We start from the raw sequence: 144,179 nt of genomic DNA, 5'->3' as shown, positions 1-144,179 counted from the left end.
AAGGGGGTGAATCTAGCTGTAGATGAGAGATATCTCGTCACAGTCACAAGCAATTTCAATTGACAAATGGCGGACTCGATTTTCAGAGCAAATAAAACTTTTTTAGCTGCCAAGATAGCTGCAAAATAAACAGTGGCACAAGATTTGTAGCTGACTTTTAAACTGGGATCACACGTCCGCCCCCATTTGTGTTCTGCTTGTCTCATGATAAGGCGAAGTGATGTAAGATTTTCTGTGAACAAATGGTGTGAAGGGAGTCTCCAAGGCTGAATAAACCAAAGAGGGGCCACTAAATCTGCTGCAGTACACAGTGCATTGGTAAGCCCTAATAGTGTGGGTGCAGGTGCCTCGCACCCTTTACTTTTGACAATAGATATCAAATTCGGTAGGTCAACTGAGCGCCAGCTCTTTTGCAATTTTTTCATGGGTGCTATCTTTTGGTAGGTAAAGGATATCTTAAGTGTGCAGGAAACCAAATGATGGTCAGACCAAAGTACTGGTCCCACTGAAAAAGTGGACAGTAGGTCTTCATTAGCTAACACTAAATCAAGAATATTTCCCAACTTATGTGTAGGTTCTAAGACGAGTTGCACAAGACCCAGATCAACCATTCTATCAAAAAAGGAACTAAGAGCTGAGGAATGAGGTTTATTGAATTTTAAATTAAAATCTTCTAATACAACAAGGTGGGAGAGTTGTGAATGTAGGTCAGCCACAGTATCCAATAGGGACTTGAGAAGGCCAGCATAGGACCCAGGCGGCGGTAAATACGTAAAAAAAATGGCATACAAAAGAATGAGATAAAACCCAGGGAAGCAAGAGGGATTCCATAGCTAAGTTAGCAGGTTGGTCCAATTTAGAAACTTTCAGGTGGTCTTTAAAAATGACTGCTAACCACCCTCCCTTCTGCAGAGGGAGGCTATCAACATGGATGATGGAGAAACCCTCAGGTATGGCTTGATTCAACAGGAGTCGAAGACTCCTGAAGCTAGGTTTCAGTCACAAAAAAAGATCAGGAAGGCGATCAGGAAAGGTGAGCAAATGCTATGTTTCTCTGAAGGTCTGCCTGCTTTATGGCTTGGGGGTGCCGGGCCAGGGCTGTTCAGGCTGTTGATGGGGACACAACATCGGGGGAACTCGGAGATCACATAGTAGGTTGAGTGCATCTTTTGTATAAAATGTAGTGTTTTTTGATATTCTGTTATTGCTTGTGGATTGCTGGATATCAGTGGGGAAGCTCCCCTTAGCGGGGAAAGCCAGCGTTGTATATGAAATAATCGTCCTTTGATAAAAGGGCAGGATATCCACAGTGCTAGAGTGAAGGTAACTTGAGGAAGTTTTGAGTACCCTCGTCTCGAGGTAAGGAGACAGAGGAAGGATAAGTATTGGTAGCAATTGTGTAGATGAAGGTGTTTGGAGTCAGATATTTTTAGCGATTGTGTAAATGAAGGTGGTTACTGTTAGGTGTTGTTAGTAGTTGTGTGAATAAGCAGATCTGCTATTAGGATGTTGAGCTTTTAAAAAAAGGAATGTCTGATGTTTAGTTAAGGGAATGGCCACTAGGTCAGTTTTAGCAGACTTTATTTAAGCAATCTTCAAAGCCTTGTGATAATATTGATACACCATTGGAGCATAAGTGTAGAGCGCTTCTTCAGTATAAGGAAGTATTCACAATAAGTGGGTTCAGAGATCTGCAAGCAAAATGTCCAAACCCTGGCCTGAAGAGGGCACTAACGATAAGAGTTTATTGGAATATGTGCACACTAACTTGTTGTCAACCTATATGGAGAAAAAGTTACAGAATCAGCAGGGTTCCATGTCTTTAAATTGTGGCAAAAATGGCTGTGGATACTTAATATTGATGCAAAAATGCCTTGGTTTTGTCGCCACAATCATGTAAAGGATGCAGGGGACACCCCTGCAACCCCCAGACCCATTATACCATTTAAGGGGGGTGGGGGACACCATAGCAAACCCCGCTCCCCTTTAATGGTATAATAGGGTCCACCTTTACTAGGTCAAATCACAGCATTTTTGTCCCCGATTTGTTTTACCAGCAACATTTTTGCCACCATTTTATTACCTGATACCATCAGCAGGGCATTCTAAACTTATGGAAATGTTTGTAAAAGAAGACAGTACCCATTATAGTGGCTGGGAGGGATCCACAAAAACAGCCGAAAAGGCAAACAACCCACCACCCCCATATGAGTCCTACCCCTTGCAACATGCCATAGGGTACACCTACCCTGAGTTTTCTCCCACCGAAGCAGATGGGAAGGGGACATTAGGGAAGCCTTGGGCCACCACCAAAGATCCATTGATTTTAGGAATTGAAAACAATGCTAGAGGCATAGTACAAAAGGCAGAGAGGGTGCTAACACAAGCAGTCAAGAACCAAAACTGACAGCAGGAGTGAGGGCAGGGGCAGTGCAGATCTATAGGTATAGACCAATGGAGTACGGGACAGATTGTTTTCAAGATCGATAGTAAAGCTGTCGAAGACCCCCCAATTAAAATTAATACAATTCATTTCCTACAGTGCACATGGCCCTGAATGAGACAACCAACTTAGTGGCCTCTCTGGTATGAATGAACATGGTAGTATTGCAGACTATGATTCAATATATACAGAGAGAGAATTAGAGTAGGACGATGTTGAATGGGAGTCAATTGACTCAGAGGAGATACTATCATGGAGGCACAGGCCTTAACTGCAGGTTGGTTGAATGGCTTTAGCCAAAACTAAAAAGCAAGTGCATGGATACGAGCCTGGTAAGGGAACACAGAAAATAGCAGTATAGGTGCGGGGAACACATGTCCCAGTGTTACAGAAGGTACTGAGGGGACCTCTTTATGTGCCCTGATCTCACATTGATCGGAAAAAAATTATAATAGATGCCTTGCCCTCCATTACAGTGGGAGCTAGCAAGTGGATTTATACCCTTTAGAAACAGGTGGCCGGCATTACTGTTGTTGGGATGCCCGTAAAGGTCCCATGTCCTCCCATATAATTTAGATTGAGAAAAATATAATAATGCACAAGGAAAATGCATGTTCGCCACTGAAGTGGGGTGGAGCACATACATTTGGACTAACAAATGTAGTGATTTCCAATAGTTGTGGAAACGCAGGTAGGCCCCAGTACAGGGATATAGTGATGATGAAGTATGATAGGTGAAATACAGTGTATAACAATGTAAATGTAGGCCCTGGTCCCTGGCACAAGAAATATTGAAGCCCTGCCATATTTAAAGTGAGGCCTACTCTGAAGCAGGCCATGGTGAACGTAGTAGCATAACATGGCAATGAGTTCTGAATCGCTTTCCCATCCCAAGCTCCAGCAGAGAAACCAAACGTAGAGGCCTTTAGGTCTAATAGATCAAATCTGATTGTCTCGTGTTGCAGGCCTGCAAAACAAGAAAACTATGTGAATGGCTGAGCACGAGGTGGGCTGCACCCATCTTAAAGGGCAAACGATGGGAGCTGGGGCAGGAGTTTGGAGCTGCCAAAGGCCTGGTCTAGATTTAAGGTACTAGTACCCCCCCAGAATAATGACTTTCCCTTTTACTAGTACCCCCCCAGAATAATGACTGTCCCTTTTGAACTGCCAGATGCCCACAAACAAGACGCATACATCTTTTACAATGCAGTTGATAAGTGGGGTCTCCAAGAGGCTCAGGAGGAACTCCCAGGAGGGGCAGCCAATAAGGGCAAAGCAAGGAGCAAGAAGTAAAATATCATGTGATTTGTACTATGAGGATGACAAGGTGAGGCAAATAAATTTAGCCCTGCGACAGGGAGGCATTATTGGGGCACCCCTATGTCTGGGATCAAGAAAAGCTCTTATGAATTCTGAAAGGTCAGTTTGACCTCGAGAGTATCCGCTGAGCTTATGGTAACGACTAAGGTGCATGTCATGTGACTATGCCAGTGAGGGGGTAACATATCAGGTATACTGCCAATGAGCTAGCAGGGAACCAAATCACGAAGTAGAAGACCGCGTGTTAAAGGGCAGGGGTAGATGAAGATGTGCCAATCGGTCAAGGGATCATAGGACAAGTGCATTATATATTGCACGGCCCACTGTAGTGGCCGTGTAGTTATGGTTAAGTTGCTAATCCCATAGGAAGAGCACTTTTTGGGTGGCTTATAACTTTGCTCCCCCTGGACGAATCCTCACCAAACTTTGCAAGAAAGGTATATGGCCCACTCTGAATTCATTTGCAACATTTAGCGAGGTTTGGTGCAGGGGGGGCAAAGTTATAAGGGGGTCCCAAAATGTATTTTTTAACCATTGTGCGAATGGGGAAAAAACTTTGCTCATGCCTACAGCTCAAACCGCTGGATGGTTTTGCACCAAATTAGTGGCAGGGGCAGTGGCTTGGTCCCAAAAGAATGCTTTTTAAAATTTGGTGTAAATCTGTCCAGTAGTGTTTTTTAAAAATGACCAAAAAGTAGGTCTAAAGAATTAGTGATATCTATGTCCGCTCCGCAGACATATTTCCCTGTTCGCTCCGCGGACAGGACACCGATTGGCTAATCGGCTTGTGTCATGTCCACGGACATACGACGTGTTCGCTGATTGCTGAGTTGAAGCATGAGGTGCGTCGTATTGTTTTGATGCATCCTCCATCTTGGATCCGCGGACATTCGCTGAAGGCAGTAGGCCACAGGCCATGCATCCAAGACTCTAGGCCCTGGTCACAACCACCGCAGCCTAACACACCCATAGAATCAAACATCCATCAAATATCCACAAATCTACTACAGTTTGTGTACCATTTGATTTGTATGGTTTGTATGTGAAGTTTTGGCTAAAGTCATGCAATTAAGATTGTAGAGTTTGGTAACAAGCACTGCAGTATAACATATCCATGGAAGTAAACATTTTGGATTGTGGTGTATGGTAAGATGTTTGCTTCAATGGTTGTGTTATGGAGCAGTATTTGTGCTTTGAATTATTATATACTTACTGTTTGATTTTTTGTGATTGGATATATTTTTTTCATGACTTGGGTAACTGGAGCAGATATTTTTTTTCAATTTCTGTGATAAAAGAAAAGATCATTTTAGTGTAGGTAGTTCATTAAGAGTTATTGCTTTGCATAATAGACATGTCTGCATTATTTCAACCCTTATATTTAGTAGTTTAAGAACCAGTGTACTGTGCAATTTGCTCAGTTTCTGTTTTTGTTAATTAAATCATTGGGTCTGTGGGAAAAAAATCCATGCTGGATTTAAAAAATCTTTTTTTTGTTATGTTACAATATATTCCTTTCTTTGTTTTCAGTGTTTATTTGTTGTTTCTGGCTAATGTTATATCTGTTGGCTTGTTGCAGATTTTTTGGGGCAGTTAGATACCTGTTGGCGTATTGTAACTGGTTATAGTTTTTTATTTATATTTTCAAGTTACTTATCTATCTGTTGGGTTGTTGCAGATGTTTGGGGCAGTTAGATACCTGTTGGCGTATTCTAATTGTTTATTTCTTCTTATATTTTAGTGGTATTGATTTATCAGTTTGGTTGTTGCAGAATCTGGGGGCAGTTAGATACCTGTTGGCGTATTCTAACTGTTTATAGTTTTCTAAAGTTTTGTTAATATTTATGCACAGATTAGTTATTAAGTTTTGGTTTTAAGAATATTAAATAAGTGTTTATAAGATTTGCTTGTAATCTCTGCTTCAGAGTAATGGTACTATCGTTACATTCAAACCATCCACAATTCTTTTTTATATATGCAGTGTAGTGACCTGCATTGGTTGTGGCTCCTGCCTGGTAGATTATACCTATTGTTATGAAGGTTTTCTTACCAAGTGATACTTGACCATGTGTGAATCTAGTCAGCTTGCAGTTGTTTTATGGTTCCATCTGTATTGTAACATAAAAGCATTAGTATTACGTATTTACTATGTGTTTGTATTTGTAAGGTGAAGCGATTATTTGAATTGCAGGTAGTACATAATCTGTCATGGTTTGCATTTTGCACAAGTGGCTGAAATGCAATGGATTCACAGTTAGTTATTGATACACCAAGTGTTCATTAGGGATTTGTTCCTGTGCCACATGGTTGCAGAGAGTGCATGTATGTTTCTACATATATGAAATCTAAAAGATTTCATTTATTGGTATGTTTTTGTTTTCCAGTACTTGAAGTAAGTACATTTGAAATTCTTGTGGATCTTCTTGTGAGTTTATAGTGAATGTGACCATTCCAGCACAGTAGTCCAATTTTTGTTATATTCCATGGCCAATGTACGTGTTGTCATGATTGTTGGGTGCATTTCTATGTAGGGCTAACATTTGCAAACACAATTGGTCTGTATTGTGTAAGTAAATATTGTCAATAATTGGTGGCAATTGGAATAGCATATTTATTGCTACATTTGCGTAGCAATTTACAACAGTTATATTTGAAAATTTGAATGGACCTGATAGTTCTGTGTCCAAGTCATTTTTTTTCGGAGTGTGTGTTGCTTCTTTGAAGAAGTACCTGAGTTAGTTTGAGCAGTAGATTCTTCTTTGGTTGTAGTAATTGATGAAGTATTAGCTTCTTTTACTCTCTTTGGAGGATTTGCCGTGAGATACTGTTTTGTTTCTTTTTGAAGTAGTTTTCTTTTACAATGTTTTGCTTTTTGTGGAACAGGATAGGTGTTTAGATGGGGGTTTTAGATGGGGTGTACTGTGAACGTAGTCTATTGTATTCTAGAATGCAAGGAATATCAGCATTTACTTTACTTGCAACAAAGTTGATTAGAAATAGCCCGTCAAGTGTACGTAAGCATGCTAGTGCTACATAGCTCATGCCTTCTTTAAAGACTGTGCTACCAATATCTATTAATGCTTTATCTAGAGTAAGACCTTGTGATTTGTGAATGGTGACTGCGTATGCTAGAGTTAGAGAAAATTGTTCGCTGTGTACATACATGTCTTTGAAAAGAAGGAATCGGGCTGTTGAGCGTCCTATCCTTTTAACTTCTCATAGTTTGTCAAAAAGAATATTGATAAACTGAATGTTGTTGTCACGTGGGTATGTTTGAAAGCCAAAAACTGGATCAAGTGCTCCAGTAACTAGTGCTTGCTCCACGTCAAGGTTACATTTGAGCATTATTCTACAGTTTAAAGATAATTTTAATATTTTTTCCAAACCAGCTGTGTTGCAGATAGAGTTTTCTAAGGTAATTAGTCTTGTTGTGGCTTGTTGACACATGGGTAAGTGTCATACCATGTATGTCCAGTTTGTCTGTGGAGCAAATTTCAATTATTGGTTGCATTTCTTTTTTTAACATTGTTTCATTAAATTTTGAACAGCTTGCAAGAGTTGGCATCAAGGACATACAATTGACATTTTTGTATGCTAATTTTTCCATGACATCAGTAGCACATGGGTTATGGCCATAGACTGCATGGATGTGTTGGGTTTTTAATATTGATTGTGCTTCTTGATAGTACACCAACTCTAATACTTTTAAAAATGTTGGCGTATGTGACGTCTGCAGACTGGTGCATGTTTTCTTTTATTTCTCTGTATTGGAAATGTTGCCAAAAGTTGACATTTCCTATGCTGCCAACAGTTTATGGCTGAGTTTGTGCGCTAAGGTTTTAAAAATATGTTCACCTTACACTGGTGTCAATTGAAGAAGATCTCCAAAAACAATAATGTGTTTTCCTCCAAAGAGCTCTTCGTAGTCTGTTTTGAGTACTTCCTGTTATCTAAGGTGAATCAAAGCCAACATTAGGGTGGAGACCATGCTCACTTCATCTATTAGTAGCATTTTCATTTGTTTCAAAACTATGCGTAGTTCCATTGCAGCTTCTGTAGAAAGTTTATAATAATCTAATTTGTTTTGGTGTTCTACTGGAAGGAGTAGTAATCGCTATAAAGTGGCACCACCTATGTTGTAAGCAGCTAAAACTGTGGGGGCAGTTACAACAGCTGACAGTTTGTTGTTTGTCAATTGATGAAGGAAATTGCTGATGATTTTATTAAGAATGTTTTTCCTGCACCAGCTTGAAGACTGGCGTATAGCAGTATAGGTTGGTTGTACACCATGTTCAATTTCTTTTGTTACTTCTTGGAAAATGCTACGCTGCTCATTATTCAGTTTTGATTTCAGTACAGTGAAGTCTTCTCTATCTTCTTCATAGTGAGACATGGTGTTTTCTGCTTCTGTCATAGCCAATTCTGTCTCATTTGCTGTTAGTGGCTGTCCCAGTGGTTCTTGGCTTCCTGTTACAGAAGGCTGACTACTGTCAGGAGTGTCTTTATCTAGTTGGGCCTGGAGTTCTTTGTGTTGCTGTTCATTGTGCAACATTATTTTGTACTGTGTAAAGTTTACATCTCTTATAGTGCTTTCATTTGCTTTGAAAGCATCTTCATAGGAGTCATAGATATCTAGTAACTGTTCTCCTTTTCTTCATGGTTTAAAAAGTTGTAGCAGGGACATGTAATATAGTTCCTTATGTTGAGGAGTTTTTAATGACAATTTGATATGATTAATTAAGATTTGTTTGGTAGGTTTCACTAAGCTGCCTTCACAATTTGTCATTCTGTATCTACCTTTGTTTTCATCTGGTTTTACATTATTTTTGTATGTGAGGTTTTGGGCTATGTGGTATAGACACTGTCATGACCACTGCGAGGGGGCACAAGTTGTGCCACAAGCAGGCTCCCACCAGAACTCTGAGGGCCTTAAAATCTCTGCAAAAGTGCTCCTGGAGCCAGTCCTGGAGCCTTTGGCGCCAGGCTCATATGTAGGAAGGAAGGGCTGTTCACACTAGGTCCCATTTATGTACATGGGCCTTTAAATCTAAAATGGAAGCACCCACACAGTCTAGTTCTAAGAACCAAGCCATGTGGTCTAGTGTTTTGGGTGTGGCAGGCCTGGATCTACTTTCCTTGGTACTACTTTACATGGCTATATAAACCACACCCTGACTGCAGAACACGCTTCGTGTTATTCTGCAACCAGCAGCGTGACTCTCACCGTGTCCAGGGTCCGGTCTTCAGCATCTTCCTGTAATCCTGCAAGAACAAGAACAAGATTATTCTGTTTTACCTGAGAAAACACCATCCAAGCATCTCAAATGGGCTGCAATCTGTGGAAACTGAGAGAAGAAGAAACATCACTCACCTGTGAGTACTAGCTTAAGGACTTCCGGCGAACTGCTATTACAGCTGCTGTTCGAACATTGTGACCTGCAATAACAAGAAAGGGAAAAACAATATTAGAACGTGTGCTTCCAAAACATCGAATTCCATCAGTCTTACTTGAATTCCATCGCTCTATGCCACACTTCCATCCGGAGCACCACAGCAACATCTTCAAAGGAAAAGGAACATATTCAGGTTTGCTTTCAATATTAAACAACCGCACAGTACTGTACTTACCTTAACGGATTCCAGGGGCCTGTTTTTCATCGCGCTCTCATCCACTCGCAGCACCACAGCGACCTGTGAGAAGTAGAAAGCACAGGTTAGCTTTAAAAGACAATAAAGGCACTCTGCTACGCACTTTCTCTTACCTAGAAACGTGCCTCTCTATCCGGCACGCCAGCATCAAGACATTTGCACCTAAAGAGAAGGAGATGAAGACATTAACAAATTCTCACCATAAACAGAAAAAAGACTTACAATTAACAAACCTACCTGCCTACCCACAGATTCAGGGTCACAGCAGGCCTGGGCCCAAGGAAGGCGTACTGCACCAGTGAAGCAACTTGGGCAGCTCGCCATCAAACATCAAGCACCCATGCACAAGAAATGCAGGACGGAGAGCTCACCCTACAAATAACTAAGATTCATTATTCACCACTGGGCAACTACGCATCCAGGGTTCCAGATCTCAGAGCCTTCCAGACGCCCCGAGGGATATCAGGTGAGCGTAACAGACACATGGTTTCCAAAGTGGTACTCCTGTTTGGGTAGTATGTGTCTAGTAAATTGTTTTTCAAAATGTCCTGGCTGTTGGGATCATTTGTGGCTATTGTTTCTATGTCCTCGTATGATTTGAGAACTCTTTTCCTAGATTTAGCAGGACCAAGACTTAGCCATAGTATATTTTCAGATTTCCCATACAAAGCAGTACTGATTAAACGGCCTGCAGTTTCATAGCAGCCACATTCTCTATGAGAGAGCATTTTTAAACTTAAGCTGCACAATTTCTGAGACAGTGTTTTGTCCGATGATAGGTCATCCCAGAGGTCTTGATGCTCTGTTTTTTCTGCTTTGGTTTAATAGGCTGTAACATATCGTGCAACTGCAGTGGAATTGTCTGCAAAGTACTGCAGATCTATGTTTGCATTCCATAAGAGGGCAATGATTGCATTGTAATCATTGATATGTTTTGCTTCTTCTGTTCTTTTTATGTAATATGTGTTCGTAGGTGATTTACCTTTAACACTCTGTCTAACTGAAGACATGAATTTGTTTACTTGACCTGTTGCTGTAACTGGTCTAGGGAAACCAAAGCGGCATTTGGTGTTTGGTTTGGTTTTATATTTGCTACGACGATATTTCCCACATTTGTGTCTTTGAAATTGTAAAATGTGTGCATTAAGGTCACTATTTGTTGTTTGTGAAGGAATTTTACAAGTGACATATTTTTCGATAGACTGTAAAACAGTGGCATCACTGTCTTGACCAAATTTAGGACCATCTTTAATCCATAAAAGCATGTGGATATGTGGTACTCCTCTGGCTTGGTAATCTTTTCTCCAAAAGAAGTGTTGCACTTCTCCAAGGGGTAGGAACAGTTTTATTACAAATAAAGTGTAGCATAGCAATGAAGCGATTATGGAAATATCTTGAAACATTAACAGGATCTAGAGAAAAGAGTTCTCCAGGTGTTAGTATATCTATGTCTGTTTTGTTTTTGTTTGATATGCATAGTAAATCATGTAAATCTTCCCATGCATATTCTGCACAAGTTAATGTAACAAACCAAGTGGGTGGGCCAAGTTTTCTTATCATACAACGTACATCTCTGTGACGTCGGAACCAGTATTCCTTTGTACCACGCATGTTTGCTAACAGAGATTGTAATGCTTGATTGTAGAATCCCATCTTTTTCTTTCACTTTTTGTAGTAATTGCATAGCTGACATATTTTGAAAATGGGTACCTGATTTCAATGTGTGTGCAACTCCGTAGCATAGAGTTGCTAGTTCACTTTCAAAGAGTAGGTGGAATATGTATTCCACATTTTGCCTAAATCTGGGTTCTTCAGAATACATTTGTAACAAGCGGTATTCTGATACTGTTATCTGAGTGGGTCTATCTACGTACCTTCCTCCTTTCCCAGTAGGAAAGAGTATAGGAAAGGCACGTGCTTCTATACTTTTTTCCCATATGCTGATTGGTGATCCTTTGGTTTGTCACATTTGGTACGTTTCTAGTGCATCATCTATGGTGTCTTTAGAGTGTAATGGATGCATTGTATAATGGTCTAAAATATTGGATACTGTATCAGGGTCTAGAAATTGAAATTGACCAGTTTCTGGTGACTCTTGAATTTCTTCAGTGGTTTCCCTCAGATTTTCTTCAATATTAATTTCTTTGTAGTATTCATTATTGTCTTTTAGATATTGCAAGGCTTCTCTAACTTTATGTAAGTCCACAAGTTGTTGCCAATTTTTTTTGTCTTTTGTGGGTACACCATTTACTAAGACAATTAAAGATTGATCTATTGGACGTTGTGCTCCAAGAGTGTGTACATGTTCTTTCAGTTCTAATGGTAAATAAACTACTTTGCCATGAATGCCTTTCACTAATTCAGTGAGGTAATTTTGCTGTTTTTGGTTGAAGGCGTATTATTGCCTGAAATGGGTGCACTGTTTGAATTATGATGCTCTCATATAAATTGAGTTGGTGCAGGGGTTTTGGTAGTGGGAATAATTCCAAGTTATTTGTGATAGCACGTGAAGGAGTTTGGTTGTTGTCAAGTTTTGCATTGCAGTAATTGCAAAGTATTAAGGGGTCTGTTATTTCATATTTGTTTTCTGCTATAAGGTAGAGAGCTAATTCAAACCATTTTGAATTTTCATTGTCTTCTATTTTGTAAGTTATGTCTACAGTTTTTGTGCTACTTTTATAGAAAGTTCTGCTGCAACACACACACACATGGTTTGGTACTTCAGCGGATGTACTTTTAAAATGTTAGTATTTCTTTTGTGTATCTGCGTAGTAGAATATTGCCATTTGTACAATTTTTCCTAGTCTGTTGTAATGCTATTGCATTTTGTGAGTGGATTTCACTAACAAAATATTTTCTCTGGATATGTTCTATTTCTTCGAGTATGTCTTTGCCTGTACCATGTAGAAGATTGTTATTTAAATTGCCTAATGCTAAAGCAGGACTTTTAGTATAGTACAGTTTATGGACTAGATTTCTTATAGTTGAATGATGTGTTCATATCATTTTGATATGATGGAAGGTGCTTTTGCAAATAGGTCCTGAAATGCATGCTAATGAATGTCCTTGTAGTCCTGTGTATTTGCGCACTGGACAGGTATCCATATTTTGTAGGAGTTTCATTTTGAATCTGTCTTTGCCTTTCACATACTGATTGAGTAACTGGCGTAAAGATTTGAAAGATTTTTTGTCAATGTTACACATTGACATGCACAGCCATTTGTACACTGGACGTTTTGGTTCAGTCAGGTGGAGAGGTGATACTGAGTTTTCTGGTGATATTTTTGTAAGTAGCATTTCTCGTTCCATTATGGTATTATTAAGTTTTACAGACCCTCGTCCACTGCTATGTATGGCAATTGTGTTTGTTTGCTTTTGCCTGTATGCTTCTTCATTGAAATATGGTTCTGTGCTCGTGGTGTGACTCCATTCACCTTCACAGATATTTAAGTAGTTATTTTTCTTGACATTCCGTTTATTGAGAAGTCTTTTTTGAAGTTTAGTAGTTAGTTTTGTTAGTGGTTTCATTCTGCTTAACACTAAAATAAATAACTTCCTTTTGAGAAGGATTGCACTATCTATGAGATCTTTTCTACGGTAGGTTTTAAGGGTTGTGCATAATTTCTCTCCTGTTTTCATAAGATTCTGTAGGACTCTGTGGCGGAACATTTTTTGTAAAATACTTTTTTTGGTATTGGTACTTGCCAATATATCAAGATTTATAGGAGCAGTGTTAGCAGTAGTGGTAGCTGAATTCTTGTTAATTACTTTCTGTTTTGTTTTACATTTTGAAAGAGGAGGCAAATCTCCTGTACTGGAAGCCTATTTTGTTTCGCTTAAGGACAGTATTAGATGTTTTGTTTGAACTTTTTTTTACAAATTCTGCTAGAGATGGATGCTTATTTTGGACATTTTTATTTTGATTTGCTTTACTTTTGCGTTGCTTTCTACGGACTTGCTTTTTGGTAGCCATTCTTTGGGGTCTGTTGGAAAAAAAAGAAGGTATGGGTTGGACTGTTCTGCAATATATGTGTGCTGTGTGCATACTGGGGGTCAGATGACCATACAGAGTAAGCTAGTGGTGAGGAGAAGTACTAATACTAAATTTAATGGTATAGAATTAAAGCAGTTCTTTGTTCTTCATTACTAACATTCTAGGGGCTGATTCATGGAATTTGTGCGCTGAAAAATGGGGATTTGTGGGCCATTCTGCCCACAAATCCCTATTTAACAAATGGGGATTTGTGGGCAGAATGGCGCACAAACCCCTGTTTTTCGGCGCACACATTTCATGAATCAACCCCACAGTGTGTTTGAGGTACAGTTAGAACATTATGGTAGTATTGTACTTACTTTTTTTGTTTGGAATGAGCAAGTTTTTCTGAGTTGTTGTTTGTACTTCAGATGCTGCTGCTTTTCAGGAGAGTGGTCTTCACAGCAATTGTAAAAGAAAGAAGTTCTTAATTATGTGTGTTTATAGCACTGTTGTTAACTTAGACATTGATTGTTATGTTTTTGTAGTAGTATTGTTGTTTGATAACTGAACATAGTGTGTGCATGCAGTTTCCTTTGACTATGTGCAGCCTTTATATTTTACTTACAATCTGTTAGTTGAACATGCTTTGCAATTGAGTATAATACTAAGTGTATGAAACTCACTTGGTTTCTTAAGGGTGTGGTATTGGATGTTAGGAGATGGCAGAAACTGCATGGAAAAGCATGGAATGTATGCATTTGTGAAGGTGTGAGTAATAAAGCAGAAGAATGTGATGTAGTGGCAGTGGTGTTTTTAAGCTGGGAGCTTTTCTACTGATAGTGTCTATCTGTGTGAGTGTATAAAGATTCATAAACTCATCTTGGCTGTGTGTAATTTTATAATACACTACTACGTGTTTTGCTACAATTATACTGTTATTTCTCCCATCTTTTAATATTAATTTATACTTTTTTAGATAGCTGTGTGTGTAAAAACAGAATTTAGATAGCAGAGAGGTTTGGAAGTGACAGTTGATTATAGCAGATGGGGAACATGACAGTAAGTTCATTTTATAGGTTATACAGGTTAACTGGCAGTTGCCCTGTTTATATGCATTTATAAGAGTTGTACATGTACTGTGTAGAAAATATGCATACCTGTAGTTTGTATTCATGCATGTGGATATGCATGCAGCTGCAAGTAGAAATCTTGGAGAGTTGTACAGAAGTTTTGTAGTAGGTGCTTTCCAATGACATGAGAATTGTACTCAGAGTGGTCAACAGTACATTTGAAGTGCTGAACTATGATGATGGAGTTAGATGTAGAGGACTTGCATGTGATTGATGGATGGTTGTGTGACTGCATAGCTGTATCCAATGAGGGAATGGCACAGAGAGTGAAGTGGAAAGGGTGGAAGGGCTGTTTAAGAGTTACATGCTCCGCAGACACAGCGGCTGTCCGCGGACAGGGCGTGCCCCATCTGGAGTTTTCCAGCAAATCCAGGATGCAAAGGGGACTGTAGGGATTAGCCAATCAGGTGTTGAGGTTGTGGATTTGTGTTGAAAGAGGCTGTGTGTAGTGAAGATAGCAGAGGTGGAGAAAGTCAGGGTGTTGGTGGTTGGAGATATGTTTGTGCATGGTTTAGAGCAGTATTCTAAATGCAGGAATGTGGCAAACAATGTTGATGTTGAAGGAGTGGAGGTGGTGTGGAGCACTGTGCCTGATTGCAATGTACAGGGAATTCCACAAGTTTGTGAAGATATGGGTAGGATGAACAGTCCCCATGTTGTAGTTTTCACTGTGGTGCTTTGCATTTGGGCTATGTCAGTGCCCCTACTTTGTTGGCAGATTTGGAACACTTGGTTCAAGCAGTAATGAACGTCCTTGCAAATGAAGTTATATTTTCTGGTTTAGTACCTAGGGAAATATGGGACAATAGTTCTGTTTTTTTTGTCCTCAGCAAAACATTGCTAGGTGTGCAATCAACCGAGGCATGTTTGCTTTCATGTTTAGAGCTGGTATGTTCTTTTGTAATAATGAGAACATTGATTCTAGTAATGCTGTTTATTTTAAAGAAGATGGCATTTCTTTATCTTTTATGGGAAATGCCATGCTGTTTTGGAATATAAGGGTTGCTTTGGAGAAGCTTATGTGAAGATTTTAGGAGTAAAGTAAGAAAATAACAGGTGTCTCTCAAGCATCTGCAAAAAAACCCCAAAAAACGCTCTTTTCAGAGCCAACCTCAAAGGGGAAATCGGGTGCATTCATTAAATTGAAATTCATCACGCTCAGATTTTTCGATATGTCTGCGGACATGGTGGTTGTTCGCGGACAGCTCGTATTACATACAGGGGTTTTGGGGTGGAGAGGCATGCAAATGAGAATAAGTAGAGCAAGGGATTTGTCAATAAAGTTTACTGGGTGTGTTGTGTAAGGATAGAGTTTGTCAGAAAGTCATTTTCCTGAGAGAAGAACAGATAGCTATGGCTGTGTGTTTCAGAAAAAAGATTATCTGGATTTTGGGTGACTCATGGATACATTGGTTGGAGGTGCATGAAGAACGCTGTGGAGTGGTTCCACATCTTGGATTCCATCATGTGGAAGTGCACTGGCATGGTGTGCGTGAAATGAAGTGGCTGGATTTGGTACTTCTGTGTGCTACTTTGGAGACACAGCGTCATCCACACATAATTATACTTCATTGTCGATGGAGCAGTTTAGGACATGTGTCTGGAATTTCTTTGCAATTTGCAATGAAAGAAGGACTTGGGAAGGTCATGGACATGTTTCCAAATTCCCAAGTCATTTTTTCTTGTATTGCGCAGAAACAAATGTGGCTGCATTCTTCTTCATTTTGTCCACAAATGGAGAAAGCGAGGCGCAATGTCAATAAAGCTGTTTGTGCCTTTTTCCAACATTGTTTTTATTGTTTTGGCATAACAAGCGGTACGTAGTGCAAGCATTGCTTGAGGTTACATTTGTTATGATTTTTTAAGAGAAAAAAGACAACAAAAGAAAAGAACAAGAAACATAGCTGAGATATCATCAATCATGAGAGTTTGTCATCGTTAAAGTTCAAAATAACAACTGGGGGAGACGGGGAGACGGGGTCATCCAGGAGTAACAGGGGCGAGGGGGGAGACCGCTTTATTCCGCAATGGGGAAGGGACCACCTTTCGAAAGTTTCTATGTAGCTGGGTGTGGGTTGGGTTCCTTCTGTGGCGGCTCTGCTGGGCTCGTGTCACCAGTCTATATAGTCTATAGTGACTTGGGGGTGTTCAGGGGACTGTACCACGTCTCGGCCTGCGATACCATTCCCCACTTTTCAGTCCTGGGATTCCATCCAGCGCAGCGTCGGGGACTGCCTTGCCAGGCCGGGGAACTGCTGCACGAAGTCTAGGAAGGGGGCCCAGGTACGTTCAAGTTTAGGCTTATTGCCGAGTCTAACAGCTGTGACTTTCTTGGCTGCCACAATGTCCCAGCATTTGGACAGCCACATTTGCGTAGACGGGCCTTCCGGGTGTTTCCAGAGTCTGGCGATAGAAATTTTTGCGGCCGTGAGGAGGTGGGAGCAGAGATCCGCCACGGTGCCTGTCAGGGGGAACTGGCCATCTCCAGTCCCCCCCAGCAGCACGATTCCTGGGTCCCAGGGTATGGAAAGTTCGGTAATTCCCTTGATCTGATCCAGGATCTTTTCCCAGAACTGGGTGGCTTTCAGGCAAGTCCAAAGGAGATGGAACAAGGCTCCCCGGTCCGGGCATCCCCTCCAGCACTGGGCAGGGATGGCTGCGTTGCATTTGTTTAGAATTTCAGGGGTGCGGTACCATCTATAGCAAACTTTAAACGCGCTTTCTTTGTTGGTCACGCACTTCGAGCTCTTTTGTGCGCGGGACCAGATGTGCTGCCATTCTTCGGGTTCGATCGGTCTGCCGATGTCTTCTTCCCATTTAAGCATATAGGGCTCTTTTATTGAGGGGTCGGTCCTGTCCAGAATTTTGTACAGGGTGGAGATTTTCCCTTTCGGGAGGCTTTCTCACAGAGTAAGCTCTAGTGCCGAAAGTTCCCTGCTGCCGTGCTTCCTGACTTGCTCGTTCGACATCCAGTGCCTTAGTTGTGTGTATCTGAACCTTTCGGTTTCTGGGATTTTGAACTTTGCTATGCACTCCTCGAAGTTTAATGGGTGACCATTCTTGTAGAAGTTTGCTAAGGTCTCCAGGCCCCCGGCTCTCCACTCCGCAAATTGGTTTGGTGCGATTCCTGGGAAAAAAGTCAAGGTTGTCCCAGACTGGGGTAAGAGGGCCCATTGCGCTCCTGCATCTCCACCGGCGGGCTGCCCTCCTCCAGCTGGCTACAGTATTTCTGGTTGACGGTAGCGGACCCTCATTTGGGGGTCCCTTTGGTTCCATGCTGTGGGGCAGCCATTCAATCAGGGTTTTACTCCAATCTTTTTCAAGCTGCAGCCACTGGGGGCGGTTGGTCTGAAGCTTCCAGGAGAAGGCTGGGGCCAGCTAGGCCGCCAAGCAGTACCTCGCCACGTCCGGGACCCCCAGACCTCCCAGGGCAGCACTCCAGAGCATGATGCGTTTTGGGATTCTTGACTTCTTTCCTTCCCAGACGAGGCTCAGCATCTCCCCTTGCAGCTTACGCAGAGCCTTCTCCTGGATCGCCACTGGCAGTGCCTGAGCAAAATATAGCAGCCATGGGGTTAGGTTCATTTTTATCACCGTGATCCGCCTGAACCACGAGATCTCCTGGGCTCTCCAGGGTTCAATGTCTTTTTTTAATTCTCTGAAGAGTGCCGGGAAGTTTGCCTTATACAGCTTCTCGGTTTTGTTGGGGAGCTGGACTCCCAGGTAGTTGATGTTGCTTTTTGCCCAGGGGATCTGGAGCTCGGCTTCCAGGAGTGTTTTGGTCTTCTTTGGGATATTGATGCCCATGGCAGCAGATTTGCGGATGTTTACTGTGAACCCCGATGCTGTGCGGAATTCCTCGAGGGACTGCCAAAGTGCTCTTATGGATTCCGTGGTTCGGGTGAGCGTGAGCAGCACGTCGTCCGCATACAGTGCTATTTTGTATGACTCCTCCTTGACCGTAAGCGCATGTATTGATGGGTTCAGGCGGATCCTGTCCGCGAAAGGCTCGATTGAGAGGGCAAAGATGAGGGGTGAAAGTGGGCATCCCTGCCATGTGCCTCTGGTTATTTTGATTTGGTCGGATTTGACTCCGTTCAGTCGCAGCCTCGTGTGGGGATTTTGGTAGATGGCAAGGACCCACTTTGTGAAGTTTGGGCCGAACCCGAAATGTCCTGGGACTTCCTTCAGGTACCCCCAGTCCAACATGTCGAAAGCCTTGTGCGCATCCAGGGAGAGGACTGTCATCATGGAACCCATCCTATTTGCTGAGTCTATGATGTTAACGGTTCTACGGATGTTGTCTAGGGTTCCCTGCCCTGGGATGAAGCCTGCTTGATCCGGATGGATGATTTCTGGGAGGAACGGGGCGAGCCTGTTCGCCAGGATATTGGCGAAGATCTTTGCGTCGTTGTTTAGGAGGGATATGGGCCTGTATGATGCGCACTGCGTGCGGTCTTTCCCCGGTTTTGGGATTAACACAGTTAAGGATTCGTTCATGGATGGAGTCGTGGAGCCAGTGGAGAGGAACGAGTTGTATAGACATGCCAGGTGGGGTGCCAGCAAGTGGGCAAACTTCTTATAGAATTTCGTGGTCAGCCCATCAGGCCCAGGTGTGATATTCTTCAGCTGGCAGATTGTTTCGCTGACTTCTTCTGCCAATATTGGGCCCTCCAGGTCGGACACCAGGTGGGAAGGTTGCATCTTTGGGATTGGAGCTAGGAACTGAGCAATGGAGTGGCCCGGGGTTGGGGGTCCCGCCATGATTTCCTGGTGGTGTTGGGTCATTATCTCGAGCTTTTCCAGGTCTAGGTGGTGTAGGGAGCCGTTTTTATCCAGCAGGGCTTGGATGAAGTTCCTGGTTTGGAGCTTTTTCAATTTGTGAGCTAGGAGCCTGTTCGCTTTGTTGCTATTGAGATAGTAAAATTGTTTCATGTAGGCTAAAGTTCTGGCGGCCCGGTCTGCCAGGTGCATCTCCAGTTCTCTCTTTGCTTTTTTTAGTTTGTGGTCCATTGTTTTTGTGTAGCGATGTTTAAGCTTGTTTTCCAATTCGACTAGCCGCTCCTCCAGCTTTCGCTGCTTCAACAGGTTTTGCCACCTGAGCCTGCCTGAGGCGTCCATTGCCACCACTCGGATCACCGGTTTCATGGCATCCCACACTGTTGCCGTTGAGGAGTCTGGGGTTGCGTTCTCAGCAAAATAGTTTTGGATCGCTTCGGTGAGGTCGGAGCTAGCCACTATGTCGGCCAAGATGTGGTCCTGTAATTTCCAATGCCGTTGCGTGGGTTCTGCGGCTCCGTGGAGGAGCAGAGTCGCCGTGACCGGTGCGTGGTCTGAGATAGTAATGTTCCCAATTTGAGTTTCTTCCACGCAGGGGGCAATGGGGCTAGCGACTAGTAAGAGATCGATCCGCGAATACCCGTTTTGGACATATGAGAAGAAGGTATAGTCTCTTTCTCCCTGGTTGCGCAGTCTCCAGATGTCAATCGTTTTGGTTTCCCGGAGGAATTCGGCCATGGCTAGGGATCTGCTGAAGTCTTCCCTGGAGGCTGGGAGTGTCTTATCCATGTTGGGATCTGGAGGGAGGTTAAAGTCTCCTCCAATTAGTAAGTGCTTTGTGCCTTTTTAAGAGATTTTGGCATGTCCTCTTTTCACAATGAAACTATTATGTTTCGTAGCACATACATTTTTCGCAGAGATGGAGTACATTTTACTTATGCTGGAAATCAGATTTTTCTGCGAAATATACAAAATGCATTGCAACCTTTTTTGTAATTGCATGAATACATTTTGCAGTTGGTGTTAATCATTTGATGTTTTTGAAATACAAAAAACACCACCAAAAGGCTCTTTTCAGAGCCACCACTTCCTCCCATAAAAATGTGCAATGGTTGTGATAGGGCAGCACTCCCAAAAAATAAATGTCTTCTGACTCTCCGTGGGCTCCTAAAAAATGCACAGGGCCTTGCACTATTTATTTGTCACTTCTATTTTTAAACTGTGAAAGGCGGCTCTGAAAAGAGCCTTTTTTTGGTATTTATTATTTTATATTTTTGGGGTTTTTTTTAAACACGACACACAAGGAAAGGAGGGGAAAGGAGGGTAAGGAAGGGACACTAACAACTGGGATAAGAAAGGGCAGGTGGAGAAAGGAAGATGTAGGGTGGGCCTTATTCAGGTAGTGGCCAGACCTTCTCGTGCTCCTTGACCACATTTTCGAAAGCACTCAGAAGATTCTCCCCCCTGCAGAGTACTGTGTCACAGTACAAACACAATATTGTGATGCTCGAAAGGTAAGGGTCAACAGCATCATCAATGGCCTGTGAGGCAGCTGGAGGGATGTGCAGTCCCACAGGAGTGTCTCTTGTGGTGACAGGAGCGGAAACGGAGGATGTTGTAGAGGAACTCAATCTACTACGTTTATCACAAGGTACAGCCTTGCGAATAGCCCCACCGTGGAACGGCCTTAGGTGTCGCTTCATTGATGTCGTACCAATTATGGACATCCCGGACATCGAATGTGTTCAAAAGTATTATGTGTGTTTTAATTCAGTCCTCTGTGTCTTTCTTTTTTTTAAAGGCAGTTGGGGTGTCCATGGACAGCGCAGGTGTCCGGAATGTCCTTAATTAACCAAAATGGAGGTGTCCTCAAGGACTGTACTGTCCGCAATCAAGATGAAACTGTTCTTAGAATACACTTGGTGTCCCGAATGTCCGCAATTAACCAAAATGGAGGTGTCCTAAGGACACTATACCTGTCCGTACTGTCTGCAATCAAAATGGAACTGTTCTTAGAACACACTCAGTGTCCAGAATGTCTGCAATTAACCAAAATGGAGGTGTTCTAAGGACACTATACCTGTCCGTACTGTCCGCAATCAAAATGGAACTGTTCTTAGAACACACTCCGTGTCCGGAATGTCCGCAATTAACCAAACTGGAGGTGTCCTAAGGACACTATACCTGTCCGTACTGTGTGCAATCAAAATGGAACTGTTCTTAGAACACACTCGGTGTCCGGAATGTCCGCAATTATCCAAAATGGAGGTGTCCTAAGGACACTATACCTGTCCGTACTGTCCGCAATCAAGATGGAACTGTTCTTAGAACACACTCCTTGTCCAGAATGTCCACAATTAACCTAAATCGAGGTGTCCTAAGGACACTATACCTGTCCATACTGTCCGCAATCAAAATGGAACTGTTCTTAGAACACACTCGGAGTCCGGAATGTCCGCAATTATCCAAAATGGAGGTGTCCTAAGGACACTATACCTGTCCGAACTGTCCGCAATCAAGATGAAACTTTTCTTAGAGCACACTCTGTGTCCAGAATATCCGCAATTAACCAAAATGAAGGTGTCCTAAGGGCACTATACATGTCTGTGTTGTCCGCAATCAACATGGAACTGTTCTTAGAACACACTTGATGTCCGGGATGTCCGCAATCAAAATGGAACTGTTCTTAGAACACATTTGTGATGTCATCTTTGATATCCTGGGTGTTAGTCTTAGCAATGCACGGTGGTGGCATGAGTTATGGTTGCTTAGCTAACCATAACTAGTGAATTTCATTTTTTTTTTTTGTTTTACTTGGAACCATAACGTCCCTTTAACAATGTTTTTTTACTGAATATATATATATATGTATATTTGGTAGTATATGGGTGGTAGCCAATGAGAGTGGTGGGATAAGACTGTATTCTGTTTGCTTCACGAATGACAATGTTTTATTATTGAACTACTTGCATTTCTTGAACTAGCAGAGAGCAAGCTCCACAGCATTTGGGTTCTACGGCACCCTCTGTCACCTTTTTCCTTTTTGTATGCAAAATAAATCTCGTTTTCCTTTCAAAGAGGTACACCAGGTTTTTTTCCTTAGAGGATTGCTTTTCTGCAGAGACAGAGGATTCCGGCTAAACATCCGGAGGGGCTGTGCTCACCTGCAGTGACCAGTCCGCTGTGCACAAATTGCAGAGGATTACAAGGGCTGCGTTGCTTGAATTCTTGTCTGCTCTTTGGAGCAGGGTGTCGCTCCCAGATTGTGCAGGCTGTTGATTGGACCCCGTGATGTAGGAGCTCGGGAGAACATGTAGATGTAAGTGCACCTTTGCTGGACGAAACAACATGGGAGGGGGAAGAGTGAGTGTTGGAGAGTGTGGAGTGTTGATGTGGTGACAGTGGTGCAGTTCTGGAATGGAAGACCATGTGGCATATTGTATTTTTTGTACTTTTGTATTGTTTATTATATGGAGCAAAGAGGAACTGGATCATTCCCGTTTGGGGGAAAAAGACAGCACTGTGTTATTTAAGAGGAATAAAGGTAGAGACTCTGTGTATTGAGTGGGCCGGGGACCTCTCCTCTCGATACAAAGAGAGCGTGAGAAAGAAAAGGTAGTCTGAGTAGAGGCTCTGAGTGAGCCTGGGATCTCTCTGCCTGGCATAAAGGGAGCATGAGAAAGAAAAGATAGGTTTTGGTGTTTTTTATTGGAGGATAGCTCCAGTTTTTGTTGTGTGTAGATCTTGAAGTGGAGCGAAGTAAGGGTGTGGGTGGTGTGTGTTAGAGAGCACAGGAAGTAATGGTGTCAGATCAGAATGAGGAGTGCATTTGTGTATGGGGAGATTGACAAAGGGGAAGGGAGGGGCATTGGTAACGGACAAAGGGCGGGGTAATCGGATGACAGGGCACCACAGGCCCAGAGCCTTAGGTAAAGTAAGCTATTGCATAACGTTTGAATAGAGGTGGCTAAAATGGAGCTAGCAACCCCTCACCCCCCATTGGAGTACATGTGTACAGCTCTCCCAATGTTGGGGAGAAGATTATAAAGTATCATAGAGAGTGGGTGGCCAAGACAAAGAGTGGCATGTTTAAGCCATGGCCAGAACAGGGAATGAATAATAAAGACATCCTGGGTCATATGTATACATTTCTAGCAGTAAAGTATAAGGGGAAGAAATTAAAGAGTAGAATGGAAGTGTTGGAATTATAGAGGAGGGGAGAGGATTTACAAGATGTCCCCCCGGACAACAATAAGATAGCAGGCGGAAAACCTCTGTCATGTGCTTTGATCTCAGCTACACCCACTGCTCCGACTGTCCAGGAATCGCCAGCCCATCAACTACAACACAAGCATCACAGCCTCCCCCATTAGGGTGCTATCCCACAAATGCAGCATCAGGGTACAGGAATCCCGTTTATGTCCCACTACCCGCCGCCACTCCTCCTCCTCCATCATCATCGGCCCAGTACCAGAATCTCCAAACTCAACATCTGCAGCTGCTCGAGCCCAAGAGCAGAAGAATCCAGAGTGAAAGGTACAGAAAGAGTTAGGAGAAGCATTAAGGATGGCAGGGGTTGAGATCAGCTATAGGGGATGGCCAGTAAAAAATTATGGGGACAGATGAGTGGAGAGCAGAAGATATTTTGCTCAGAATCAACAGTACAGCGATTAAGGATGCAGAGGCAGTCTGGGGGGCAAGCGAGGACAGGTCTCAAGCAGGGAGTTTTGACTATGAGTCTGTGAGGTCGGCTGATGAGGCAGGAAAAGAGGCATAGGAGGAGATGTGGGACATGGTGAATAAATGGGGGAGGAAGAGGTCCTACCCACAAGTTTGCCATGGGTTGAGAGTTTGTGGGGAACTAGGTTGAGGAACTGCTTTGGGCACATGGCGTTTGTAAAGTAAAAGCATGTAGGGGAAAAGAACGTGACAAAGACGGTGGAGCGCATCTTCTGTTGTTGTACAAAGCACCAGGGAGGCCTGGCTCAGTATGTACCATGGCAACACATGGATAGGAATAATTTGATAAACTCACTACTGTCACTCAAGTTGGGGTGGGAAAGTGGATTTACGCATTTGAAAAGCAAACAGCAAGTCTTACCCTGGCTGTGGGTGATGTGAAGAGTGTCTTTTTCGCAATTTTGGAAGATCAGGTGGATGCCATTTGGGCTAAATCAGGGTATCTCGGGGTGTGAATAGTGGATGATTTCAAAGACATCACTGCTTGCGGGTGGCGCTGCAGCGGGTATACCCTGACACACCAGATCTGCAGTCAATAATGCAATGTACAATGTAGAATGACGAGAACCCAGCTCATTATATTTTATAGCTACAAGAGATACAGAGGGCAGAAATGGGTGAACCATGGGACTGGTCAATTGTAATTTTTTTATTTTGGGGTCAGAAAAGGACATGCAGAAGGCACTTGGTAAAATACTGGGAATTGGAGTGAAGGGGTGGGTGGAGATGTAGTATATAATTGTGCACCATTGCAAGCGGTTGAAAGAGAAGGAAAAGGAGACAGCACAGAGGGTACAAACAGAGGAACCGAGGCTAGTGCAAAAGAAATTTGCAAAATTATCAGTGGAGGGGCAGTAGTAGCCAAGCACCAGGAATGACCAACAGAACAAATGGTGATCTTGGGAGAGGTGCAGGCAGCCCCTGTGTGGGGAGGAGGAAATGGTTGTAATCGTGGACACTAGCCACAGCATCTGGGAAGGCCCCCGGGAGGGTATCCCAGGGAGAGAAGGGTGTTTGCTTGCCCCCAGGGAGGGAAAGGGAGTTTTGGAGGAATGGACCCAAGGGGGGAAACATGGGGCAATGTTGGACATGTGGGGGAATGAGTAATTTCTCATAGGAGTGTAGGAGCAGACAAGCAGCTGTATACAACGAGCAAATGCACCCGTATGCACAAGAAGCCTCCGCCCGTACCGAAAGCCCTATGTTCAAGTACCCCCAACCGTTCCGTATGACGCACCATTGCCCATGGCCCTGCCTGTTTGCCCATCACAGTTTCTGCAGCTGAAAGTTCCAGCGCCTAGTTAATGTTATTGTTATTGTTATTTGGCATTTATATAACACTCTATATATCATTGGTATGACCACAAAGCGCATGTGGGTTGAATGCCCTTGAGGACCGTAGTCCAGGTCAGTCGAGAGAGTAGGATAATATAGATTGCTTGGGTGCACTCAGTATGTGTGTAGCTAGCGTGAAATGTCAGATGGAAGCTGCATCCTAGCATTAAGTGCGGTGATAGTGAACGATCAGTTGAATGTGTGCAGTCAGGTGATTGGTTTCTGAGACTGCATTCTGGCAGCATTAGGCATGTGTAGGGCACTTATGTGTGCAGCTAGGCTGATTCTTTCATGTGGTATAGCTGCGTTCTAGAAGGATATTGCAGTGTTCTTGGAGTATTGTTCGTATGTGAGCAGCTAGGCCAGAATTGATCGAGGGGTGTAGCTGCGCTCTGTTGAGAGTTGGTGTAGAGTAGAGAGTGAGCATAGTGATAGGAGATGTGAGTGTCTGGAGTGGATGTTTTATACTTACGAGCCCACTGTTCCGAATTACAGTATTGTGTTTCGCGGTAGCTGCACTTCAGAGGGAGATGGCACAGGGGGTTGCTAGGCCTGTGTAGTAGACTCAGAAAGTGGGACGTCAGCCATTGACTATCTTAGCGTGTGCAGGCTTTAAGGTTGCCATGTTATCCATTTCTTAATTCTGACTTGGTGACTTATTATTTGCTTTCAGTGGTCTCCTTGCTCGATACATCCTCAAACATTTGTCCGCAGGCTGTAATTACTTTCCATTGTAATGTCATTGAAGTCGTGGTCCATGGTGTTGCTGGGTTTCAGCGGCTATAGAAAAGCATAGTCAGGTTTACGGAAAGGGACAGTTTTTAGAGCTTTGTGGAAGGTCATGTAGTCTTGGATGTGTTGAATGTGTGGGGGGACTGGGTTCCATAGAGTTGGAGCCAAGGTTGAGAAGGCAGATCTCCCAATCCTGGCTGAATTGGAGGTTGGAATCACTAGTAAGAGGGCAGTGCTTGATATTAGGGTGTGTGATGGGAGGTAGGGTTTAATCTTCTCTTGTAGGTACGTAGGGCCGGTCTTGTGCACTGCTCAGTCGGTAATGCATGTGGTTTGGAAAGTGGCCCTTCGTCCCACAGGGAGCCAGTGAAGGGTACGGAGAGCAAGGGAGATATGATCTCTGTGTCCCAGGGCAAGAAGGAGTTTGGCCGCAGCGTTTTGGGCTCTTTGGAGTATGTTAAATTGGTATGGCGGTTGTCCCAGGTATAAGGAGTTGGCATGGTCCAGTCTCAACATAACAATGGACATAATAGCTGCAAGTCTGTTGGGGTAGGTGAGGTAAGGAATCGTAGGAGTTTGAGGTGGTAGTGACAGGATTTTGACACATTATTTTTCTGATGGGAGAGAGTAAGGTCTGAGTCCATTGTGCAGCCAAGGTTGTTGACTATTTTGGAAGGGGGGTGCCAAAGGAGGAGGGCCATGGCAGTGGTTGCGTGAGAAGGGCAGTATTGCAGCACACCATGATCTCAGTTTTGTCTGGGTTCAAAAGGAGGTGGTTTCTTGTCATCCATCGGTCAATATCACTGAGGCAAACTTCAAGGTCGGTACGTGGGTTGGAGCTTCTTTTGGGGATTCTTAGGATAATTTGGGTATCATCAGCATAGTTGTAACAGGAGAGGTTGTGCATGTGGATGACTCCTTGTAGAGTGGTCAAATAGACGTTGAAAAGGAGAGCAGAGAGGCAGGCACCTTGAGGTACTCCAGTGTTCACAGCGCGAGCGGTTGAGACAAAAGGGGAAAAGAAAGCGATTTGTTTCCTGTTGCTGAGGAAGGAGGCAATCCATTTGAGTGCTGAGTCTCTGATTCTTAGGTGGTGAGACGATCAAGATGGATAGAATGGTTAACAGTATCAAAGACTTCTGACAGATCAAGGTGAATCACTGCTGCGCAACCGTCTGAGTCTACCGCTACCTTGTGATCATCCCAGAGCAAGATCAGAGTGGTTTCTGTTCCATGGCGCGTCCTGAAGTATGATTGAGCAGGGTCGAATAGTTTGATGGATTCTACGAAGCGGTTGAGCTGGGAGTATGCAGCACGGTCAATGAGTTTCACAAGAAATCTGGTGTTGGAGATCGGCCTGTAATTCTTAGGGTCGTGGGATGCCTCTTTTAGAAGCGGTTTGACATGCGCTATTTAAGGGTCTCTGGAAATATGCCTGAGGTGAGGGAGTCATTTAGTATCTCCTGCGCAAGTAAAGGAGAATATTTCTTTCAGAAGAGATGCGGGACAGGGGTGAAGGAGCTGAAAGCTGGCAATGCGGTTGTTGGGGCAACTGAATCGGGAGGTGTAGTGTGGGGCAAGGGGTGAGGGTGGAGAGCTTGCGGTTAATGGTTACCATCCTGTCAAGTGCTTTGTTGTAGAAATGTAGTGAGAGGGAGTTGCAGAGCGTTTGCGTGGGCGTGGTTTGGGCAGGAGTGCAAGTGGGTTTTACGAATTCAGAGATGATCTTGTGGAGATCTTTGCTGCTGCTGTTACAGTTCAGAATTTGTTTATTGTAATAGGCCTTTTTGTCCTTTCTGATCTCGGATTTGTAATTACAGTGGTGGTGGGTGTATATAGATCTGCAGAGAGGGATTTTAGATGTTCAACATTTGTGCTCAAGAGAGTTATTTTGACTTTTGAAAGTCTTCAGGTGAGGCAGGAACTATTTGTGGGACGGTTCTTTGCATGCAGCTTTAGGGCATGAGGGGGTGAGTGGAATTAATGATTCTTTTAGCCAGGAGTCAAAGGATTTGATGGTTAAGGGTCTATCAGAGGTCAGTGTGGCTGGGAGACAGAGTAGTATGTCTTCGGTTAGGTCAGGGAGTACCTTTACTTTGTTCCAGCATTTGTGATCGTTTGTGAGGCCAGTGTAAGTGATTTCAACCCGGCACTTCACCTAAGTCAATGCCTAGCGTGGGATGCAAAATTGAAACCCTTAATTATTTATTTATGTCTATAAGTTCTTTTATTTCTGAATGATGTACCCTTATAATGCAGCACATAGATAATACATTTGTGTGGGTTCAATCAAAATGCAATGTGATTACTCTTTCCCCCTGCACACTACTCAATCCCCCCAATATGCAATATAAAGAGATGGAAGGAGAGAAAACAGGTTTCAGGAATACAGAATTCAACAAAATAGTATCAATCCCAATTTCCCTCCAGCAAACACTGAGAAAAACAGGAATGATTGCAAACTGATCAAAAATGGCTTTGAATGTGGCTTTGCATGAATGGTAAAAACACTGAAAATGGATTAAATTTACTGAAATAGTTTCAATACTAGTGGGAGCCACATTGTATAGTTTCAGACCAACACTAGCAATGATTATTGAATAACTAGCACGTTGAAAACTGAATTCTGAGGTCAGATGCAATGAACAGCTATTTCACACGTGATAGATTTGCGCCAAACGAAATATTTCAGGCAAACTTTTCCGTGTGCAGTAAGCGCGATTGCGGAATAAATCTAAAGAGTTGGGATGAGGTTTTGGGTTCGTTGGAAAGCTGAGGATGTTACCTCCGATTGAACACTTAAATATCGTTTCTAGCATAAATGGTGAAGAAGTTATGAAGGTTTTTGTGGAGGCCGTTTTTCAGAAAGAGTCAAAATAGCAAACCAAGAATGCGTTTTTTAAAATGAACAAACAAGGTTTCTTTACACTAGGGGTGGACTATGAAGCCGAAAACTACACGACAGCGCAGCCACCAGCCCAGGATATCACTGGTTGATTTGGCCTGCCGAGACGCTTGCCTTTCTCAGAAAATATTAATAAAATTAGCGTAAAGATGCTTTTTAACACTACTATTACAAAGGACTATACGGTAAGAGAAAGAGTTCAGATAAGACAAAAGATTCTAACAATGCAGTTTGGGAAATAAGAGAATGGGTTTGGATAGGATGACTTATGGATAATACATATGTCATATGCCAGTGACAATCCTATGCTATGGATACTCACTACCAATGTTTGGAATGGACCCGTCAGAGATCTGGTTAGAGATTTTATGGACTGGAATTCTGCTAGCACACCACACTAGACTCAAGGCGCTCTGGTTCTGCAATCATCAAGGCACTCTGGATACTGCACAGCGGGACTGGACTGGATCTGACGGGCTCTGGTTCTGGTCCACAGCTATCTGGTCACAGCTCGGCTCTACTGGGTTGGATCTCTGGATTCTGGCAATAATTCTTAGCAAGAAAGCAGCAACAGCACAGCCAGGCTGTTCTTGGGTTCCCCATATAGATCTGGGGTAAAATCTGGTTTCAGGATTTTTAAAGGCCAAGCTGAGAATGGTTCAGCTTTCGAAATGGGCCTTTCTGCTTTCAGAGTTCTGGAGTCTGGAGTCTGTAATATGGATTTCTCTTGCAAAGTGCTCTGCCAGCCATTGGTTGGTGAGTGAATGTGTGTCTCTCTAGGTCCTAAACTATCTCTATTTTTGTATTTTCTAAAGGGGTGGGTATGCTGAATTCTACTAGGCACACCCCCTGGTATTCTATTGGTTAGGGTCTTTCCTCTCCCCTGATTTGAGAAGAAAATAGGGTGTCATTATGACAGTGTGTTTTATGATCCAGAGAGAAAACTCCCCTTTGTTTCTGCACAGGAAATCTATTTTTCATACAAGACATATTTACAATGTTACAAACTTTAGACTAATAGCATATTCATATCAGATATTTGTTGGAGCAAGGATTCATCCGAGCTCCGTCACGGTGAGAGCTTGGGTCTAGATTTGGCAATTTTTTACACTTTTGGTCTGGTACCCAATGTCGGATTTATCCCCAATTTTACACATATGTGCGCATGATATCGGGGCATATTCATGTGAAGTTTCATGTTTCTGGCATCACCAAAATTGCTACAAAAACCACAAATTCTGTAGTCATGTCCCTGAACATAGCACAGAGTTCTGAATACTTTATAAACGTGACCAGAAATTTCACATCAACAATACTGTCATTTTACAATTTCACACAGTTCTGTGTCAGTCCTTTTCAAAAATACACTTTTCTGTGCTTTAAGAATATACAACACTGTCTGTCCCGATCCCAAAGTTTTGGTGGGTCAAGAGCAATCACGCCTCTTTCCTCTGGCAGGAGTTTCTGTTGACACTTGCATCTGCCTATTCTTTTTAGCCAAGGACACTCTTTGTCTCTCCCAAGAGCAGCAGAGCAAAGTCCCCTCCCCTCTTCATTAACATTAACATCTGACTGGGAGTTCCTGGGCTTTGATGAAAAGCAAGAGAGATGCCTTTTGTTGGGGCAACTATGGAATTTGCTTTGAAGTTCTTTGGCTTGCATCAGATTTACTTTAAAGTCAATTGTTACATTTTTCTTAGTTGAAAAATAAACTTACAGTTTTTCAAAACAGGCAAACATCTCTAATTTCAGTCTTTTTAAACATAGAGATTAAATAGTTGCAACCTATATTGCTTTTGATGGCAAGTCACTTAATTGCAACAATTTGATTTTACCTGATTTTACCTGCACAAGTTTAAGCTTCCAGTGTAATTAAATGACAGCTGTCACACAGGCGGACAACGGTACTGTACCCATATTTTACAGATTTTTACAGACAAGCCACTTTTTAATGTGGATATTCTTATGATGGATTCTGCTTCTCCTGACATTGTGTGCTTATGTGGATTTCTTAAATAAGGTGACGGGTAACACCCAGCAAGGATGTTGGATATTTTCTGATGCTTGGAACAATTATTTTGCAATTTCAGCAACCTAGGAAAAACGGATTTCAGAGCCCCTTTGGGTTTCCTTGCCATAAAGCACTGCCTTTCATGAAGTTTCCATTTTCACTCGGTGGGCAGCCCAATGACAGGTTTCAGAAGTGTGGTCTCGTGTTCCACCACTGAATGTAGATTGGCAGCCTTGTTTTCCGGTTTCACTGCGCAATTTTCATAGGTTTAGCACGCATAGGGCTTTTTGCAGCTATTTTGCTGGTTCTTGTGCCACAAGCACACAGTGATGTCGCAGGGCAGAGCTAGTGGGTCAGTACATCCCACAGCAGGGAGAGCCAATGGAGGAGGGGCTGGTGTGTGGATAGAGAAAGGGGTGGCAGAGTGGTCTGTCCATATAAGTGGTTTGGGACAAGATATAGAGACAAGGTCATATGAGCTGAACATCACATCGAGGCTGTGACCACCAGAGTGGGTTGGACCAGTAGTATGTTGGGAGAGGTTGAGTGCCTCAAGACTGTCGACCAGGGGTTGGGTCATGCAGTTGTTGGGGACATCAAACCAGATATTGAAACATTCCAATAGTGTGAGAGTTGGGTGGTTTACCTGAATGGTAACTATTGAGTCACAGAGATTGTTGGCAACATGTCTGTAATATCCAAGGGGTCTGTATATGAATAGGAAGCTTTGAGTGAGTGTTGATGGTAGCAAGAGTTTCACTAGAAGGGATTCACAGTTGGCGTTGCATGTCTGTTTCGATGAGTGAGATGGAGAAATGAGGTTTGTAGAGGAATGCCACTCTGCCACCTCTGGAAGGTCTGTTATGGGAGATAAGCGAGTAGCCAGGGGAAGGCCTTGTGCACAACTGGTGCAAAATCGTTAGAGAACCAGTTTCCAGTGCTAAAAATTAGGTTGGATTGGCAGAGATAAGGAGATCAAAGATGCTGTGTCTGTTTCTCGCCACAGTGTGGGCATTGAAAAGAAGGCATGTGACTTCATGAAGCAAGGTGATTTTCTTGACGCTCGTCGCTGGGAGTACTCGGTGGACATGGCTGCTCTGTGAGATGGGAGGTGTCATGAGAAAGGCTGGGTGGTTGAGACTGACTGATGGGTTGTAGTGCGCGGTCTGGGTGCAGGTACTCTTTGAGGGGGAGGTGAGTGTGTTAGGTTGATTGGGAGCAGGAAGAGTAGGTGGGTGGTAGAAGGTGTGCGAGAGATGTGGTGAGGAGGGTCAGGGGGTGCTGAGTGGTGCATATGTGGTATGTGGGGTCAGGCAAGTTGTTTGTGGTTCAAGTCTGGAGGACTCTAGGGGTTTAAGTGTACTGGGTGAGATGTCAAGATTAAGGGGGTTGAGGCGGGGAGAGAGGGGAGGGTCTGATGGTAGGGGTGGGAAAGGATGGGAGGTTTGACCAATGGAGAAGTGGTGAGGTATGGAGAGTTGAGGGAGAGGGCCGGTCACCCTTTCTGCGTTTTGTGTGTTTGGCTGCACGAAGGGTGTGAGAGGAGGGTAGGAGGGTCGGAGGGAAAGGAGGATGAAGTGACTGTTTTAGTAAGGGCAGGATGTGCTACTTTGAGAGAAGGGAAAGGGTTTCAAGGGAGATGGCTGTGGGTAGGGGTCAAGAAGGAGCTGAGGGTGGGGGACAGTGCATTGTGAGGGGGTTGGGTGAGAGGGTATCGCAGTTGAAGTAGGAGAGCGCTGGGGTGTGCTGAGTTTGTGGGTTGTGGTTGTCCTTGTGAGACCGTGCTGTAAAGGGGATGCTGGGATTTCGAGGGAGAGGTGTTGGGGGTGAGGAAGTGTGGGACTGATGTGCGGTAGTGGTGGGAGATTTATGATGTTTGGAGTGCCTAGTGGCACACCACCCAATGTAGCATATCCTGCTCATCCACAGGCCCATCAAGTACCCAACAGTAATGCAGTGCATCATGGCACAGTGGCACACTATCACGGAGCCAGTGTGACCAGAGGAAATCCTTTCCTCTTTCAGGGGCAAACACTTACCCAGATTAGGACAGCCCACAGAGAACTTTAACATACCCAGTACTATCAGCCTCTGCCGACCCAGAAGAGGAACCATTGGTGGGCATGGAGATAGGAAGAAAAACAGGATTTATTATGGTAGACACTTGGTCCACACAATCATGTATCAGTGAGGGGTTTTCCCCTTTGTCAGCTGAGGTAATGGACATGCCAAGGTTCTCTGGGGAAATACAAGTGGTTCCTTTCATAGAAGAACTGTCTATTAAGATAGGTGACAGGGTGGTATCAGCACCACTGCTGTATTCAACGACATCACCTATCAATCTGTTGGGGGCAAGATGTGCTCAGTAAATTGAACATGACCATCTTGTTCACTGAGAGAGGGATGTTGTGCTGCACCCCAGGCATTAGTTATTGTAAGGGCGATGATGTTCATACACGCACAGGGGAATGAAGCAGCGACTAGGGGCATCCCAGTGCAACCAGACCTGTTAAGGTACAGGCCTACTGTATTGATGAACACAGGTTGCCATCCGAGTTCATGTTTAGACCAGCCCAGCCCCAGAAACATGTCGTGGGAGCCATTCTTAAGCTCGATTTAGAGTTGGTGCTGGTGTCAAAAGAGAAGATGTTCATGGTAGGGACAGATGCCGAGGGGTGAGAATGGCACACCGTCCAGTGCATTGACCCAACACAGCCCTTAAGAGAAGTTACAGATTGTGATTTGTTCAAGGATATGGACAACGATGGGGAAATAATATTGGCAATTTGCCTCCCCAGTGAGATAATGGTGCAATACTGACATGTCCCATGCCCCATGATGTTGGAAGGTAGTGGCCCCTCCTTTGCCCAAAGTGATCTAGCACAAGTAACTGACAAATTGCGTATGAGTAATCCCCGCAGTATGGGGCTATTACAAAGGGTTGCCCCAATGAGTATTAGCATAATTGACCTAAAAACATTTGACCTAAAACATTTGATCACATTTTCTTGACCTTTTTTCTATGAAATTTAAATATATATATATATATATAGAGGTGGGTAAGGGTATAGATTAGGTTGAGGGGAAGTGGGTGGGTTGTGGGGGGTCTCCCTCCACATTTTAGACTGAAAAAAGATCAAATAAATGTGATAAATTGTGATTAGATCAAATGTTTTAGGTCAAATAGATCCAAACTGCCCCAAAGCACATTATACTTAAGATAGGTGTGGTATTGCCGAGAGTTAAGCGGTGCCAATTGTCAAGAAATCAAAGGGATCAAGTTGGAGGAGGATTCAGGATCTGCATCCTATAAATGATATAGAAAAGGATGAATTTCCCTGTGTGCCCAACCCTGTGACAATATTGTGTAACATATCCACCACAGCAATCCATTTCACAGCAATTGATTTGAAAAATTAGTTCTTCTCTGTCCTATTGCACCCCGATTTTCAATGCCTCACCATGTTTACCTATGGCGGGAGGTGATTTCAGTGAGTCTCCTAGTATTTTCAACAGGGTTTGCATGAAGATTTAGGCAACATATATGTGCCGAGTACCATCATTCATCATGTTGATGATTTGCATTGTAGGGATGACTCCATCACTTTCTTAAAATGGCTAGCTGACAATCTGTACAAATTGGACTGACCAAAGTTGCAGTATGTCATCAAGAAGTACTATTCATAGGCCAGCTCATTTCTGTTAGTGGCAAAAAGAAAACTCCAGAGCGTACTGCAGAAGTTCCTAGTACACCTCCAACCAGGGATGGTTAAACACATGCAGAGGTTACTGGGGTTATGTAATTACTGTATGGCCTGGATATTTGACTACATGATGTACACACAACCATTGCTGCAAGCACTTACGAAAGCCTAAAACAACTGAAAGTACCCTCACACGGACTGAAGAGAGGATCACTATTTTAAAAGAACTTAAGGATGTAATTGCTACTGTCCCATCATTAGCAACACCCAACTATGCACAAGAGTTTAATCTATTTTCTCACTCAGATGGGTAGATGATGACAGCTGTCCTGAGAAAGAAGAGTACTATGGGTCACAAACCCTAAGAATATTACAGCGGCATGTTGGACTCAGTGATGCTGGGACAGTTTCTTTGTGAACAGGTGCTGGCTGCAGCGGACCTTGCCATTGAGAAGTCTGCCTTCATTATAATGGGATGTTCAGTGACATTGTATGTAGAGCAGGCAATATTTGCTGTCCTAGAAAGGTTAAAGTTCACATTGACGATGCAGAGGGCATCTGAGTGTGAAGTAATACTGTCCAGTCGATCTATTCATATTGTCTGGTGCAAGACAGGGAACCCAGACACATTCATAACTGAACCGATCACTGACACTGATCACGTGCATGGCTGTGTCACATATCAAGGTCCTTACGATGACCTACAAAAAGCCAGGGACTCTGCTGTTGAGGATGGCAAAGTATTCTTTGCTGGTGGTTCATCAAATATTGACCACGAGACAGGTAGGAGGCACTCAGGGGCAGCAGTGGTCTGTCTAGTGGACGGAGAGTATGAAGTACTGGTGAACACAAAAAATACCCAGGCACATTTAAAAAAACAGAGTAAAATTGCATCATGGATTTTTGTAAAAGCAGGGTACAGTTCACATATGTTGATTTCATACAGCACCACAGGCTCCAGCATGAAGAGTGAGACCTCAGTTCTCTCTTCTGTGATTCAATGAATGTTGCACTAAACCTTAGGTTGTGCAGCTCTCTGGAAATGTTCTCTGGAGCAAGGCACAGTGGTGGAGGTTTTGTTAGGTCTGAAGAGTGCCAATCTATCACTCAGAATGTTGTGCTGCCATTAAGTAAATCCCTCATGGCAGTAGCAGTAGTCACACCTAATGGGATTGATATTATTTCTCTTTTGTTGTAGTAAGAAATTTGAACGGATCAAAACAAATTCCATAGAGCTGGCAGGGTATCCAATATCTGGCCATAGCTCTCAATCCCTGCGTACATATCATATGTGGTTGACTACTGATTGTGAGCTGGAGACTCCTGGCAGAGGTGAGAGATGGGTGCAAGCCATCTGGCTCAATAGTGTTTGACAGCAGGGAGCTTAGACAGCGGTAGAAGGCAGGAAAACAGAACATATGGATGTATATGATTAGGCACATATTTATGTTCGTTGTGTGTATGCGTGAATGAATGTGAGGTGTTGTTTGTGTGCGTGTGATTGCGACTGTTAACATGTTTGCATGTGTCCATGTGTGAATGTTTGTGCATGTAGGAGTATGTGTGTGATAGTTTAAGTGAAATGTACATATACAATGTTTGTGGGAGTGTGGAGAGCCCATGTTTGACGAGGAGCCAGAAGTTGGTTGTAGGAAACAAGGAACCCTATATATGTGGGTGTCGTATGCTATTGGGTCATAGAAATAAAGGAAGGTGTGTCTGGCAATCTCTTACGATGATTTTTCTTCTTTATTTATGTATTTATTTGTTGTTTTGTAAAGCAGAATGGCGAGAACAGTTACACTTTGTAGCACATGCACACTAATGTAGGCACCTGCAATTGGGAGTGCAGGGCTATGTTATATAATTTGTTTTTAATGGTTTAGTAGAGTCACCATCAAAAACTATAGTTGTACATTTGAAGAAACTATCCAAAAGTGTAGTAGCTATAAAACATGTTAGAAGCCAGCCACAGCAGACTGGAAGAAAGGTGTAGTGAGAAGAGGAGACTACTGCATCAGGTAGAGGTGGGGTAAGTGTAGCTTGTAGAGGAAGGAATGGAGAACCAGAGAAGAGATGGTAAATACAAGATAGAGAGGTTAGAGGAGTCAAGGAGAGCTCTGAAAATATTCTGGAAAGGATGGAAGGCATAGGTTGGAGAGGAGGACTACAGGACAAGAGTCAAGATGATAATTAAGATACAGAGAAGTCTGAAGTGTAAGCCTGAAAGTCAAGACATAAATACTTTTGAGGAGATGCAGGGTCAGAAACTCCATAGGGGAAAGACAGAGGCTGCTTGAGCAGCAGTAGTTGGAGGCACTGAAAGAATATTCTGAGGGACCTGAAGGGACTCGGATGACTTGGGAAGGAGTAAGAATGGAAGATGAGTGAGGGATCAGTGGTAATAAGGATGTGGTGAGGAGGGCCAGAATGTAAGCAAAGGAAAGATGTGTGTCTGGCTTGGCTAGAGGGAGCTACAGGATTAATGGGGAGATAGTGTGCATAGTGGAGGGGTTCAGAAGTGTAAACATAGCCATGAGGATTTGTGCCTGGCTTGGCAAGCCAGGCGACAAGGGTTAAAGTGCAATGGGAAGCAAAGAAGGGAAGTGGGGATCAAAATAATGGTGAGTATGTTAGGCAGGAAAAGGTGAGAGTAGACAACAGAGAGATGGTGAGTAGGAGGGGAAATGGAATGGATATCAGAGTGGGAGAATAGAACAAATGACTCTATATTCTTATATTGCAAGATGTATTTTTCACTGAGTTCTTTAATGAATATTTTTGGGCGAAAAAACTATTTGACATTTTGTAGTTATTTTATTTAGGGTGTCCACCCAAGTACTCCCTTCTGTATTATCTAGTCTCTATTCCCCACACCTCTCTACCGCATATATCACCTTACCACCCCCCCATATTTTTTAATGAGGTTTTTTATCAAACAACTTTCCGCAAAAACTCAGCAAAAGAAAGCCTGGCGTTGTGACAACATTGTGCCAAACCAATGCTAAAATGATGCATGAACAGGAGCTGAGAATTGGGTTTTCTGAAGTGCTGTACTGATGAGAAGGTACACAGGGGGAAGCGTCACAGTGATGCGACAAGTGAGGAGAGCACACACATGGACCCAGTATGCTGCAGCACACCAAGTCTCACTTTCACTGGATGTCTGCTACAGGGTATAGAGCCTGAAACATACGCCCATTGCAGTTTACTTCACAGTGTAAAGCACATCAAGCGATAAGCGACTCGAACCAGCAAAATAGAGGATCATTGATTTTCAACAATTGATGAGAGTGTTATCATGTCTGTCTACAGAATCTGTGCAGAGTACGGGTACGTTGTGCTAGTTTTATATATGATCGTTATGCATGACCTCAGAAATAAAAGGATAATAGTGTCAACACTGACAGCAGGTACTGAACTAATGTCACCTTGCCCCAGTTGATTGTGGGTTTCCAAGGACATTTCCAGGGAATAAGCTTACCTTCCTGGGTGATGGGTATGATGGTTGATTTAATGCCTATGTGCTTGAAAGGATTTTTACATTTCACCCCCTTCTCATAAAGTGGATGTGTAAGCATTTGCTTGATATGCAGTACAATACATGAAACCGCTGCTTCAACTCTGTAGGTAGCAAGTTTACTGCAATAGAGCCTGTTTTTCACTTACTGTTAGGTTGATGGAGTTGAATGTGGCTTACAATAGTTCTGTGTTTACTCTATGTTTAGTCTTATCGAATGAATATTCAGTAAAAGAGTATAGTGCAAATACTATAAGGCTATCAGGTAAACATAAAAAATGTAAAAGAAATGTAAAGCAGCATTGGCCCATATATTTCAGAGCCTCTCAAGCTAGGGATTACATATTGTACCGTAATGTTGTATAGAAAATAAGAAATTTGTCAAATCTGTATGGGTGTGTCATCATAGGCCCAGAATACAGAGCCTCCTGTGAAATCACTTATTTTACTAGGATTCTAGCCAAAGGAAGACGATTGGTGCTCAAATGTAGCAGAATTATTTTATGCAGGGTTTAAAATTAATCTCAATAAACCCCAAAAGTTGGACCCCCGAGCTAAATTGAAGGCACTGATGAACTGCCTACATTCCTAGCCCTGCTAGATCATGTTTTTAATTATTTTGGGTGATAGCCTACCCTGCCAAAGTGTTTATACTTATATCTGCCCAATCCACCAAGACCTGTAGAAAGCCCAGCTTTGAACATTTATTTTTTACATAGCAAAGCCAGGGAATACCAACCTCTTACTTTTGTAGATCTTGTATAATAATATAATTGAAATTACAAAAGTTATTTTTAGAAAGGCATACCCATAACACGAAGGGCCTTAAATTGATCAAATCTGAATCATAGGTCACCCCAGATTTAAGGTGCATGAGATATAGCAGAGCACCCTGTAATGAATCAAAAAGGAGCTGCTGTTAAAAAACGAAATAGACTGAAATACTGTTTGACATGACTTTATGTGGGCAGGATTGACAAATTGACCTGGGAAAAAAGAGGGCATATATCAGTGACTAATTTGGCTAAGTAGTCTGCCTAATTGGAAAGATACCGCTTGCAGCGACGATTCCACCCTGGTTCCCTGTTCCTTGAAGGGTTCAACCAGTACTTTGATGGGTTCACCCAGATCCAACCCTGGTTCTTAGTTGTTGATTGACAGGATTGCCAGACAATTGGTCAACCACCACTACATACTATTGTGTGTACCTGAAAGCCTGTGTGCATGAAAATGGTGTGTGTGTGTAGGGCCACAGAATGCAAATGCAGGTGCAAAAGGTTTGAAGGTCTAAAGCATTTCTGTATCAGCCTTGTATTGGGTGTACATTAGGAACAAAAAAATGTGGAGATGTGCTTGGGAGATTGCAGTTGTGGTGGATAAAATGAGTGAAATATCAAAATCACTCTCATATGCAGTAGCCTTCAATACATCAGTCTTTTCCTCAGACAGTCTTAGTGGAGCTGACAGAGACATTTCAGAAGAACAGATTGTTTACAAGAGAATAGTAAGAAATATGTTTAAGAGGGAATAGTGAATTTGGTGAAAATAAATAATACTGTTTGTTTGCTTTTGTTATGATCCACCAATATCAAAAACATGGTACAGTGTTAGTGTGGGATCTGTATATTATTCAGTTACAAAGGGGTGTAAAATGCAGCTATCCCTCGGATAGGTTACCTACAACGTAGTGCTAATGATGTGTACATTATTATCATTATTTTATTTAATGCTGATAGCTAACACAATTAAGCCTTTTGCATACTAATCATTACACCAATTACAAGACTATTTAAACAGCATTACAATTTTTACATAAAAACATAACTTGTTAAAATCCTCATCCTTTAACACCCATACAACAAGTTCAAGTTATCATACACAAATAATGGTATTTTCAGATTACATTATTGAGATTTTCGAGAAGAAGCTAATAACACGCCTTGCATACCTTCCCAAACATTCATTGTTACTGCAGTAATCCCAAGCGACTCTGCCACCACAATCATAGACCAAAACTGATCTGTTGCAACTGCTTGGCCATGTGCAAAAACGGTCAAAGCCCGATCAGTTACCTTTTCGCATGCCGTCAATACGTGCCTACTAGTTTCTATATGTTTGGCACACAAATGACACAGTCTTTTTTCTTGTGGTATGTTTTGCCAAGAGCCCATATATTCTAGTAGTGGCAGATACACAATAACGCGTTTTAATGCGCAAGAGCGAGCCTCAATCAGGTAATTGCATGGCTTATGCTATTTAAAAGTTTTACTGACATACTCCTCATAATGCCTTTTAGTCTCTGATATGCCAATAGATCTCACGCTGTGCCCTTCCAGTGACTTGGGTGTTAGTTTATGTAAATAGAATCCAATGTCAACTGCCTCTATCAAGGGCAGTGCAATATTCTCCACATAGTTTTTTACTGCATCAACCAATTCAATTTTTGCTTTGTTGCGCATTCGATATTGTGCATGTTCTTTGGCCCTAAAGAATACATCAGGGGGTCGATAATCACACTAGCTTGATTTATTTACAATAGTAACTTCCTGCAGGTGTTTTCCTATTCGTGTGCAAAGAGGTTGTACCTAGTTCCGTTCTCAAGATGGCCACAGGAACGTTCGTACGGGATCCCAGTAGTTACCAAAGTATTTTTCCCCTCTAGTTTCTCTAACCAATCTATGTGATTTTTAGGAACCGTTCCTAAACCATATCATGTACATGGTATGATGGCTTTGGTGTAAACTTCCAAAAGACCTTCTACTGACTCTCCACCGACCCTTCCGATAAATCCCCTCAATACCAGCCATTGTCGCATTGCCTTAGCTTTGACATGGGCATAGTATTGTGAGGATGTAGGAGCACTGTAGAAGGGTAGCCCAAGATAGATATAGGTTTTAACTTGCTCCAGATTTATAGTCTTAACATGCCAGCAAACCCAGTAGTATTTCAACCGTTGCTCCGAATGTGCATAACCTTGGTGTTTGCAAGGTTGATCATCAAGTCATTCCCATTCACGAACTGGACAATTTATAGACAAAGAGGGGTGCGGTCAAGAAGAATCGTTCCGTCTGTTTAAGTGATCCATGGTAACGCCACCCCTCCCTCCAATACGAGGTGGAAAAAGCTGTGTCGCACTTACTTTCTCCCCCATGTCAGCCACAGAGAGGTTAAACATAGTGGTTAAACAACAGCATTCTGGTTAGCTGATGCGGGGTCTATAATGAGATCCCACGGAAACCGGATCTACTGTCTGCAATGATGGTTTAGAAGCAGTAATTGGGGTGGAGTCAGTTAGTTATACATTGAAGGGCTGGGCGCTGACCAGTGGGTGGTACAAAATTATGCCCTTTCCACCCACTAGTAAAATGTGAAGCGAGGAACCAGTGATAGTCCCCTCAAAGATATGCACTGACATATGGCAGTGTGATGAGTTGCAGGTGAAGAAGGGAGGGGGCATTTGTACCTATCACCATACCCCATGTTAAGTGAAAAATGCACATTCAGTTTTTCCTTTGCATTCTATGACTTGTAGTCCTGGATTTATAATCACATTTTTTTGTGTGTGTTTTTATTTATTGGATTTTCGAATGCACAACATCACAAATAACGTTTGCTTCAAAGCACTGGAGGCTCATGGGGAATTCACAGGTAACCACTAGGGTTACCATTTATATACTCCCTTATGGCGAAGGAAGGAGAGGAAACGGTCAGGGAATGTGCACAGCTACCTTCTAGGGCCATAATCCAGATCTTGACTTGAGGAGAAAGAAAGAGAGGACAGGGAGGGGAAATGCCAGAGGGCTGTTCAAAGCTAATTCCCTAAACTACTTTCTGGATTATCACTAAAGGCGATGGAAGCAGGGGGTTGAGGGGACAGGGAGAAATGTCTGAGCACATTCATAGCTATGCCCTCAGGTTGTCATGCAGATCTTGGCTAGAGGAAATGAGAGGATAGAAAGGAAGGCTTTGGTGGGAAGTATTAGGCAAGATGTTGTTTAACGTTCAATTATTATTTGTATTTAGAAGAATTGCTTTTAAGGTCCAAGTGTGAGAGGGAACAGGAGGATTTTAAGCATAGGAACTAGGTAACTGTGGTTTGCAGACAAGTGACTAAGTAAAAATATACACAATTTACAAAAGGATAATTGCTACGCCAGTGATGTTGTACTTACATGTTCATAGGTGTACATGGGAACATGCATTAGAATTTGGAAGAAAATTGCCCACTGCCATTAATGTGGCCTTATGTACCCGTTCCATGGGCAACACTGGGGGGTAATGCCCAGCAAACCCTGTTAGGGCCTTCAATGTAGGCCCAGGGGAATTACCTACTGGTGTTGCCCATGGAACGGGTAAATAAGGCCATTAGCACCCCGGGTTACCAAAGCAGCAACTGGGATGCTAAACAAAAGGATTTCCTTCCTACAACAAGTACACCGCTCACGTCCCGTTGTGGGAAGGAAAATCCTTTACCAACATGGTCGCCATGGAAAGGGAAGCAGGGCTCCGTACTGAGACCCTCTTCCCTTTCCATGGCGACCGTAGGAAGCTGAAGGGAAGGTGCAGGGGCAAGGATCGCCACTGGTCAAATAGGGTAAGTAGTGTTGGGGTTATAACAAAATAAAACAGGGACAGAGGGTGGGGGGATGATATCGGCTGGGGAGCTGGCCATCAGGCGGCGGGCTTACACCGACAGTTCAAGCCAGCGTTCCTAGCTACCTGATTGGCTCGCTCCCCCACCCAGCATGCTAATGGTTAGGTATGGATCATTGAGCAGCCACGAAAGGAGCAGTCACTGCTTCCCAGGAATTGCAGGATGTGTCAACAGTACTCAGTGTGACCAGAGCAAACATATTGCACGTTAGACAGTAAGTGTCCGAACTGAAGAGCCACGGAACAGTTAAACGAGATGGTGTTGTTTGCCATCATCGTTTGCCGACCATCCAAACTAGCTGACCTGCTTTTCTATCGATATAAGAATTAGACCTGATCACGAAAGTCCCACGTCCACTTGTTCTGCTTCCTTGTGGACAGAAGAGAGCTTTGGGAGTGGGTGGGGACCACTACAGGCATCTCAGGGAAGCTATTAGATGAATGGTCTCTGAGTCACAGCATTTTAAGAGAGAAAATAAACTTAAACTCAGAAACACATCAGTCGACGGGCCCTACCAGAAAAGATATACTTCAGAGACGTTCAATGCGAAGCTATTTCATTGTTCCCACGAGATGTGAAAATGAATCTTACTTCATAAACACAGAGAGTACCAGAAATCTAGAATAATTACCTTCCAGTTCCAGAGAACGGTACATCAATGGAGTTCTACGACACTGCCAAGTATTTAAATAGAAAATAAAGCACGTTCTATGGATTGCATGCGTTATACTCTGGAAACTGAACTCGTCTTAATGAAATGAAGACTGGAGCAGCAGTGAAGATGCAGGTGCGTTGCTCAGCTGGCAAAGCTCAATCTGTCAGTGGTGTCATTAGACTATTCTAAAAGAGTAGCTCATGATGAGTGCCCTGAAAAAAGCACTACACACTTCTGCCTGTCACTGCACTGCTATGAAACCCAGTCTGGCTTCGCAATGGCATTCTAACGAGAGGCTTCAGATGAGTACTCAGTCCAATGAGCACCATCACCGAGGGCCTGTCAAGTAATACTGTCAAAACTCCCAGAGCCTCAGCTCCATAGACACAAGCATCCTCCACTGGAGCCAGGGCACCAGCAGTCTTGAGTAAAAAGTAACCGTGTCCCCTCCCCTCTCTGATACGTCATTCTATGCTTATGCAATTCAAATGGGTTCTTAGTTTGTGTCCGAAGCCTGTCCAAAGTCGCCTTTTTCAAATTACCAATTTTCTTATATATCACACCATTTCAATGCTTTTACCAGTGATCAACAAAATTGATTTTGGAATGGCTGAGACCAGGACCCAAACACAGTGCACACTAATATTCAGTGAAGCAAACGTGCCGATATAACGATCCATTGCATCTTATAACTGATCGGGGTGATTGAATGCCGCACAATGTGTGCTTCTTCACGCATGAGATATGTAAGTTCGAGGTTCAGGAGAATGGTCAATGGCAGTAGTACTGTGGCCCCTTCTGAACCACAGCAGAAAGGAGAGGAGGGGTCACGCACCTGTGGAGGACGAGGGGAGCTGAAGCTTTCACCCGCCACCTGTGGACAAGTTGAGCCAAAGGAGTCATCTACTGCTCTGAGGGAGACATGGGAGACAAGGAAGAGAAGATGTGACCTACAGTCGGGGCAACAAAAGGGAAGAAAGAGAAGCTGTGCTGGAACAGAACCCGCCAATAAAAGACACCCTGTGCGTCTGATGTAGAGGATGTCAGCACTGGAGAAAGGGAAACCCCTGTCTAGTGTGCCAAGGGAGGAAGGAAGCGGTACATGCCAATGCCGAAGGGTCCACACAGTCACATACCCAGAGAGAGGTAACGTGGCGGCTGACAGCCTGGTTACGCAAAGGAGTAAAGCTGTGCATTAGAGGATGGAAAGAGGAGGCAGGAGTACTTCAGCAAGGAAAATAATTGGTACAAAAGAATCTGTCAGTGGATACAAAGCAAAGTGAGTCCAAGATGAGCCAACAGTGTATGGTGTCGGCTGAGCGGCAGCATATTGGGGAGTTCCCAAAGTACTAATGTGCCCAATGTACCCAAAGTAAACTGAATGAGAATTGGATGCCTGAACCCTCCCTGAGAGAGTGACTACAGCAACCTTTTTGTCTGACAAACCAAAATGTACTTTTACCTGAGCTCAGACGATTAAGCAGAAACTGCGCCCTTCTTTCTTGAACACCAACGATAACAGTACCAATGTGAATTGGCTCAGTAAAAGCACAGGCTTTTTCAAATGTGGTAGCTGTAATTACTGCAAATATGCACATGAGAATTGTGAATCATTTACTGCTGCTTCAGGTACCACCATAAAGACCAATGGTTTCATTCACTGTAAAACGTGCTACGTGGTATATGCTATTATTTGCGTTTGTGGTAAACTGTGTGTTGGTAGCACCATTAGACAGTTGAGAATTTGAATTAGGGAACATATGGCGAGTTTGAGAAGCATTGACCCCAAATCACCATTGGCCATACACTGGCAGGAACAACATCAGTGGAGTTAAGAAGGGAAAAAGAGGTGGCAATATTATGCTCAAACTAAGACAATTGGAATGCAAATGAATCTGTTTCCTGAGATGTACTCTGGTTGGTCTCAACTGTGACCATGAGATGCATGTCTTTTTGTGAAGTTCCATCTGAGGACATGATTGTTCTTTAGAGGATGTTTCTTCACGAGAGATTTTTGGATGATTTCATAAAGGTTATTTCCAAAATGTGAAGCCAGTCTACATATCCCCAACAATCACCAGAAGTTGGGGAGTTCCTGTTCTCAATAACCTTCATTGAGGCAGTTTTTGAAGTTAGGCTTATAGCTGTATTTGGATTAATCTTAACATCTAGCACAATATACGTCGATCAGTTCCCCTAGTAACACTGGACTGTTTAGATATATTTGTGATGAATGTGGTAATTTAAATTCTAAGTACATATTTCTTTACTTATTTTACCCATCGGCTCAAGAGCAGATAGTTTCATGAATATCGCTATCGCTAGTTTTGAATATCTTGCAGTAATTTTTAAGTTGTCAACACTGAAAACAATTGTCCATGCCACTTACTGTGGCTAGTTCAAATCACACCTTTATTGAAACCAATCAGTTTGTTCTCGGACCTCAGGTCTTGTTTATTCAACTTTGTCTATTCCAGTATCCAGATCATGAATGCTAAAAGATTATACTCACAATATTCTCAAACTATGCACCGGGAATACTTTGTTTACATGTGACGTCATGCGTAGACCAACACATGAGGTCAACACGCATTTGAACGTCTTTCATATGGAGCTATTCAATTACTCAGGCATTAGCCATGTTTAATTTCAAGCAGGATTTTATTCTAGGCACAGATATTAGTACTGTAATGGAGGAATACTTTCTAATATGTTTGAATGCATTGCTTACCTCACATCATGCGCAGACCCACGCATGACATCAGCACACTTAGAAACGCATTGTTTACATCTGAAGTCATGCGTAGAATCATGCATGATGTCATCGTGTTTGGGACACCATTTCTTCACTGTAGATTTCTATTCTAACCGAGAGACACAACGGTCGAGGCTTCAGCCGCATATATGTTTTGAGGGATATATCCCATATTAAGGCTCAAGCATCCACATAGCAGGTCATTTCAATGTTTTGTATCATTGCCAATTTCGATTGGCTACGTTTTTTTCTGTGTAAGGGGAACTGAGCTCAACATAGGTTGTGCCACGATTGATATTTACAGGATCTTCCTCACAAGTTCGCCCATATCATTATTGATACTTTCACAGCGACAGGGAACCCAGATGTTTAAGCTCTTCCATCAGACATTAATTGGCAATTGGCATGAATTATTTTGATTTTCTATTTTATCGGATTATACTGAGGTATTGGTACATATATCACTTTCAGGTTATGATATTTTAAGAAGCTTGAGCTACAGACATCAACGAGGTTACTCTACCGGGCATAAGAGATACGGAATACAGGTGAGACTGACACCCAGCAACAGGTGAGACTGACACCCAGCAACAGGTGAGACTGCACCCAGCACAGTACACAGTGGATTTTTAGTAGGGCTTTCAGCCAAAATAATAATGAGGATTCTATCTCTCTCCTTCATTAATTAAATTCTAGAGAAAGGACAGTTCAATTTAACTCAACCAATGTAACTCGTGACCAACAGCGCCTAATTCAGTGCTTGCCACTATATTTTGATCTTTATCAAGGGACCAAAATGTTTAACTACCGTGTGGGGTAAGCCTGCATAATTTGTCCCTCACCACCTTAAAAACAATTTAATCACTTTAATATTTTGGCTTTTGCTGAGAACAATCATGGCTAAGTGGTGTGTTTATTAGAGATTGCTATATCTAAATACACTCTATCATTGCATCAAAGCATGGAACTTTTTTTTCACGTTTATGATAATACCTTAGATTTCTTGGTTAGGTACCCTTTACAACACCATGGGCTAGGCAGAATGGCTTCACATGTTCTATTTCTCATGTTTATGCATGATCCTTAGCATGCACAACCCAGAAAACTTATATATCTTTAATTTTAGTTTATTTTACAATGTGTAGATGAGTCACCACTCGTTTTAACAGTGACCAAATGTTTGGTCATCGATTCTAATTTGTGAATCCCCCCGTTTTTTCTTATCTATCTCTCAATCAACCTTTCTCCATTCCTCCGTCCCTAACCCGACCTGTGACACTATATGGTATGTGTTTTAAATTAGTAATAATTGAAATAACCAATTTTTTTCTGATTTTCTTCTAATGCTCATTACTATATGACCAATGCATAATATCAATTTGGTTTGATTCATGTGTTGAATATGTATGTTATTTACTTTGAATTGTGCGCTAACTATTTAACAGCCTTAAGAACGACCATGGGGTCGAAACACGTGTTGGCTGTCTAACATTTAAGGAATAAACAACAAAAACATGTTTCTATTATCAGACTCACTCCAATGATATAAACTTTATACCAGTGGATTCCTTCAACCTTAGGGTTTTTTGTGCACGAGACGCCTTCCTGAACCAAGAAATTAATTGATTACTTATTTGCAAACTTTGTGGGAAGTTTGAGGGAAGTGGCTCACTCGCTGCCACCCAGTTTTTTCTTATTTTTAGCTATTGGTTTGAATATACTAAACACATGAGTGGAAACCAGCTCACATCCAACAGATTGATCCCACAACAACAATCAAACTGACTACAGCAACCCATTGTGCTCCCAAAGAGCATGCATTGCCCAAGGCTGGTGGGATTAAACGCTGGAAGCACCTTCGCGTGGAAGAGAACTGTGTGTGATGCACAGCATACTGGGAAAATGAGTCCATAAATAGCAACATGAGCCGACATAGTGCATATACAATTTATGTACATAAGTGCAAATATGCAATCTCCGGCGGGTTGGATTTGTATACGTTTTTATTTAGGTAATTTGGTACTATCACTTTAATGTGATAATATCTACTATCAAGGGTGTTGAATGTTTGTTTTCCATAGAATAAATTGTTAAGAGTATTTGAAAGGAATCATTGCCGTTATGATATGGACCGATTGAAGCATGCTATTGCAGTAAAACCAGGACTACATTATGTGGTAATATCATAGAGTGCTGGCGTTTTGTAGGATGTTTTAATCAGGCAACTTCTGATTAAAGGAAACTTTCCACCAACCCAAACCAGGTGCGCACAGTGTTCCTTTATTTAATTAAGTACTTTTCTATGAATCTGGAACCGCCAATTTAATAGCATTGATTCCTTACAGCTTCCTTCTTCTTTCAGGATGAGAAGCACTTAGGGTTGCACAGAAGGTCTATTTTTTAACAAAATACAATAAATTAATCAATTTAAAGATACATAAATTATACCTCCATGACTGCGTATAATCAACAAACTAGTCACCTTAGTTTTCAATGTTACAGTTATAATTATAATTAATTACATTTTGTATAATTAGTTATAACATACTTAATACCCAGAGGTTTCAAAGCGCGGACCTGGGGATCGAACCTGCGTTGCTTCCAAGATGAGCGCGTTGCTCCTGAGCTATTCTCCCGAGACTCTATTTATAGAAATAAAGACTTTAGTAAGACACACTTCACAATAGGTATCTATGTATTCAATTCACCCTGAGCATGCATGCATCATGGGAAGAATGCACAAGAGTTCAATATGAATCTTTCATTTGTTAAAAAGCACATTAACTAAAAGTATCCCTACCGATCCAATTCTCGCTACTTGACCTTTACTAAAAAAGATACCACCCCCTTCTGCAATAGACAGGTCAGAATTTCAACATAATTGTATACTAAATTGGAATAGACTACTAGACCTTCATGTATGTAGGTGACTTATAGAAAGGAAAGTATCTTAAACATGCATTTAAGCTAGATTCCCTTCCATGGTGTTTCTATTTAATTATCGTGTAAAAGCGTACCTTTCTCACTTTCAATGGGAAACTCTAAAGAGAGTGGGTAGCAAATAATCACCCTTTTGGTGTGGAACACTTCACTTTAACAACAGTATTCTACTCAAAGGCATATCCAGGATGTGATTTCCATTACTTTAATTGTCTTTGTATGCACACTGCCAGATGCCCTTTGTTGTTCTGTGCTCACGAGATGCAGAGCTGAATAGTTAGGAGATCTCACCATATAAAGACCATAGGAACTATTTCATTGTTCTACAATTCCAGAAGCATATATGTTTATGACATATTTACTTATTTCCCCAGATGTACAGTCAATTTCTAAACCCCTGCCCTTCAGTACTTACAAATAACAGGACCACAATATACTCTAATTCCCTTTATAGTATCACTCCCCTCAGGATTCCTTCCTCTTTAGATCATACTAACATGCAATTTTCTTCTGGATTTATCACAGAGAGGTGGGCACCCTCTTAAGGACTAGTTAATTTCACCCCCGCTAGGAACAGGTGGGTATCAGCCAGCAAGATGGGGTCAGCTTTCTTCCACTGCCGGTCTGCTATTTCTTCTACTGAAGAAGTCATGGGGCTTTAACTCCTACTAAGCCTCACATTCAGGGTATTGGTGATAATCCACAATGAGTCCAAAAGGAGAGAAATCTATTCCTTTGCCATCCTGTTATCACTTCTTCTTTCTCTCTATCAGTCAGTGAGCGAGTGAGTGAGTCTGTCAGCGTCTGTCAGTGGGTGTGTGTTGAATTTTACATAGAACAGTAACCCCACCTTTTTGAGGTTTGTATACTTTCCCCAATCTAGTTGGTCAATATATCCGATTGGACAATGTTCCAAAAGTGAAATCACAGTAGACATACCCCTCCACAGTCCTTGGGCATATTAATGAAAGAGTCAGTCTGATGGTAGTAACTTCCAAACCTAGTTTCCCTCCCATTTAATTTAATGTTATCCCAGGGATTCCTTGCATTAAATATTGCCACATTTATAAATTTGTAATTTCCACACAAATAAACACTTTACTAATGTGCTCACCCGAGTCCTCTCTGAAGTTAATCAAACAACACACTTCTCATCATAATAGCACCAATGGTTAATTACTTACAGATTTTCTCTTATACCTTATTGATACTTTTCTGTACAAATTACTTTAGCATCTCTTAGTGATAGGCTCATCCCTACGGACGCTATGACATATGACACACTAGTGTGAGCCATTTCTTTGAAAATAAAATGCAAATTTAACTAATTTGCATAGCGAAAAGGACTTCACACACATTTTGTTTTTCTACCACCTAATAGAGCATATCTAGCTGAACATTGCAAAAGAATAAATTATTTTCTACATATTTCTGTTCAAGCATTATAGCCAAAATAGTGAATCAATTGTGCAAAAATGCAGATGGGTCTGCCACTCATAGAGGATCATTAGTCTTCAGATATTTAGCTATTAGTTCAGGGCTAATATTTAAGACCCGACGCCTGTTGATGATAAGGTCTTTGAAGTTTTTTTCTTCAGGGTTTATTACTTTTGTCGCTTGTTTTTCCATGTATTTTGTTTTTCTGCCTTAATGTCCAGGGAGATGGAAAATCAGGTTAGGGACCACAGATCTGCTGAACCTCCGTTATTTATCCTTATCTAAAGCTCACTGTACAAAGATGCAATCCATAAACTCTGGCTTAGGATTTCCAGTCAAGTTCAGTTATTATTTTTATGGCCCTATCCTCCAACAGTTCATCTCAGTGAGAAATTATGGTATCTGTTTTCACATCTCATTTTGGGAGAGGCAGTGTGGGCAGAACACAGAGTTCAGTCCTGGCTTCCTTTAATGTGGTCCCATGCGCTTTGAAATGCAATTTATTTGTTGTATAAGCGCCTAACAAATGCCCAAAAAATAAATGTTCTGTTCCCCTTGATTTTATATTTTCCCCAAAAACACAGCATCATAAAATGCAAATTATATTTTCATTCTTGAAACTAATATTCTATTTCTCCTCGGGTTAAGCAGTTCTCCATTTTAACGAAAGTTGCAGGTTATTTTCTGGTACTTGAAATGGTCATCTCAGGGCTTGACAGTAATTGTTTTATTTGAGTGACTGCGAAATATTTCCCATGTCTTGTCATGTGTGTTTTCCAAATGCTGTGTACACGCTGCAGTTTATGTGTTGTTTTTTAAAACGACACCTTGCTTGCATCTTTTCGTGTGAGTTACACTTCCCTATAATGTAAAATGTGCCTTTAAATGATCATCTTTACATTTCATGAAGGCTCAATAGATTTGTGTATTTGCTTGCAATATGCTACTTTATTGAAGGCTCACCTCTTTTGTTACAGAAGTATATTATGAGACTAACATGTTGTACATGGCCTGGTAATGAAAGATACATTTGCCAACAAGTCCCTTTGAGCAATATGGCATATTTACCAAAACAGAAACAAGGCTAAGAATGGTGATTACTAATTGTAAATTACACCTGGCAAGATGGAGAATTAGTGTAGCCTTTATCATTCTAGAGATTGTTACGCACGCCACATTAAAATCAAGATGGAAGTTTACCCGTGTTCCATTAGGTAAGCATTGGGTGGACGAGTATTGTTCAATTTTTCAAGTTGGAGCAGGTCATTTTAAATTCTTGCTCAGACCCAATCATCTAAATGATTATAATTTCCACGATTTGTAAAAAAAGTTGTACATCAATTCAAAATGTATTTTATTGCATGTGGAATTGTGTACATTATTTGCCATCGACCCAAATTAATTTCTCTTTAGAGGTGGATTATTATCGGCATGTTGCTAAATCTCACCACATTGAAAGGGGTGGTACAGTTTATCCATTAACGTTGCAGAATTACCAAACAATATTTCCATATTCCTCCATTCCACGTATTGGTTTCATAAGGAGGGACTATATTGTAAATATATGCTTTGAAGCCTCCACAGCACATAGGCCCTCTTGAGCACACCTCAAGGGCCTCAAGAATCCACAGCCCCACTTAATCTAGTTCCATTCCGGTATTGTACTATTGTATCTGAGATAGATTTCTACCAGGTTTGTGCAGATTTTTCCCAACCTGTAACTAATGTTCATATTGATTGGTTCACCGCTAAATGCAATATCATCCCTTTGATCACTACCACACACCTCTCTGTTTTATTTCTCTTTGTACTCTGACCTAAGTCTGTCTGTTCAGCGCTTGATGTCCCGCTCTTGCACTTCTTGCTCATCTTCTTCCCAGTTTCATCTTCCTCCACAGACAATGTTTGGGTTTTTCCCTGGGTGGGGTCTCAATATGCCGCTACGTGGTCAGGGCTTGCTACTTTGTGACCACCATAGTGGTGATTTGTTCTTGGAAGTGACACCGCACACCTTTTTGAGCACACCCAGGATCAATATGCAATGCTTGCATTGAGTTTTGACAATGCAATCTGCATAGTAATGAATGTGCATAATTATTTTTAATGAAATATTATATAAATGGTTTGTTAGATTACATTACTCATCATATATTGGGGAAAGTCAGCTACCGTGTGCCCACTAAGGTGGTGAAGAGTGCAGTATAAACATCCGTTAAGATTACATATATGTATTGTTTGCAAAGGAGGATTAATTACATTTCCGCCTGTGCAGTAAAAAAGCTTGGAGAAAGAGTATGTTACAGTAAAACATATCTATAGCAATCATTTCTACACTGTAAGAAAGATTTAAGTGCAAACAGTTCTTTTAAGGTTATACATTGGTTTTATGTTTAATATAGTATTCTCATTTGTTTGCTGATGAAGACGGGGCCAGTAGGAAATATGCCATTTGTTAAAACTAGTTGATATTTTACCCAATAAATCATGTTTTTTTGTGTTGATGTGCAATTTCAGAATGGTGTATCTATTCAATATTTTAATAATGCTTAGTATTGCATATGTTTTGTTTTGTTTATGTATAGGACGTATGTTTATGATGTGCTGTTTTATTGTAACATAAGCTACGTGTTTGATTTACTACATTTATTAGATTTTCTAACACAATTGTCAAAAATAAATAAGATTCATGTTGCTCTTATATCCTCTGAAATGTGATGCTTTCAAAATGTTAGTGGGTGTTTGTTAATGTACGTCTTTGAGAAAATATATATTCTCGGAAAGTATGGTTCCTTAATTGTTAAGTGGGCAATTTAGATGACCTTTTCATTTTTGCAAAAGGAGATGACAGAGAAGGAGTTTCCTGTACTGCAACATATTGGCAAAATGAGTGCATTAAGCCATAACAAATAATGAGCTTGTGTTGGCTGCACTGTGCCATATTGGGGGACGCGGTACAATAACTCATAGTAAACAGAATGAGCAGGTAATTCGGGAATAACTACACCATGTGAAATTGGATCCAACAACCAAGAGTGAAGAGAAAGAACCTATGTTGCCTGAAACGTTTTACAATCGCAGAATTAACACTCCAAACCAAAGTTAACCGAAAGAGCACATGTATCAGTATCATTTCATATTGGGATAGGCAGTTCAGCAGTGCTGAGAAATTAAATTCAGAGACTGCTTGAAAAAAAGAAAACCATGTGAAGTACGGTAACAAGTACCGAAGAGTAGACTGAAGTATTCGGACGTATATCGAATGGTTGGACAAGTTTTCATCTGGAGCCGAATATGAAGCCGAATAGTTGCCTTTTAAGTTACACAGATAAGATAAACGCTTCATAAATCAAAAACACACTACTATGTATATCCAATCTTTATTTCACTTCTTTTCTTTGTTGTCCATGGAAGATGTTTGTATAAGCCCTGAAAGGAATACATTATCAGAACATAAACGTTGTATTTGTGTGCATTCATAGGTGCCACCTGATGGGCAGGGGCCAAGTAAGTAAAACGTGCTCAAAAGTATAGTATGCATGTATGCAATCACTGTGAGGGGAGACTGACATGTCTCTACTTTTACCGTCAAATGTTCCTTTTGGGCATGCCCCTCTTTAGCCTTCTGGCTCCAGCAAGGCACTGAAACACAAAAGGAGTGATCACATCAATTGGCACCCTGCTGGCTTCTGAAGTGCTACTGAATACAAACCTTTGGGATGCTAAATCCATTCTTTCTACCTGTGGTGCTGAATGGGGATGAGGCATGTGAAAAAATGCCATTAATAGTATTTTTCTTTCTTTTTGGGGTGGGCTATGTTTGTAGTGTTTTGGGGTATGGTAAGACACTAGACATAAATATATAGGCAATGGTTCTGAGCTGACACTATAGGCAAGGGGCAGTGCTGATTTTCAGATCTTTATTTGGCATGTGCATTTTTATTTTACTTATTTGTTTCACGTGTACAAATTGTAATCTTGTATCTCCTTATCTTTATTATGCAAATATCCCTCTTTTTTAATTCTCTAATGTTGGGATGCATATTTCTGCTGCCACAGACTGGGCATGTTAGTTAAACAAATATGGCCACGTTCCTTAGTAACATTTGTCACATTTACTAAATTCAAAGGGACTCATTTTGGCAACATGAGAAAGTTGGAGTTCAGGAATTGTAACCTGTTTCGATATAAACACATGTCTGACACAGGCACATTTCCCACTGAGCCATCGTGCTTGCTTTATAACCTTGGCCTGCAGGGTCAATACAGTTCTTTGCTGGAGGCACAATACCTACTGAGCTATTTTACTCAGGGTGTGGAACTAATTGAAATCTCTACAACAGCTATATTAATCCACTAAATTATAATATTTGGATTGGGAATTGGTGGGATTGGAACCTGTAACAGGTCATCAGCAAGTTCCTAGAGAAAACACAATTTTCAATAGAAATTTCAGGAACTACTGTTCCAGCTCAGTGTTTTTTATCTGCAAAATACAGGGGAGATTACAGATGCATTCAAAATATTGAGTGTTTTTCTTCAGATCATCATCCCAAGTAAACCACCAGATGAAAATCTGTCCACCACATAAAGGGCAGCGACTTTATTTGCACTTTCATACCTCTGCTCTGCCTGTAATCTAGTGACACCAGCATTTGTTTAATCATCCTTTTTAAAGGATAAACATTACATGTCTGAATGATTCCAGACACACAGTAAAAGCAGCACTTAACCTCTTAAGTGCTAAGGATGAGCTATCACTCAAAGACTACGTTTGCAGTGCAGAAGATCCTTTTAGCACTTTAGTTTGTGCGATCGCTGTGATCTAAATCCAACCCCCAAGCTATGTGAGGAGGAGGTTCCTCATAACGGTCCAAGGGTTGGATTTCATTCAGTTTTACATCAGCGTGCATAATGCGCCCTGACGTGGGACTGAATGTAGTTTCACTCGCAGCAGCCACTTTGTCTGCGACGAGTGAAGGAGAAGGTAGGTTCTCCCTCGATCTCCGGAATTTCTATACCATTTTCATTGAGGGAGGTGTCATTGGAAAGGGGAGGCTCCCCTTTCCAACAACACAATCCTTCAAGTATTGCTGGGCTGGGATCACTTGATCCGCATCCAGCAACACCATTAGAACAACAGGGATGATTTTTTGAAGTTGGGGGGTAAAGGGGCTGCTTGGTATATAAGTGGCCCTCTCCCCCTCCGGCCCCTAAAACATGGGGCATTGTGTTTTGCCCACCCTGGGGGCAGATGGGCAGCATAATGTGCCCCTAGGGAAGGGCCAAACGATATATGCAAAATATATATATGTAAACTATGATTGTGCTTTTACTTGTGGGTGTGAGTCATTAGACCACCAGGGATGTTTTATATGGAAGGGAGTGGCCCTCTCCCCCTCCTATCCCAAATTGATGGGGGAAAGTTATTTTGCCCGCCCTCAGGCAGAATGGCAGTGTAATCTGCAAAACTGCCACTAAGAAGGGGTATGTTTGTTTTTGCTGGGGTGGTGAGCGGTCAATAGGCCACCAGGGATGGGTTTTTGGCCAGTAGAAGAAGGATGCTGACTGCTTTGCATAAAAACAAAGTGCATTGCAATTGCAATGGCACTAGACATTGGTGTGGTGCTTATTTCCTGTGCACAGTATTTTGACAGAGGAAATGAGCACCATAGTAAGTGTGTATTGCGTGTTCTAAATGATTGAACGTTGTGACAACCTCAGTTACTCAGTAGCGCAAGCACATGGGACTGTATGTCTCATGCTTGTGCAAAGCATGACACGTACTGTTCCATGTGTTTGCACTGTTGACTAGGGGGTTTAGTCAGAAACGTGTGTGCTAGTAATGCAAACGTTTATTCCTTCAGAGGGTGCGATGCAGACGTGCTATGGTGCTCATTTTCTTTGTCACAATAGTCACCCTGACAGTAATATGTGTGAAAAGCATGAGTCAAATATATATATGTACATCTTTAGACAGTTTCATCGCTTGAGCTTGGGCTGGTGAGTGAAGATAGGAGCATGATAGTTTGAATTTGTTTTTGCTGGGCTGACCATAGATAATCAATGTTTTTTGTTTCGTTTACAGGTCTAGTACTGTTGAAGCTTCTCCTTTAATATGTAAGTAGAGAATCTGCTATTTTCAACATTGTACATTATACAGGTGGGTGGATTGTGAGTGAGGTGTTTGGGACTGGGGCTGGATTGTTGGTGGTGTGGGTGGGAGTGGGGACTCTTGCCTACACAGAGCAGAGCTCAGGCAAGACACTTTTTTGCCCAAGTGCAGCTCCCTCTTGTTTGGGCCCAATTCTGGCCCTTTCCTGCCTTTTCCCCCACTCTACTGGAGCCCTCTTCCATTAAACCCCAGCACGAACCATCGCGCGCTGAACTTCCACCATACAAAGCTACTGCTAGGGTTAAGGATCAAGACTGGCAGAACATTTACAGGCCGATTCATGGAATTAATGTGCGCGGAAAATCGCAGCGCAAGCGTGCGAAAGCGTGCGAATCACAGCGCAAGCGGGAAAATCGCAGCGCAAACATGCGAAAGCCGTGCACATCGATTCATGGAAGTCCGTGCGCGTGTAAATCCTGGGATGTGCGCTAAAATCATGAGTGGCGCACGCAGGCGCACACATCATCAAACGCTGTGCACTACGCGCACAGCAAAAGTGCACATAGCACAGCGCGCACAATAAAAGTGGGTGGAATGCGGGGCGTAACACGCGGAATGGGGAACAACGCATGAAAATGTGGGCGTTACGGGGAAGTACAGGAGGTGAATGCACGGAACGCCCACACGCACGGCTACAACACGTATTCATGGAATCGAACAGGGGAAACGCGTGCGCCAAAAAAGACGCGCTAATCTGGAAACACATACGCCAGCAGGAAGCAGGCATACGCGGCCCCACGCAGCATAAAAGTACGCGCAAACAACAAACAAGCTCAGACTCTATGATGAATATACCGTTCCTTGCAGCAGTGGTCGTGGGACACCACAGGAGGAGGAGGATAGCCAGGTCCAGAATTTTTACACCCAGGACCAGCCTTATTGGGGTGCCTGATGACCAGGTGTATGGGAGGTACAGGTTTCCACCACACATAATACTCGACATGGTAGGTGAGTAGGAGGATGACCTCACATCACCCACCCTGTGCTCCCAAGCACTGAGCCCCTTGGAAAAGGTGCTCAATGTACTGCACTTCTTGGCCACTGGTTCATTTCAGCGGGGGGTGTGTCACAGGCCACGCAATCACGCTGCCTACACCAGGTGTTGGCCATCATGACTGCACGCCTCTCAGTCCGCAGGCACATATACATGCCCAGAACACCTGCAGAAAGGCAGGCTGCCGTCCAGGACTTTTACAGGGTGGCACACTTCACCAAAGTGCTAGATGCCATTGATTGCATCCATGTGACTCTACGTCCATCCAGGGCAACTGAGCACATCTATAGAAACCGCAAGCACTCGCATTCCATCAACGTGCAGGTAGTATGTGATGCCAAGGGAATCATTACCTCAGTATATGCAATTATCCAGGGTCCACCCATGATAGTTTCATTTTCAGAATGTCACCCCTAAACCGGGACCTAGAAGCTGGACGACATGGAGATACATGGCTGCTTGGTGAGTATAAATGCCTCTGCACATGCATGCATGTCAGATACTGAGTAATGTTACAACGCCACTAATGATACCCATCATCACCTCCCCAGGGGACAGTGCCTACCCTCTGAGCACCCACATGATGACGCCAATTCAGAACCCCACCACACCACCTGAGGTAAGATACAACACAGCCCATATTGCAACCCGGGGCATAGTGGAGCGCACATTCAGAGTGCTCAAGTCACGCTTTCACTCCCTTGGCCGCTCTGGTGGGCAGCTGCTATACGCGCCCCCAGTAGTGTGCAGGATCATAGTGGCAGCATGTGTCCTGCACAACGTTGCAACCCGCCAGGGCCTGCCAGTGGACATGGTGGTGCCCCCACATCCCCAATCACTTGCACAGCCGCTGCGCATGGGAGGTGAAAGGGCACGTGGTGAGGCAGCCCGTACCCAGCTGGTGGCTAATTACTTCACCTAAAATCCTACCCCTGTGGAGTGCACACAGCCGTGGCACAACCAGCTGACAATCAATGATTATGACATAAGGGACAGTCAACTGTCACAACCATACCAGCCTGAGATTGATCACCTGGAAGTGTTACATTGTGTGCATCCCTACCTACTTAAAGACAACCAATGCTGTGTGAAAAAAAACACATTCATGCTGCATGAATGACTTGAAAAATACTACATGAAAATATTGCCATGTCACCCAACCCCTCCCCATCTCAGCTACCCAACACACCATGGCATGTCATGCAATGTGATAGCAACACAATGAATGCACAACACATGACACCAGTGTCACAAAGTGCACTGTTCCAAATGTAAACAGGCCACAGAAAATATGCTCCCAGTAATCAATAAGAAACAGCACACATGAACAAATACTTACCAGCAACACAGAACAGCAACACAGGATGAAACAGTGTCAAAATATGACAGTACAAAATCAAAGTAGTGCAAGTCTCACAACCTGACTAAGGCAGCACATCGACCCCTTAAAACTGCAGAGTGTTGCTGTCAGGCAAATGTGTCAGTGTACTGCATACAACATGAACTGCATCTGCAAAGGAGACGGCATTGTGAAGACATGAAGAAGGTACATGTGAATAAGGAGAAAGTTATGGATGCACAAGTACATATCAATACACCATGCAGTGTTCAATCCAACAACAATCCCCACTAGGGATGTCCACACAGTTTTGACTACAGACTGCCCACACAGCTCATGGGAGCCCAATGTCACTTTGTAAGTTACTGTCACTTAGTCACACCCTTTGCAAGCCCATGGAAAGGGGAAGCAGGAGGGGTGTGTGTGTCAGGAACCCAAGCATCTAACCCAAAGACAGGACAAGCCTGCATGCGCCCAGCTGTAATACACAGTGGATGCCCACGGGAGCCACACAAGGCAACACATTGTAAAAAAAAAAAATCGCCTTGTGTGGACCGGGGGGGTAGGGGCGGAGGGCACCCATGACATTCGAGGAATCGGTGCACACCAACACCCACATGCGTGAATGTTGCAGAAAAAAAATACCTCCATGGGCTCATGGCCTGCACAGCTACGCTATTGTGGGAGAACTGCTGTCGCTCTCTTCACCCTCTGCTGCTACATCATGAGGTTGCTGTGCAATGGGAGGCAGCCCACGTAAAGCCCTGGTATGGTCCTCCATGGCATCAAGCATGCGGGCGTGGAAGGTTTCGTTCTGGAGGATGATGGTGCGGAGATCCCCATGCAGCACCTCATGGGTAGCCTGCATTTCTACCCGCATGGCCTTGCGTGATGCCGGATCTCCACACGTGTTGCCTGCAGCTCTGCTGAGAGTGAACGTGTGAGCTGCTCCAGCTGCTGTTGTGACCTACAATTTCAGGAAGCCTCAAGTTCACCCAGTGTCTCCCTGAGGAAATGGAGTTCTAACCTCAGAGCTTCCCTGTGGCCCGGTGACTCTACAGATATGGCTTTGCGCAGAGTCTCCAGTGCCGCCAGTCGGTCCCTGTTGGATGTCAACATGTCTTCCCTGTGTGATTGGCAAATGGAGTCTGTTGCCTGCTGTTGTTGCTCCATCTGCCTTTCAGGGGGGAGAATGGAAGTGGCCACCCTCTCCATTGCCTGAGCCATCATTTCAACCAATGCCCCCTGTTGTGCTGCTATACTGTACATGGAGTTTTCCCATACAGTATTGCCTGGTGGAGTACGGCCACCGCGTCGGCGGGCACCAAACCTGTTTGGGTGAAGGCCATCTGCACCTTGCTGTGCTGGCACTGCCTGAGGCTGCAGGACTGTATTTCCCCTCTGATCTGCTGACTCAGGAACAGATGTTGTTGAGCGTGACCCTGCATCCGTAACCGCCAACGACGGAGTTACCAACACTGACATCCCCATAGAGGGGTCTCCCCCCTAGTGCAGGTGGGTTGGTCAGAACAGCATCCCTCCCAGTAACACTCACCTGCGACGCCACATATGTCTCACTCTCCGATTCAGCACCTGAATCATAGAGGTCTGGGGAGGTGCACCCAGAAACACCCGTGGACAGTATGGTCTGCAGGAGGATTGGGTTTTCACCCACCACCACCCCACGTCCTCCACTGGTGCCCGGTTGTGGCTGAGATTCCTCCTGGGTCTGCACCATCTCCTCCACCTCAACAGCATCAAGTGCGTCTTCACCTGCAAAAACATGAAAGACAACAAATGGAAACAGGCATGAGCACCATAGCACACACATAGGCCTGACAAGCCAGAGATCCAGTACATGAATTACACATGTCCCACATGACTATAAGCTTGGCATGCATTCACTGTCAATGAGTTGGAAGGGGAGGCAAAAAGCAGACACTGAGGACTCCAAGATGGAAAAGCAACACATGTGCTACATGCTGGATAGCACTGGCATCACACATTAGCCTGTGAGTGGCATGGCCAATCCACATACATGACACATGCCAGCACACAGATGGCAAGTAGCATAGCCATCGTACATTTGACAAGTACAGCCATATGTTAGTGAATGAGTATTGTCACCCATCCATGTGAGATGGACATGATGAGATGAAAAATTCCAAATAGTGTGACAAAATATGCATGTGCCACACACTGCAACACATCCAGTGTACAATTATACAGTGATGGCAGGCAGATGGATACATCAATGGTTGGTCACTTCAACATCACAGGAAACGACAATCATGTTCCACATTCAAACAGGCCACACAAATTAATGTGAGCAGGCCCTTACTCAATCAGCCTGAATGGTCAAATCATTCCCATAACAAGGTAATAAATGTTGGCCATTGTGGGGTGTGATATATGACAGAAGCATATCACATATGTGGCATTAGGGCGGAAAAATGCGTTGCAAAAATGGGAGGATTGAAACAATCAGGCTGAATGAACACTGAAAATTCTGAACAATGTTGTTGCAAGATGACAGTTCAAGGGCAACTGCAGTAATGTGGTGCTAATTAGCTACTGTGGTCAGAAGGGATACTGTCATACCCAAATCCAAGGGCCATGAATGGTTTGGAGGAAGCACATGGGTGACCCATACCACTCAGGACTACACACCCTCACCTGGCACTCAATCAGAACATGTCACCCAAGCAACATACACATGGATTACACACACATGCATGGGCACTCACCGGACAATGCTTCGTAATCTGGTAGGTCTCCCACGCCTTGGATCTGTTCCTCTGTGATGAAGGTTCCAGCAACAGACTCATGTTCAGTGAGTTGGTCCTCCTCTGGTGGAGACCCACCGCCAGTCACCAGAGTAGAGGCATGATTTGAAGCCAGCTTGTTCTTTGCTCTGCGTTTCAGGTCATTCCACCGCTTGTAGCAATCATCAGCTGTGCGCCTCACAAATCCAAGGGCACTAATGTGGTCTGCAATGGTCTGCCAGTGGGCCCTACGTTGACCAGGCGTAGTCTTGCACCCTGCAGTCGCCAGCATTTCACGGCTATGTGCCAACACATAGGCCACAAGTGCATCAAGTTCGGCATCATTAAAGCTAGGCTTCCTTGACGTGCCGGAGTGTGTAGCTGTGTCTGGGGTCTCAGCCTGTAGTGCTAGAGCACCCTTCTTCTTCTTCTTGGAAGGTGGTGTGGATCCTGAGTGGCTTACGCCACTCTGGACAGTAGGGGCAGAAGCGGAGGTGGACTGGGTACTTGAAGCCTGTAAAGGCACAATGACCAAAGGTCTTGGTGCAGGCATTGGCTGCAGGGTGATGTTGGCAGGGCCTACGTCGGTGTGATGGACCTGGACCGCCACTGTCCCGGCTGGGAGACTCGGAGCTGGGGTGGATTGAGCTGCAGCTGCCCCTGCAGCCTCCCCACCCTGGCTACTTGGGGTAGCAGATGACATTGCTGCCCCAGATCCATGTGGCCTGGTGACAGCAACTTTCACCGCCACACGTGGCTCAGACTTGGTGACCTGGACGTCAGCCTGGGAGTCATCCTGTGCCGGTTCAGTTGACAAAATGGGCCGGTCCAACAAGGGCTGAGCTGGGATGGTGTCAGATAGGTTTCCCACAACCATTGGGGGGGGGCATAGGTGGCCCTGATTGGTCGTCCACACACAGGGCTCTAGGGGCACCCTGCAAATCCTGGCCACGTCCCCTACCGCGCCCACCATGCCCACCTCTTCGAGATCGGCCACCTCTGCCTCCCTTACTGCTTGGTCGCCTCCCAACCATGGCACTGATGTTGTTGTGCGTATGGGAGTTGCAGTAAACAATTGTCCTGGGCAATTGGGGTGAAAGGGGTAGGGTACTAGATGGAATTCATATGCTAGTGCTCTAGCAAGGCTGTCTGTGACTCCTGGGGGAAGATGACGGGTCACGCAACGCACAGGCACCCCAAAAACAAAAGTACACGTGCATGCAACCCCTGGTAGACCACGAGCGAGGAAAAATGAACCCGCACTACGCTGTGACACCCAGAAACACAAAAATAAGCGTATGCGTGTTACACGCAGCCTACAATGACCTCTGAAGGGGTACGCGACACACGGGGGCAACCATAGTTGGAAAATATGTGACCGGCTCACTGTCTGCCTTGAAAAAGAACATGAAAAAGACGCACGTGTGCGCGTTGGCAACACCCCCGCCAAAAGAAGAAAAGAACGCAGTCTGAGGAAACCGGGAGTAGAACTGAAAATGTTGTGAAGTAATCACGTGTGAACCGACAAGAAGTACAAGAATCTCCACAAAAAGCACATACAAGAAAATAGCGTGATACTCGTACCTTTTAAGCCAGCCCACACGTGCAACATCACTTACGCGCTTACGCGCTAAGGCCCGTTCCTCCAATAGCACGTGACGTGCAGTTTTCTCACGTGCTGATTCACTATGCACCTGTGTTGTGGGGAACGCCTGCGCGCATAACGTCACTTACGTGCTTAAGTGCTAAGGGCCTTTCCTCAGATTTCACGCTGACGTGCACTTTTTTCACGTGCCAAATCACTCCGTATCAAGCTAGCCACGCGAAAACGCACGGAAGACCACGCTCCTGCCCAAAAGGCCATTTTCCTGCCCCCAAGAGCCCCAAGCATCCTCCCACCAGCCATCTGCTGCTGCCTGCCTACTGCCCACGTGCCCTGCTATTTGGTGCCTGCACGTCAGCCATCTGCAGGGGTCCAGTTGCTGTGTTCACCCCTGCTGGAACAGAAGACTCCCGACTGGGATACCATCACTCCACAGCCCAGCCCCAGGACCCAGTTGCCCACCCATACCTGCCTCGGGGGTCGCCATGTCGGGGCAAACACCATCTGAGACCACTGCCGACCCCCAGCCAGAGAGGCAGAGGGCCACCAGCTTCAGTGAGAAGGAAGTTGGTGTCCTGGTGGAGCATGTCCTGGGGCATTATGATGCACTCTTCGGAACATCACGTGCCAACAAGGAAGGACGGGAGAGGATCGGGGAGGATGTAGTGGTTGCCATCAACGCGGAGTGAGTGGCAACCCGCGACATCAAGCACGTCCGGAAGCGTTGGGAGGACTTCAGGTCCAAGACCCTCTACAAGGCCCGGCGCCTCGTGAAGGCAGAGGATGCAGAGGGGTGCCGGGTCAGCATGAGCAACATCCAGATGAGGGTCCTGGAACGCGTAGGCCCAGTGCTCCACCCCAGATCCTTCGGAGGCAGACCCGTCTGGGGTTGAGCGGTAAGTGGCCAAGCATTGCTGTGTGAGACACGGCATGTTGCAGTGTGCTGGTAGTCTGATACTTGCCTGTATGTGTACCATAGGCCATGTATGGATGTGTGTGTGCAGGGACACCATGGTTATGCATGTGAGACCAGTAATGTGTGAACCACATGGATGGTGCATGTGTTCCAATGCAACATGGGGAGCTGTATGCAGAATGCACACATGAATGCATGCCAGTCTCTGTTCTTGGACATGGAGGGGGGTGAGGGGTGGGTACTGCTCTCATGTACATGTATGGTGCACATGTGTGTGTGTCTTAGAAGTGTGTGTGTGACTTTGAAACACCATGGATGCATGACATATGTCCGTGATGATGTGTAGATTCACTCATGCAGTGTGGTCACCGTTGTATCCACTGTGTCTGTGGTGTACAAGCCACGATGCATGACCCTCCGGTGATGTGTGTGCATGGGATCAGTATGAAGCATGATGCATGTGAGTTTGAAGGCAACATTTTGGTTAAAAGAGGATGCTGATGTTGATTGCAGGCGCTGTGTCTGTTTCTGCATGTGTGTTGCGTGCATTCACCTATGTGTTGTGGAGGGACAGGATGGAAATGACATTTGACAGTGCCACTCATGTGTTATTGCTTCCTGTCTAGGGGAATATTGTACTGTACCCTGATGCTTGTGTTCTATGTCTCCCTCTATGCAGCGTCGAGTGAAGAAGAGGGCGGAGATGGCGCTGTGGAGCCAAGCAGTGGGGATGCCTCCACCAGGCGGCGAGGCAAGGCCCAGCCACCCTCCCAGGAATTGCCATCATCCGGGAGCGAGGGGACTTGTGCTGCGTCTGCCACTACGGCTGTAGCGGAAGGGCCGGGTGAGCCCCCACAGGGGCTTGCAATGGCGGAAGATGGTGCAAAGACATCCGGGTTGGTGGTCTCCACAGAGGAGGAGGAGCCCGCTACTGAGCCGCACATGGGGCCTGGTGGGGGTAGTACCACCGGTGCAAGTGGTGCAGTCCAGGGACAGGAGGCAGCACAGTTCACCGCGGAGGGGCCTGTGCATGTCGCTGTCCTTCACCCTGTGACTGCACCACCATGCACCAGCAGGGATGTCCCATCCCAGGCCCGTCCGCAGGTAGGGAGAGGCTCACCTCATCTGCCTCTCCACTACCTGCGGACGAGTGGTCCCATGACCGTATGGGCTCCGTCCTGATTGGTTTCGCGTTGCGCATGCGTGACATTCGTGATGACGTGCATGCTTCCTGGGGGAAGCATGCACGCCATCATGAAGAGCAGCGTCACGGCGTGGCACTGTTGGGAGGGGCCCTGGTCGGTGGGTTCCTACATGTGTCGCATACTCTGGCGGACCTCTCCTCTATGGAGACTATGCGCCAGTCATTCTCCCTGCCATCTTCTGGCCCAGATTCCACCAGGGCCCCCTGTGGACCTGGCCTGACCAACACAGCCAGCTTGGTGGAGATCCCATCCCTGCCACAGTCTGGAGTAGGCGGTCCAGCAGGGGTGGACACCACAACAACTGGAGACCAGCAGATGGAGGATGTGCAGGCATCATCGGACAGGGCACATGGACAGCAGCAGCAGGCTATAGGTAGGAGCAATGATGGCTTGGGGCCATCGACATCAGATGTGTAGTCATCGGCCAGAGGGCAGGAGGACCCTGGAATTGGGTGTGTCTTCCATGTGGCAGCGGTTGGGCCGGCGTATAGATGCGGAGCGGCGGCAGGCAGAAGAGGCACGGCTCACAATGGTCAGGGCAGAGAACTCCATGCGGAGGGCACTGAGGCGGGCCGAGTGCCTCGAAGCTATTCACAGGGAGTTGGAGTCCAACATGGCATCGTCCCTGTGAACCCTCGGGGCCATGAAAGAGGACCGCCTCCAGGATACTGACCAGGAGTTCGATGATGCCCTGGCCCGGGACATCAGAAAGCGAGCCGTTGGACTAGCCTGCCCCCATTGTAAATAGTTTTTAGTGTTAGGTTTCCTTTTCGTTTTCATTTCTTTTGGGGTGATTGGACTATGCCCCACACTTTTGTATATAGTTCTTTTCTTAGGTAGTTTTTTAGATAGGTTTCATTTCTTTCGTTGGGCTCATGGACCCTTTCAAAATTGATTGTACATAGTTGGACTTTGGATTTATGTGTGCATTTTCTTTGAATTTCACCATGGGTCAATGGATTTTCATTTTTACGTTTCCTTTGAATTTGTTTTGGTGGACAATGATTTTGGATCATTTTTCTTCTGCATTTATTTGGATTGCATCTACATTTTATTTTTCATATTTTTGGACATGCATTTCATTTCATTTTTGTATTATTTTTTTGACTTTCATTTCATTACATTGATTTTGTTAATAACACATTTTGATATTTTAATTCCATGTGTTGGATTTGCTCATTGGGTTCATGCATGTCAAATTGTGGTTTTGCACAATCTATGGCAAACAGTGTGTGTGTGTGTGACCGACATGTGTTGATGTACATGGTTGACTTTTGATTTGTGTCGTGACATAGGAATGTAGGTGTGTGGTGGATTGGTGAAATCATTGCATGTCAAGAGTGGGGTGGCGTGCTGTGGAATTGTGGTGCACATGAGGGCCATGATTGTGCAGCTTCCTTTCGTGTTGCAGGGGGACATGAGTCAGTGCCTGCTGGCAGGTGCCCCTCAATGCCGGGTGGATGGGGTGCTGGGGTACATGAGTCAGGGCCTGCTGGCAGGTGCCCCTCAATGCTGGGTGGATGGGGTGCTGGGGGACATGAGTCGGGCCTGCTGGCAGGTGCCCCTCAATGCTGGGTGGATGGGGGTGCTGGGGACATGAATCGGGGCCTGCTGGCAGGTGCCCCTCAATGCTGGGTGGATGGGGGTGCTGGGGGACATGAGTCGGGGCCTGCTGGCAGGTGCCCCTCAATGCTGGGTGGATGGGGGTGCTGGGGGACATGAGTCGGGGCCTGCTGGCAGGTGCCCCTCAATGCTGGGTGGATGGGGTGCTGGGAGACATGAGTCGGGGCCTGCTGGCAGGTTCCCCTCAATGCTGGGTGGATGGGGCTGCTGGGGGACATGAGTCGGGGCCTGCTCGCAGGTGCCCCTCAATGCTGGGTGGATGGGGTGCTGGGGGACATGAGTCGGTGCCTGCTGGCAGGTGCCCCTCAATGCTGGGTGGATGGGGGTGCTGGGGAACATGAGTCGGGGCCTGCTGGCAGCTGGCAGGTGCCCCTCAATGCTGGGTGGATGGGGGCACTGGGGGACGTAAGTCAGTGCTCACTTGTGCATGGTGACATGTGGGCTGGCTGGGGGGCTTCAGCAGGGTGGATGGGCTGCCTGTGGGGCATGGCCAGGGGTGCAGTGGGTACCCCAGTGTTGGGGTCTGACTGCAGGCCCTGGGGAGGGGGGAGAGGGCACACCTGGGAGGACACACACTGCCAATTCGTTGGGGCACCCCCGAAATCCACGTACCCCGCTCACAGAGCGCCAATCGCGTGTGAAACTTCCCGCGCAACCCCGAAATACACGTACCCCGCTCGCACAGGGCCAATCACGTGTGAAAATTCCAGCGCACCCCAGAAATACACGTACCCCGCTCGCAGAGGGCCAATCGTGTGTGAAACTTCCCGCGCACCCCCGAAAAATACACGAACTCCGCTCGCAGAGGGCCAATCGCATGTGAAACTTCCCGCGCACCCCCGAAATACACGTACCCAGCACGCACAGGGCCAATCGCGTGTGAAACTTCCCGCGCACCCCGGAAATACACATACCCCGCTCGCAGAGGGCCAATCGCATGTGAAACTTCCCGCGCACCGCCGAAATACAAGTACCCCGCTCGCAGAGGGCCAATCGCGTGTAAAACTTCCCGCGCACCCCCAAAATACACATACCCCCCTCGCACAGGGCCAATCGCACGTGAAACTTCCAGTGCACCCCAGAAATACACGTACCCCGCTCGCAGAGGGCCAATTGCGTGTGAAACTTCCCGCGCACCCCTGAAATACACGTACCCAGCTCGCACAGGGCCAATCGCTTGTGAAACTTCCCGCGCACCCCGGAAATACACATACCCCGCTCGCAGAGGGCCAATCGCGTGTGAAACTTCCCGCGCACCCCCGAAATACACGTACCCCGCTCGCAGAGGGCCAATAGCGTGTGAAACTTCCTGCGCACCCCCGAAATACACGTACCCCACTCGCTCAGGGCCAATCGCGTGTGAAACTTCCCGCGCACCCCGGAAATACACGTACCCCACTCGCAGAGGGCCAATCGCGTGAGAAACTTCCTGTGCACCATTGAAATAAACGTACCCCGCTCGCACAGGGCCAATCGCGCGTGAAACTTCCTGTGCGCCCCAGAAATACACCTGCCCTGCACACACAGGTCCAATCGCGTGTGAAACTTCCCGCATACTCCGGAAATACATGTACCCCGCTCGCAAAGGGCCAATCGTGTGTCAAACTTCTCGTGCACCCCCGAAATACACGTACCCCGCTCGCACAGGGCCAATCGCGTGTAAAACTTCCCACGCAGCGCGGTACGTGTATTCAGAGGGGTGCGCAGGGATTTTTATGGACTTTTTCATGGTTGGGGTGCTGTATGCTGGTCCACTGACCTGTGCGCCATGTATGGGATTTGTGCGCTGTTCATTGTGCACGGGGAGGGGTTGGAGGCATAACTGGTGCTGCTGCAGGCTCGCTGCGCCACAGCTGGTTGTGTATGTTAAAATCCATGAATACGCTGTGCGCGGAAATGGATTTTGGTGCACGCGGCTCATGCAGACTGCTGCACGCACACACTATGCGCCAGCCACGTGCGCCACTTGTGCGCTGAATTCTATGAATTACCCCTGAATTGCACTTCGGCATGTGACATCCACGAGGTCTGTAAATTGCACAAAACCTTTGTGCCCGTGTGTTCCTGGTGTGGCCATCATGTTGTGCTGTGTGCATTACCCATCTGGGTGTTTCATCTTTTGCCTCGCTTTGGACTGCTGCCTACATGCCTTGCAGCACTCCAAGATGGCCGTATTTGCTTTTTTTCGTAATTGAAATGCTCTTCCTGGTTTGGGACAGGTCCTGCCCCCCTCCCATTGGTTGCCCTGGCCCCTTAAGCCAATGGATGCAACCGGGAGGCGGGAGCCGGCCACACCACCTAAGGCCCACAGCAGGGCCCTGTCTACCCCTGTCCACGACGGTACGCCAGAGCCAACCCCGTATGATCGCTTATGTGTTGTGTGAGCCCCTCAAATCCCTGTATGGTTGCCTATGTGTTGTGTGAGACCCCCATCCACTGCCTATGTGTTGGGTGAGACCCCCGCCCCCGTATGGTCGCCCATGTACTGTGTGAGCCCCCCACCCGTATGGTCACCCATGTGTTGTGTAAGCCCCCCACCCCCGTATGGTTGCCTATGTGTTGTGTGAGCCCCCCCGTATGGTCATCCATGTGTTGTGTGAGCCCCTCACCCCCTGTGTGGTCGCCTATGTGTTGTGTGAGCCCCCCACCCACCGCCTATCTGTTTTGGGAGCACCCCAGCCCCGTAGGTTCACCCATGTGTTGTGTGAGCCCCCCAGTATGGTCGCCTATGTGTTGTGTGAGCCCCCCACACACCACCTATGTTTTGTGTGAGCCCCCCACCCCCTGTATGGTCACCCATGTGTTGTGTGAGCCCTTCACCCTCCTATGGTTGCCTGTGAGTGTGTGATGGTATCGATCACCCCCCAGCCCCCATCTCTCAGCCATCTGATTTTACTCTACGACATTTATGTGCAACTGCCACTGGGCAACATGGGGTCGGACAGCATGTCTTTGCTACCTGAATTGTTTTTATGCATCTGTTTGACTCTTTTGTACCTGATGTGGTGCCCCGCAACATGAGGTGAGCTTGCCCAAGTATACATTCCTTTGTACCTATTTTTGACATTATGTACCTGATGTAGTTACCCGCACATGAGGTGATCTTCTGCAAGTATATATTTCTTTGTACCCATTATTACATTATGTACCTTCAACGTAGTTCCCCGTAACATGAGGTGAGCTTGCCCAAGTATATACTCCTTTGAACCTATTACGACATTATGTACGGGATTTAGTTCCCCGTAACATGAGGTGAGTTCACTCTAATATGTATTCCTTTGTACCTATTTTTGACATTATGTACCTGATGTAGTTCCCCGCACATAAGGTGAGCTTCTGCAAGTATATATTCCTTTGTACCCATTATTACATTATGTACCTTCGACGTAGTTCCCCGTAACATGAGGTGAGCTCAGCCAAGTATATATTCCTTTGAACCTACTATGACATTATGTACCTGTTGTAGCGCCCCCTAACATGAGTTGAGATTGCCCTTGTATATATTCCTTGTACCTTGTATGACCTTATGTACCTGATTCAGTTCCCCGTAACATGAGGTGAGCCTGCCCAAGTATGTATTTCTTTAAATCTATTATGACATTATGTACCTGTTGTAGCCCCCCTAACATGAGGTGAGATTGCCCTAGTATATAATCCTTTGTACATTGTATGACCTTATGTACCTGTTGTAACTCCCCGCAACAAGAGGTGAGCTTGCCCAAGTATATATTCTATGTGTCTGCACTTCCCTGGCCTATGTACATCAGGTCTGTAATTGATTATTGCACTTACTGTAACTGTATTCTTATGCCAAATGGCTAGATTCCTCAGGGCTTTTCAGGCTATTTAAATAAAAATAAATAATAAAAAAACAAACAAACAAACAATTCCCCCTCTGTGAATGGGGAGGTATTTCAGTGGGCTGGGACACAATTGCAGGGCCAGGCTAAGAAATGCGCCCCCCACCCCATGCCAGCAGAACATTGCTTTTCACATGGGAGGGAAATCTGGAGGTTTGGGCCACCATTTTGCCAATCCCGGGAGGCAGCAATGGCCACTAGGCCATATGGAAAAGTGTGTTCTGCATGGTGAGGTTTTCCTTATGCCCATTTCCCTCATCCACATTTCCCATCAGTTTGTAGTTTACCCTTCCTTGGTGACAGATCAATGGTATGTACCATTTATCTGGCCCAAGGAAAGGAAAGGTTTGCAGATAGCAGCATAAAAAATGTGGATGTGTTTTTGCTGGGTTGACCACAGATGATAACTTTTGTTTTGGTTTCACGTAGAGTTGTGGCAAGCTGAAACTTTCGCTGACTTATGTAAGTAGTGCACAATGTCTTTTCTTTGTTATACACTACAATTGGGGGGCCATTTGTCAGTGCAGTGGGCAGGACTATGGGCTGGAGTGTCAGTCGTGTGGGTGGAAATGTGTGGTGCAGAGGTAATTGTAGAACAATGTGTGTACCCTGAATAGAGGATGCTGGCTGCTTAGCATAAAAACAAACTACATTTTGGGAACATAATAATGACCACCACTTTGTCAAACATGTTTGTGCTAGTAATGCAGAACATGCAAAGCAGGCTTGGTATGGCGCTCTTTCCTTTCATTAGAATGGCCACCATTTGGGTCAACCATCTCCAAGACTAGCAGTGGTCCCAGGGAGCCTGGGTAGGGTCCCCAGCTTCAGGACAGCCAAAGGTGCTCTCCTCCTGCCTTGGGCACCTGTCTTCCATGTGCGTAGACTATCCCCAGGACAACACCAGTTCCACGGAGGGAAAAGCTGTAATGCAGCCTAGCCAGAGCTTCAGGACGCATGTATTCCAATTGGGTTGACCAAGCCCAGTAGCTAACCCAGGGAGCCTCGGCAGCGTCCCCAGCCTTTCCTGGAGTGAAAGGCTGTAATTCAGACCAGTCAGAGCTCCAAGATGGTCGGGGTGATGTCCCCGGCCTTGGGTGCCTGTTTCCCATGTGGGTCGACCATCCCCAAGTCCAGCGGCAGTCCCAATGAGCCCCAGCTGGGTCCCCATCCCTCCCTGGAGGGAAAATCTGTAACGCAGACTGGCCAGAGCTTCAGGAGGACTGAGGTGCTGGCCCCTGCCTTGGGTGCCTGTCGCCCATGTTGGTCGACCATTCCCAAGCCCAGCGGCAGTTTCACGAAACCCCTCGGAGGTAAAAGCTATTACACAGCCTAGTCAGAGCTCCACGATGGAAGGGGGTGATGTTCTCAGGTTTGGGCGCATGTTTCCCATGTGGGTCGACCAGCCCCAAGTCCAGTGGTGTTCCCAGGGATCCCCAGCAGGGTCCCCATCCCTCCCCAGAGGGAAAAGCTGTAACACAGCCCGTCCAGAGCTTGAGGACGGCTGGTGGTGCTGTTCCCGGCTTGGGTGCCTGTCTCCCATGTGGGTCAACCGTTCCCAAGTCCAGTGGCGGTCCCAATGAGCCCCGGCAGGGTCCACATCCCTCCCCAGAGGGGAAATCTGTAATGCTGGCTAGCCAGAGCTACCAGATGGTTGGGGTGATGTCTCCGGACTTGGGCGCCTGTCTCCCTTGTGGGTCAACCATCCCCAAGTCCAGAGGCGGTCCCAGGGATCCCCGGAAGGGTTTGCATCCCTTCCCAGAGGGAAAATCTGCAATGCAGCCCAGCCAGAGCTCTTGTTGGTCGACCGTTCCCAAGATCAGAGGAGGTCCCAGGGGGCCCTGGCAGTGTGCCAATACTTTCCAGGAGAGAAAGGTTGAAACACAGTCCAGCAGAGCTCCAGGATGGTCAGAGCTGCTTCCCCTGGCCTGGGGCACTTGTCTACCATGTGGGCCGACCATCCCAAAGACCAGCGGCAACCCCAGGGAGCCCCAAGCAGGGTGCCCATTCCTCCCCAGAGGGAAAAGATGTATTGAGGCATGGCAAAAGCTCCAGGATGGCTGGGGGTGCTGACCCTGGCCTTTGGCGCCTGTCTCCCATGTGGTTCGACCGTCCCCAAGCCCAGCAGCAGTTACAAGGAGCCCTGGCAGGGTCCTGGTCCTTTCCCAGAGAGAAAAGCTGTGATGGCGGACAGTCAGAGCTCCAGGATGGTTGGGAGATATGCCCCCGGCCTTGGGCGCCTGTCTCCCACGTGGGTCGACAATCGCCATGTCCAGCAGCAGTCCCAGGGTGCTCTGGCACGGTCCCCATCCCTCCCCTCCATTCCTCCCCTGAGGAAAAAGCTGGAACACAGCCCAGCCAGAGCTTCATGGTGGCCAGAGGTGCTGGGCCCCAGGCCTTGGGCACATGTCTTCCATTGGGGTTGACCATCCCCAAGCCCAATAGCGGACACAGGGAGCCTCTGCAGGGTCCCCATCCTTTCCCGGAAGGAAAATCTGTATTGCAGGCCAGCCACAGCTCCAGGATGGTTGGCAGTGATGTCCCCAGCCGGTGGCAGTCCTAAACCTGACTCCGATGTGGATCGGCCGTCCCCAAGTCCAGCGGCAGTCCCAGGGAGTCCTGGCTGGGTCCCCATCACTTGCTGGAGGGAAAAGTTGTAACACAGCCCCGCCAGAGCTTCAGGCTGGATGGGGATGTTGGCTCCTGCCTTGGGCATCTGTCTCCCATGGTGGTTGACCGTCCCCAAGCCCACCGGTGGTTCCCGGGAGCCCTGGAGGGACCTGTCCTTTCCAAGGGAGAAAAGCTGTAACAGAGGCCAGCCAGAGCTCCAGGATCATCAGGGGTGATGTCCCCATCCTAGAGCATCTGTCTCTCATGTGGGTCGACAGCCCCAAGCCCAGCAGCGGTCCCAGGGCACCCTGGCAGGGTCCCTGTCCCTTCCCGCAGTACAAAGCTGTAACACAGGCCATTCAGAGCTCCAGAATGGATGGGGGGGTGATTTCCCCGGCTTTGGGTGCCTGTGTACCATGTGGGTTGACCGTCCCCAAGCCCAGCAGCAGTTTCAGGGAGTCACGGCCAGGTCCCTGTCCTTTCCCAGGGTGAAAAGCTGTAACACATGCCCGCCAGAGCTCCAGGATCTTCATAGTATATGTCCCCAGCCTTGAGTGCCTGTCTCCATGTGGGTCAACCATCCCCACGTCCAGCGGTGGTCCCAGTGAGCACCAGCAGTATTCCAACACTTCCCTGGAGGGAAAAGCTGGAATGCAGCCCAGCCAGAGCTCCATGGCGGCTAGGGGTGATGTCCCAGTCCTTGGGCACGTGTCTCCCATGTGGGTTGATTGTACCTAAGTCTAGCTGAGACCCCAGGGAGCTCTGTCAGGGTCTCAACCCCTCCCCACAGGGAAAAACTGGAAGTCAGCCCAGCCAGAGCACCAGGACAGTCAGGGTTTTAGCATTGGCCTTGGGCGCCTGTCTCCCATGTGGTTTGACAATCCCCAAAATCCAGTGTCAGTTCCAGGGAGCCCGGGCAGGGTTCCGTCCTTTCCTGGAGGGTAAAGATGGAACACCGGCCAGCAGAGCTTCAGGATGGTCAGGGATGATTTCCCTGGCCTTGGGCGCCTATCTCCCATCTGGATCGACCATCCCAAAATCCGGTGGAAGTCCCAGGGTTCCCGGGAAGGGTCCCCATTCCTCCCCAGAGAGGGAATACCTGTAACGCAGCCAAGCCAGAGCTTCAGGATAGCCAGGTGGTGCTGGCCCGGAACCTTTGGCACCTGCCTTCCATGTGGGTCGACCGTCCCCAAGCCCAGCAGTGGTCCCAGCGAGCCCCAGCAGGGACCCTATCCTTTCCCGGAGGAGAAAGCTGTAACCCAGGCCAGTTAGAGCTCCAAGATGACGGGGGTGATGTCCCCAGCCTTGTGTGCCTGTCTCCCATGTGGTTTGACCATTGTCAAGTCTAGCAGCAGTTCAAGGGAGCCTCGACAGGGACCCCATCTCTCCCTGAAAGGAAAACATGTAACACAGCCCAGCCAAAGCAGAAGGATGGCCGGGGGTGCTGGCCCCTGGCCTTGAGTGCCTGCTCACATGTCGGTCGACCATCGCCAAGCCCAGCAGTGGTCCTAGGGAGCAACGGTGGGGTCTCCATCCGTTCCTGGAATTAAAAGCTGTAGCACAGGCCGCCCAGACCTCCAGGATGGTCAGGGGCGATGTCCTCGGCCTTGGTTGCCTGTCTCCCATGTGGGTCAACCATCCCCAAGCCCAGCGGCAACTCTAAGGATGACCGGCAGGGTCCCTGTCCTTTCCCAAAGGTAAAATCTGTAACGCAGACCAGCCAGAGCTCCAGTATTGTGAGAGGTGATGCCTTGAGTGCCTGTCTCCCATGTAGGTCAACCATCCCCAAGTCCAGCGGCGATCCCAGGGAGCCCCAGCAAGATCCCAAGACCTCCCCGGAGTTAAAAGATGGAATGCAGCCCAGCCAGAACTCTAGGATGGCTGGGGGTGATGTCTCAGTCCTTGGGCGCCTGTCTCCATGTGGATCGACCATCCGCAAGTTCAGAGGTGGTCCCAAGGACCTCCTGGAAGTGTCCACGTCCCTTCCCAGAGGAAAAAGCCAGAACGCACACTAGCCAGCGCTCCAGGACAGTTGGGGTTGCTGCTCCTGTACTTGGGCTCCAGTCACCCGTGTAGGTCTACCATCCCCAAGTCTAGCGACTGCCTCCAATGTGGGTCGACCTGCCAGAAGTCCACCAATGGTCCCAGGGAGTCCCGGCAGGATCGCAACACCTCCCCAGAGGGAAAAGCTGGAATGCAGCCCAGCCAGAGCTCCAAAATGGCTGGGGGTGATGTCCCAGTCCTTGGGCACATGTCTCCCATGTGGGTCGGCTGTATCTAAACCTAGCGGCGGTGCCAGGGAGCCCCGGCAGGGTCCCAACACCTCCCTGGAGGAAAAGGCAGGAATGCAGCCCAGGTTGCTACCCCTGGCCTTGGGTGCCTGTCTACCATGTGGGTCGACCATCCCTAGGTCCATCGCCAGTCCCAGGGAGCCCCGGCAGGGTCGCCATCCATTCTCAGAGGGATAAGCTGTAATACAGGCCAGCCAGAGCTCCAGGATGGTCGGGGTGATGTCCCCGGCCTTGGGTACCTATCTCCCATCTGGGTCAACCCTCCCCAAGTAAAGCAACAGTTCCACAGAGCCCATGCAGGGTCCTCATCTCTCCCCAGAGGGAAAAGCTGTAACACAGTCCAGCCAGAGTATCAGGATGGCTAGGGGTGCTGGCTCCCGGCCTTGGGTGCTTCTCTCCCATGTGGGTCGACCATCACCAATCGCAGTGGCGGCGCCAGGGATCCCTTGCAGGGTCTCCATCCCTTTCCGGAGGGAAAAGCAGTAACACAGGTTGCCCAGAGCTCCAGCATAATCAATGGTGATGTCCCCGGCCTTGGGCTCCTGTTTCCCATGTGGATCGACGGTCCCCAAGCCCAGCAGCGGTTACAGCGATCTTCGCAGGGTCCCCATCCTTTCTCGAAGGAAAAATGTGTAATGCAGGCCAGTCAGAGTTCCAGGATCATCGGGTGTGATGCCTCCAGACTTGAATTCCTGTCTCCCATGTGGGTCGACCATCCCAAGTCCAGCAGCATTCCCATGGAGCCCCAGCAGGATTCCAACACCTCCCTGGAGAAAAAAGATGGAATGCAGCCCAGCCAGAGCTCCAAAATGGCTGGGGGTGATATCCCACTCCTTGGGCGCATGTCTCCCATGTGGGTCGGCTGTATCTATATCCAGCGGCGGTGCCAAGGAGCCCCGGCAGGGTCCCAACACCTCCCTGGAGTAAAAGGCAGGAATGCAGCCCAGCCAGAGCTCCAGGACAGTCGGGTTGTTGCCCCTGCCCTTGGGCACCTGTCTCCCACGTGGGTTGACCATTTCCAAGCCCAGCGCCAGTCCAAGGGAGCCCTGGCATGGTCCCAACCCCTCCCCATAGGGAAAAGCTAGAATGCAGCCACGCCAGAGCTCCGGGTTGCTGCACCTGGCCTTGGGCGGCTGTCTACCATGTGGGTCGTCCATAACCAGGTCCATCGCCAGTCCTAGGGAGCTACGGCAGGGTCGCCATCCATTCCCAGAGGGAAAAGCTGTAATACAGGCCAGCCAGAGCTCCAGGATGGTCGGGGCGATGTCCCCGGCCTTGGGCGCCTATCTCCCATCTGAGTCAACCCTCCCCAAGTAAAGCAGCAGTTCTACAGAGCCCCCGCAGGGTCCCCATCCCTCCCCAGAGGGAAAAGCTGTAACGCAGTCCAGCCAGAGTATCAGGATGGCAAGGGGTGCTGGCTCCGGGCCTTGGGCGTTTCTCTCCCATGTGGATCGGCCATCACCAATCGCAGTGGCAGCCCCAGGGATCCCTGGCAGAGTCTCCATCCATTTTTGGAGGGAAAAGCTGTAACACAGGGTTCCCAGAGCTCCAGGATAATCAATGGTGATGTCCCCGGCCTTGGGCACCTGTCTCCCATGTGGATCGACGGTCACCAAGCCCAGCAGCGGTTACAGCGATCTTCGCAGGGTCCCCATCCTTTCTCGAAGGAAAAATCTGTAATGCAGGCCAGCCAGAGTTCCAGGATCATCGGGTGTGATGACTCCAGCCTTGAATTCCTGTCTCCCATGTGGGTCGACCATCCCCAAGTCCAGCAGCAATCCCATGGAGCCCCAGCAGGATTCCAACACCTCCCTAGAGATAAAAGATGGAATGCAGCCCAGCCAGAGCTCCAAAATGGCTGGGGGTGATATCCCACTCCTTGGGCGCATGTCTCCCATGTGAGTCGGCTGTATCTAAATCCAGCAGCGGTGCCAAGGAGCCCTGGCAGGGTCCCAACCCCTCCCCATAGGGAAAAGCTAGAATGCAGCCACGCCAGAGCTCCAGGTTGCTGCCCCTGGCCTTGGGCGCCTGTCGACCATAACCAGGTCCATCGCCAGTCCTAGGGAGCCCCGGCAGGTTCGCCATCCGTTCCCAGAGAGAAAAGCTGTAATACAGGCCAGCCAGAGCTCAAGGATGGTCGGGGTGATGTCCCCGGCCTTGGGCACCTATCTCCCATCTGGGTCAACCCTCCCCACCTAAAGCAGCAGTTCTACAGAGCCCCCGTAGGGTCCCCATCCCTCTCGAGAGGGAAAAGCTGTAATGCAGTCCAGCCAGAGGATCAGGACGGCTAGGGGTGCTGGCTCCCGGCCTTGGGAGCTTTTCTCCCATGTGGGTCGACCATCACAAATCGCAGTGGCAGCCCCAGAGATCCCTGGCAGAGTCTCCATCCCTTTCTGGAGGGAAAAGCTGTAACACAAGCTGCCCAGAGCTCCAGGATAATCAATGGTTATGCCCCCGGCCTTGGGCACCTGTCTCCCATGTGGATCGACCATCCCCAAGCCCAGCAGCGGTTACAGCGATATTCGGCAGGGTCCCCATCCTTTCTCAAAGGAAAAAGCTGTAACACAGGCCAGCCAGAGTTCCAGGATCATCGGGGGTGATGCCTCCAGCCTTGAATTCATGTCTCCCATGTGGGTCGACCATCCCCAAGTCCAGCAGCAGTCCCATGGAGCCCAAGCAGGATTCCAACACCTCGCTGGAGATAAAAGATGGAATGCAGCCCAGCCAGAGCTCCAAAATGGCTGGGGATGATGTCCCAGTCCTTGGGCGTATGTCTCCCATGGAGGTCGGCTGTATCTAAATCCAGCGGCGGTGCCAAGGAGCCCTGGCAGGGTCCCAACACCTCCCTGGAGGAAAAGGCAGGAATGCAGCCCAGCTAGAGCTCCAGGACAGTCGGGTTGTTGCCCCTGTCCTTGGGCACCTGTCTCCCACGTGGGTCAACCATTCCCAAGCCCAGCACCAGTCCAAGGGAGCCCCAGCATGGTCCCAACCCCTCCCCATAGGGAAAAGCTAGAATGCAGCCACGCCAGAGCTCCAGGTTGCTGCCCCTGGCCTTGGGCGCCTATCTACCATGTGGGTCGACAATCCCCAGGTCCATCGCCAGTCCCAGGGAGAGCTGGCAGGGTCGCCATCCATTCCCAGAGGGAAAAGTAGTAATACAGGCCAGCCAGAGCTCCAGGATCATCGGGGTGATGTCCCCGGCCTTGGGTGCCTATCTCCCATCTGAGTCAACCCTCCCCAAGCAAAGCAGCAGTTCTACAGAGCCCCCGCAGGGTCCCCATCCCTCCCCAGAGGGAAAAGCTGTAACGTAGTCCAGCCAGAGTATCAGGATGGCTAGGGGTGCTGGCTCCCGGCCTTGGCCGTTTCTCTCCCATGTGGATCGGCCATCACCAATCGCAGTGGTAGCCCCAGGGATACCTGGCAGAGTCACCATCCCTTTTTGGAGGGAAAAGCTGTAACACAGGGTGCCCAGAGCTCCAGGATAATCAATGGTGAGGTCCCCGGCCTTGGGCACCTGTCTCCCATGTGGATCGACGGTCCCCAAGCCCAGCAGCGGTTACAGCGATCTTCGCAGGGTCCCCATCCTTTCTCAAAGGAAAAATCTGTAATGCAGGCCAGCCAGAGTTCCAGGATCATCGGGTGTGATGCCTCGAGCCTTGAATTCCTGTCTCCCATGTGGGTCGACCATCCCCATGTCCAGCAGCAATGCCATGGAGCCCCAGCAGGATTCCAACACCTCCCTGGAGATAAAAGATGGAATGCAGCCCAGCCAGAGCTCCAAAATGGCTGGGGGTGATATCCCACTCCTTGGGCGCATGTCTCCCATGTGGGTCGGCTGTATCTAAATCCAGCGGCGGTGCCAAGGAGCCCGGCAGGGTCCCAAAACCTCTCTGGAGGAAAAGGAAGGAATGCAGCCCAGCCAGAGCTCCAGGACAGTCGGGTTGTTGCCCCTGTCCTTGGGCACCTGTCTCCCACGTGGGTCAACCATTCCCAAGCCCAGCGCCAGTCTAACGGAGCCCCGGAATGGTCCCAACCCCTCCCCATAGGGAAAAGCTAGAATGCAGCCACGCCAGAGCTCCAGGTTGCTGCTCCTGACCTTGGGTGCCTGTCTACCATGTGAGTCGACCATCCCCAGGTCCATCGCCAGTCCCAGGGAGCCCCGGCATGGTCGCCATCCATTCCCAGAGGGAAAAGCTGTAATACAGGCCAGCCAGAGCTCCAGGATGGTCGGGGTGATGTCCCCGGCCTTGGGCACCTATCTCCCATCTGGGTCAGCCCTCCCCAAGTAAAGCAGCAGTTCCACAGAGCCCCCGCAGGGACCCCTTCCCTCCCAAGAGGGAAAAGCTGTAACGCAGTCCAGCCAGAGTATCAGGACGGCTAAGGGGGCTGGCTCCCGGCATTGGGTGCTTCTATCCCATGTGGGTCGACCATCACAAATCGCAGTGGAGGCCCCAGGGATCCCTGGCAGGGTCCCAATCCTTTCTCGAAGGAAAAAGCTGTAACGCAAGCCAGCCAGAGTTCCAGGATCATCAGAAATGATGACCCTGTCCTTGAGCCCCTGTCTCCCATGTGGGTCGACCATCTCCAAGCCCAGAAGAAGCCCCATGGAGCCCCAGCATGATCCCAACACCTCCCTTGAGGTAAAAGATGGAATGCAGCCCAGCCAGAGCTGTAAAATGGCTAGGGGTGATGGCCCAGTCCTTGCGCGCATGTCTCCCATGTTGGTCGGCTGTATCTAAATTCAGCAGCGGTGCCAGGGAGGTGCCAGGGAGCCCTGGCAGGGTCCCAACTCCTCCCAGGAGGGAAAAGCAGGGAGACAGCCCAGCCAGAGCTCCAGGAAAGTTGCCTCTTTCCTTGGGCACCTGTTTCCCATGTGGGTCGACTGTCCCAAAATCCAGCGGCAGTCCCAGGGATCCCCTGTCAGGGTCCCGTCCCTTCCCGTAGAGAAAAGCAGGCATGCACCCCAGCCAGAGCTCCAGGACGGTTGGGGTCACTGCCCCTGGCCTTGGGCACCTGTCATCCGAGCAGGTCAACCATCCCCAAGTCTAGCAGCGGTCCTAAGAAACCCCATCAGGGTCCCCATCACTCCCTAGAGAGAATGCCTGTAACACAGGCCAGCCAGAGCGCAAGGATGGTCTGGGCTGATGGCACTGGCCTTGGGATCCTGTCTCCCATTTGGGACGACCTTCCCAAAGTCCAGCAGTGGTCCCAGGGACCAGGCAGGGTCTCGATCCCTCCTCGTAGGGAAAAGCTGTAATGTGGGATGCCCAGAGCTCCAAGATGGTGCCGGGCGTGCTGCCCTTGGGCACCTGTCTCCCATGTGGGTCGACCATTCCCAGGTCCAGCACCGGTCCAATGGAGCCCTGGCAGGGTCCCCATCTCTCCCCTGAGGAAAAAGCTGTAATGCATCCCATCCAGAACTCCAGGACGGGTGTCGGTGATTTCCCAGCCTTGGACACCCATCTACCATGTCGGTGGCAGTCCTAAAGCTGACTGGCGGTCCCAGGGAGCCCTGGCAGGGTCCCTGTCTTTCCCGGAGGGAAAAACTATAACGCAAGCCAGCCACAGTTTCAGGATGGTTGTGGTGATGTCCCTGGACTTGGGTGGCTGTCTCCCATGTGGGTTGACTGTCCCCATGTCCAGCAGCAGTACCAGGGAGCCCTGGTAGGGTCTCCACCCCTACCCGGAGTGAAGCGCTGTAATGCAGGCTACCCAGAGCTCCAGGATGGTCAATGGTGATGTCCCCGGCCTGGGGCACCTGTCTTCCATGTGGGTCTACCATCCCCAAGCCCTTTCCTGAAGGGAAAAGCTGTAACACAGGCCAGTCAGAACTCAGGACAGCTGGGGGTGCTGGGCCCAGGCCTAGGACGACTGTCTCCAATGTGGGTCCATCATCCACATGTCCAGCAGCGGTCCCAGGGAGCCCCCACAGGATCTCAACCCTTCCCTGGAGGGAAACCATGGAATGCATCGCAGCCAGAGTGCCAGGATGGCTTAGGGTGATTTCCCAGTCCTTGAGCACTTGTCCCCCATTTTGGTTGGCTTTATCTAAGTCCAGCTGCGGTGCCAGAGAGCCCCCGGCAGGGTCTCGATTACTTCCGGAAAAGATACAATGTGGGATGCCCAGAGCTCTAGGATGGCCAGGGGTGCTGTCCTTGGCCTTGGACGCTTGTCTTCAAAGTGGGTAGACCATTCCCAAGACCAGCGTCAGTCCAAGGAAGCCCTGACATGGTCCCCATCCCTACGTGGAGGAAAACGCTGTAATGCATCCCAGCCAGAACTCCAGGACGGTTGGCAGTGATGTCCCCAGCCTTGGCCACCCATCTCCCATGTTGGTCACTCGTCCCAAATCTGGCCAGTGGTCCCAAGGAGCCCCGCCATGGTCTCTGTCCCATCCAAGAGGGAAAAGCTGTAACCCAGGCTGCCCAGAGGTGCAGGATGGTCAATGGTGATGTCCTCGGCCTTGGGCGCTACTCTGCCATGTGGGATGACCGTCCCCAAGCCCAGCTCCTGTCCAAGGGAATCCTAGCAGGGTCCCCATTGCTCCCCCGAGGGAAAAGCTGTAATGCATCCCAGCCAGAACTATAACATGGTTGGGGGTGATGTCCTCAGCCTTGGGCACCTGTGTCCCATGTGTGTCGACTGTCCAAAAGCCCAGTGGCAGACCCGGGTATCCCCAGCAGGGTCCCTTTCCTTTCCAGGGGAAAGGCTGTAGAGCAGGTCAGCCAGAGCTCCAGGATGGTTGTGGGTGATGTCTCTGACCTTTGGCGCCTATCTCCCATGTGGGTGGGGCATCCCCAAGTCCATCAGCAGTCCCAGGGAGTCCCAGACGGGATCTCCATCCCTAGCTATAGGGAAAATATGTAATGCAGACCAGCCAGAGCTTCAGAAAGTCCACGGCTTCTGGCCCCTGGCCTTGGGCGCCTGCCTCCCATGCTGTTCGACCGTCCCAAAGCTCAGTGGTGGTTCTGAGGAGCCCCGGTAGGGTCCCCAACTGTCCGTGCAGGAGAAAACTGTAACTCAGCCCAGCCAGAGATTCAGGACGGTGGGGGTGATGTCCCTGACCTTGGGGGCCTTTCTCCAGTGTTGGTCCACCATCCCCAAGTTCAGTGGCAGTCCAGGGAGCCCTGGAAGTTTGCCAATCCCTATACGGAGAGAAAAGCTCTAAAGCAGCTCAGCCAGAGCTCAAGGACAGCTAGGGGTGCTGCCTCCATGCTTGGTGGCCTGTCTCCCATGTGGGACGACCGTCGCCATGTCCAGCGGCGGTCCCAGGCAGCCCCTGTAGATTCCCTGTCCTTTCACAGAGGGAAAAGATAGTGCAGGTCAGACAGAGCTCCAGGATGGCCGGGGGTGATGTCCCCGGCCTTGGGTGCCTGTCTCAGATGTGGGTTGACCATACCCAAGGCCAGTGGCAGTCCCAGGGTGCCCCGGCAGGGGCCCTGACCCTTTCCAGAGGGTAAATCTGTAAAGCAGCACATCCAGAGCTTCAGGAGGGCCATGGTGGGGTAGTCCCCACCCTTGGGTCCCTGTCTGCCATGCTGATAGACCGTCCCCAAGCTCAGCTGTGTTTCTGGGGAGTCCCAGCGGGGTCCCCAACCCTCTCTTATGAAAAAGCTGTAACGCAGCCCAGCCAGAGATTGGGATGCTCAGGGTGATGTCCCTGCCCTTGGGCAACTTTCTGCCTTGTTGGTGGACTGTTCACAAGTAAAACAGCAGTCCCAGGGAGCCCTGGCAATGTGCCAATCCATCCCCGGAGAGAAAAGCTGTAAGGCAGGCCAGCCAGAGCTCCAGGATGGTCAGAGGTGATGTCCCCGGCCTTGGGCACCTGTCTACCATGTGGGTCGACCATCCCCAAATCCAGCAGCAGTTCCAGGGTGCCCAACAGTATCTCCATTACTCCCCAGAGGGAAAAGCTGTAACGCAACCCAGCCAGAGCTCTAGGATGGTCAGTGGTGATGTCCCTGGCCTTGGGCACCTGTCTCCCGTGTTGGTCGACCATCCCCAAGTCCAGCGGGAGTTCCAGGGAGCCCCGGCAGGTTGCACATCCCTTCCCGCAGGAAAACGCTGTAACGCAGGCCAGTCAGAGGTCCCGGACAGTCAGGGGTGATGTCCCCAGCATTGGGCGCCTGTCTCCCATGTGGGCCGACTGTCCCCAAGTCCAGCAGCAGTCCCATGGAGCCCCAGCAGGATTCCAACACCTCCCTGGAGATAAAAGATGGAATGCAGTCCAGCCAGAGCTCCAAAATGGCAGGGGGTGATGTACCAGTCCTTGGGCGCATGTCACCCATGTGGGTCGGCTGTATTTAAATCCAGCGGCAGTGCCAAGGAGCCCCGGCAGGGTCCCAACACCTCCCTGGAGGAAAAAGCAGGAATGCAGCCCAGCTAGAGCTCCAGTACAGTTGGGTTGTTGCCCCTGTCCTTGGGCACTGTCTCCCACGTGGGTCAACCATTCCCAAGCTCAGCACCACTCCAAGGGAGACCCGGCATAGTCCCAACCCCTCACCACAGGGAAAAGCTAGAATGCAGCCACGCCAGAGCTCCAGGTTGCTGCCCCTGGCCTTGGGCGCCTGTCTACCATGTGGGTCGACCATAAACAGGTCCCTCGCCAGTCCTAGGGAGCCCCGGCAGGTTTGCCATCCAATCCCAGAGGGAAAAGTTGTAATACAGGACAGCCAGAGCTCCAGGATGGTCGGGGTGATGTCCCCGGCCTTGGGAGCCCCGGCAGGTTTGCCATCCAATCCCAGAGGGAAAAGCTGTAATACAGGACAGCCAGAGCTCCAGGATGGTCGGGGTGATGTCCCCGGCCTTGGGCACCTATCTCCCATCTGGGTCAACCCTCCCCAAGTAAAGCAGAAGTTCCACAGAGCCCCCGCAGGGTCCCCATCCCTCCCCAGAGGGAAAAACTGTAACGCAGTCCAGCCAGAGGATGAGGACGGCTAGGGGTGCTGGCTCCCGGCCTTGGGAGCTTTTCTCCCATATGGGTCGACCATCACAAATCGCAGTGGCAGCCCCAGGGATCCCTGGCAGAGTCTCCATAACTTTCTGGAGGGAAAAGCTGTAACACAAGCTGCCCAGAGCTCCAGGATAATCAATGGTAATGTCCCCGGCCTTGGGCACCTGTCTCCCATGTGGATCGACCATCCCCAAGCCCAGCCGCCGTTACAGCGATACTCGGCAAGGTCCCCATCCTTTCTCAAAGGAAAAAGCTGTAACGCAGGCCAGCCAGAGTTCCAGGATCATCAGGGGTGTTGACTCCAGCCTTGAATTCCTGTATTCCATGTGGGTCGATCATTCCCAAGTCCAGCAGCAGTCCCATGGAGCCCCAGCAGGATTCCAACACCTCCCTGGAGATAAAAGATGGAATGCAGCCCAGCCAGAGCTCCAAAATGGCTGGGGATGATGTCCCAGTCCTTGGGCGTATGTCTCCCATGGGGGTCGGCTGTATCTAAATCCAGCAGCGGTGCCAAGGAGCCCCGGCAGGGTCCCAACACCTCCCTGGAGGAAAAGGCAGGAATGCAGCCCATCTAGAGCTCCAGGACAGTCGGGTTGTTGCCCCTGTCCTTGGGCACCTGTCTCCCACGTGGGTCAACCATTCCAAAGCCCAGCGCCAGTCCAAGGGAGCCCTCGCATGGTCCCAACCCCTCCCCATAGGGAAAAGCTAGAATGCAGCCATGCCAGAGCTCCAGGTTGCTGCACCCGGCCTTTGGTGCCTGTCTACCATGTGGGTCAACCATCCCCAGATCCATCACCAGTCCCAGGGAGCCCCGGCAGGGTCGCCATCCATTCCCAGAGGGAAATGCTGGAATACCGGCCAGTCAGAGCTCCAGGATCATCGGGGTGATGTCCCCGGCCTTGGGCACCTATCGCCCATCTGGGTCATCCCTCCACAAGTAAAGCAGCAGTTCCACAGAGCCCCCGCAGGGCCCCATCCCTCCCCAGAGGGAAAAGCTGTAACGCAGTCCAGCCAGAGTATCAGGACAGCTAGGGTGCTGGCTCCCGGCCTTGGGCGCTTCTCTCCCATGTGGGTTGACCATCACCAATCGCAGTGGCGGCCCCAGGGATACCTGGCAGAGTCTCCATCCCTTTTTGGAGGGAAAAGCTGTAACACAGGCTGCCCAGAGCTCAAGGATAATCAATGGTGATGTCCCCAGCCTTGGGCTCCTGTCTCCCATGTGGATCGACGGTCCCCAAGCCCAGCAGCGGTTACAGCGATCTTCGCAGGGTCCCCATCCTTTCTCGAAGGAAAAATCTGTAATGCAGGCCAGCCAGAGTTCCAGGATCATCGGGTGTGATGCCTCCAGCCTTGAATTCCTGTCTCCCATGTGGGTCGACCATCCCAAGTCCAGCAGCATTCCCGTGGAGCCCCAGCAGGATTCTAACACCTCCCTTGAGATAAAAGATGGAATGCAGCCCAGCCAGAGCTCCTATCCCACTCCTCGGGCGCATGTCTCCCATGTGGGTCGGCTGTATCTAAATCCAGCGGCAGTGCAAAGGAGCCCCGGCAGGATCCCAACACCTCCCTGGAGGAAAAGGAAGGAATGCAGCCCAGCCAGAGCTCCAGGGCAGTTGGGTTGTTGCCCCTGTCCTTGGGCACCTGTCTCGCACGTGGGTTGACCATTCCCAAGCCCAGAGCCAGTGCAAGGGAGCCCCAGCATGGTCCCAACCCCTCCCCATAGGGAAAAGCTAGAATGCAGCCACGCCAGAGCTCCAGGTTGCTGCCCCTGACCTTGGGTGCCTGTCCACCATGTGAGTCGACCATGCCCAGGTCCATCGCCAGTCCCAGGGAGCCCCGGCAGAGTCGCCATCAATTCCCGGAAGGAAAAGCTGTAATACAGGCCAGGCAGCGCTACAGGATGGTCGGGGTGATGTCCCCGGCCTTGGGCGCCTATCTCCCATCTGGGTCAACCCTCCCCAAGTAAAGCAGCGTTCCACAGAGCCCCCGCAGGGACCCCTTCCCTCCCCAGAGGGAAAAGCTGTAACGCAGTCCAGCCAGAGTATCAGGACGGCTAAGGGTGCTGCCTCCTGGCATTTGGTGCTTCTCTCCCATGTGGGTCAACCATCACAAATTGCAGTGGCGGCCCCAGGGATCCCTGGCAGGGTCCCCATCCTTTCTCGAAGGAAAAAGCTTTAACGCAGGCCAGCCAGAGTTCCAGGATCATCAGAGGTGATGTCCCCGGCCTTGAGCCCCTGTCTCCCATGTGGGTCGGCCATCCCCAAGCCCAGAAGCAGTCCCATTTTGCCCCAGCATGATCCCAACACCTCCCTGGAGGTAAAAGATGGAATGCAGCCCAGCCCGAGCTGCAAAATGGCTAGGGGTGATGGCCCAGTCCTTGGGCGCATGTCTCCCATGTTGGTCGGCTGTATCTAAATTCAGCGGAGGTGCCAGGGAGCCCTGGCAGGGTCCCAACTCCTCTCAGGAAGGAAAGGCAGGGATGCAGCCCGGCCAGAGCTTCAGGAAAGTTGGGGTTGTTGCCCCTTTCCTTGGGCACCTCTTTCCCATGTGGGTCGACTGTCCCCAAATCCAGCGGCAGTCCCAGGGAACCCCTGTCAGGGTCCCGTCCCTTCCCGTAGAGAAAAGCAGGAATGCACTCCAGCCAGAGCTCCAGGACGGTTGGGGTCACTGCCTCTGGCCTTGGGCACCTGTCATCCGGGGAGGTCAACCATCCCCAAGTCTAGCAGCAGTCCTAAGAAACCCCAGCAGGGTCCCCATCAGTCCCTAGAGAGAATGGCTGTAACACAGGCCAGCCAGAGCTCAAGGATGGTCTGGGTTGATTGCACTGGCCTTGGGATCCTGTCTCCCATTTGGAACGACCTTCCCAAAGTCCAGCAGCGTTCTCAGGGACCAGGCAGGGTCTCGATCCCTCCTCGTAGGGAAAAGCTGTAATGTGGGAGGCCCAGAGCTCCAAGATGGTGCCGGGCGTGCTGTCCTTGGCCTTGGCACCTGTCTCCCATGTGGGTCGACCATTCCCAGGTCCAGCACCGGTCCAATGGAGCCCTGGCAGGGTCCCCATCTCTCCCCTGAGGAAAAAGCTGTAATGCATCCCATCCAGAACTCCAGGGCGTGTGTCAGTGATGTCCCCAGCCTTGGACACCCATCTACCATGTCGGTGACCGTCCGAAAGCTGACTGGCGATCCCCGGGAGCCCTGGCAGGGTCCCTGTCTTTCCCGGAGGGAAAAGCTGTAACGTAAGCCAGACAGAGTTTCAGGATGGTTGTGGTGATGTCCCTGGACTTGGGTGGCTGTCTCCCATGTGGGTTGACTGTCCCCAAGTCCAGCAGCAGTACCAGGGAGCCCTGGTAGGGTCTCCACCCCTACTCGGAGTGAAACCCTGTAATGCAGGCTACCCAGAGCTCCAGGATGGTCAATGGTGATGTCCCCGGCCTTGGGCACCTGTCTTCCATGTGGGTCTACCATCCCCAAGCCCTGCGGCAGTTACAGGGAGCCCTGAAGGGGCTCCCCATCCTTTCCTGAAGGGAAAAGCTGTAACACAGGCCAGTCAGAAATCAGACAGCTGGGGGTGCCGGCCGCAGGCCTAGGATGACTGTCTCCAATGTGGGTCCATCATCCACATGTCCAGCAGTGGTCCCAGGGAGCCCCGGCAGGATCTAAACCCCTCCCTGGATGGAAACCATGGAATGCATCCCAGCCAGAGTGCCAGGATGGCTTAGGGTGATGTCCTAGTCCTTGGGCACTTGTCTCCCATTTTGGTTGGCTTTATCTAAGTCCAGCTGCGGTGCCAGGGAGCCCCCGGCAGGGTCTCGATTACCTCACTGCACAGAAAAGCTGTAATGTTGGATGCCCAGAGCTCTAGAATGGCCGGGGGTGCTGTACTTGGCCTTGGACGCCTGTCTTCAATGTGGTTAGACCATTCCCAAGACCAGCGTCAGTCCAAGGGAGCCCTGACAGGATCCCCATCCCTCCGTGGAGGAAAAAGCTGTAACGCATCCCAGCCAAAACTCCAGGACAGTTGGCAGTGTTGTCCCCAGCCTTGGCCACCCATCTCCCATGTTAGTCGCCCGTCCCAAATCTGGCCAGCGGTCTCAAGGAGCCCCGGCATGGTCTCTGTCCCATCCCAAAGGGAAAAGCTGTAACCCAGGCTGCCCAGAGGTGCATGATGGTCAATGGTGATGTCCTCGGCCTTGGGCACTTCTCTGCCATGTGGGACGACTGTCCCCAAGTCCAGCTCCTGTCCAAGGGAATCCTAGCAGGGTCCCCATTGCTCCCCCGAGGGAAAAGCTGTAATGCATCCCAGCCAGAACTCCAGCATGGTTGGGGGTGATGTCCCCAGCCTTGGGCACCTGTGTCCCATGCGTGTCGACTGTCCAAAAGCCCAGTGGCAGACCCAGGGATCCCCAGCAGGGTCCCTTTCCTTTCCAGGTCAGCCAGAGCTCCGGGATGGTTGAGGGTGATGTCTCTGACCTTGGGCGCCTGTCTTCCATGTGGGTGGGACATCCCCAAGTCCATCAGCAGTCCCAGGGAGTCCCAGGCGGTATCCCCATCCCTAGCCATAGGGAAAATATGTAATGCAGCCCAGCCAGAGCTTCAGAAAGTCCACTGCTTCTGGCCCCTGGCCTTGGGCGCCTGCCTCCCATGCTGGTCGACCGTCCCCAAGCTCAGTGGTGGTACTGAGGAGCCCCGGCAGGGTCTCCAACTGTCCCTGCAGGAAAAAGCTGTAACTCAGCGCAGCCAGAGATTCAGGACGGTGGGGGTGATGTCCCTGACCGTGGGCGCCTTTCTCCCTTGTTGGTCCACCATCCTCAAGTTCAGCGGCAGTCCAGGGAGCCCTGGAAGTTTGTCAATCCCTACCCGGAGAGAAAAGCTGTAACGCAGCTCAGCCAGAGCTCAAGGACAGCTAGGGGTGCTGCCTCCATGCTTGGTGGCCTGTCTCACATGTGGGACGACCGTCGCCAAGTCCAGCGGAGGTCCCAAGGTGCCCCTGTAGAGTCTCCATCCTTTCACAGAGGGAAAAGATAGTGCAGGCCAGACAGAGCTCCAGGATGGCCGGGGGTGATGTCCCCGGCCTTAGGTGCCTGTCTCCGATGTGGGATGACCATCCCCAAGGCCAGTGGCAGTCCCAGGGTGCCCCGGCAGGGGCCCTGCCCCTCCCCAGAGGGAAAGTCTGTAAAGCAGCACAGTCAGAGCTTCAGGACAGCCATGGTGAGCTACCCCCACCCTTGGGCCCCTGTCTGCCATGCTGGTAGACCGTCCCCAAGCTCAGCTGTGTTTCTGGGGAGTCCCGGCAGGGTCCCCAACCCTCCCTTACGAAAAAGCTGTTACGCAGCCCAGCCAGAGATTGGGATGCTCAGGGTGATGTCCCTGCCTTTGGTCACCTTTCTGCCTTGTTGGTTGACTGTTCACAAGTTCAGCAGAAGTCCCAGGGAGCCCTGGCAGTGTGCCAATCCATCCCCGGAGAGAAAAGCTATAAGGCAGGCCAGCCAGAGCTCCAGGATGGTCAGGGGTGATGTCCCCAGCCTTGGGCACCTGTCTACCATACGGGTCGACCATCCCCAAATCCAGCAGCAGTTCCAGGTTGCCCAACAGTATCTCCATTACTCCCCAGAGGGAAAAGCTGTAAAGCAACCCAGCCAGATCTCTAGGATGGTCAGTGGTGATGTCCCTGGCCTTGGGCACCTGTCTCCCGTGTTGGTCAACCATCCCCAAGTCCAGCGGCAGTTCCAGGGAGCCCCGGCAGGTTGCACATCCTTTCCCGCAGGGAAACGCTGTAACGCAGGCCAGTCAGAGGTCCCGGACAGTCAGGGGTGATGTCCCCAGCATTGGGTGCCTGTCTCCCATGTGGGTCGACTGTCCCCAAGTCCAGCGGCGGTACCAGTGAGCTCCAGCTGAATCTGCATCCCTCCCCAGAGGGAAAAACTTTAACGCAGCCTAGCCAGAACTCTAGGATGGTCATGGGGATGTCCCCGGCCGTAGGCGCTTGTCTCCCTTGTTGATCGGCCATCCCGAAGTCCAGTGGTGGTCCCAGGGATCCCCAGCAGTGTGCCAATCCCTCCCCAGAGAGAAAAGCTGTAAGAGATGTTCCACCTCCATTCTTGATTGTTGTGCATCTGGGATGGAATTACATGGTTTCTTCGGGACGGAGAGGGGTACAGCAGCTACTTACAACTGAAGTATATTTTGCTTAGATTTCCCAAGCACTGTGGTGGCTTCGTCTCAAATGATTCCATGGAGGGATTGGAGAACTCAGGGAAGGAAAAGGCCATCAACTCCTCAGTGAGGAAACTTAACGATGAGCTGGTGAGATTGACCAAGGCACAGACGAAATTTGGACAATTCATCATGGTTTTCATCAAAGGTGAATTGATGTTTCACAGAGACAGAGTGCACCTAAGAGAGGCATGGACGTTTTCAGACTCAATCTGTTGACACTGAGACTCTGATTTGTTAGCAACTGCATTGTACATTGTTTTGGTGGAATGTCAATGTATTCAATATATCAGTGCTGCCTGTTTCTTTCCAAAGCATCACCACATTTTGTAGCTTATTTCCACTTGCTGGCCATTGTAGTCCTTCGGTGCTTGTGACCTTCCCCCTCGAACCCCTTCCCTATATGAATGAGCAGGGGGTTTTGTGGAAAGAGTGCCAGCAGTTTTCCTGAATGGGCCTGCCATTTACTTTGCCCATCTTCACTTTCTGTGTCCAGTGCCTTTCTGCCTTTTCACCACACCCAGTTACAAGTACATTGCAATGTTGTTTCTCACCAGCATTTGCCAGCCACTTGCACCCCATGAGGGAGTGGAAGGTTCACTGCATGGTGGGTGTCTTTAAATTGTCAGTGTGGGTTCCATCCTCTTCCCCACACTTGTATTTGTCTAATGTATAGGTAAAGATGATATCTTGCTTTGATTTGTTTTTTTCTTTGTTGTAGGTGCAGTTGTGTTGTTGCAGTCTAACCACTTGTAAGTAAGCAGTGAGCTATACTTTAGTATTTCACCTGAGTGTTAGCAAATTAGCACAACTTTTTAGTTGGCATGTTGAGAGTAGATTACATTTTAGATTGCTGCTACATTTTGTTTGCAGATTTGGGACAATCTGGCGCAATTGGGTCATCTTGGTCCATTTCATTCAAGACCAATTACTATACTAGTTTCCTTACTTTGAAAAGCAAAATGATTTGGTGTTTCAGTCTTTATCTGTTCTTTGGCCAGTAACGGTTTAGATCGGCACAGTTGTCATGGCTTCACGTCAGATGTCTGGTGAGTCTGGGTCGGAGCAAGGCACAGAACCAGATGCAGAATCTGAAACAGAATCTGCTTCTGAGGTTGAGCATGCAGTAGATTCAGGAAGTGAGTTTTTGGTTGAGGCTAGTTTCACCTCCTCATCTGATGCAGAAGAGAATAAAGAGGTACTAGCCCCTCTTCTGACACTTCCCACACAACATTTACCTGCAAGGTTGAGGGAACAAGCAGGACGTGGGAGGAACGTGCCAGTACATGACATGGCTAATGAGTCGTACTGGGTGGCGCCAGCAATGGCTCAGCTTGTTGTGTCATCTTTCACCTTTCACTGGCGTATCGGGGTGGACATAGAATACATATGGTTTTGAGCTCAATTACTTTTTCAACCTTTTTGTGGATGATGGTTTGATTTCAGATATGGTTGAGCAAACCAAACATGATGAGCAGTTCTGGAGGGCAGAGGGTGCTAATCTGAAACCCCATTCCAGGGCAGACTCTTGGGTTCCAACTAAAGGTGTTGAGATGAGAAAATGTTGTGATCTCACTCTGCTCAAGGAAAAGTAATAGTGCAGAAGCCGTCTATCTCACTGTACTGGTCTACTGAAGCTTTATTTATAAGCCCTTTTTTCTAGCAATAACGAGTAGAGATTATTTCCCAGCACTGCAACGTATGCTGCATTTCAATGACACCTCTGCAGCATTACCAACAACTGGCCCAAACTGCGATAGTCTATTCAGAATTCCGCCATTACTCAAACACTCTGCACAGCGATTTTCAGAGTTGTATGTTCCTAGCCAGAACATATCCATTGATGAATCTTTGGTATTGTTCAAAGGTCGGCTACTGTTCAATGTGAGAAACCAAAGGGTGTCTGACCCGCTAGTCCTCAGGGACTTGTCATCCAGGTGGCCAGGACACGGCCATCGCCTTTGGATCCAGTTCTTGGGGTTGGACGAGTGTGGGAGGATCACCTGGGTGAGGGCTCTTAGGGAAGTGGGGGTGAGTCAACTGATGGTGAGACACAGTATTTCCCCCTTTTTTGTTCATCTACCCCATCCTATTTTATAGGATTTTCCAAAGTCCCAACTCCCCCCTTGTTTCCACAAACACTGGGCTAAGGAAGAGGGTGACTGAGAGTAACCAGACTAACTCTCGCACATTGTACTGGACATGTCCCGTTAATCCGGCAGGCAAAGTCAGGCACTTTACACTAAGTGCATACACCTGATACCAGTTAGCTTTCCTCACACGAATAAAAGGCAATACCTAAAGACATACTCTGAGGAAGGTGGAACACGAGTACAAGCAGAACCTTTGGGACGAGGACACATCTACTGGAGCAGAGCAACAGACCAAGGGACGAGAGCTGCTGGCCGAAAACCACAAGGGTTCCCTACTGGAAGTCGTTGCCTCTGACAGACCGCAAAAGACATGTGGAAAAGGCCAGATCCCACAAGTGAAGATTGCATTGTGTTCCAAGGATTCCAGCGACCCTCCCGGGTGAACGGCAGAGTTGAGGAGGCGAGGTCAAGCCTGTGGTACTAACCTTGACTCGTGAATTGAAAATAGCAAAACAAGAAAGAAGGGGACACAGCTGGTGAGTTGGCAAGCAACCAGAGAGACTGGTGTTTGTTAAAGCGAATGAAGTAGCAACATTATATAACAAGTGAAGGCTGCACACATGTGGAGGAGATGCGAAGAAAGGCAGACCTGTGAATTACCTTTGAAGTAAAAAGCAGCTGTGAGATCAGTGATACTAAGGAACGGAGTGGTCCGGCGAAAGGAAGTAGCCCATTCGAAGGTCTCTGTGAAAGGTACATTGATGTTATAAAGCAAACAGGCAGCAAAAGCGAGTTAAGTGAAAGAAAACCTGATCTTTGAGTCAAAGTGGTCCTACTGTGTTCTGGTAAAAGAACCACGCACATTCAAAAATCTTCGACATCCGAAAGGGGTTCGAGCACATTTGAGGGAGACCCAAAGTACAATAAGCTTGGGGAAGGGAGCCCCCTTGCAGGTTTGTGTTAAACTGTGACGTGAGAGGTCTGAGCCCAACAGAGGGGGACATATGTGAACTGTGTGCTTTAAGGTCTGAGCAAGACAGAGGGGGACCTTTGTGAACTTTACTTGGAATTTATTTTGAAAGTCAAGAAAGAGACTTAAACGTGGAAGGCCAGACAGGCCTCAATCCATGGTTTGGAAGTGCTTAGAGTGTAAGAAACCGAGCCACAGTGTGTCATTGAATCAGGGGCTGGTTGATGTGTGGAGGGATTCCCACCCTGCGGTGAGTGGATACACATTCTACTCACTAGTCCACTGCTCCAGAACAAGAATAGTCTACCTGTTCATGGAACAGCAGCACATTAACAGGGTAGATAGCTGTGAACATCTTCCGATCAGTTGGTCAGATCACAAAATGGTAAAGATGGAAGTAATTATGTCTGGCTTGAAATCAAGGGAATAAATCTGGCCTTGTAATGTCCTCCTTTTTTAGTCACGGTTTTTGTGGAGGAAATGAGAGGGGCTATTAAAGGTCCATGTTCATATTTAGTTTCTCACAAAAAGCCAGTAACCAAAACAGGTAATTGTTTCCGATCAGTCACACAGTTTTGAAACCAGCCATGATATGCGCTGTCTTTCTCTGTTTCCAGGAAAATTAGTCCTAGTTTAAATTTCTAGTAATTTCTATGAAATGGGTATGTATGATATGTGTATTTTAGTGTTTGTAATTGTTTGATGTTACTGTTGTAATTCTGTGTTTGTCTGTGATAGGTTGCGAAAAAAAATGTGTCAAATATTTTTGTATTTTGGTTAGTAAATATAGTCCTCTTTTTGTGATTTTGCTTTTGGAAAGGATAAAAGCTATCATTTTATGCAGTTTGGTTCTTCTGATTGTAGAATTGTCTATGAACTATAGTCTCATTGTTTGTGTCCAACCCATCCTTTTCCTGTTTTTGAACATTATCCACCCTACCGAATGCCAATCTTCTATGTATACTTTATCATCATACACTTTAAATCACTCCATGAGCAGTCATTTATTGTATTGACTCCTTTTAAGTAGTATTGTATCACTACTGTCCCTGTTGTTATTTATATTTAATGCTCAGCTTTAAAAAAAATCTTTTAGCTGCGGCTATAGAAAAAAGGGGAGTGATTGATGTATTTAGAATCGCTCCCAGCAACAACAAAGACTGGGGTATTTACCCACGGCTATCCAGCACCCGCTCCGTGTTCTGCGTTGCTACCCACAGATAAAAGTGGCACCCTCTTCAGCCGCGGCTATATTCTGGCAAATGGCATGTCGTGTGTTTGTGGACGTGTGGTAGTCACGGCTACGAGAGATGCTGGCCAGGGATAAAAAGGATTTCAGTTAGTTTGATTGTTTGTGATTGGTTGTTGTTATTTGTGTAACTGGCTGTGATAAATTGTGCTGAAAATGTGTCATCCATTTTAGTAGTTTTTTTTCGTATATAGTACTCTTTTTGTGGTCTTCATTTTTGAGAGTATGAAAGCCACCATTTTCTGCAATTTTATCCTTTTGATTCCAGAACTGGCAGTGTGCACATGCCAAGAGTGTGGTTGATGTGAATGTAAGTCTTAATAAATATGTATAGATTTGAAGAGTTATCTGTAGTGTTGTGTGTGCTTGTTATATTAACCACTGCTATCAGATTGTGTTCATTATCATTTTTTCATGTGCTCTGAATGTGTAGTAAATATTTTGTAATGTATTTTTAACTTTCACTAGCATGGACCTACAACATTTGATTTGTCAATCAATGGTATTTATATGCAAGCATGTAGATTTCGTATTCATGTTGGTGTGGTTGAACATTTACTTGATTGTATTTGTTGTAATATTAATGCAGTTTTAGCTATGCAGTATTATTAGTCATTTTGACTTTTCTGTGAAGGAGTACTATTGATGGTGTTTTGCAAGTTCATTTTTGTACTCTTTGCATTTATTTTCACTTTGGGTCATTATTGTTTTTATGGTGGGCAGGTGGTGACAGAATTCATGTACTTCAGGTGCTCTGGTTACTGAAGAAGTTGTTCAGTTAACTCCAGTGAAAGGTCAACCTATATTCAAAATGTTTCCAATGTTATCCAAGTTTACTTAACCTACTCCATCCATTCTTGTTTTGCATGTTTACTTAAACTACCCCATTCTCTCTTGTTTTCCACGTTTACCTTACGTACCCCATTTACTCTATTTATTTAATGTATATATTTTAAATTTCTATAACGCGCTACTCGCCCATGCGCCTCATCAAAGTACACAAAAAAAGAAACAAGACAAACAGAACAATAATTGCAGAAATTCACAGAAGGCAAAGAAAATGAGTCTGATCTAATCTAATCTGTGACCTATATGGCCTCGTTTGGATCAAGGTTGAACAGATGAGCTTTAACACTTTTCTTGAACTCATGGACAGAGTTGGGCTGCCTGAGCTCATGCAGGAATTTGTTCCAGAGCGATGGAGGCAGCACATCAAATGTAGAGCCTCCAAAGCTTTTAAGATTATACCTTGGTTGAATATGTTTTGAGGGGTCATAGGAGCTTGGGCAGCGACCAAGTGGGAGGGTGGTATGGCAATTGGCCAAATATTGCGGGTCCTCACTATTACAGCACTTGTAGGTAAGAGAGAGCAACGTGTGCATAACTTGTGGTTTAATTGGAAGCCAGTGAAGATCTTGTCTGGCATTTGTGACATGTTCCCTCCTGGTGAGACCATGGACGGCTTGGACTGCCCCCTTTGGGCAACTTGCAAAGCCTGTTGGCCTTTGATGTCCCTGCCAGCAGGCTGTTTCAATAATCAGGACGTGAATTAATCAAGGCCATAGCTAGCAGGGATCTATTTTCCAGTGAAAATTATGGGCGAATGTGATTCAGTAATTTAGTCACATAGCTAGAGGAGGCTCGAAAAGAGGCAACATGGACAACTATGTGTCTAGAACTATACCAACGGTTTTCACCTTTTTTCAACTTTTTGGATAGATTGCTTCCTGCTATAAAAAGAAACTATCATAGTTAAGAGGCATATTTTTAAGCTTTTGTCCTGAGGCTAAAATCAGAAGTTCCTTAGTATAATGTCATAATATCATATTGTAATTCCTTAACTTAATGTGCCTTGTTTGTTCTCACCCAGTTTATATATGTATGTTCATTGATTATAGTAAAAGTTTTTATGCTTTAATTGTACCTCTATTGTGTTCGTGAATTAGTGATGGCAATGTACATTTTGTTTGGAGAGCATGATTTGGCATTGGGCTAGTGTGGCATCTTCCGGGAGAAGGTAATTATAGTGTAGGCGACAAATTACTCTCATAACTGAAACATTGGGAGCAGTAAAATTAGAATAGGTGGAACAGACAATATTTCAGAAGTGGAGGGTTCATTCACTGTTGGTGGTGTTCCACTGAAACTGGATTTTTCCAAGTTTCGAAATGTAACATTTGAAGGTCCACGTCTTAGGGCCTCATTACGACCCAGGCGGTAAGTTACCGCCTGGGTCGTACCTTTACCACCATGGCGTAAACTATGTTTACGCCATGGTGGTTGGCGGACTTACCGCCCCATTCCGAGGTCGGCGGGGCGGTAAGTCCCCAATCCCCATTTACCCTTCCCCATTCCCATTTTTGCCCCATCGGGCATAATGGGAGTGGGGAAGGTGTTAATTACGCCACCGTAAATTACGGTGGCGTAATTAACAACATGGTCCCTTAGCGCCATGGATTTTAACACCTGCTAAAAGCAGGTGTTAAATCCGCCATATTGCTAAGGGACCTCGGAATCAGGCGGTAAGGGTTGGCGCTGTTTACGCCACCGTAAACCCCTTACCGCCTGGGTCCTAATGAGGCCCTTAGTGTCTTTTTGCAAAAGGCGCATAGGATTTTCTCCTTTTTTTAAAAATAGTGTTCTTTTTTTGTAGAATATTTCAAACTATCTGCAGTGGTCTTCTTGGAGGATGTTTTTTCGTGGGGTGAAAAAGACTGCTAAAAGAATGATAGTTCTATTGTTTCTACCTGTGTGATTGTTTTCTATCCCTTTTTCTCCAAGTTTAATTATGCCCCCTATTCTCTCTTGTTCTCCAAGTTTACTTAACCTTCCCCATCCTTTGTCCTGCAACCTCCCAGTATACTGTGCTTTGTTTATTCTCACACAGTTTATATATCTGTTTATTTATTGTAGTGGTTGTTTTTATACTTTTTTATATTTTTGAATGTTTTTTATTTTCCAAGTTGAATCTAATATAGTGCATGTGGTGCACTGCATACAAGATATGAAGGTCATAAAGACTTGTGTATCAAATTGTGTTTCTTGAAGTATGTGTGCTCTTTGACTTATTATGTTTCCTTTTTTACAGATAGAAGGATATTATTTTTTTTAAACATAGATGAATAACCGCGGCTACACTATTGGCCAATGGGGTGTTGAATGTTCGAGTCACAGTTAACAGCAGCAATGACTGGGTAGGATCTTAGCCGTGGGTTTGTTGGAATATACCTGTGACTATAGGCCTCAATGTGCAAAAAAGTATGGTGTTCGTACCCAAAAGAGTACTTTCGAAGAATGATCTATTATGTATATATGTATGAAAATATATGTGACCTACTTCCCCAAAGTTTCATACTGTAACCGCGGCTAGGAAAAAAGTTTGTTGATGTCATTTCATTGTATTTTCATATGTGATAAGTAGTCTAAATGGACTGTTTTGGAGTACACTGAGTGTAGTATTTTAGCACATTTGACATGCTATTTTAATATGTATCTTACATAACTCTTTTTAACTACCATTTTATCAGTACTGTCTCTTTTGTCATTCATATTCAATACTCAGATATATATATATATATATGTATATATATATATATATATATATATATATATATATATATATATATATATTTTTTTTTTTTAAATCTAATAACCACAGCTACACAGCACCCACCTGTTGCGTGGTGTTGCTACCCGTGGTTAAAAGTGGTACCTTGTGCAGCCACGGCTATATACCATGTGATATCCGCGGCTACGAGAGGGTTTTAATATGAGAGGTCACAGCAACGGGCTGGGGTGTTTAACCACGACTATCCTGCAGCCACCCAGTGCCCGGCTTTGCTACCCACGGTTAAAAGTGGTACCCTGTGCAGCCGCAGCTAAATACCAGCAAATGGCATGTAAAGTGCTTGTGGACGTGTCTCAGCCATGGGTAATAACAGCTGAACCAGCGAGGCATCTCTATAACTGCGGCTATTCCAATCACGAACGTGGGCGCGTCAACACTTTTTTGCCTTTTCGTTGGTTGTTCTGATAGACACGGCTACTGTTATAGCTGTGTCTCTTTTCTGTACAATAATCATATTTTTATGTAGATGATACAGGTGAGAATTTTATATGTGTGATTTATTGTGTCTGCTTAAGTGTTCTCTAGTCTTGTTTGAAGTTTTGAAGGTTGGCTTAGTTGGATTTTCAGTTTGTAGAAAATGTACGTGTTGCTGTGGCCACAAGAATGATTTGTAGGCCCATTGAATAGCCTCGGGTGCTAGAGATGTTGGGCAGGATGTTGGATGTGTTTCTGTGTTTCTAATTGGATAATTGTCTGGTGTTAATGTTGTAAATGTTGTAAATGTGTACTTCTTTGTGATAGGTTGCAGTGAATATGTGTTGCCCATTATAATAGTTTTCTTACACTATAGTCCTCTTATTCTGCTTTTGACTTTGGGAAGTATGAAACACACCATCTACTTTCTCATTTTGACAGCATAACTCATATGATTGCCATTAATCAGTTGTTTTTCATTAGTTTGCTGAAAGCTGTATTTGATAATATGTTGATAATGGGGCTTTGTGAATTTTTTTGTATCCTAGTGTGTTTGCTAACAATTAAGTGGTCCTGCTGTATATGTAGAAAATGAGTTGGAACAATTGTTGGAAGATATTTGTTAGTAAAGTACATGTATTTCAGTGAGGTGCTTGATATAGAAAAACTAAGTATAATTCCTGCACTCAAAATAAAAGAATGATCACAGAGCAGTAGAAATGTGATTGTATTTACAATGCTTTTATAATCACTTATGGTGTGTGTTAAAGTGCTTTTTGGGGTGATCTGAAAATGTGTGTGCTTTAAAAAGATTTGTTTGGCTGGAGTGTGTTGCTGTGTGGTTATCTATAAGAGAGAAAAGAAACATTGGGCCTCATTATAAGGTTGGCGGACACGGTATGAATGGTGCCGGTCAGGCACCGGCACTGTTCATACCTTGCCGCCGAATTACGAGTTATGCTCGCGGGTGCCTGACAGCACTCCAGGTCTGACCTGGAGGGCTGTGCGGCACCCGCAAGCATAACTCGTAATTGCACCAGCACCGTTAATAACGGTGCCGGTGCAACCATGCTTCCCACCCCCATTCTGGGCAGAATGGGGATTGGGAGCCCAGCAATACCGCCACCCGTGAATAGGCAACTACCTGCACATTCAACTCGTAATGGGCCGGTTATTGCCCAATCGCGGTTGCGGTGCCGGTAGCGAGTTTGGCAGTAGCCGTGCCTGTAAAACAGGCACGGCTACTGCCAAACTGATAATGAGGCCCATTGTCTTCATTTGTTTGTTGTTTTGTAAAACCTAGTGTTTAATTTCATGAAAAATATGCTTGATTGGTTTTATTTTTAAATATACACTCATAAAGAATACAGGAGTACTATTAGTTCAAACTCCTATTATGTAAAAATGAAATAGAATGTTTTTTTCTGGTGCAAATTGCCCAAATAAATGCAGGTGCACTGTGGTTTCAGCAATGCAATTTCTGTCCACAAAAACTATTTGAAGTATGGGTTTGTTGTGCCTACTCTTTTCATCAGTTTTTTTTCTGTGTTTATTTTTGTAAAATAAGGGATTAAAATAAATTGCTAATGAATTATTTTTTATAGATTTGTAGTGGAAGCAATTGCTTTGGTGTTGTAAAATAGGTCTTGTGTAACTATGCAGGCTGAACCTTTACACCATGATACAGTTGTCATATTTCAAACACTTTACTTTTTCAGTTGTGCAGATTATGTATAGGTAGGATGGGAGGATGTTGGGTGGAGGTGGCTGGAACAGAGGAAGCAATAGAAGTGGAAGAGAGTGACACAGATGAGATTTTCTACAGCATATACCTGTGCACAGATTATAAGCCATGAGTTTGTACATTGTGATGGAATTCAATCTTCTCAAATTGTTTCTCCACATTGTTGTAATGGAATTGTATGAGGTGCTGATTCAAAGTAGAAGCTGCACATGTTTAGGATGCTTTATTGGTAGCTTCTACGTGCAACAACTTACAATAGAAACTGACTGAACTTCTTTAATGTCCTTTGTACTCAATTGCACACACCATGATGCAATTATCATATTTCAAACACATTGCTTTGCAGTCATGCAGATTAGCTATAGGTAGGATAGAAGGAGGTTGGGTGGAGGTGGCTGGTACAGAGGTAGCAACTGAAGTGGAAGAGAGTGCCACAGGTGTGCTTTCTATAGCAGATACCTGTGCACAGATTATAGGCCATGGGTTTGTACATTTTGATGGAAAATAACTTTCAAATATGGCCTCTCCACATTTTTGTAATGGAATGGGATGAGATGCTTAATCACATTAGAGGTTGCAAAGGATTGGGATCATTTATTAAGTTTTCATCTACAACAGTTTAAAATAGGAAACACTGAATGTTCTTGTTACTCTACTGTTGCTTGATACAGAAATACTGGCAGCTGTCAAAGACTGTTTTCTGGGCAGGCTGGTTCTTCTGTGGAGTTATGGTGAATAATTAGCATTCCCATGCACTTCTTCGTAACTTCCTTTCATTTCAGTCGTGCAGATTGGGAGGAGGTAGGATAGGAAGAGGTTGAGTTCGATGTGGCTGGATCAGAGGAAGCAATAGAAGTGGAAGAGAGCAACACAGACAAGCTTTTCTACAGCAGATACCTATGCGCAGATTCTTAGGCTTTGGGTTTATAGATGTTGTGCCTTTTTGGCCAGCGGTGTTCTGAACCTCGTCATCAGATACGCTGCTATTTTTGTTGGTGGCTTCCATTCTGATAACCAGGGATGAATGAGAGTGTCTGGGTCAAAGTTATCTCCATTCGCCTTCTGATTTTACTCGGTCTTTCTTTTCTTTAGAGCCTTTTTGTCTTTATCTTCACAGGAAGGTGACAGTGTTTCCGCCTTCTCTTCACTGGACTGCTTCTGCCAGCTGTTGTTTTCCTTGACCGAGCTGGGTGAGATTATCTTCTACCATGTGCTTTCTTTTATCCTCGATCTCAGTGCTTTTATTTTGCTAATTTCTACTTTCTGTGGTGCACTCAGAGGTGTGTGGCCTTCATCTGCCCGCTGGGCTTTCTTTCTTCCCCCTTTTTCTCTTCCATGATTGCCTGTAGTTCTAATTTTGTCTATGCCTTGGGAGGACTTTAACCAATTCTGCACATACTGGGCTGCAGCCTTTTTTAGCTTACATGTGGTTTAACGTGTTCATTGTAGCTGTGAGCGATGGTTGTGCAGACTCAACCTCAACACTTTAAAGTTCCTGCCAGCAACAGCCATAGTTTTGGAACATATGTAGCACTGGAGCACTCAATTTTAGGAGTCATAAGAAATGCTAGTGAGGTTCAGAGAGGAGGCGTCATTTTTAGTGGCATTGTCTTTTTAGAGTTGTCATACTTGTTATTTTACATTTACCTTACCAATTGGACATTTTAACATGTCTAATCATGAGATCAGAAACAGCAGCGATGACAATGCCATCTGGGTCCCCAATCCATCAGCACACAGGAAGAAAGCTACAGGAATAAAAATCCCTGTAGGCAGTTGGCGATATTTCAAGGTAAAAGAACAGTGCTGTAAAAGGGAGGTAGAGTGTGTTCAGTGTCCATTGTGCAAGAAAACACTAAGATGTGGCCCTTCTAATGTTCCGTCATAAAGCCTGGGAACATCAATCATGAAAAATCATCTCATGCGAGTCTACTGGGATGATGTGGATGATGTGTATTGGCAATTGTAGAAGCACCACAAAATAAAAATGCATGGGGCTCATGCAGTCTGTGCATGGAAATTGGAACCACGTCCAGCACTTGATTCCACCAGCACAACACCACCAACACTGAATGAACCCTTGAATTTGGCAGCAGTGTCAACTCTACATGTTCTAATTTTACCTGCTCCCAATGTCTGTTATGAGAGTCATCTGTGATCTATGCCACCAATGGGTAGCTGTTGGAGGTGCCGCAACTAAGGATTGGGACAAGATAATAGCTGAATACCAGATTAATTGTTATCCTTAGTTTTCTTTTTTTAAGTGGCAATTCTTTCCCATCTTCTTTAGAAAAACAAAAGATTATGGGCCTCATTACGACCCAGGCGGTAAGGGGTTAACGGCGCCGTAAAAGGTGGCGGCACCGTTAACCCCTTACCGTCTAATTACGAGGTCCCTTTGCGGGTCCCCACCTTAACGGCTGGTTTTACCAGCCGTTAAGGAAGGAACCTGCAAAGGGACTTTCGAGGTAATTACGGTACCGCAATTTGCGGTACCCTAATTACCGCCTTCCCCATTCCCATTGAGCCCTATGGGGGCAAAAATGGGAATGGGGAAGGGCCAATGGGGAATTACCGCCCCGGCATCCCTGGACTGGGGCGGTAATTCCGCCATCCACCATGGTGCAATCGGTAAAATACCGGCGTCAACCTTGGCGCTAATAGCGCCATGGTTAACGCCTGGGTCGTAATGAGCCCCTATGTGTACATAGATGAAACACTTATGGCATTCAACATAATGTTATTTAAAACTTTTAATTTCTTGACAGCAATGCAGGCTATGATTGCAGAAGTCACACTGTGCACATGCTTACTCTGTCGCTGATGTAAACATCTGTGGATCCTTTGGATAAGCAGATTGTAAGCTTTATTTGCAGTGGAAACTCTGAGATTGCATTTGTTGTGTTATTTAGAACTTGACTTGCTTTATGATAAATTATTGTTTACCCTCTTACAGATGTTTATTTGCAGATTCAGGAAGATCTATATTTTTAACTCTTTGTTTTTCTATGCATATTACTTTTCAATAAAAAAGAAACACATGTAAAGAAATCAATGTACACACGGGTTTGGTTGAATTACTGTCTTTTCAATAAGTGTGTAATATATTGCACATCTGTGTTGCACACAATTATTATTTAACAATAAGCCCTCAGCTGGCGGGGCATTACAGCATCAGCTAATGCCCTGGGATCCATAGTTGCAAGTCCGACCGAAGTGAAAGCCTTAACAAAGATCCTGGGGCATTACCTGATCCATTAATGCACCCCTGGCTCTGGGTTTATTGCTATTAGGACTCTGGCCCATTAGACCAGGGTACTAAGAGTATCTTTATTCAGATGCAAGACACACCAGCATTTTGCAACTGAAAAAAATGTCCGCCATGGAATGGGATACAAAGACCGTTCACCCTTTTGATGGCTGCCATTTCAAACAGGAGGAGGTCATGTGGAATTTATGTGGTAAGGTTTTGCTGAGGGGACAGTGAAAAAAGCTGTCACAAGGTTTGGGAACCACAACATTTATTCAACATCTTTTCCGCATACATTGGGATAAAGTGGATGAATTGTATAGGAATGCTCATGTGAAACATAAGGTGAAAGCGCACGGAGCAAGATTAGTACAGCAGTATTTAACATCTGTGCCATAGAGCTCCAATACGATTACTAGTTATTGTCCACTAACTAACACTGAACCTCAGTCCATTCTGCCTGCATCTGATCTTTTAAACTTTGTTGTGATGTGCAAAACCTGTCGCAACTTTGGGCAAGGCTCTTTTAGAACACATGGCCAATCGTGAATGGCAGGAATATTTTGAAGTGTCAATTATTTCCCCCCCTTCTTTCGAAACAAATATAAAAACAAATCCAAAATATAAAATGCAAAAACAAATAAATGTTCTTTTTTTACCTTTGTTTTATGTATGAATTTGAGTGTTTTTTCCACTTTCTACCTCTTTTTTCCTTATCTGTACGTATAATCATGTATGCCAGCTTTTTATTTACGCTATGAGGGCAAAAGTACTTGGGCCTGTGTTATTCTTGTAGTTGGTCATTTCTTTACTTTTTATATGCTACTTGCATGTGATTAGTTGAGGTTGTACAGTGTAGCACAACAGTCACAAAGAGATGGCCATAAAACAAGAACCTTGTAGCACAATATTTAACCAAAGTGGGAGATACTCAGGAAAAGATTTCATTGCACTGTGCATTGCCTAAAACTTTGTGAGTTCTCAAAGTATGCATTATTTTATATATAGCAATACCACTGTCAAAACAGGTGAAAATTAGTATGTGGTTGATGAACATTTGAGTGATGGGTTGCAAGTGTTTTAAAATATTGAGTGGTTTGGTAGTGTTCAGCTGTGCCCACCAGCCAATGACGAAGGCAATGGGTAGTGGTCTGGTAGTGTTTTAAAATGGACAGTGGGCACGGCTAAAGACGGTGCCCACTGACCATGGCCGAAGACCATGCTAGTGATCTGGAAGCGTTCTAAAACTCTAGTGAATAACAAAACCCTTGAAATTGAAGGAAAAAACTTTAGTTGCAGGGGTGTTTAGGTGAGAAATACATTATAACAAAACCTTTGAAATTCAAGGAAAAATCTTCAGTTGAAGGGACGTTAAGGTGAGAACTTAATGCAACAAAAACCCCTGCAATTCAGCTAAAGACACCTTAACTTTGTGCCCCCTGTTGCGCAGCCTATGACCACAATAATGACATCACAGATCACATCACTGATGACATCACTAATCACATTACAACAGTAACCGGCATTAAGGATGGCCTTCAGCCAGGGTCAGTGTGCATAGCCAAATATATTTGAACACATTAATGCGTACTAACCATAGCCTTCAGTCATGGACACTGGCCACAGTCTTCACACATATGCACTGTATAGTTTAGAAAAACTAACAGGCCACCAACCATAGAATGTGCCCTTCACCAGTGGCTACAGCTTTCAGTTATGTCCACTGTATATTATATACACTAATCATCCACTAGCCATGGGCTTTAGCACTATACTGGAAAGGGAAATAAAGGAAATGTCCAAACAAGGTCAATAAATATGGATATGCTTTAATGAAACACACTATCTGCAAAATATAACTAAACAGAAAAACACTATACAAAACCCACCCCTCAGGAAAGGATACAGAATATGTACAGATAGAAAGATATTGGGCCTCAACACGAGTTTGGTGGTATCCCGGCTGGGATACAGACAAACTTTATTTGTGTTACCGCCCACCCATCCGGCGGTATTACTGCCAAATCACGGGTTGGGCACTAACTGTTCCCCCTGGGAATTTTCAGAGCAATTCATGCAGGGTAATACCGCCAGCAGCGATTGTGCCGAAAATGTGAATTTTTTCGGCATGTTTACCCCAGCTCTGAGCTGGGGGTAGACACGCCAGACTTGAGATTGGGCAGACCCTTAAATACGGTGGTAACACCATGACCGCTGCATTTAAGGGCTACCGCCCAGCTTGTGATGAGTCCCATAGCATTCTGGTTCATGAATCGGGGGTGCAAGGCAAGTAAAAACTATAACGTTTGAAAAAGGATATGTTCTGGTGAAAAAAGGGATTACTGGTGACCTAACCAGTCTCTAGGGTCCAAAGATGGACCAAAGGGGCAGTTAGCAGCGAATAATACCCTCTGCCATTCTTGATGGTTCAACAGTGTCGGCTTATTGATGCTGTTTGTTCTGTTCGATGAGGTTTGAGTGCAGTGGTTGCATTATTCTGGATGGGGAGCGGTGTCAATCCGGGGTTGAACCGGTTTGTTGTGTTTCAAAGGTGGTGCATGAAGAAGTAAGAATTGTGAGGGCCACCAGGGTCAGTTCAACTGTTGGTTTGACTGGGAAGTTGCTGGGGACTGGATGATGGTTCCTACTGGATTGGTTCGATGCAGCGTTCAAGAGTCTGCAGATTGTAAGGGCCACCAGGGTCTGTTTGACAGCTGATTCAGCAACGAAGAGGCACCGTCCGGTTCGAGCAGTTTCATGCAGCGTTCGAGAGTCGGGGCTCAATGATCCACCAGGGTTGTTTCCACTGGCAATGACGATTGACAGATATATGCTGGCAGGGTGAGTGGTGTTTTGTAGGTGGCAGATACAATACAGAGCTTATAGTACGAGCTGAAGCAATGACGTGTTTAGTGAACATGGTGCAGTGGCCTACAGGTCCATACATGCAGTTCAATGGCTCGAGGACTGTAGTCCTGTTGTTCTGGACTGAGAGCAGATGTTAAGCAGAGGTTGAACAGGGGCTTATGCGGTTCAAAGTGATGCTCAGAGAAGTGAGGATCATGAGGGCCACTATGGTTGGTTTGACAGTCATTTAGACGGTAAAGAGGCTTGTAGCTGGATGCGCAGTTTGAGTCGAGAGACTCTGGTGCAGCGTTCAAAGGTCTCCCAGGGTCTGATTGAATGTCAATTAAGAATGGCATTGAAGATGCTGGTGGTTTAAAGAGGCAGTTCAAAGGTGACAGATGCAATAAAGAGTTTGTAGTTCAAGCTGATGCAGCAATATGCTCAGCTAGCACGGCAAACAGGTTCAAACACTCAGTTCAGCAGTTTAAAGAGTGGGTAAGTGCAAACTGCAGCTCTGCGGGGTCCTGATGGTTTCACACAGTCAAATGGGCTTGAATCACAGTTCAGATTGTTTCAATGGTGAAAACACAGGGATCCTGGATACCTTGACTCAGGTTGCTCTGAGTCCGGATCCAGGGACTCAAGGATACATTTCAGTCCTTGCTCTGGGACTGCCATGTGGAGGCTGGCCCACAACAGCAGCTGTCCCTCAACACAGTGAGGTCCTAGTGACCATTGTAGCTGGCAGAGAGGCAGGTCTTGTCCCAACAGCAGGCAGGTAATCCCCACCGGTCCCTGACTGGACTAAATCTAGCCTGCTTTAGGAGTCCAATCCGTGTTTTTGGAATAAGTGTACTTTGTCTTCTGACATTAAACCCAAAGTGCTTTGTGCTAAAGTAAGTAGAGGGGACAGGAAGGAAAGATAGACGCATAGAGAAACAAGATGGTAGGCACTTTCTCCAGCTGTAAAGATCCCCGTCTGGTTTTCTTAATCCTGCCCCTATCCCCTCTCAATAGATTGAAAGGCTCTTTTGGTCTGCAGCACCCTGCTGTGAGGCAAATACTTTTGTGGATAGGTGTGTCCTTTGATTTCTGCTGGTGTTACTGAACTTCACAAAGGAACAAACAGAGGCAATCCCCAAAGCTACAGTCCTAGGAGTAACAAGGTCCAGTTTGGCTGGGGAGAATACACACAATCCTTTCATAGCTGAGCTGGGCTCTAAGAATTGACACGTGTGATATCAAATCGATGTGGCAGTAACAATTATGATAAATGCAATCCACCATACCATAACTCAAGTAAGGCTTATATTTTAAGAAATATCTACAATCAGACCAGAAAACCCAAAATTATAGGGTTTTGGGATTGGGGTGCATGCCTTAATGCAGCCTCTGTGCTGCAGAGACTTGATTGTCACTGCACCTGGCAAATGGGCACCTGTGACCTCTGATTGTGTCGGTGCCGCTGTTACAGCAAGCGCTGTAGATCAGGATACTAATGCAGCAAAGCGCAGGTACACACTATGCTTTTGGGATGGGGATTATGAAATGGGAATCTGATGAGCAGATTACCTGTTCAGAAATGTAATTACCGGCATCATTTCATTAATGTAATCAAAATCAAAACTGCAGGGATTCTATAACCTTGCCAAATGGCAATACTTCTCACAAGATAATACATTTTGCTGTGTGCTGGAAGTGAGGCAAATATAACGCTAGTCTCCGAGATGCTATTACAGTGAGTGTGGCCTCAGGAGAGCAGATTGATCATTTGAAAAGTACCTGAATGTAAAAGGGCAGGTTGCCAATATGTGACCTATCAAATCGTGAAACACAATGCATTGGCTAACCAAAGAGATTCCTAATGGACATTTAAATCCTTTGTGATAAACTGGTTATACTACTGATAGGTGAGCACAGGAAATCATGCAGCTCAAACAGACGATCAATGTCAAGTAGAGAGGTGGCAGTGCCAGTGGGTCAAAAGGGCGTAGGCACATCATGAAGTCTGTTCATTCAACTCACACCTGCATTGACGTTTTCCCTCTTCTCAAAGCCAATCAGTGTTTGGCTCTCTTTACGTTCCTGATCATTTTAACCAAGCCCGGCTCCTCCGTCGATTCTGACCTACCGCATTCCTTAGTAGCAGCAGTAGAGTCAGACATGTTATGACATATAGGTAGCATTGCCGACTCAAATTGTGCCATTTGTTTTTGCGTCGAAAATGACTTTGGTGGTCGTCTCTGACAATTTGTTTTTAATGATTCAAACATGTCCTACAGACGATTCCCGGGTCAGCAATCCAATGTCACTAATGTATTTATGTATTTATCTTTAATATACTTAAAGCAATACAGCGTTGTGTATACAACATAGAAAAATAAAGGAACAGAAAAACAAGAGAACATGGATACATATCATTCAGTGCAACATAAAAACAGCAAATCCATAAAGTACAGTTAATCCGGGTAGAAGCAATTATCATAATATATCTAAACTTTCTTTGCACTTCCAATGTCACTAATGAAAAGTTCTGGTTACCTAAACCTATCATTGTGTCAAAGCAAGAGACGTGTCTAACAAATCCCGATTTCTCGTTCACCACTGACCTGAAAAGCAAATGGGCCTGGTGGCATCTGGGGTGTGGATCTGCTGCTTTATTCCTGATCCTCAAAGCCTAAAACCGGAGGAAATCTGGAGATTCCTACAGCGTCTTTGAAATGTGCGTGCGCACATGCCATTCACACACATTTGCTCAGGGCATCTTAGAGATAAAGTTAACCTTCAGGTAAAAGTTAGCAGCTGAAAATCTGAGACGAGCAGGGGCCTCCCAGATTTGTTATGTGTGGACCAACACTTTCATTGTATTCTAGCAAATCACAACTTGACGCTTTGCAGAACACTGTTTCATTAGTATGTCACATTGCTGCATGCACAGATAATTGCTGCCTGTAAGCAGAGATATAATCTCTCCTGTATCAAGTATGCTTTGCTCTTTGAGCCAACATTGCCATGTGTCCATCCTCTAAAATTAGATGTAAAGGCTCCCTTACTATGCCACGCCAATGGTATCCTCTTTCTTATTGGTGTTAAAATATAACACTATGGCTTCCTTTGCAGTGGTCATTAATTCCTTACATTCTAATTGAGCCACTATCCCTGTCCATGCAGTAGCCTCTCTAAGCTATTGGCCTTTCTGCAATTTAAACATTTTTGGGTGAGTTGGCAGTTAAAAAAAAAGGGAATTAATGTGAAGCAAATAGAGAAATAAAAGCAGGTGATTACATGTGTTAAATGAAAAATGCCATTATAGCTTTAAGAAAAATCAGGGAATCAGCAACTCACAGCTGCAGGTGAATAATATTGCCAAAAGCCTGTTCGGCAGGTCATAAAGCATACTGGAGTCAAGTCCTAAAAAATAAAGTGGGGGAACTCATCAACAAACGCAATGGGATGTGACATCACCAAAAATGTGCATATCAAGCAGAACTACGCTTATTTCATTAAATTGGCTTTGCAGAACCACCCAAATTAAACAGGAAGAATAGCATTTGCCTTTCATAAAAATCCGCACACACAAAGCCGAGAGACGATATTTTCCAAGAACCAATATAAATGTTTTCAATGGTACTTGCAGTACCGAAATGGGACATTTCACCTTTAGTTGTTTGCTATTTTTCAGCAGGTGATACAGTCCAGTGGTGAAGTGTCCAGCCTACAAACCTGACAACTGTGGTTTGATCCCGAGGTCGGCTTTAATTCATAAATTCAAATGGGACATTTAATCTTTCTCATTTTAGCTGAGGCGGACTGAGTCCACCATATGAATAAAGTGGGTGGACTCCGTTCCCCCGCGTGTACCCTCGACTTGAGCCCTGATATTGCTTAAGCATACATATCCATCTGTAAGAATCTGTGATTCCCCTAGCAGGGCATGGACTTCTTGCAGCCCCATGTAAGCGGCAATATGTGTTTTCTTCCCTGTTGAGAATGCGTGACATCATTCTGCCGGTAACAGCCTGGGGAGTGTGATGGCCCCTGTAAGTGGAAAGGAGGCGGCGTAGACCAGTGAGTTCCGGAAGCTGGGAGCGGTGGGTCGGACGTTCATGTAAATGAAGGGCATTATTTAGATAGGATAATATGTGAGAGAAATTATTGCTGAGGGAGAGAGGCACGTGTGAGCAAGTCACAACCGTTGACAGAAGGGGCTAGCAGAGCACCCTCTCTGCTAGGATGGCAGGGCCTGTCAGCGCGTCCGTCTCCCTGCAATATGCATTATTTTCTCAACACCTAGGCCATCAGGTTGCCCCTCGCACCACCCGACTCGCTAGACACCGCCTGCCTCTCTCCTCCACACCACCCGGTACAGCTGTACCCCTTCTCTGTGCCCCTCTGTATCCTACTCCTTCTGTATATCTGTTCTGTTGCTATCTCTGAAAAGCACCCCATTATGCATTTGTAATGTTGTTTACCTCTGTAAAGCACTTCGTTATCTATCTGTATTGTTGTATACCTTAGTAAAACACTCCATTGCCTCTCGAAGCTAGGTCCGCGCTCAATAAATACAACAATAATAATAATAATAATAATAATGATAAATAATAATCATAATATTAATAATAATTTCCTATCTTCCTTTGGTGCACATAGGCCCACCTGTTCCTAATGAGACCCACAATCATGACAGTCAGGGGCTCATTCCTGGCATGGTGCACTGGAGGAGTCTCAGGAGCCAGAGGGACAAGAAGACAAGTGAGTGGATTTAAGAATAATGAGGGGATTACTAGCTTGCTAAGCCATCACCTTAGTGACTCTGTCTAGCTCCAACACTCCGAAGGAAGAAAGGAAGAGACATGAAGCAAGAAGGGAAGAGGAGAGAATGAAAGTAGCATCGAGAACTAAGTGAAGTGATCCCATGAATGTGAGTTCTTCAGACCCAGCTGTTATAGATCTCACACAGAGATGTAAATGCAGCTAAGACTATCATGAATGTATGCTAGTTTGCTTTAGCCCCCCACAGAGTTTTGTGTGCAACTAGTGTGCCCATCGTGTGCAGAAGACATTTCTACCACAAAGTGTTAAGGCATCCTTCAGGCTGTATACAAGTATTCCCAATATGTGACACATTTGTATTGGCTTCACACAGCGACCTGTACCGGTCCAGTATATGATTTATATGATTTAACTAGGAGAAGTCATTGCTAATGCAAGTTAAACTACACAGACAACTATTGCTTTAATTGGGAAAAGTGCATGAGTAAATTAAGCTTTTGTGGGATATAGCACAAGACTTGTATGAGTGGAGGTGAAAATATGTGTCTGAAGTTCATTTGAATATAGTGTACATTAATCACAAATTGATAATATACATTCAACTTTAAAGAACAGATGAAACAACCAAGCACATGAAATTAGAACTCTGCACTGGAGAGGCATAAGTGGATTGACACACATGGTGCAAGAATACTAAGTCAGGATGCATTTAAACCCAAAACCAGTGGTGGCTGGTGATTGTTTTAATTGGAGGGGTGTAAATATTTGCCACAGATTTGTGTGAGTGACTGAGCATAGTGAAGTAGCCCAAACCAACCAAGGGCAATTCTGGGGGTTCTCCCTCTGAGAACATTTTAGGTATAATGGGTTCATATTCTGCATTATACAGCAGTCTTTCTGTGAAAACCTTGGGTCAAAGCCAGACAGGTTACAATGAGTTTTGTAGGGTAATGCATGAAAACATCCAATCGATGCAAGTCAACAAGGTGCACAGGGGTATTTCCCAACGGGTTTTCATGATGCATTTCTCCCAAATCTATAACAGTATCAGATACCATTTTCACGCTGGCTGTGCATGTGCACATACATTTCCATGCTGACGGCAACCTATACATGGCAGTATTCCCACATAAGAACATACCCATGTTTGCTTTGTGCATAATGCCATTAATGATACTATAAGAAAACATGACCAAGCTGGCTATGCCATAAATGCCAAAATCTGCACGTATGAACATACTCCTGGTGTCTTTGTCATTAAAAATATCAATACACTTATGTTTGCTTTATCATAGATGCTCAGTAAAAATACCATGCAAAACTAATAAATGGCTACACTAGCTGTGCCAAAATGCCAGTCTACCCACGTAATAACACTTAACATGCTTGCTATATCATAAATGCCCAGTAATAAATGATATGTCACAGTAAAAAATGGCTAGACTGGTTGCACCAAAATGACAATCCAGTCAGGTGATAGCACTTAAGATGCTAGCTTTATCATACATTTCCAGTAAGAAATGTCATGCCATAGGCAGAAAAAGTACCCAGATTGGCTGCAGCAATGCCACCCAGTCTAACCACATAATAACAATTATCACGCAATCATAATCAGGCATCTGATTTGTGGGTGCAGGGGTAGGGGTAGGGGTTGTCCCAAATCAGTGGCCCACTCATTAATCAGAGCAGTGGGCCTTTGATTTAATGAATAAAAGCAAAGACCTGCTCACCAGTGCATCTATGCTTTGGTTCGTTAAATCAATGCTCTGTTTACCAGCAAAATGAGCAGCTCTCCCCATGCAGGTAAGCATATCTCTGCCTTGGTTCATTAAATCAAAGGCCCGCTAATTAGCATTTTCAGCACCATGCTGGTGAGTGGGTCTCTGCTTTGATTCATCACCTGCACCCACAAATCAGAGTGGAGCAGTGTGCATATTTTTTCATGCATTCATATACATTCACTCATGGAGCCTTTCATTTTCACTCTCTCCTTCATACACACACCCACACAACATATATTCATTCATCACACACGCAGCCACGTACACATTCCCATTTATTTTCTTACATGCAAGCAGTCCTGGTCCAGAATCCACTCCACCAGGTCTAGCACTGTGAGTGCTGACACCATCAAGTTTACAATCTTAGGCAGGTTCTGTGTTGTTTTACCGAAAATAGTTTTTTTGATGGTTTGTTTACTGAAATAAATCCATCGAAAAAAATCATTATATATTTTTTTATTTGGGGTTAACCCCACCCCCTCTATTTCCCTGTGTTATTAACCCCACCAACCACCTGCCCACCCCTTTTAACACCTTATATATTTCAGTTTGTTTTTCAATGGAATTGTTTTGGTAAAAATTCCATCGTAAAAACTACTGTTGGAAAAAGGATGTCATACCTTTGGGCAATACCCTGCAAGATTTCTCGCAAATAGGATTGGACAGTTACTCTTCGCTCGCCTCCCAAATCCAGCCTCTTTCTAAGGATTGGTTTTTGGATTCTGGAGTAGACAATTGGCAATTCCCATTTGCAATCCCCTTTTGTTTCATGTCAATTTTCAGCAAAAATAAATGTTTTAGTAAAACTTCATAATTTACTAGTAGCTGCTATAACATAAATATATTCAGCTTCAGCTACCCATGTGGCATTTAATAAAATTACCACCAGGTTGCTCGTCCCTGTGTTAGATTTCTGCTGTTTACACCAAAGCATAATAATTATGTAATTTTATTCTTTACAATCCTAACTTTACCCTCCACCAGTTTGCCAGCTCTTAAATCCGGGACAGGTTCAGAGCAGCCAGGAACACCATTTAGCTCACCAATACAATTACCTAAGTTGCAGGTGGACTCATTTTTTTCAACATCATCGCCAGGAAATGATCTAAAAAAATGACACATCAATCAAGGAAGAACAACTTATGGTTGCTGAGAAAAAGGCCTAAATGATAATAGTCCTTTAAAATGAATAGCAATTATTTAGTTTATGTAAATTGGAGCCCTCCTGTCTCCAGTACCATTTGCCTCTTTGGGCCAGTGTTTTTATTAGTCTCTTTGTTGTTTGAGGTGTAGCCTGTAGATTGTAAATAGGGGATGAATTTGCTACACAGCAGACATCTAGCATCCTATCCTCTTATCTGAACGGCACCAACCATTGATCTGAAAAGCTTCTATTTTCCAGTATTTCTTTAAAGTTCAGCCTTGATTGCAGGCCATGTTTTCACACCTCCACCATACCTTCCGGTCATGCACCAGCCAGGCCATCAGCCGGGCACAGTAATGAGCTTTTAGAGACTCCACGTCTGGGGGAAACTTGTTTTTCGACACCTTCTGGGCAGGCCATATTGATTAGTCATTGTAAACAGTTGGATGCACAAACCGGGCTTTCGGTGGGGGCAGTCCTTTGTGAAGTTTGCCCAGACACCCACCATTTTTTGTTGGCTGGAAGGAACTCACATATTGTATTTTCTAACATCAGCCTTGATTCTTTGACATAATGTGTGATTATACTGCTCAGGGTTCATTTTGCTTTTGCATCAATGGATTTCTTCTTTCTTTTCACACAGCATTGTTTTTCTTCTTAAATATGACAGCTGAAAGTATGGGGCTGTTTCTTTAAGTGCTTTATGCTGAAAGGTGGGTCTGAATTGTCACAGTGCACCACTTCTTGATGGGTGACAGTTTCAGTGAAAATTGCAGTGAAAATTTCAAGCAGTGAAAATGTGATGTGATTTTCCAATCTGCATTTGGATTACATTTTTGTTTTGGCTTTCGCTGAATTTCAACTGCAGAAAGACACCCGCATAGTCCGCCTAAAGAGGCTGCTTTTCAGCATGCGGTTTCTGAATACTGGCAGTTGCTTTTCCCATTGGGCCCTTCAGCTGTGTTGGTTTGGGCCCATTGATTACAGCCCACAAATCAGTGCCAGTTTTTATTTTTTGTGATAAAAAATAATCATCATAAATAGGTTGGATTGCCTTTTTTAATTTATGTAATTTGAATTATATAGTATGTTTTGTCTCACCACAATTCCATCACAACTTGCGTTGCATTACATTCTTGGTTGCCTCTTTTCATTTCTTACCTTTCATCCAGTACATTAGAAATGTGGATTTGTCTGGCTGGGGATTGAGAGTGCACTGCTCGAATGGACATGTTAACATCTTGCAGAGTGCTTGATTCCACCTCTGTCTTCTGGCAAGCTTTTTGCATCTTTCACCTTTTCACATGGGTGATATCTGTCATCCCAGGACAGGGAATTTCTAGAGACACTGATTGCAGTGCCAAACACACATGGTTGTACATAAGGCAGTTCTCAATGAAACAGTTTAATTACAGCCTTACTGAGAGGGAGGGTAGGTTCAGCTCAAAAGTGCTGGGGTGCAGGTATCAGGGATTTTACTAAGGTCAGCACTCAGTCAGTGAAAGGGCAGGTAAAAGGAGGGAAGGGCAGCACATGAGAGTACTGTAGCTACAGCTCAAATGCAAGTTTGAAGATGCCCTCTATGATGGATTTCAGGTTGTGTCAATAAGTTTAATGCAGACATAGCATAAAACAAGAAATTAAACTGTGTGTTTGTCCTGAGACCCAGGTACTGGGCCATCACCCTATGTACTGTAGGATTGGTGGCCAGCGGGTGAAAAAAGGTCAGTGTGAGGAAGGCATCACTAACTATTATTTTCATTGATTAATTCCTATACACAACATTTTGAGTATATAAAATGCAGGGGAAAAACCAAAATAATAAATACTAAATAAATACCACATGTATAAAATGGGGTACAAGTTAAGGGGCTGATTCATGGAATTTGTGCGACGATAAACGGGGATTTGTGTGCCATTCTGCCCGCAAATCCCTGTTTGTCAAATGGGGAGTTGCGGGCAGAATGGCGCACAAACCCCCTTTTTTCGGTGCATAAATTGCATGAATCAGCCCCTAAATGTTCACATGTACAGATAATAGGCAGTGAAAAGTGAAAGCAAGAGGTGAGCCTTAAGGTGAGATCGGAAGATATGAAGCGAGGGGGAAGGACGGATGTCGGGAGGGAGGGTATTGCATTCTTCAGGGGTGACGAAGGAAAAAGAGCAAGGCTGTGAAGCTTTGTAGGAAGGCTCAAGAGAAGTAAAGCAGGGAAGATGCTGAGAGTGAAGCTAGCATAAAGGGGTGTACGGAGAGATAAGGGAGGAAAGATAAGAAGAAGCAAGACCATGTTAACATTTGAAGACGATGCAAAGAAAGTGAAAATGAAGGCAAAACGAAAAAGGGAGATGGAGAGAAGAAAGTGCTTAAGGGGGAGTGCAGAGGTAGTAGAACAAGAAGACAAATGACAGGGTTGGAGATGGAAGAAAGGGGGACAAGATGTGAAGGACGAAGTCCTACAAGTAAGGCTGAGCTGTAATGTAAACATGAAAATACAAAAGAGAAAATTAGCTTAGTTGCATGAAAGGAGAGAAAGGGGCTGATCATATGTAAATTAAAAAGGGGGAAATTACATTTATGAGCAGTAGAGGAAATCTGTTGAGAAACTGTGAGTGCAGAGTCAAAGATAAAACCCACATTGCAGGCAGTGGGGCACAATGGGATAGAGGATGGGGGAAAGAAATTACAGGAAATAGGGATTAAGGGAGTGGGAGATGATGCGGAAAATAGAGAATCTCGGTTTTAGAAGGGTTAAGGAAGAGCTAGAGGGGAGGACATCAAGTTTTAAATTGCTTGAATGCAGGAAGTGTGGAGGGAGCCAGAGAAAGAAGAAAAATAGAAAAAGATCTGGGAGTTGTCTGCGTAAAAGTGACACGATAGATTGAAAGACTTGATGAGGGAGGCAAGAGGAATTGTGTAAATAGAGATTATTAGGTGACCCAGGACAGAAGCTTGAGTGGCTCCATAAATTAAAAGCTAAGGGGGAGAAGTATTACCTGATCAGGAGATGGAGTAGGTCTGAGAGAAACTATTGTTGAACTGAATCGGAAAAACCAAGAGAGGAAGGAGCAGAGAGAAAGTGGGGTGGTCAACAGTGTCAAAAGCTACAAAAAGATGTCGAAGAGTTAGAAAAGAAGAAAGATTATAATGTTGGGCAAAAAGAAAAGAGTTAGTTAGACACGTGAAGAAGAGCAGTCTCAAAGGAATGTGCAGAACAGAAGCCAGATTAGATAGAAGGTAGAAGAGCATATCGCTTGAGATGTTAACAGATTTGGGAGTAGATGACTCTTTCCAAAGGTTTAGGAAAAAAAGATAGAATGTAGATGGCGGAAAAGTTGTATGTGGTGGAAGAATCCAGGAAGGGTTTCTCTTTTATGGAAATGATGGCAGCATGTTTAAAGTTTAGGGGAACATTAGTGGTAAGGAGGGTAGCATTGATAACCGCAGTGAGACAGGGTAGTAATAATGGGTAGATTTGAGGAACAAGAGAGACTGGGATAGGGCAGCGGTGAGAGGCAGAAGGGTGGACATAAGAGAGAAAGGCAGAGGTATCAGAATCAGTCAGTGGATAAAAGGAAGGAAAAGGAGGAACCAACCATTGATTGATGATTGAGGGAGGGTAGATATGGTGAAAAGATGAGCAAATAATGGAGACTTTAGATGTAAAGTAGTCTGTGAAGTATGATGTAGAAAGTGTAGAAGAGATTGAGGGATCAGGAGGCAGGGTAGCTTACTGATAAGTTGGAAGAGACGACGACGGGGGTGGAGAGAGAGGAGAAATAGAGGTTTTTGTCAGCCAGAAGAGACAAGTCTAAGAGGCGTGGAGAGAGGTCATATCGAGAATATCTTTGTGAGAACGACATTTTTTCCAATGGCCCATTTCTTGGTGATAAGTTGAACAAATTGGCAGAGAGCAGGGAAAATCAGGTTTGGTAGAGTTTACTAGTTGGTATGAAAATATATGCATGATAAAGGGAATCCAGAGTAGACAGGTTACTGTTTAATGTGCAACCCAGAAGGTCATGGTAAAGGTTAGATAAAGAGTCAATAGAAGGAAGAGTGCAAGAGATAATATAAGATAAAAGTTGAGAGAATTGGTGAAGATCACAGGATGAACATGAAGTGGGGGGAGGATATGGGCTTTCAGAAAGAGGAAGTTGTGTAGAAAAAGAAAGAAGAAAATGACAAGGTGAGTAGAAAAGAAGGGAGGAACCCAGAGAGTTAGAGGGAATCAAAGAGAAAATAAGATTAAGATAAGAGCTGAAGATATGGGAAGACCGTCAGGAAAGAGAAGGTAGAAAGTCAGTGTGCAGTAGGGTAATAAAGGGTGAAGACGCATGAGTCGATGATAAATGGAGATTGAAATCTCCAAGGAGATAGAATGTAGGGAAGTCAGGGAGGAGGAATGCAAGTAAAGAATATAAAGTCATCATAGAGACTGGACAGAGAACCAGGGGGACAATAGATTATAAGAAAAGCCAAAGAGTAAGGTTTAGAAAAAGTAGAACAGTGATAATCAACAAAAGAGATGAGAGGTAGGTTAGGTATGGGAGGTAGCAGACAAGGGGTGTGGTAGAGAATGCCTGTACCATCTCCCCAAGAGTGAAGATATGGAGTGTGGGAAAACGCAGTAGAAGGGGACAATAGAAGAGCCAGAAATAGAAGGATAGAGCAAGTGTTTAGTGAGACGAAGAACCATGTGGACCCGAATACCAGTATACTTGACATACTTACATCAATTTATCCTTTCATTTCTCGTGTGCCTATTGCAAGAACTCCCACATGAAGGTGCAGGTGTTTTCATTCCAGTTCATTAGGTTAGATCCACCTAGTGGTGAAATTATAAACAGCATATTGAAAGGTTGTATATGACTAGTATCATAGTTATATTGGGGCCAAACTAGTGTTGCAATATGTGAAGGATGTGGTCAGTTCTCCTGATTAAAAATTGATGTGTATAAATATCACTGACAAGTACTGTATTGATGCATACGTCATATAGGAGATCACATCCACATGCACCATGCTTTTGAAGATGAGGCTCCTTTAGGTGGTCTATAAGATTGCTTAGTGTGTACGGTGTGTTTTTGAAAAGTGCCAACTTTTTTAAAAACTGTTTCTCAGTATATGCTGGTAGCTGCAGATATTCTCAAACTGCGGCCTTACAAACCTTACATTTCTGTGATGTTTGAAGTGTCATGAGGTAACATTGAGGTTTCCTTTGAATAATCTGGACCAGTCCCAGGTTTATGCTTGTGTCAGCAAATTCTTGGCAGAGTCACCTTGAAAGCACTTCACTCAGATTATGCCCAAAAATCAAGAATTAATATGCTAAGAACTTTTAGAGAGGTATGACTATCACCTCAGAAGATGACAAAACAGATGCCATTGAGAGGGATTGTGCTTTATTTTATTAATGTAAGTTTTGTTTTTCCTAAAGTGATATACCAGTGACCTACAAGACACACAATGAGCATATTTTAGCTTGTAGCCCCTTTATTCCTTGGGTGAATCTTTGAAGAGGGCTTCTTATGCCAAGATCACAACACAGACGACAACAAAGGTTAGCATTCAACAATGTCTCTAGTTGTAGGCAGCTTGATGTTAGGGCAGGTGATGAGCCAGTTGGTGGCTAACCAATTACCCCTCAAGGGCAGAGCGGATTGCGAGGTGGGGGGTGAGAGCCCAATCCCATGTCCGGGGTGCCATGGTCTTGTGACTTTCCATGATCCTTCCCAAGTATTTTTATATCCTTATTATTTAAGTATTCAGGTGCTTGTCATGTATCTAACTAAGTACTTTCTATCTTGAACTCTAAGCTGAGAAGCAAAGGAGTGTTTTACAGTAGAAGGGATAGGTACAAAAGTAGGCGTGGGTGGGGCGAGTTCACTCATATGTGCCACCCAAATCCTGTTACCACTGTTGATTAAAAGTTCCTTGAAGAAAGTAGTATTTGGTTCCTTCCTGAAATGCATGAGCGAGGGTTCTGGTATGCATTACAGAGTCCTGCTGCATTGCCTGAATGCTTGCTTTCTTCTTTTATTCCTTTTTCATCTTTATAGTCCTTATTTCCCAGCCTGGCGATGGTGTGGCTTCTTGCGTTGCATAAGTCTTTATCGATGTAGAGTTTTCCCACCAGATAGGAGAAAGTTCAGGATTTCACGGCCTTATAGATCACAAGGGCATACTGTTGGGTGGGGGAAGTGAAAGGTCTGATACACGGGTACGGGGAGTGAATGTCTTTACTTAGTTCCAGTGACAAGGTATATACATCAGTCCAAAGGGTAAGTAAGTAGGAAGGTACACAGGAGACATCTACCGGCCTCCTCTATCACATGCTGCTTCACTCCAACTGACGTTCATCGAGCTTACAGGGGCACTCACACCACAACATTCCACAGGCATAACATGCCACCAAGCATTCTCCAATGCAAGCATTAATTGCGGACTAGAGCAGGGAACACAAGACACAACACATACGATGAAGCACTGAAATATATACTTGATTCATGGTATAACAAAGAACAAGGGTATAACGAAGAACAAGGGTACATGTTAGGCAGTGGTCTGAATAAAGGCCTATCACACTTTACACAAACACCATCCTGAATAACACGCCACCTTGGCGGGGCAGATTTCTTAGCAGAGGTTTCTCCTGAGCAGCAACAGAAGTCCGAACTAATTGCACAACATCTTACTCTTGACACCAGCAGTGGGGTGTTGTTAGTCTCCTTGCTGACCCCCTGGCTGGCTCTCCCACAAGCAATCACCGAGGTATAATGTATCACAGCCACAGTCTATAGGTTTCACTGAGGTAAGAGAGCAGGAAAAGTACACGTTGATCTGCTCCCCGGGGCATGGGCACGATTTAAAGTAATTGTTTTTCCAGAACCCAAAGTACTTGCCACATGAACTAAGACATTTTGGGAGGGGTCAGATTTTTGTTTACCTCCTCCCTCGCGTCCCACTTGGATATTGAGAGAAGATGTGGTGACTTGGCAGCCCAGAGGCGCAAAAGGAAAGCGGCCCACCACTTCCCCACGCCGCCCCTTACCACAACCGCATGCAGTGGTAGAATGTATTTTCAGCACGAGAAATCCATCAGAGTATTCACCAGGCCCTCACAACTAATGTGTCTGATATTCATTATCACAAATTTATTAACCGAGGTTCCATAGCATGACAAAATTAAACGACTTTGGATGCAAGGGAATTTTTGGAAGAGTGGCCTGCCTTATGGGGCAGCCCTAATATCTTCCACATACATCATTTCATCCGCAGCCTCCTTTCATCCACTGCACACTGTAAAATACTCATGGCTTCAAACCAGAGTTTATGTGGCACAAGACTTTTATATGAATGAAACTTAAGATACTTACCTTTCCATAAGTATATTTCAGTATTGCCAACTGTGCATGTAATATCAGCGTAAAGTTTCCGCTGAGGCTGCAGAAAATGGAGTTGTTCAACTTGCTATAGAAGTGAGGTTTTGCCCTTTTTTGTTTTGCCACAGAAATCGCCATTGCAAAAAAAATCCTATGCATGAAAATGCTCCGGAATTCTAGCCTCAGTATGCTTTAAGCAAAATGTGTCTGTATGGATTGCAACATTTGACAACATGTTGAGCAAGTAAAGAACAGTGAAAACCATGCAAAGCAATATGCGCGATGCTGTATGATGGCATTTTCTGTAAGTGCTAAAGGAAACAGCACTATTACAACTCAGGCGGTAAGGGTTTTACGGCGGCGTAAACAGCGCCGACCCTTACCGCCTGAGTAAGAGGTCCCTTAGCGCCATGGCGGACTTAACACCTGCTTTTAGCAGGTGTTAAAATCCATGGCGCTAAGGGACCATGGAGTTAATTACGCCACCGTAATTTACGGTGGCGTAATTAACGCCTTCCCCACTCCCATTATGCCCTATGGGGCAAAATGGGAATGGGGAAGGGTAAATGGGTAAATGGGGATTTACCGCCCCGCCAAGGTTGGAATGGGGCGGTAAATCCGCCAACCACCATGGCGTAAATGTAGTTTACGCCATGGTGGTAAAGTCACGGCCCAGGCGGTAACTTACCGCCTGGGTCGTAATGAGGCCCAATGGCACCATGCACTTATTTGCAAAGGAAGTCACCATTATGCGATTTGGTCACAAATTGTGTATAGGGAGGGCATTTTGAAGTACCCGGGATTGTAAAAGCCAAGTGTAAAACAAAGGTGTAAGCCATTTCCGCTTTGCTTTTATGATCTGGGGTATTTTAGCGCCATTTGAACACAGAGTGATTGCAAGGAACGCGATGTAGATGTCTGCGTTGCTCTGTCTGGCAGCGCCTTCGAGTACCGCCACTGTGTTCTGCCAGGTCTATAAAATGAACTGCATAGTCACAATGTGCACGACTGCAGCAAACCGGGTAGTTCACAGGCATGAGGGGCATGGAATAGACCTCCAAAATTGCACAGGAGGCAACATGTCCGTTTGACCTTAGGTTCAAACGTTCCCGTCCAGTGCAATGTTTGTCATTTGGAAAACAGGGTGCAAAAGTGAAAAGTAAAACATTGTTAAAATCGACACTATTCTTCTCCTTTGGGGAAAAAGTGTAGATTACACTTTGCAGGCACCATTTACAAAGTATTTCTATGGAATACACTTGCTAAAAACCAGGTGGAAAAGTGAGGTGGATTCCATAGGAATCCTTTGGTTCATGCTATCATGAACATGCAGTTCAGAGGAAAACCATGGTGTTATTTGAAGTAAAATGGGAGAGCAACACGGAAATGCATATCGCGTTATGAGGCTTCACTCTGCCTTTAGATATCATTAGCACTCTGGAAGGGGGCGCGGGCCAATCGGGATGCTTGGAGTGCGGGCTGTATTGTATGGTACAAGTCTGCGCGCATTCCGAGCAGCGTGGGTAGCCAGCAACCCTTCCCTTTCCTGTCCCCCTTTTCCCCCTCACCTTTTAGCACCTGTGTAGTTTCTTACAAGGGTGCTAATGGTGTCTTTAAAAAAAAAGAAAATCCCTTGCTGTGTGGCCCGGCGCTATGCAATGCTGTCCCCAAAGGCCGTTTTCAGTCTTGATGATGTTAGTCATCAACAGTGAAAAGAGACTTCATTGGACAGCACTGTGTGGTGCAGGTGCATGCAGCAAAGGTATGTTTCTTTTCTTTTTTTTGCACCATTATCACCCGTAAGGAACTACAAGGGTGCTAATGGCGATATGCCAATCGTTGGCAGGCCGACCCTGTCGGTTACGACACCACCGCCCTCTTTAAGGGACCCTTGATCCGCTCAGACCCTTAACTGGGGTGCCGAGATGTTACTGACAGGGTTGCCCCGCCACCTCAGGGCATATCACCTCATCCAAACCCCACAGATTTTAAAAGCAAAGCATGAATGGCTTAGCCTTTGTTTTTCCTTGCTTTAATGATCCGAGGAAATATAAGATGTCCATCATGATATGCTGCACTTTTGAGAGGAGAACTCAAGAGTTTAGATGCAGTAACACACTGTTCCTACCCTTAGTGGCTGTGCGCACATGTGCATATTTTGTCTGCCAGCCCCATTCAAGTGGATGGAATTTGACTTTAGAAGCCTGTCGCCCTCAGTACACCACGGAAAGGTTGTATTTTGTATTTATTTATTTGTAAAGTGCAGCCAAGTGAGGCCTCTGGGCGCTAAGCTTACAAGTTGCAAAGGCAAGTAGAAGCAAGAATAGCATATAGTCATGGTACACAAATAATGCAGGCATAGTATACAGACAGGAAACATCAATTACAAGCAAAACATTTAAAAAATATTGCACATAAACAGGAGACAAGTATTACAAAGGGCACAAGGCAGAAGTAATGTATATACAGCAGGTAATGGCACTTAGGTATAGAATAAGTCTAATGAGTATCACTGAGACTGATGTTAGCAGCAGGCGGGCAGGGGTCCTGCTCGAGGAGCCAAACTTTAGACTTGGCGCGAAATCGATTCAGGGAGTGCATTCCATTTCTTCGCAACAAGGACTGGGAAACTGACCCCCCAAGCACGTTGTTGGTTGAAGCGAGGGGAGGACACACAGTGCGACTGAACAGTTCTAGTAAGTTTTGCTGATGATTGACATGAGAAAGTGCTAGACAGGAAGATAGGTGCCTGGTTGTAGAGGCACATGTGGGTGAGTGAGAGTGATTTCAGATCTATTCTTTGCTTGACATTGAGCCATTTTATAGATTGTCTAGTCGCAGTGACATGTTGTTTTCTAGGAATATTGCATGCAGCTCTAATAGTGTTATTTTGCATAGCTTGCATTTTGTTGAGATTTTGTTGGGAGTTGCCCAAATAAAGCGCATTGCAATAATCAAGCTTCGATAAGACTACTGCTCTCACTACTGAGATGCAGTTGGTTGTCATCAGTTAAGGGTGGCAAGCCTTAATAAGCTTGCTAGTATAAGCCGTGGACGATGCTAGGGCCTTGGTTTGTCTTGTTAAAGTCAGAACAGAATAAATATGGATCCCTAAAGTTTTCACATCATTGGCTACTTTAATATCATTGCTGTCGATATTGAATGAGGTGAATAAGGTGCCTAGTTTATTCAATCTGGCTGTTGAGCCTAGGAGGAACAGTTCGGCCTTTTCATCATTAAGACAAAGGGCCTCATCACGACCTCGGCGGTAACCCTTAAATCCGGCGGTAGCGCTATTACCGCTGGATTTAAGGGTCCGCCGAATCAGGGCCTCGGCGGATTTCAACCCAGCTCTGAGCTGGTGTGAAATCTGCCGAGAATTCGTGCTCATACTGCCGGAGGGAAATCTGCCGGCGGTATGAGCGCGAAATTTCCCCATTGAGCCCAATGGGGAATGGGGCATTCCCGAATGGGCTCAATGGGGAATGGGGACTTCCAAGTCCGCCCAACTCGTGATCCCGCGCTATTAGCGCCGGGGGCTATGGCGGTCACGCTAATAGTCCCCGCGCTAATACCGCCGGCGTTACCGCCGAGGTCGTGATGAGGCCCAAAGTCCATGCTTTGCCATCCAAGTTTGTATAGTGCTGTAGATGTCATTAAGGGTCTTACTGTCTACAATGTGATCACCAGTAATTTGGATGAGTATCTGGGTATCATCTGCCTAGTTGGTATATGTGACTCCCAGATAATCAAGTACATCAAAGAGAGGCTTGGTGAACACATTGTAGAGAGTCAGGAAAACACACGATCCTTGTGGAACCCTGCAAGTCACTTGCATCGGTAGGACTGATGCTGAAGGTGCAAAGACCCTCATGGATCTGTTACTAAGGAATGATTCTATCCATGTGTTTGCTTGGTCAGAGAAGTGCGCGGCAGATGACAGGTATTTACAAAGGATTTTATGTGTCACTAAGTCAAATGCTGCTGATAGGTTGAGTAGTAGAAGTAAGGTTGATTTACCCTTATCTTTTAGAATCTGAATTTTTGTCTTCAAGTCAATGAGCGCAGTCTCAGTCCCATGTCTTGGTCTGAAGCCTATCAAATTGTTAGATTCCAGATAATGCTGTATCTGTAGATAGGCTGCACGTCCAGAATTCTTTGTAAAATGGTACTGTTATGATAGGTGTATAGTCTGATGGGCTGTTGGGGTCTAAGGAAGGTTTTTTTAATAGTGGGTGTACCCAGGCGTCTTTCGAATTACTGGGTATGGTGCTTGATTCAAATGAAGCATTAAAGTAGGATGGAAAAAAAGGGGCAAGGACAATGGCCGCCTCCTTGATAAGCTAGGCAGGACAGGTGTCTCCCTGACAGTTAGAGGGTTTGAGTTTCAGTATTATAGCCTCCACCTCTTTGATGGTGAGAGGCTTGAAATTGCATTGGGGCTTGTCCAAATTAGGAGGGGGTGGCCAGTCCTGATAGGTAGCTGTATTGATGATGAGGTTTTTCTTTGTTTCTATTTTATTTAAAAGCATACTGATTTTGTCTTGGAGCGCATTCTGTATGTTAGTATTCCATAAGGTGTCTTTAGTACAGGTATCGGGGGTAGACGCAGGAGATTCCAGTTCTTTCAGGATATTGAATAATTCCTTAGTACTAGAATTAGCTTTGGTTATGTGATCAGTTACATTATCTTTTTTCACTTGGACAATGGCTGCCTTGTAATTGAATGAGGCTGCTGTAAAGATGTCCCTATTAGAAGCCGATGGGGTGCTTTTCCATAAGGACTCAGCTGTTCTTTTCAATTTCCTAAGAGACTTAAGATGGGAAGTGTACCCCCTTATTGAGGTGAGCGGAAGCTTTAGATTTCTGAGGTTTAAGACCTGCTATACTGTTAATGGCCTTCCGGATGGTTTCATTATACAGGTCAACCAGTACAGTCGGGTCAGAATGCATTGCGACAGGGTGAGTGATAGGTTGAAGTAGAGGTAGGAGGTTCTTTAGGGTGAGGTTGCGTTTGCTTCTAGTCATCGTGGCTGGTGCTTGGGTTTGTGAGGTCGGGAGTGCTACTTCTTTGATAGTGAACGTGATAAAATGATGGTCTGTCCACGGACAAGGGATATTAGAGTGTATATCAAAGTTGCAGTTGAGGTTTGCTAACTAGTCTAGAGTTCTTCCTTTATTGTGGGTAGGTTTGGTTATACAGTGTTAGAACCCTAGTACAGTTATGGTGTTCTTGAGGACACAGGATTTGGAAGCCTGGATTAAAGTTACCCAAAATGATGACTTGAGAGTTGCTTTTAGAATTAGTGGATAGCAAGTGTGATATGTCATTGTCAACGGTAGTGGTTGGGCCTGGAGGTCGGTATATCAAATGAATTGTGATTGTAGAAGTAGAAGATGTGGATAATTCGATAGATAAAATTTCATCAGATGGTAATGGTTGTTCGTTAAACATTCTTAGATCTAACGCTGTTTTGTAAATGATTGCTGTGCCTCTTCCTTTCGATAAATTGGCATCTCTATCTGATCGTATGATTGAGTAGTTATCAGGAATGGCGAGGGTGAGTGACGGGCCTGATGCTGGGTTCAACCAGGTTTCCGTGATTGCAATAAAGTCAAGGTCATGAAGTGTTATGGTGTCAGCTATGTCTAAAGCGTGAGCTTGGAGTGATCTGGCATTGATGAGGCCTGCGTTGATGGTTGTAGCAGGGCTGCTGAGTTTAGTTGGTTGCAATATTTTCTTGATCGACTCTTTGTAGAGTTCTTATGGGTCCTATTGATCTTCCATTGTGCCCTCCAGATTATTCTCAGGGGGTCATTAAATCCACCATATAATGGGTGTCAGGAGGCCATTCTGGGCCTGGAGCATTGTGAGTATTAAACGGCACGATGCACTTTAACATTTAAGAATGCTCCGATACCACTTGTATTCTCTTGTGGCCTTGCGTGACCTCAAGTGAGCAGCAGTAAGCAAGCGATGATAGCTAACCAATGCACTGGTGGCCGAAATTTTTGGGACATCAACAGCAATTTTGGTAAGTGCGAAAAACTACAGTACATATTGAAAATGCTGTTGACACCTTGGATGTTATTGGAAATCTTCTGTTTGGCAGAAAAGAGGGAGAGAAGCAGCAATTGACACAAATATAGACATGTGTGCTTGCACATTGCACTCTATACAACATGAAGAGCCACATACCCGCCTGCCAGGAGGACCTTGTACTCCAGGTTTATCGTCTCGGAAATTTGCCACAACTTCATGAAAATAGACGTCTTTGCAGCACATTTTGGGAAAACCTACGGTTATTACGATAGTTTGCAGGCTGTACAGGTATTCAACAGACTGTAGATTTCATTAGAAAGTCGCATTTGGTAAGGCTCAGAATATGCGTGGAATATCCAAACTCTCACGCTGACTCTCAAAGACGGAGTTGACGTTACACACCCTCATTAGGATGATGCCCTCGGTGCCTGTTTCCAGGCCCCATTTTGACACAATCATGCTTCAAAAATGGCCTTGCCTAGTGTGCACTAGGAACGTGTAAATGCATATGAGGGAACACCCAGTTCATAATGTGCTGGAATAATTCACACTCGCATACTCCTGACTGAAAAAACAGCCTTGGTGTCAGTTGTGGTCTCTAGCACAGCATGTTATTCGTCATATAGATACCACATGCCCCTTTACCATGAGTGTGACCAATCACACGCCATGCAATTTTGTCTTTGCTAAACCACACAAAAGTGGGAAACATTGACATAACAGTGAGATAAATAAACACTGGGATGCACATGCATTTCTTAAGATATTCCCACTGCTGCCCACACCAACCGCCAGAGGGAAGAGTATCCTATACATATAATCATCAAAAGGATATATGTGCATTGGGGACTGGAAATGTGTGCAGCAAACCTTATTCATTTATGTATTTATTTATCTTGTCATTTATATAGCGCACAAAGCCCAGAGACATCTACTCGCTTTTACTTGACAAGGTGGCCTTTGAACCTTAGGAACCTTACTTTGAGAAGCAGCTTCTCATCTCAGCACATCCTCTTCTAAAATTCGACAATGCTCCAGCAGGTATTTCACTCTTTATTTCATTTAATTAGTTCATTTGTATAGTGTCTTTCACCCTGGATATGGTCCCAACACGCTGTAGGTTGAAAGCCCTTGGAGGGAGCCAAGTCTGAAGTATGGGAAAAGTTAGGAGATGCTATTATGCGTGTGTGCGTAATGGCCATTAAAGGTTATGAGTGCTTGGCCGAGTCCCTGCTAGCCACCCATGTCTAGTTGGAATGTGTATGGGTGGGGAGAGTTACACTAGGGAAATAAGCTGGCGGGGTATGGGTAAGAGCCACTGTGTGTTTGAATTTTAGTCATAAAAGGTAGCTACATTCTTATGGCAGCAGTGTTGTGCAAAGTGTCATTCAGGTTGTATGTGAAAGCAGATATGTGCAGGAGTGTGGTTGCGCCTTTAGCTAATTTCAAAAGCTTGGAATGTGAGAGGGAAAATGCATGAAAGCCCAGAATGGGTACATTCGGAAAATTCTGAAAAAAATATCTGGGTTCATAAATTATGGTGGGTGCATTCTCATGCATCAGCTATCATTATGTGGCTGCATTCAAGACCCCACATAATTGTAAAGGCTGCATTTCAGGTGGTGGAACACGTTCTACAAACGCCTAGAACTCATAACTTGGTCAGCCTCATGGACTCAACTAGATGCAGCACCCTGGTCAACTGCACATCCCTTCCAAGTTCTATACAAAGGCTACCACCAGAGGCTCCATTTAAGTGGAGAACACTGCCCACTCTTAATATCAATCTAAGTGCAATAGATTCCCCCTCCTCAGTTTTCATGAAAGTGTGATACGCTTCCAACTTTCAAGTCCCTAAAACTGCAATACAATGCCCCCATCAGACAGTTCAGGTTCAAACAGTAAGACCAATCTCAAAATGCATTAAAGAGTAATACATTGCCCACCACTAAAAAATCCAAATGCAGCACATATTTCACCCCCATAATCCTTCCAGGTGCAATACATTTCCCGCCATTAAGAATAAATCTAAGTGCCATACATTGCCCACCTTCAGTGACCAACTAAGTGCGATAAACTGTCTTCTTTCAAGTCTGTCCGACTGCAATACACCCCATCAAACTGTCCAAGTACAGAGACATTGCCCAACCACAAAAAGCATTCTCACGTGCAAATTCTAAGCCTGTTTGAATAGTTATACATAGTTCATTGTTAAAAACACTTTAATATTAGAGTGACAGTTGTGAAAAATGAAATGATCACCAAGCCCAGTGTGAATTACGTACATAGTGATTTATGCATACATCACTTTTATAACAGACGTCTTTGTCAACCATAAAGTCATTTCTATATTCCCAGCCAATGATAGTGCTGTTTGTCTTATTCCCCTTTCCCAGAGAGATGTTTGGGAAGAGTACAATTATAATATCCCAGGCTATCCAATTTGGAATGATAACCCTCTATCAGAATATAGTGTATGTGGGATATTTTGACCCATTCAGCTGTGCTATACTACATCACTTTGCTGCATTGGTGCAAGAAACAGCAAAATGGCCGCGCTGACTCCTGGGCGCAAGGATCTCTAAACTGCGTTTTGCAACAAACAGAAAATGGCTACCCCACCCTGCCACATGTAAGTGACTTCAATCCGGCACACACCCAAGTCAACGCCTAGAATGTAATGCACAACTGAAATCCTTATTTATTTTTGTCTAAAAGTTCTTTATTCTGAAAGATATGCCACTCATATTATGCCCCTCTCCTGCAACCCCCACGGTCACAATGAACCAGGAATCAGGCTGTTTTGCAAAGTTAAAATATGTATTTATGTATTTACAATTTAATCACACTATGTTTTAATGGGTACACAATAATCACCAATGGGGTGATGTAACACTGAATAATCCCTTTAATACACAAGGAGTAATAGTGAGCAAAACAATTCAGCACAGAAATAATACTTTTGTGTGTATGTTCAGATCAGATAGCACTGTGGTTAGAGGTTCCCCCTTTCACACCCGTCAACCCCCAATAGGCAAGAAAAGAGATAGGAGGAGAGAGCAGGTATTCAGGAATGGCAGAATTCAAACAGAATATCAATATCACTGTCCCCCAGCAAACACAAGAGCAAAACGGAATTGACTGTCAAGCTGTCAGAATGGCTTTTAAAGTTATCTTAGAATGGGTTGGGCAAAAACACTAAATATGATCTAAATTGCTGAAATTGTTATACATTCTTATGGGAGGCACTTTGGATAGTTGCACACAAACACAAGCAATGATTTAATACTAAGAAACAATTTGGAATCTTAAAATTCAAGCCGGAAGCAATCAAAAGCTGTTTTACACCTGTAAGAATTTCCCTAAACGAAATTTGCGGCAAACATTTCGCTGCGTGATAATCGCGATAACGGGAGAACCGTGTGGATTTAGATGTGATTTAAGGCTGTGGATGTTAGCTACAAGCAGAAGCTGACATTTTATTTCTAGCACAAAAGCTGAGGGAGTTATGGATGTTTTAGTAGAGGTCGTTTTTTTCAAGATAGGGGCAAGAATGGAAAACAGGAATGCACTTTTCAAATGACAAATGGGTTGCTTACACTAGAGGATAACTATGAATACAATGAATACCACACAGGAAAACAGCCACTTGATCAGAATGACTCCCTGCAGAGGTCTCGCCTACTTCAGATGAAAAAAGATCAGCGCAAAGATAGTTTTAGCAATACTAGTACAGGAGGAAGATAGGAGGGATTGGCTAGAGAGTTCAGACAATTCAAAAATACTCCAAACAATATAGGTTATGAATACAAGATAGGATGGGTTTAAGATAGGGCTTAACTAAGCAAGGTACATATGCTAGTGACACAGTTCTTTCTATAGATACTCACTAGATATGTTTTTAAACGGAATCGTCAGGATTCTGCTCCGTCAAGATTCTGGTCAGGGAATTGGATCTGGTTCTAGGAAAGACGGCTGGGCACATCGGATAGGGCAGTGATCAGCAAGGCACTCTGGTCACCGCACGGCACAGGACTGAACTGGATCTGCAATGCACTCTGGTCACGGCACAGGACTGGATTGGATCTGCACTTCTTGGTTATGATGAATTTTATTTTCAGCAGGTATGCAGCACAGCACAGCCTGGCTGTATTTTGATGCTTCCCCTTAGGTTTGTGGTGTTCTGGTTGTGGAATTGAGGCCTAGCTGAAAATGGTTCAGCTATTCAATGGGTTTCTTCTTTGCCAAGTTTGTGGAGTCTGGAGCAAGAAAGATGTAGAGTTCAGCAGCAGGGTGTTCCGCCAGTATCAGGAAAGTGAGTGAATCTGTCTGTTTTTTTTGAGTGGTGAGCTGTCTACATTTATGCTATGATAAAGGGGGTGTGTGGGCTGGTTTATCCTAAGCTCGCCCCTTTGATAGGTGATTGGGTCAGAGTCTACTCTCTGCCTTGATAGGAAGATAGAAACAGAGTGTCACCTTTATGGTTTGATTTTATGAGGCTGAGAATCCACGCCTAGCCCCTTGAACACAAAATCTACTTTTGGCACAATCCATATTTACACATGTGCAACCTCTATAACAATCACATATACAGATTACATATTTTCCATAGCAGCTACTCCTCAAAACCCCATAGCTGTGGGACTCTTATCTCTGCTTTTCACAGAATGTTGCCCTTTTCATCAGGAACACAATGTCCAATTTATAAGCAAATTTCTACAAGTGTGCGCATTTAACCTGGGCACAAGTGTATAAAGTTTCATACTTCTAGCAGAAATACATTTTGTGTAAAATCACATTTCCTGCCATTTCTTTCCAGAACATGTCACACGATTTTTCCGCCTCTTGAAACGTGCAGCCAAAATTTAGATTCACAAATCTGTTACTTGCATATTTTTCACAATTTTAACTAGCAAATTATAAGTCTTTTAAAAAGTGTTCTTTGCAAGTGTTCAGCCACAGATGGTTGTTTGGGTCCACCTCTTTTTGTCTCCCTGCAGTCCAGAAGCAGTCTCCTCCCTGTTTGCTCTTGGCAGAGGCCATTTATGACTGTCCTCACACCTCACATTTCCTTAACAGCAGCTGTTCATTGTTCACTTTTGCCTCTGTAGACCAGGTTCTTTCCAAACCCTATAATTACCACTTTGGTGTGATTTCCTACTCGGAAGGAAAGGCCTTCCTTCTGTGAGAAACCTGCTATTCCAGTTTAGCAGCTTTAGCCAGGCTTGATTTAATTGTTAATTCTGTTGCATTTTTTCTTAGCTTAAAACAAACTTGTTGTATCAAATCACAGCTAGAATACTTATTCAAGATTTTGAACCATGGGATCAAAACAATTACAACATAGGTTACTCTCACTAACAGGCCTCTTAGATTGCAAACACTTGATTTCAGTTTATACATGTTTAAAGTTAAACATGCAGGCTCCTGACGGCTGTCATCCCTGCAGTCCTCTGCTGCACAGAGATTTTTGCCATGCACAGACAGGCCATATTTGCTGTGGAAATCCCTTTATGCTTTCAGCTTTTCAGGACCTTGCAAGTTCACAATACTTTCTTAAACTAAGTGAATTGTAGCACCCAGGAAGAATTTTTGATTTTTGAGGGTGTTTTGTACCTGCATTCTGCAGTTTAAGCAACAAAAAAAATTGGATTTAAAGCAAGATTTTGTGGTTTCATTTAGCAAAACACTGCTTTTTCCTTCTGTACTCCATTTTCACTTGTTGTGGAGCCCAGTGACATATTTCAGGAGTGAGATCTCTGTTCCACCACTGACAACATGCATGGCAGATTGGGCAGCAATCTTTCTGTGCTTTGAAAAGTGCGATTTTCAGAGGTTTTGGCACGCACGAGGGTTTTGCAGCCATTTTGATGTTTCTGGCACCATCATAACACAGTGATGTCGCATAGCAGAGGAGAAGTGGGTTAAAACATCCCACAGAGCCCCCCTCACGACTTTAGTTTGATCGCCCGTCAAGGAGAAGTCGGGAGATTGGGATGTTCTTTCTTTTTTCGGTCCAGGTGGAGAAAGTCGTCTGCTTCTCCCATCAGTACTGGATCGACATGCTCTCCTCACCGGTCCTGGATTGGTATGGAGTGATACTCCGGGCTCCTTGGGTCTTTCCTCCTGGTCCCCGAGTGCTCCTCCTTGGTAATTAGAAATTCTTGGTTCCAATGCTGACAGAACAGAGCATGGTTATGGAAGTTTCCCCACTACTACTCATGTAGTAGGTCAGATGCATACATTGAATACAATTTACAATATTCCCCGTCTGTATTTACTAATGGTTTTAACAGTTGGATTCGTTTAGGTATCCGGAATGTCCCCCTCTGGGTTTCCGGTTGGCTCCTCTATTTGCTGCAAGGTATGCCTGGGATGGCAACTCTTCAGCTGGTTTATGTGGACTCACCTATCTTCCCCTTCTGCCAAACTGCCCTTGGGGATTCAGATTTTGTAGGCAACTGGTGAGATTCTGTCTACAATTTCAAAAGGAGCCCGCCAATTTGGGAGCAATTTGCCATGTTTGACTTGTTTCCTTTAGAAATTGTACAAGTAGACCCGGTCTCCTACTTGGTATTCTTTTTTAGTTGTCTTAAGGTCATAGTGGGTCTTCATACTGTCTGCAGATCTTTCTAGATTCCGCTGAGCATAGGAAAAAGCATTTGTTTCATTGAGAAAGCTGCTACTTTTAAAGAACGTTCGTTTTTCAACACTACCAACTTCTGGCACTGCGAGTCTTGGAAGACTCTTGCCACGTCAATCCGCGCTCGCTTCCTGGAGGAGGTGGAGCCCATCGGCTACCACGTGTGCAGTCACGTGACCTGCTGCCCATCTGAAATTGCAGCCTCATCCGCCCGAGCGGCGCATTTGTTTCATTGAGAAAGCTGCTACTTTTAAAGAACTTTCGTTTTTCAACACTACCAACTTCTGGCACTGCGAGTCTTGGAAGACTCTTGCCACGTCAATCCCTTCTCGCTTCCTGGAGGAGGCGGAGCCCATCGGCTACCACGTGTGCAGTCACGTGACCTACTGCCCATCTGAAATTACAGCCTCATCCGCCCGAGCGGCGCATTTGTTTTATTGAGAAAGCTGCTACTTTTAAAGAACGTTCGTTTTTCAACACTACCAACTTCTGGCACTGCAAGTCTTGGAAGACTCTTGCCACGTCAATCCGCGCTCGCTTCCTGGAGGAGGCGGAGCCCATCGGCTACCACGTGTGCATTCACGTGACCTACTGCCCATCTGAAATTGCAGCCTCATCCGCCCGAGCGGCGCATTTGTTTCATTGAGAAAGCTGCTACTTTTAAAGAACGTTCGTTTTTCAACACTACCAACTTCTGGCACTGCGAGTCTTGGAAGACTCTTACCACGTCAATCCGCGCTCGCTTCCTGGAGGAGGCGGAGCCCATCGGCTACCACGTGTGCAGTCACGTGACCTACTGCCCATCTGAAATTGCAGCCTCATCCACCCTTGCGGCCTTAAGCCCGGCCGCGGAGTAAAGGGCGGTGCAGCTTTTACAAGAACTGTTTTGCTGCTGTTTGGCTCTGAGAGGCATTGATCCTGGGATTTGCGAGCGGAAATCATCGACTCTGGCGCCTTGACGCACTCGCACGGACACAGAAATCACAAGTAAGTGTACTATTGTGCTAACGTGCAATCTATTGAGAGTAAAGATATAGAAGTACTCAGAGGAAAATCGGTGTTTGGTAGCATGAGCCTACTGATAATACATATTTGAAATACCTATTTCTGTGCTACTGTTTAAACACCATAGCATTTTTCTATTCAATAACTGGAGTGCAGTGAAATAGTAAAGCACGTTTCAAGGATGACGACTAAACAAGGTCCACAGACAAGGACAAAGACAATACAACAGCGACGACAAACAAACCCATGGTCGCTAGCAAAGGCAGGCGCAGAACTCCAAAAGGCCACGATTCGAGTAGATGGGGAGATGGCTGTAGATATTGAAATAGACTCTACGGCGATCGGTGATGACAATAGAGGATGTACTCAGCAATCACTGTTGCCCTCTCAAGTAGATTTTGCTCCGCTGGGTGACGGGGGAAACATTGAAGCTACCCCACCCAATGTACATTCACAACAGAGCAAAATGAACGAAAGAGATAGCAACACAAAACAGCAAAGAACGCAAGAAAAAAATGTGCACTCGGAGAGTGCTACTGAATTTAATACACCAAAAGAAACATCAAAGGATAGAGGAAACAAATCCAAGGCACAATTATCTTTGTCTGACCTGGTGCAGATCCCGCAAGACATCAGTGGGGTAGATAAAGTTCAAAGCACATAGAAGAGTTTGTTACTCCCTTTGAAATCACCGACGTAGACTTACTAGGAGTATTACACCCTGAGTCAATAATGGAGATTCCTGAAAGCACACAAGTAATGAACACAAAGCAAATAGTACAAACACTTGACATCCCAGACCTAAACCCAGAAGGTACCAACCACGATATTCAAATGGTACTTGAAAAAACTACTAATCATCTTAGTGGTAAACCCGCACCAACTGTAAATGCCACCCCCATACAAGGAAAAACTTACCTGAAAAGTGGCTTGATAAATGGATCTGAACAGATATCAGCAATTCTGGACGAGGCAACAGTGGAAGCAATTTCCCAACTTGCAGCACGCCTAGGGAAAACAAGTTCCCAAAGGCTGAGCCCTCTAAGACCAAAAAACACAACAAACAAGGATCTCTCTAAATCAAACGGAATATCACATAAAACACAACAGTGCTTAAACACCAAAGAAAATATTGAGAAACAAGGAAACAAAGTGAGTACACCAAGATGGCACGCAAGGACACCTGTGCTGGAAAAACCGAAACAACGACAACCTATTGAACTGAACACTCCCATGGCAGACATGAATGGAGAATCACCGAACCTACAAACAACGTCGAGAAGGGACTCAGGTGAAGCAGCTACAAAATCAAGCCTTTCGGCAGCAGCTGCCATGCAAATACACAACAATGTACTAGCAGCGTCATCCCTAGCCATGATCCCCTTTGTAAAATTATATGAAAACCTTAATGAAACCATTAAAGACCAAGGGGCAACGTTAACCAATTTAATGGAAAGGACGGAAAAATTGACCGCATTCACATCTTTTCTCCAGAGCCAAATGGAGAAAGAAGCAGGCGTATCTGCAAATTGGTAAATGCGCCTTGGTGACCTAGCAGCAAGATACCACTGCGATAATGACAACTTGTCCACAGGATTGCTAGAAGCAGTTAAATGGATGAGACACGAGGGGCAACATCCTATTTCAGCAACCCTACAAGAAGGATACGGAAAGATCCAGGAAACAAGAGTCAAAAATGATAAGTCACAACACAATGCATGTGCATCTGGTCGCGAGAGGCCGACTCTAGAATCATTTCAGAATGGGACAAATAGTCGGCAAACAAACAAAGAGAAGAAAAAAGAGGCAGAGGAAACAAGAGCAAATCAGGGTATCACACAAGAACAAACTGAGAAGCAAACACCTGTCCAGAAGATACAAGAACAAGAAAAGGCGGAAAAAACACAGACACAAACGACAGTCATACCATTGCGATGCCGTGAGGAATTGATGGCAGAAACATTCCCAGCTCTCTCTCAAACCAACCCTGGAGAAGTTGCCAAGCAAACAGCCTTTAAAATCTTCACGGATGGAAGCGAAGAAACAACAAAAGCTCAAAAAACACAATCTAAAGAAAGTACAAAACGATGCCGCGAAGGCCCCACTCTTCTCTGTAACTGGCTTGGCTAGAAATAAGTGGAAAAGAACAGCAAATGCAAAAAAATTCATAAGGAATTTGCCATTACCAACTCGACCAGCAATGTTTATACGAATGGAGAAGGCAAATCAAAAATCAATAATGTCAGAAAATCAAGTCATTGTCAAAAACATCGAAAATAAGAAACCAAGCAGGAAACGAATGCGGGGAGACACCTCGGGAACAAGCTCAGTGCAAACTATCTCAACTTCGTCAATAGAGCTTTGTAACCTGTCAACATACTCGCATAATAGCGATGGAAATGAAGATGAGGCAGTGTTTGAAAGTGAATGTCAAGACGAGGCACAACAAAAACAAAACTTCTCAAAAAGTGTTCCAAATCGAAGGCCAAACGAAAGCAATAGAAAGTTTCAAACGAGAAAAAACTTAAATTCAGAGAAAGAAGGGAACAGAGCACAAGCTGCAACAAAATGAAATCCAAAATTAACAATAAATCAAAGGAAACAAATTGTTCACTACAGATCAAAAACACAACAGTACCAGAAAAAGGGAAACGTCATACAAACCACAAAGCTTCGCCTTCAAAACATTGACACAGACGAACACGAGATGAATTTAAATCGGACGAATGTGCTGAAGCTATTCAAATGCATACCTTCTTTACGGACCATCCATACGGACGACATCAAAATAGTGGAATATGCTTCTGAAAACACCACCGATCAGGTGCTATTGCATATTACCTGAAACGCAGTGCGATCCACAATCTTACATGCTTTAGACGAACTCCTGGCATATGGCTTTGACTTGATGGTGGAACCTCCAGAAAACTCTGAACATGAAAGAGCCCAACATGACGAGCTGGCCACCGTCTCAACAGAATCCAAAATCAACGCACTGTGTTACTCACTGGCCGATATTCAAACAAAGCAAGGAACACAAAGACGGTCAAATTAGCAATGACTGAGAAGACAAGAAGGACAAGGCAATCTCTTATCGTGGAACACGCGTGGCTTTGCACACTTGTTCAAAGAATTCCCTGTCCCGTACGAAAAAACACGACTCATTTGCTTACAAGAAACCTGGTTACGTAAAAAACCATCAAAAGATGGCTTCAGCACATTCCTCAATCCCGCTGGCAAAAATAGAACTGGCCGCCCCTTCTCGGGACTTCTAACGATGATCAGAATTAATGAAGGGTGGACACCAGTACAATCACAAAATCCAAACCCCTTTGTGCAAGGAACACTAATAAAATACAATCTGCCAAACAAAGGGCAATGTGAACACATGTTAATAATTAACTGTTACTGGAATCCAGCCAAGATCGCAACTGACAAATTCATAGAGTCAGTGATGGGGCTCATAGATAACGTCATTTTAAATTACAGGAACGCATGGATCACCTGTTGTAGAGACTTAAACTGTGCATGGTTTAAATGGGATCCAATCTCAGAAACAAATCTAAGAATCCCAAAAAACATGCTTTGTAGAAGAGCAATTGCCTGGCAAGTCATGATGGCAAATCGAAATTTGCGCATGATTAACGGAAACATTAAAGGAGACATCCTGGCAAAATGTACTTGGAGAGGTATCTATAAAGGTGCAGCCAAAACTCTAGACTATGTCTGGACGTCTGGAGAGATGTATGGGAAACTAATTGATATGGAAGTGATCAGAACAAGAAACAGTGATCACGAGATGATACGTCTAAATTGGCGGGTTTCTTGGAACGAGAGCGAGCCAAGTACAACAGCCCTGGTAACAGCAAACTCGACTGGAAACAGACTGAGAATAAACGGCCCGCAGATACTGCAAGTTACTGAAAATGTCTGTGGAAACGAGGATCAAAAAACATGTGAATATGTCCCATTGTTATCAAACCTCGTAAAAAACCATTTATGCACAGCCAGCAAAGCACACAAACACAACTTCAGCAAAGTGCTTCAAGACGCTAAAAAAGCACTAAGAAGCGATGTGAGACAGTTGAAAAAAAATCACAAAGCGGATGACGCCCGAGGAAGGGTAAAAATACGGCGCCAACAATATAGGAATTGGGTAAAATCACAGAAGGCAATCATTGAGCAAGATTGTGCGGGAAACATAATGAAACTCATGATAAAGAAAAATTCCAAAGATATATGGTCAATATTAAATTCTGGAAATTTGAAATTCCAGCCAACAGTTGTAAATGGTCTAGCAGGAAACATTTGGGTCGAACATTTCGTAAATGTATAAAAAGACCCCACTGGGAATCAGCAATAGAACTCAACACTGGAATGATGGACTGGGACATAAAAATAGACGCACATGAGATTGCCAACGCAATAACCCAATTAAAAAATTCACGAGCGCCGGGCCCAGACTTGATCACAAACATAATGTTAAAACAAAATGTTGCGGAATGGTCAGTCTTTATCGAAATCCTCTTTACTCAACTAGCCTCAACTAAGCAAATACCCGAGTCTTGGCTAAAAGCCATAGTGGTGCCGATCTACAAAAAGGGTGATCAGGACGATCCAAACAACTATCGTCCAATCGCCCTTTTAGACACCATAGGTAAAGTCTGTGGATCGTTCTTGAGGAAGAAACTTGCGAAATGGGCAAATGAGGAAATGATCGCAGACCCAAGACAAACGGGATTTACCGCTGGCGTCGGAGTCGATGTAAATCTTTGCATTTTAAGTATATTAAAAATGGAAACCATCAAAGCGGGTCATCGGATGTTTCTAGCCTTTATCGACATGAAACAGGCCTTTGACGGAATAAATCGTGGTAGGATATGGCAAAAACTTACTTCTTGGAGATGCCTGGTTAATCTACTTGAACCCATCATAGCACTCCACACTATTACATCAATACGTGTGCGACTCAGCAATAATGGAGAACTGTCAGAAACCATTCAAACCGAGAAGGGAGTAAAACAAGGGTGCCCTCTTGCATCAGAGCTATTTAAACTGTTTATAGCAGATCTGCCAACTTATTTGAGAGACGTCAACTCATTTCCTCCAAAACTGAATAATATCCCAATTTCCTGCATAACATATGCCGACGACTTGGTAATATTAGATCGTAGACAAGTCGGCCTCCAACGACTGCTAAATAAACTGCATGAATATTTGACAATAAACGACCTCGAAATAAACACAGCCAAAACAAAGATACTAGCAATAGGCTCTAAAGGAAACAAGAAAGATCGAGACTTTTCGTGATCAATAAATGGTGAAAAGATAGAAAGGGTAACTTCCAAAAATATCTAGGTATATACTTCAATAATTCCATCAGCGAAGGACCATAGATTGAAGATCTAAAAAACCGTATGAAAATGCTGGTGCTACAAGGAGCAAAACTAGAGAAAGAACATGGTAAATTCTCGTTGGCTCCGGTCATACTGTTTTATGCACAAAAAGTGGTACCTACAATAACCTACGGTGCGATAGCCGGGTGGAATATCTCAGAAACAACATTGGCACTTGCTGGAAAGCATTTTCTGGTGTAGAGTGTTGAATCTACCCAGACATGTCCCGGCTGCCGCAGTAAGGCATGAACTATCACTGAACTCGTTACACTCGTAAGTTATATGGAAATCGCTTATAACATGGAGGAAAATGAACCTAAATCCTCCAATTCCAGCATACAAGATCTTCAAGAAGAAAACTGGAACTCAGACGAATCTAATAACTGAATGGAACTCTAATCTAATGGAAATCTTGGTAACAGCTGACATCAAAGAAACAGAACTGCAAAATACACCTCAAATTGCGAAAAAAAGTTTGAACGATGGTCCTGGATTATTAACAAAGAAACGCGAGATTCATTCAAATCAATGGCATGTCTAGGGCCAATTGAAAACAAATTAAACACGCCACCGCGATTTCTGACATGATGCCCTTCAAAGCACTATTGTATGCAGTTTTTGAGATTGAAATTAAACGTACTAAGAACAAAAGAAACATTATGGAGACAAAAAGATATAACAATAAAGGACAGCTTCTGCAGATTTTGTAACGATGGGAGTGAAACCACTAAACATTTAATTACAGAGTGTACAGGAACAATCGCTCAGCGTAAAATACACCTAGTAAAGTTCACTCCGTTGAGCAACGACATCGAAGGATGGTGGAAAAACCTGTTATCAGGCGAAAACATACAACTAGTCTGTGCAGTAATAGATTATATGGACATGCTGTTGCTAAATCAGGAACCTTGGAAATAGACTAGAGAGTTGGCAAATTGTAACCAAAGGCAAAACAGGAACAAGGATGAAGGGTGGGAAAAAATTGGAAAATGTAACAAAAGTTTTGTCATAAAATATGTATAAAACTGTAGTTTTACAATAAAAAAAAAATAGGCAAAAGCATGTTGAAGGTGTTTTCTCAGATTCTCAACATACTCATGAGTTGTGGAAGCATTTATCAAGGTCTGCTCTTGGGTTCTGTAGAGCAGATGCTGGGGTAGCACCATCCTTCGTCCAGTCATCAGCTCAAACAGAGACATTTTCGTTGCAGAAGAAGGGGTAGATCTGATGTCCATCAGGACAAGAGTTAATCGAATGTCCCAACTTGGCCCAGAATCTGCCAAAATTGTTTTTAATATGCTCACAATAGTTTTGTTGCATCTCTTAACTCCACCACTAGAGGCTTGCCGGTAGACAATGTGTAGTTTCCTTTTGACCCCAAATATCTCCCACATCTTTGTCATCACTTCGCTAGTGAAGTGGCTATCTCGGTCTGACTCAATCCTTTGAGTTAGTCCAAAATGCGAGAAGATGTGATTGATCATCAGGGCAGCTGTTGTTTCTGCCTTTCAATTTGGTGCTGGGAGACATTCCACCCATTAAGTGAACAAGCAAGTTACGGTCAACATGTACTTGTGCCACCTAGAGGACCGACTAACAGGCCTGATAAAATCAACTTGTAAATCTGACCAAGGCAGTGTCATCCCCCTCTTTTGGAGGGGAGCACGGTGTGTGAGTGATGTTGGCTGAAATTGTGCACACACAAGACACCCCTTCAAGTATTAGTCGAGGTCCTGCCCCATGTGTGGCCAGTATGTAACCTGTCGTAAGATTTCTAATGTCGTATGAAACCCCTGATGACCGGCTGTGGCCGCATCATGGGCGTGATTTAGCATCAGGTTCGGAATGAGGTAGGGACCACCCACTGGTCATGGCCAGCTATGGATCTCCTCACCAACAAGCTGTCTTGGATTCTGAACCTTTTTGGACATTTCATCAACACTCTGAGGTCCTCTTTCCCTATTTAATCGGTATCTTCAGGGGAAAGCTCTCAGGGTCCTCAATGTGTTGATAAAACTTACCAATTACTGGATCCCCTTTTTGAACCATAATCAGATCAGCATCTGGGGTCTCCTTACTCCATTGTGCAGTTGAGAGTTCCTTGTGAGCATTTGTCTGGGACCTAATGATAGCAGTGATCTGGATCTCAAGTAGATCACCTTGGATGGCTCGGGTTTTGGCCAGCTGATCAGCTAGATCATTTCCAGTTTTGTCTGGTCCCTCTACCTTAGAATGACCCTTGATCTTTTTCCAGTAGATGGTCATCCCAATCGAGGTGACCAGATCATCAATATTTTGTATCAATTTTCCAAGTTTTAAAGATGTATTATTAGCACATAGCATGCCTCTGGTTTTCCAATTAACCAGGTGCTGCACAATCCTGTTCCATACATAATATGAATCAGTGATTATGACCAGTTCGTGGAGTTGGTGTTGGACAGCAGTGAGGATGACTTGATGGACAGCCATCAACTCTGCCACTTGACTACTTTGGTGACCGATTCTGTACCCAGCGTAGGGTTCTCGGGCATCGTTCACCCATGCATTCCCTATGCCGGCCACAAGTTCCTTTTCCCCGTTGTTGTCAACA

This window comes from Ambystoma mexicanum, chromosome 4q, assembly GCF_040938575.1.
Source record: "Ambystoma mexicanum isolate Mex_15411 chromosome 4q, UKY_AmexF1_1, whole genome shotgun sequence".
NCBI classification, from domain to species: domain Eukaryota; kingdom Metazoa; phylum Chordata; class Amphibia; order Caudata; family Ambystomatidae; genus Ambystoma; species Ambystoma mexicanum.
The sequence above is the reverse complement of the archived record's forward strand: the minus strand, read 5'-3'. Positions refer to the sequence as shown.